Source organism: Aquarana catesbeiana, linkage group LG13 (genome assembly GCF_042186555.1).
Source record: "Aquarana catesbeiana isolate 2022-GZ linkage group LG13, ASM4218655v1, whole genome shotgun sequence".
Taxonomy (NCBI): Eukaryota; Metazoa; Chordata; class Amphibia; order Anura; family Ranidae; genus Aquarana; species Aquarana catesbeiana.
In genome coordinates this window covers 95,546,588-95,690,766 of record NC_133336.1, presented here as the reverse complement: position 1 = coordinate 95,690,766, position 144,179 = coordinate 95,546,588, and the positions used below count along the sequence as shown (strand labels likewise).

The 144,179-nt window shown below is 43.9% G+C and overlaps 2 protein-coding genes across 2 annotated transcripts in view; both read left to right on the top strand.

Moving 5' to 3' along the window:
* Window positions 1-62,867: 62,867 nt before the first annotated feature.
* Window positions 62,868-123,473, top strand: SNX6 (sorting nexin 6). Its single transcript, XM_073610061.1, has 14 exons — window positions 62,868-63,014; window positions 63,132-63,182; window positions 83,259-83,363; window positions 94,094-94,204; window positions 100,610-100,731; window positions 102,352-102,475; window positions 103,827-103,922; window positions 106,453-106,558; window positions 109,458-109,533; window positions 116,194-116,233; window positions 119,449-119,535; window positions 119,626-119,785; window positions 122,449-122,534; window positions 122,803-123,473. Exons 1-14 carry the CDS (start codon window positions 63,009-63,011, stop codon window positions 122,854-122,856), a joined length of 1,224 nt encoding a protein of 407 aa, XP_073466162.1. The 5' UTR covers window positions 62,868-63,008; the 3' UTR covers window positions 122,857-123,473.
* A 13,419-nt stretch (window positions 123,474-136,892) lies between these two features.
* EAPP (E2F associated phosphoprotein) overlaps window positions 136,893-144,179 on the top strand; it is a 21,249-nt gene continuing 13,962 nt past the window's right edge. The window contains exon 1 of the mRNA XM_073610103.1: window positions 136,893-137,025. The gene's annotated coding sequence lies outside the window, so the exon portion shown is untranslated. The remainder of the gene's footprint in view (window positions 137,026-144,179) is intronic.

The window sequence follows — 144,179 nt, the reverse complement described above, 5'->3', positions numbered from 1 at the left end:
CTTTTCCAAAAATTTGCGTTTAAAACACCGCTGCACAAATACCGTGTGATAAAAAATATTGCAACAATCGCCATTTTATTCTCTAGATTCTCTGCTAAAAAATATATATATAATGTTTGGGAACTCTAAGTAATTTTGGAGCAAAAAATACGGATTTTAACTTGTAAACACCAAATTTCAAAAATAGGCTTAGTCATGGAAGGGTTAATGTAGAAAAATGTAAATGCATTTGGGTGGCAAAAATATGAATGCAATATATACACTGGGGGGAGAAACTCTGGGGGAATCTAGGATGGAATAAGACCTAGGGGTCCTAGTAGATGATAGGCTCAGCAATGGCATGCAATGCCAAGCTGCTGCTAAAAAAGGCAAATAGAATATTGGCATGCATTAAAAAGGGGATCAAATCCAGAGATAAAACAATAATTCTCCAGCTCTACAAGACTCTGGTCCGGCCGCACCTAGAGTAGGCTGTCCAGTTCTGGGCACCAGTCTTCTGGAAGGATGTACTGGAAATGGAGCGAGTACAAAGAAGGGCAACTAAGCTAATAAAGGGTCTGGAGGATATTAGTTATGAGGAAAGGTTGCGAGCACTGAACTTATTCTCTCTGGAAAAGAGACGCTTGAGAGGGGATATGATTTCAATTTATAAATACTGTACTGGTGACCCCACAATAGGGATAAGACTTTTTCACGGAAGGGAGTTTAATAAGACACGTGGCCACTCATTGAAGTTAGAAGAAAAGAGGATTAACCTTATCCTACGTAGAGGGTTCTTTACTGTAAGAGCGGCAAGGATGAGGAATTCCCTTCCACAGGTGGTGGTCTCAGCAGGGAGCATCGATAGTTTCAAAAAACTATTAGGTAAGCACCTGAACGACCGCAACATACAAGGATATACACTGTAATACTGACATAGAATCACACACATAGGTTGGACTTAATGGACTTGTGTCTTTTTTCAATCTCACCTCAGTAGTGTATTTAGGTTTTGTGCTGCCCTAGGCCTGACTAAACTTGTGTAGCCCCTAATTTAAATATGACCCACCCCTTCCTGTCAACACCACACCCCTTGCTGTTTAAGACCTGCCCTGAGATTTTAGAGTGGGTACACTAGTTCTGAGGCCCTGGGTGGGGGGGCAATGGATTCCCTTAATTTGCATAGATTTCCTCTCACTTCCTGTTTGGTTATGGGGCAGGAAGTGAAGGGAAATCTCTGAAAAGGGACAGGAATGGTAAAAAATAAACTGACAGGGGCTATAACTCTCTAAACCTCCCTTACTCTATCCAAAATGAAAAAAAAAAGTGTTGCCTATAGTTCTACTTTAAGCACAAATTTCTGATAATTTTATGGAGAGGGCTAAGAAGATATACCCATACCAATGGTGCAGCAGAAACCATAGCACAGTTTTCACTAAATTAGAAGCGGCACCCCCCCAGTAGTGGAATGCCGCCCGCATACCGGAAGCAGTGCGGCCGCTTTATGGGGACGCTAGACTAATTTGCCTCTCAGCCCAGTCCACCCCATAAGACTGCTGCTACACTAACAGTGTGGCGCAAGCTGGCGGGGACTCTTCTTTCCGTGCTGCCCCCCTGCAAAGTGCTGCCCTAGGCCTGTCGGCCTAGGCCAGGATACAGCATTACCTCACCTACTATGTAACTATGTAACAGACAACAGGTTTTCAGACGTTCACCCTTTACTAACCCCAGTTACAATCATAACCTTCGGCGCCCTTCGCTCCTCACACGAACTACTGCTGTGGGAACATTTTCGATATCTTCAACACCATCACTTTATTCAGAGCCTCCTTAGGTCCAGCGCGACACCTTACCTTCTTTTCGTCTTCGAGAGCATTTGTAGGTCGCGCCCGCATTCCACAGGTATTATCTCCTTGATATACGCTTCAATTATATCCTCTAGGAAACATCCAATGCGCCCCTTCCAACAACAATGGGAACGTGAACTATCGGTGGAGCTGGAATCAGCGGTTTGGCAGATTATGCTCCAAGCTGCTTCTAAGAGCTCCAGAAATGTAGTCACTCTAGAAAATGCCTATAAGGTAATTTATCGATGGTACTATACGCCTGCACGCCTGGCACGAATAATTCCCCAATAATCGCCATATTCGTGGATGTTCCCAGCCGGGGACGATGTTTCATATCTGGTGGTTCTGCCCCAGGGCGACTAGACTTTGGATCCGGGTTTGCGTACTTTTACGAACATTATTTCACTCAAATGTAAAGAGGAACCCCCCATGAAGCCCTTCTATTCAAACCTATAGAATCCTTATTACGAGTAGCATGCAAGCTGGCAATGCACCTCTTTGTCACAACTAAATTAACTATAGTGAAAGCATGGAAAACTCCTGCACTCAGTTTTGGAGCGGTAAAAAATTGCATAAACAATTTTATGTTCAATGAAAAGTTAACAGATGTACTTTCTGATTCCCGCAACCATGTTCTACGAGTCTGGCAACCCTGGATATCCTATGCTCACCCATCATGCTTTGACCACACACTACTGATGCTTATGATACTTTTAGAAACATTGCCCTCTGAGACCACCCCATCTTCTTTTTCTCCTCACTTTCCTTTCTCTCTACAGTATTCTTCTCCCCCTTCTTCTCTTTAGCTGAAGAAGTCCTCCTCATACTATATCTCTCTCTACACCATAACAGACTGACAGCCATACTATGGCTTAGCAGCTGAAAAGGGATAATAACTCAGTGTCTCTCTCTCTACAGTTTTGAGGCTTGGTCGCCTCTAACTTTTTTGTTTTTACTTGTTATTGTTTTTTACAGATTGTTATACTTCTTTTACAGAGCACGCTTGAACATTACCTTGCTTACAGTGGTTTAGCTTACCTAGCGTATTATTTTAATTGCTTTTCTCTTCACTTTGGATTTGAACCCTGTGTAAAGTCTCATGTATTGTGTTTTTTCCATTGCCTGTCAGTTGATTCTTTTTATATATATCCATGCTACTTAATAAAAAATACCTTTATAAAGAAAATGTGGAATAGACTCCCTCTAGAGGTGGCTCTTGCCAGCTCAGTAGATTGCTTTAAAAAAGGCCTGGATTCTTTCCTTAACATACATAATATAACTGGGTACTAACATTTATAGGTAAAGTTGATCCAGGGAAAATTTGATTGCCTCTCGGAGGATCAGGAAGGAATTCTTTCCCCTGCTGTAACAAATTGGATCATGCTTTGCTGGAGTTCTTTTGCCTTCCTCTGGATCAACTGTGGGTGAAGGATTGTGTATATGGGATTGTATGGTTTTTTGGGGTTTTTTTTGGTTGAAATGGATGGACTTGTGTCTTTTTTCAACCTGACTAACTATGTAACTATGTAAACCTTTCCATTTAATTTGTACTAACAAAAACCATCATTAACACCTAAACAGAATAAAACAAGGTTACAGTGGGCTAAAGAAAAGCAATCATGGACTGTGGATGAAAGTGGTATTCAGTGATGAATCACCAATCTGCATTGGGCAGGGTGATGATGCTGTAACTTTTGTTTTGTGCCGTTCCAATGAAATCTATGAAGATGACTGCCTGAAGAAAACATGCAAATTTCCACAATCATTGATGATATGGGGTTGCATGTCAAGTAAAGGTTCGGGGGAGATGACAGTCATTAAATCTTCAATAAATGCACAAGTTTATATTGAGATTTTGGACACTTTTCTTATTCCATCAGGATGTTTGGTAATGATGACATCATTTTTCAGGATGCAATCTGATGCAGATGTTTGTTTTAGAACTGCAAAGTATATGGCGATTCCATAATATTTTCCTCATAAATGAGTGATTCCATATTTTTTTTCCCATGCTTGATCTGCAAAAACTGTTGCAACTGACTAGTTTTCTTCCTTTTTTTATTTTTGTAACAGTTTCTAAGACCCCTTTCACACCGAGCCGCCTAGGGCATCAGCGGTAAAGCGGCGCTATTTTTAGTGCCACTTTACCGTCGCTTTAGCGGCGTTATTCGGCCACTAGCGGGGGCGGTTTTAACCCTCTGCTAGCGGCCGAAAGGGGTTAAATACGCCCACAAAACACCGCCAGAACGGCATTTGCCGGTGGTATCGCAGCGCTGCCCCATTGATTGCAATGGGGAACAGCAGTGGAGGAGCGGTGAGTTCACCACTCCTTCACCGCTCCAAAGAAGCTGCTGGCAGGACTTTTTGTGACGCACCTGCCAGCACACCGCTCCACTGCGAAAGCCCTCGGCCTTTCACACTGGAGCGAATGGAGCCGCTTTTTTCAGGCGCTATGCAGGCGCTATTTTTAGCACTGTAGCGCCTCAAAAATGCCCGCAGTGTGAAAGGGGTCTTAAAGCCAGAATGTTTGAATGTTAAATGAAAATAGTTTAGGCATGTCTGTGATTAGTTTTTTTTTCTACACAATGAAACAATTGAATCAACATTTTCCAAGAGTGGTGATTACATACTTTTTGCCAGGGGATATATGTATGTAATGGACTGTAGTAACATTAGCTGTAAGTGGCAATGCATGCTGTGATTTTTTGTCTGCTGCCAAATATAAAGAGAGCTGGACTTAGCGTTTCCCCTCTATTCAGGAGATGCCTTGTATATTTATTAATAAACACATTGGCCAAGGTGGAGAGGCTGGTGGATGACATCACAAGCTCCAATCAGAGGAAGTATCTTTTTTTTAAATCAGGAAATAAATGTTTATTGAAATACCAAACATCTCATACAGATATACACTGAGTGCAGAATATTTTACCTTCAGTATTCATAGAGATGAGGTAAGTAACCAACATATATATAAATAACAACTAATAAATAATAGTAACAACTATTGAATGCTAAAAAATGCATAGTACATTTCACATTTACCAGATTAATGTTGGCATCTTCAGCAGGAAGTAACATGCTGTATATATAGTGAAAATAGAAAAAAAAAATGGAAAAAATAAATAGATTACGAACAAAATCTAAGTACCATGGCCTAAGCATTTGTAACATAATATATACATGTTTACGCAAAGTAACATCAATTGCCATCAGGACAGGAAGTATCCTAATAATAATGCAAGACTACTCCTGAATGGAGAAAACTCAGCCTGACTCTGAGTATAATCAGCAGCAGACAGGAAGTCGCTCATATCACTGCTAGAACATAGCGCCACCTACTGCATGTACATAATTTTACAATCCATTACAGCGCACACAGCACCCACACCATTCTGTAATGGAAATTGTTTGTCCCGGTGTCTTGTCAAATACAGTCCCCCATCATATAGTGTCCTCCCTGTACTGCGCAGGCGCAGTACGGAGGACAATCGAGACGCCTAAAGTCTCCGAAGTTTAACAGCTGATCATCAGCTGTACACGGCGCCTGCGCTTTTATTCTCACCCTATGTCCAGGATCATTCCCTACTATCCAAGTGGACATAGAGTGAGAATAAATAGTTGCCGAGCGCAGCGAGGCCGTGCCCGAAGCGTGGCGAGCGAAGCGAGCCCGCGAGGGGCCCTCTTACACAGCCATCGCTAAGAACTGCCGAAGCGCCGTGTACAGCTGATGGTCAGCTGATCAACTTCGGACATTTTCGGCATCTCCTTCTGCTCCGTACTGCGCAAGCGCTGCGCCTGCGCAGTACGGAGCGGACACTATCCGATAGGAGGACACTATATGGCAGAACACCGGCTTGGCCAAAAGAACAATTTAACCACTTCAATACAAGGCACATTCACCCTATTTCCTGCTCAGTCCAATTTTCAGCTTTCAGCATTGTCGCATTTTGAATGACAATTGCACGATGGTGCAACACTGTACCCAAACAAAATTTGTATCATTTTTTAACCACAAATAGAGGTTTCTTTTAGAGGTTTCTTTTGGTGGTATTTGATCACCACTGGGGTTTTTATTTTTTGCACTACAAATAAAAAAAAATTGAAGAAAAAAAGTCTCTTTGTATCTGGTACAAAACTTTGTAAATAAGTAAGTTTTCTTCTTCACTGATGAGCACTGATGAGGCTGCACTGACAGGCACTGATGAGGCAGCACTGATTGGTCCTGATGAGGTGGCACTGATGGGCACTAATGATGAGGCACTTATATGCAGCACTGAGGGGGACTGATAGGCAGCACTGATAAGCAGCAATGATGGGCACTGATAGGCAGGGCCGCTGTTAGAAATCATGGGGCTCCCTACAGCCTACCTGACAGGGGCCCCCTTCAACCACACCTTTGATCCCACCCCTGGCCCTGCCCTTAACCCTGGCTTGAAACTAAATGCAGGTTTGTTGCCGTTTACATATGCGTGTGGAGTCAACTCATATGTTTGCAATTAATAAGCACGAAGAAGCGGGGGCAGTTTAAATTTCTTTTAAATTGTATTTTATTACAAATAAATGACATTACATTAAATTACATTTTTTTTTTTCTTTTTTGCTTTCACAAGGGATGAACAACATCCCTTGTGATAGCATGGGCCATGACAGGTCCTCCTTATGAAAAGATTTGGGGTCTTTTAGACCCCATATCTGTGCTCTGGCCTCCAAAGCATCTGATCAAACCAAGATCAGTTTGAGCAGATGCTTGTTCAAGCTGGTAATGGCTTCTTTACATGAGACCAAAACCGGAAGTGATAAAATCCTTGTCAATTCCGGTTTCTGACGTCACATAGTGGGAGAAACAATATCTATCCCTCTCACTGTGTCCCAGAACCCGGATGCTACTGGTCACATCTTAAAAGCAGTAAAGGTGGTGGTGGGATCCCGCCACCGGCACGTTTACTGCTCCCCCAAATGAAGTGTAAAGTAGCATCTCACCATTTCTTATGATCATCAGCATTATGATAATCACACAGGCAGCACAATAAGCAGGTGCTCTATCATGGCTCTGTGTCACATTGCTTTTGGGTGCTGACTTTTTTTAACTTATGGCTGTACTGTATATAACAGACTGTAACACAGCACAACCATAACAAAGTCAGCACCCAAAAGCAATGTGAACTGGAGCCATGACAGAGCCATGATAGAGCACCTGCTTATGGTGCTGCCTGTGTAATAATTGTAATGCTGATAACGTGCTGTGAGATACATAATAGGACACAGTGAGTATTCTATGCTCTATTTCCCACTTACTGTGTCTATTGCAGCCACGCTCTTTTCCTGCTCTTCCTGTCAGCCGCTCAACTTCTTCACATCTTGCGAGGACTGCAGCTGGGATGGGAGCCGAACGGAGAATCACAGTATCACTCCACCAGCCGGGACTCCATAAGCAAGTAGGAGCAGGGGAGGAGTTTAGAATTTTTTTTTTTAATGCAGTAACGAACTGTAACGAGGCGCGGGCCCCGCTGTGTAGCTGATGGGGGCAGGCCCGGTACAACAGGGCTGGTTGTTCTGCCCTATCAGCAGCCCTGCTGATAGGTGGCACTGATATGCAGCACTGATAGGTGGCACTGATGAGCACTCATAGGTGGCACTGATGGGCACTGATAGGTGGCACTGATGGGTACTCATAGGTGGCACTGATAGGTGGCACTGGTGGGCACTTATAGTTGCCACTGGGTGGCACTGATAGGCTGCACTGATCAGGAGGCACTGGCAGGCATCACTGATGGGCACAGAGTGCCATCTCTAATGGGCACTAATTGGCACTGATGGACATCCCTGGTGGGCTCTAGTGGGCATACCTGGTGTCCCGCAGTGGGCATCCCCGGTGGTCCTGTACTGATAATCAATGCGCTGACTATCAGCGCAGACCCCCCCCCTGTAAGGAAAGCAGCTGATCAGCTCTCCTCTACGTGCGCCTGTCTGAAAGAGGAAAAGCTGAAAAACAGCACTTCCTGGTTATCATGTGATGATCTGTGATTGGACACAGCTGATCACATGTAGAGAGCCTATATCATAGGCTCTTTACCTAGATCAGAGATGCGGTGTATCAGACTAACACATCACACCACCAATCAACGCACTGCGCGCCCCCGCAGGCGCGTGCTAGCGGCTTGTCCAGCTGGATGTCATATGACGTCCAGTCAGGATAATACATCACTTTCCGGCCGTCATTTTGCTATATGGCAGGTGGGAAGTGGTTAAAGTGACATTAAACACAGAATTCTACTTTAAATTCAGTGAACATGACTGGATGTTTGAAGTTAATTTTTAGCTAGCTAAAAAATATTTATTTAACAACCTGCTATAGTAAAAAATGTTCTACCCTGTATTTAGATGCAGATAAGAATTCTTGAATGTCACCTTTTAATACATTGTAATATTGACATTAGCAGAAAGGTATTGTTTAACCCACTTTGTAAACTACTGTACATTCAAGAACTCCCTACCTGGAGACAAATTACTTTTAAATATGTGAATATTTCCACACTTAAATTGTAATAGAATAATGCATTTATAAGTAAACATTTTGATAAACAGCCTGAACGCTTTAAGCTTGCTTCTGTGATGATTAAATGAATGAAGTGCTAGTCATCTTTTGCTGCTGTTCTGCCAGTGTGTTGAGTTACAGGTTCTTGGTAATAGGACAGCATACCCCAGCTGGCAGCTGTCAAGTCTCATCAGAGGTCAACTTCTTTTTTTTTTCTCTTGAAGATAAAATGAGATTTTTGATTGGTGGATGTTGAGTTTGGACTTTTATTAACCTAGACTATCCAAACTTTAATGCTGCATACACATGGTCGGAATTTCCGACAACAAATGTTCGATGTGAGCTTGTTGTTGGAAATTCCGACCGCGTGTAGGCTCCATCAGACATTTGTTGTCGGAATTTCCGACAACAAAAATTTGAGAGCTGTTCCTCAAATTTTCCGACAACAAAATCCGTTGTCGGAAATTCCAATCGTGTGTACACAATTCCGACACACAAAATTCCATGCATGCTCGGAATCAAGCAGAAGAGCCACACTGGCTATTGTACGTCATTTTTCTCGGCTCATCGTACGTGTTGTACGTCACCGCGTTCTTGACGTTCGGAATTTCCGACAACATTTGTGCGACCATGTGTATGCAAGACAAGTTTGAGCCAACATCCGTCGGAAATAAATCCAGGATTTTGTTGTCAGAATGTTTGATTGCGTGTACGCGGCATAACAGTTTAAAATATGATCTTGACATGTTAAATTGTACTTTTGCTTCTAGTAAAAAAAAAAAAAAAACAAAAGAAAAAAACATAAGGATCACAATGGCTATGTGAAAAAATATCCAGCTACACATTTACATCACCTAAAGCAGGGGTCTCCAAACTTTCTAAATAAAGGGCCAGTTTACAGTCCTTCATACTTAACGGAGGCCAGACTATGGCCATTGGGAGCAGAAAAGGTTGTCAGTGGGAATGAAAAATGCCCCATCTTTGGTGTCAGTGGGAGGAATAACGCCCCATTGTTGGTAGGAATTGTGCCCCATCATTGATGTCATTGGGCCCCACTGTTTTTGTCATAGGGAGGAATTATGCTGTATCTTTGGTGTCATTGGGACAAATTGTGCCCCTTTGTTGGCATCATTGGGAGGAATTCTTCCCCTTCATTGATGTCAATAGGGGGAATTATGTTCCATTGTTGTATCAGTGGATGTAAATAGTGCCCCAAGTGCTGGATAAGCAAAGGGCCTGCATCTGCCCCCCCCCCCCCCCCCGGGCCGCAGTTTGGAGACCACTGACCTAAAGTGTTGATATGCTGCTAAAATGAATGACAGGTTTAGCAATGCTTATTGCTGCACTGGAATCTGTCTGCTATTACTGCTCCATAGTGTTTTAACAGAGACATCTGCTGGCCCTGACTGTGCTAGGTAATGAGCTACTGAGTCATCACTGAGAAAAACATATGTGGTTAGTTTGCAATGCTGATTGACAGGGTCTACAGTGGTCTCATCAGCACTGAAAATTTTGGACGAAAGCCACCAGTCTGTTGGTGCTTGTTATACATTCATTGCAAAGTTTGACGAAATATCACACCGTGTAGCAGAAATGTTTGGGTGAGAGGCTAGGAAAAGCTAGAGCATGGCCATAATGCCACGTCTTTCACAGAATTTAAAATTATTATCTTTTTTCTGTTGAATAATGTAATGAGCAATTTTAATATCTCCTCTGCAGGGGAAATACATGAAACTCAGTCTCGATTTGTTGCAGACAAATCTGACATGAATCATGAATTTTATGGGTCTTCAGTTTTTTTTTACTTTGTGATACAGGAAAGGTACCTGCACTATTTTTACATGTATTTAAGGAAAAAAAAGACATGCGGGTAAAGATTTATGGGAAAAGTGTTTTCTTTATCGCATCGCAGATTTTACATATATGTAAGTAGAGCCCGGGATGCCTTGTGCGTGGCCATAGCGAGCAGGCGAGTCACCCTGCAAGTGGTACTGACTTCCAGGGAACACACACTTCTTAACCGAAATTGTACCCCCTGTGTGAGGATGATGACCGGAGACCAGACCCCTCCACCCTTCTGGCTGTGCGTGTTCAACCCCCTCACCCTCAATGGTATCCACACACTGGCCCCTCATTCCTTCCCAGGCTTGACAGCCAGGTTTACACAAACAATGTCTACTATGATAAGCCCCAGGTTTGGCTGTGGATCACATCCCTTGTGCAAACATTCACATGGAGGCCAAAGTTGATCAATAAACTTCTTTACTGTATAAAGTCAAGTGGCAGCATGACAAAACCAACTTAATACACAGCTGTTCTCAACAATGATAGAAGTAGTGTACTGTATAACTGTCCAACTAGGAGATGCTCACTCCTCAGCTTTGGCTGGAATAATTAGCCTGCATTCTCCATCTACTGCCTTCCATACTTCCTTCCTCCTGAAGGGGGGTGGTCAAGTCCTTACTGCCTCTTCCTCAGCTCTGATGTAGCGGAGCTTTACCTTATCTCCAGGAGTTCAGAAAAGGGCATCTCCATGGAGCCCTGCTCTCCCCCAGGAGGCGTTAGAGCAGGAGCACAGCAGCCTTCTCCTGTCCACTTGCTCTCTTAGGCCTCTCCCTCCTTCCCCTTCCCTCTTTGCTTACAAAGAGACTCCAGTGCTCAGACCACACGCCACACACTGCATCAAATTGGTCTGCAAGGCTGTCGTCCCAGAAGGAAGCCTCTTCTAAAGATGATGCACAAAAAAGCCAGCAAACAGTTTGCTGAAGACAAGCAGACTAAGGATATGGATTACTGGAACCATCTCCTGTAATCTGATGAGACCAAGATAAACTTATTTGGTTCAGATGGTGTCAAGCATGTGTGGCGGCAACCAGGTGAGGAGTACAAAGACAAGTGTGTCTTGCCTAAAGTCAAGCATGGTGGTGGGAGTGTCATGGTCTGGGGCTGCATAAGTGCTGCCGTCACTGGGGAGCTACAGTTAATTGAGGGAACCATGAATGCCAACATGTACTGTGTCATACTAAGGTACAGCATGATCTCCTCCCTTCGGAGACTGGGCTCACCTCCAAGACAACCACTGCCTTGCTAAAGAAGCTGAGGGTAAAGGTGATGGACTGGCCAAGCATGTCTCCAGACCTAAACCCTATCGAGCATCTGTGGGGCATCCTCAAACGGAAGGTGGAGGAGCGCAAGGTCTCTAACATCCACCAGCTCCGTGATGTCCTCATGGAGTGGAAGAGGATTCCAGTGGCAACCTGTGAAGCTCTGGTGAACTCCATGCACAAGAGGGTTAAGGCAGTGCTGGAAAATAATGGTGGCCACACAAAATATTGACACTTTGGGCCCAATTTGGACATTTTCACTTAGGGGTGTACTCACTTTGTTGCCAGAGGTTTAGACATCAATAGCTGTGTGTTGAGTTTTTTTGAGGGGACAGCACATTTACAGTTATACAAGCTATACACTCAGTACTTTACATTGTAGCAAAGTGTCATTTCTTCAGTGTTGTCACATGAAAAGATAAAATATTTACAAAAATGTGAGGGGTGTACTCACTTTTGTGAGATACTATATATATAGCCGGGTGCTAGGATAAAGTACTCTCTTTAACCACTTCAATATCAGGTACTTTCACCCCTTGCCCATGCCAATTTTCCGCTTTCACTGCTGTCGCACTTTAAATGACAATTATGTTGTCATGCAAGACTGTACTCATATGAAATTTTTATCATTTTTTTGAAACAGATAGAAACTTTCTTTTGGTGGTATTTATTCACCATTGGGATTTTTATTGTTTGCTAATCAAACGAAAAAAGACAGAAGATTTTGAAAAAAAAAAGTTTTCTTACTTTCTAATATAACATTTTGCAAATAAGTCATTTTTCTTCACTGATATGCACTGATGAGGCTGCACTGATGGGCACTGATGAAGCGACACTGATGAGGCTGCACTGATATATGGAACTGATGGGCACTGATAGGCGACACTAATGGGCACTGATAGGCTGCACTGATATACAGCACTGATAGGCAGCACTGATGGGCACTGATAGGTGGCACTGATGGGCACTGATAGGCGGCATTGATAGGCGGGACTGATAGGCGGCAGTGATAGGTGGCACTGATTGGCACTGATGGGCCACCCTGATCATCAGGACACTGATAATCAGTGCCCTGATTATCTGTGTAAATGTCCTCTGTCACACTTGCCAGTTACTGGCTCTTCTTATACTATGACATTGTGATTGGACACAGCTAATCACATGGTCAAGAGCCCCTCTGATTGGACCTTTACCAGGATCTGTGATCAGCTGTGTCCGAAGGACACAGCAATCACAGAGGGCACGGGGGCGTGGTTCTGGGAGGACATCCATGGACGCTCTCCCAGAGCAAGAGAGCCATGCTAGAGCTATCTTTCGGCTATAGCGTGGGTCTAAGGTGGTTAAAGAAACAAGGTCGAAAAGGGCTCTGTAAGGTGGTTAGTAGTACAAGTCTCAGTGTGAATTTTAATACAGCCTCTATAGGCACCTCATATTGCCCCCCATCCAATTGGTTATGATTGATTAGCAAGAAGGAAATGTTGACAAACAAAGGAGGTTGAGAAATATATATAATTTTGGTACATGACACATGACACCACTGCAGAAAGGAAACTACAACTCCCAGGGGGAAGAGGGAAGCATTGAGGTGGAAAACCTCTAAAAAATTCTAGGTCTTAATGATCAGACCAGAAAGGAGGAAGGATGCAGGCTTTTGAGCACTGAGCCTGGTAGATTTGCCTGTCCTGCAGGGGCACAAACCAATGAGTGGCCGGGATCAGTAATCTGATACTCAATATAGGAGCTTTGGTGGCCCTCAGGCAAGCTACAGGATCCAAGTGAAGCTGTTAGTCTCACCCGTGGCCATCATTACCTCAGAGAGAGGACTGTAGGCATCTTTAACAGTCAGCAATATCTCAGAGAAACTTTTAGTTTCCACCCGCAGCCACCATTACCTCAGGGAGAGAACGGCAGCCATCTGAGAGAGGGTTGTCAAACCCACTTTACACAAGTTACAGAAACAAACAGATATTGCTATATCACTATGTATATGTATATATTCTAGGCCATCTAATAGAAATAAAATTCATCCTACTCTCTCCTCATATTGGAGCATGTTTCAAATTATCTTCACATATCAGTGTTTCCATTCTTTTCTAAAGTATAACCTTACAAACACCTCTGGAAGGACCTAGGAAGGACCTAACCAAGATTCACCATTTGTGCAGCGCCTATGAAGGGCACCAAGCTAGCAAAAACAAAAAAGAAAAGAAAAAATGCATTTTGGGAACAATCACCTCTTATCTTAATTATTAGCACTTGTTTAATTATTTATTTTGTTAAAGATATCCCTGAGCCACCGAGGTAGCTTAGCTAAAAAGACATTTTTTTACATTGTTTTAGCTACTTTAGCTGTTTGGACTCTGGTAGTCCTGTTACAGGTCAAGTTATAAATGTGGTGGAATCTGGGCCCATTCACTTTTAGTACAGGAAAATCTCCAGTCTGTTTTGTGACTGCATTGCATAGTAGTGAATTATTAGAACGTTGTGATTATAGTTGTCTTTTTTTACTCACTTACCTTCAATATACTCAAGGTCATTTTAAACCGTTGTAGTTGAAATGACCTTACACCCTGGTGTAAGGGGTGTGTCAAAGTGGTCGAGGTATTACAACACTCAATTTGGTAAAAGCAGGATAACTCCAGAGAAATTACCAAACTAGTGGATTCTGTGAGTGTGGCACTCATGGGTCTTGCATCAGAGATAAATCAAAAGAACATTTCAATGGAGTTTTACAAATTAGAAATAAATATTATGCGATGCATACTAGCACATTATGACATTACCTTGCAGGTTTAAAAAAAAAAAAAATCCATCGGTTTACTATCGCTTTAATATAAATTACCAAATGTAGAATCAAATGTACATATAAACAACAAAGGTCATAAATTACACAATCATCATAAATCGTGTGCAGAAAAAATTTGGAAAACATGAAAACAATCCCATTTATCATCCAATTAGGTTCTAAGTAAAAAAAAGTGCGAACAGTTGCATGTTTTATCCAATTAGATTGTACAGTAAGTGTCCAGAGGAAAATTTGAAAAGACTCCCACATATTATCCAATTATGGTTTAAGTAAAAAAATATGAGAACAATTCCATATATCATCTAATTCGATAATAAGTGTCCAAGTGCCCTCCTGATGTGGTGGATGGCTTAAAATAACCAAGGTGGTCAAAAGCACTTTAATCACATGGGCAACAGATCAGCATCACCCAGGTCACCTCTCCATGTTACGCAGCTCTTGCATAAAAAAGCTCAAAGAAATATATTCATAGAAGATCCAATAGCGTAATATTGGCAGTGACCGTTTAATAAAAGAATAATGTAAATGTGTGTAAATGTGAGTAATGCTCACAATGCGCAAGCGCTATTCACAGCACGTATACACACTGTGCAGATCTGTCAGCTCAGCAAGATTATGCCTGGCCCCTGCCAGCATGGTGTTGTCACACTGGTCCGCCCACCTCACGTGTATCGTCCCAGGTGGGAGGGACCTATGTGTCTTCTTGCTTATTTTAGGATCCTCAGCTCTCCCAGGACCAGGATTAAATCAAAAGGTCTGTGACATCATACTCACTAAAGTAAGCCAAGTTGTAGGATAATGTGAAAAAAGAAAACTAAAGCGCTGATGTGGATTCTCTATAAAATAACAAAACACCAGAAAAAAACAAAACACCAGAAAAAATGTGTGAGCTGCAACCAACCAATTAGTGCTGTGACACCGTTGCTACAAATCAATATAAAATATGATGGTGCGCTTATCAAACTCTCCCCATCTGTTGGAGTGGTGCTTGTATACAAAATGCTAAACCATAAAAAATATCCTGACATCACGATCAGTAAAGTGACGCCAAAAATTGCGTGCAAGGACCAGAGTTCGTCGCTACTGGACCCATCCATTTATTGCGCAGCGCATGTCAGTAGGATATTTTACCAACATGTACGTACAGCTGCGTATCTACCCCGATACATTTTTAAAATTTTGTCCATTGCCTCATTTGACATTATACTAGAGAAAGTTCGGCCCAGTCTGACACGCTTGGACACGAACATGAGGAAGAGTGTGCCACCAGAGGAACGACTGTTGGTGACTATCAAATTTCATGAAACTATGTTTGATCACGTCGGTGGTCAGGCTCAATGGTGGGGTCATCTTTTTCAGGTCTAACAACATATGGGTCAAATTACAATTATACTTTGTAAAACAACATTGCTAGTGGTGTATTGGATTGGATCAAGGGCTATATATGGTTTATGAATCATTGCAAGTAATTACCAGTTTTTAAATTTTTTTTTTATGTTTTCTCATCGTTTTCCATGATTTTTTCCACGAAAACGCGGCTAAATGCCGGTAGCCGCATTTGGCATCTGAAACGTGGAAATCTTCGGTGTCTGAACAAATTTTTTTGCCTTCAAAGAAAGGCTGTTAAACGCAACTGCCTAAAAATGACTGAAAACAAAATTGTGTACATGGTCACATAAGATACTGTAACATTGAATGAGTTCAGGGGCAGTTGAAAAAAGCATCCAACTGCCTCTGAACGTGCGTTTAGCAGCAGCAGTGTACATGGGGCCTAACAGTGTTTTTTTAAAGGGTGGGGGTATAAAAGTTAAGTGACCTTGTATCTTTATGCAATTATTTTTCATGTCTAAAGCCCTGTACACACGATCGGATTTTCGGACGGGAAATGTTGGATGTGAGGTTGTTGGCGGTAAATCCGACCGTGTGTATGCTCCATCGGACAATTGTTGTCGGACTTTCCGCCAACAAATGTTAGCTAGCATGCTCTCAAATTTTCCGCCAACAAATGTCTGTTGTCGGACTTTCCGATCGTGTGTACACAAGTCCAAAGTACAAACAAGCATGCTCGGAAGCAGAAGCGGATGGTCTTGTAAACTAGCATTCATAATGGAGAATTAACATTCGTGACGTGGCAAATTATGAAATCTCTAAATGCAGCGCACAATTCTCTTCTTCTTTAATGGGATAATAATGAAGCTGCTTTGCTGGTGATACTGATGGAGTTATTGCAAACTATTTTTCAATGGCTTTTTTTTTCTAGTGATATCAAGAATAATATAATTATGTTTTTTTTTTTTTTTTTTAAATTTGTGTAAGTTACCACAACACCATTATCCCGTAGTTTTTAAGAACAAAGATACAACTAGAGAGGAGGTGGAATCCTTATGGGTAGAGCTCCAAAGGGATGAAGCTAAGGGGAAGCTAAGGGGAAAATAATACTGGGAGTATGCTATAGGCCCCCTAACCTGAGGGAGGAAGTGGAGACGGATCTCCTATCACAAATTGGATTAGCAGCAAGGATGGGAAGTGTTATCATAATGGGGGATTTTAATTATCCAGACATTGACTGGGCGGAGGGAACCACGCATTCATTTAAGGCTCGCCAGTTCCTTAATGTCTTGCAGGACAATTTTATGGGTCAGATGGTAGACGCACCAACTAGAAATAAAACATTACTGGATCTACTGATTACCAACAATACAGACCTGATCACGGATGTGAAAATACGGGACAATTTAGGTAACAGCGATCACAGGTCAATTAGTTTCAGTATAAATCACACAAATAGGAAACATAAAGGGAACACAAAGACACTGAATTTCAAAAGAGCCAACTTCCCTAAACTACAAACCTTGCTAAAAGGCATAAATTGGGATAAAATATTAGGAACAAAGAATACGGAGGAGAGATGGGTTTGCTTTAAGAGCATATTAAATAAGGGCATTAGCTAATGTATCCCATTGGGTAATAAATTTAAAAGAGCGAACAAAAATCCTGGATGGCTTAACTCCAATGTAAAAATGCATATAAAAGCAAAGGAGAAGGCCTTCAAAAAATACAAGGTTGAGGGTTCATCCTCAGCATTCAGACTTTATAAAGAATGCAACAAGAAATGTAAGGGTGCAATTAGGACGGGTAAGATAGAACATGAAAGACACATAGCGGAGGAGAGCAAAAAAAATCCCAAGAAATTCTTTAAGTATGTAAACAGTAAAAAAGGGAGGACAGACCATATTGGCCCCATAAAGAATGAGGAAGGACATCTGGTTACAAAGGATGGGGAGATGGCGAAGGTATTGAATTTATTCTTCTCCTCAGTCTTCACGAGTGAATCGGGGGGCTTCAGTAACCAAAACTGCAGTGTTTATCCTCATGACACAACACAGGAAGCACCTCCATGGTTAACAGAGGACAGAATTAAAATTAGACTTGAGAAACTTAACATTAATAAATCCCCGGGACCAGATGGCTTGCATCCGAGGGTACTTAGGGAACTCAGTCAAGTGGTTGCTAATTTTTACAGACAGTCTACTGACTGGAATGGTACCAGCTGATTGGAGAAAAGCCAATGTAGCACCAATATTTAAAAGGGCCCAAAATACATCCCTGGGAATTACAGACCAGTTAGCCTAACATCAATAGTATGTAAACTCTTGGAGGGGATGATAAGGGACTATATACAAGATTTTAGTAATAAGAACGATATCATTAGCAGTAATCAGCATGGATTCATGAAGAATCGTTCTTGCCAAACCAATCTATTAACCTTCTATGAGGAGGTGAGTTGCCATCTAGATAAAGGAAGGCCTGTAGACGTGGTGTATCTGGATTTTGCAAAAGCATTTGACACAGTTCCCCATAAACGTTTACTGTACAAAATAAGGTCCGTTGGCATGGACCATAGGGTGAGTACATGGATTGAAAACTGGCTACAAGGGCGAGTTCAGAGGGTGGTGATAAATGGGGAGTACTCAGAATGGTCAGGGGTGGGTAGTGGGGTTCCCCAGGGTTCTGTGCGGGGACCAATCCTATTTAATTTGTTTATAAACGACCTGGAGGATGGGATAAACAGTTCAATCTCTGTATTTGCAGACGATACTAAGCTAAGCAGGGCAATAACTTCTCAGCAGGATGTGGAAACCTTGCAAAAAGACCTGAACAAATTAATGGGGTGGGCGACTACATGGCAAATGAGGTTCAATGTAGAAAAATGTAAAATAATGCATTTGGGTGGCAAAAATATGAATGCAATCTATACACTGGGGGGAGAACCTCTGGGGGAATCTAGGATGGAAAAGGACCTGGGGGTCCTAGTAGATGATAGGCTCAGCAATGGCATCGAATGCCAAGCTGCTGCTAATAAAGCAAACAGAATATTGGCATGCATTAAAAGGGGGATCAACGCAAGAGATAAAACGATAATTCTCCCACTCTACAAGGCTCTGGTCCGGCCGCACCTGGAGTATGCCGTCCAGTTCTGGGCACCAGTCCTCAGGAAGGATGTACTGGAAATGGAGCGAGTACAAAGAAGGGCAACAAAGCTAATAAAGGGTCTGGAGGATCTTAGTTATGAGGAAAGGTTGCAAGCACTGAACTTATTCTCTCTGGAGAAGAGACGCTTGAGAGGGGATATGATTTCAATTTACAAATACTGTACTGGTGACCCCACAAAAGGGATAAAACTTTTTCGCAGAAGAGAGTTTAATAAGACTCGTGGCCACTCATTACAATTAGAAGAAAAGAGGTTTAACCTTAAACTACGTAGAGGGTTCTTTACTGTAAGAGCGGCAAGGATGTGGAATTCCCTTCCACAGGTGGTGGTCTCAGTGGGGAGCATTGATAGCTTCAAGAAACTATTAGATAATCACCTGAATGACCGCAACATACAGGGATATACAATGTAATACTGACACATAATCACACACATAGGTTGGACTTGATGGACTTGTGTCTCTTTTCAACCTCACCTACTATGTAACTATGTAACTATGTTGGTGTCCCTTGTCAATTTTACATTGTATTTTTTAAAATGTAACTGTCTACTCCCAAAATGTCATTTGAAGTAAGACACATAGCCAAGTATTATTCTCCACAATTTTTTTTATTGTGCATTAAAAAAATAAAACAAATAAAATTAGACTTGCTATCTGCCAATAGAACTTAACCAAAAAGTGCATTCTATGCATCCAAAAATATAGAAAATATACCAAATCAAATCACTATTCAACCAAAAAAATTATGTCAAAGCAATAATTCCAAGGCCAATAATAAATAACATGTTATCTCCTCCGAACATGGCTAGTTAACGAACGGCCGTTCAGAAACAAACGGAAAAGCACAAATCACTCACCAAACTTCTACTAACACGAACTTAGCAGAAGGAGCCCAAAGTGTGACGCTAAAGAGCTGAAAAACCTTGTAGTACGTCTAGTACATCACTACGTTCGTAATTGTTGGCCAACATTTGTGTGACCATGTGTATGCAAGACAAGTTTCGAACAAAATTCCACGGTTTTGTTGTCGGAAAGTCCGATCGTGTGTACGAGGCATAACAGTTCATTATTATGAACAAAAGATAATATGCAAGAAAACAACAATTTCAACATGGCAGATGTATGGACAACATGCCTATTTTAGGATAAATAAGTATTCTTTAAAGTTTGAATTAGAACACATTAAGTTAATCAATGAAATGGCATCATATATATTGTAGCTTTCCAGCCTGTATTAAAGCCCTATTTCCCTCCGCCACCCACTGCTGTTCCTGGGTTCTCCTGTCCTATCAGGGAGCCCGGGATAGCTGCAAGTGGTCATGCTCAGGCCAGCTGCAGACAGTGGACAGGGAGGAACATTCATTCCTCCACTTACTCTGTGACAAATGTGTATTGCGTCACTTCCGGTTTCAGTTCTTTGTTTAAAAGCTGGTACCGGTCAGTGAGCCAGCCGAACAAACCATCTCAGTTTGATTGGCTGTTTTGGAGGGCAGAAGAGAGATCAAGGGTCTAAAAGACCCCAGATCTCTCCATAAAGAGGACCTGCCACTGCCCCAGCTATCACAAGGGATGTTGTTTAGCCCTTGTGATAGCAATAAAGTTAAATAAAAAAATTAAAGTGTAAAAAAAAAAAAAGTAACATAAATGATTTAAAAAACATTTAAATCACCCCCGTCCCCCTTTAACATGTATGTAAGAAATGTGAAAAGTGGCCTGGGCAGCAAATGTTTCCACTTCGCTTCTCAGTGCGGTACAAGAAGAATTAAGAATAAAGAATTTGACTGTTTGCTCTCAGCTACAGTTCTCTTTTATACACTGGTAAATCAAAGTCATAGACAGCAAAGAGCTTTGTTTAAATCATGCGCAGAGCAATGATAGAGTGCAGTACAGGATAGCAGCCAATTGGAAATTCTTATATAAATCAAGTTATCTTTTTGGTTGCTTCAGGTTAGTACACTTTGCACAGGCGGGGCATGACTTTTTGCACTGCATATTCTGAAAGCCAAACGTTGAACGCAGCGCTGTTATTGCACCCAGAGACATCTAGATGGCACTGTGGAACTAACAAGTCATCATGCTGCATAGCCAGTACTACGTTCATAGGCACATTATAGTTCCAGTTAGTGATAAATTGCATGTAACAAAATGGGTAAAATGTGCCAAAAATGCAAAAAAAAGTACACTGCACCTAAAACACACTACATCTCTCACGCAGAGATGTGACTGTAGCCTTAGGGCTCATTTACACCATAAGCAGTCAAAGAAGTTTTTAAACTCAGTATGAACACATCTTCAAGAAAAATGAATGCATTTCAACAAGCCCAGTTTACACTATTGTGGTGCATTTAAAAATGACAACATACTGCATTTTTTCTCACTGGAAAGCACTGCAAGCTCATTTCAATGCAAAAAATGCAAAAAAACACACCACAAAAGTCCCACAATTGCATTACAATCACATGTAAATTTGCATATGGAACCACATACTAAACACGGTGTAAACTATCCCTTAGGTGGCTGCTGCTCCTTTCTAGTCCATCACTAATGGTTAGTGCTGTCATGTATGGGAGCTTGCTTAGCTGTGTGCAAGTTATGACTTTCAGAGATTTGAAACCTACGTAGTGATTTTTTGGGACTCTGGTGGTAGGTTTATGTCTGTCCCGGCCGGGAGGGTAGGAGTTAATGCCTTTCCTTGTTCTTTGTTTTTTTTGATGGGTTCTTTTCTGGGTCTGGCCAACTAATCCTGTGATATACAATATTTAAATATGGGACAGTGGTCCAGTGCGAGGAGCCCCCGAGAAGCCTGCAATAGGTATGGAGAGCTTGCTCGCTTGCAAGTGTAGAGCCAGAGTGGTCTGTAGGGCTGCCACCTTTACGGTATTGAGCCGGACAGTCCGAGTTTTGACACTTATGCCCAGGTTTCAGTCCATGTGAAACCCAGATTGAACATACCTCCAGTCCCAGCCCTCAGGTAAATCTGTTCGGGGGATGAAGCCAGTGCTGGTCAATGAGGACTCCTGTCGGCTACATAGCACTTGTCTGTGGTCTCTGCCTCCCCCGCCCGGCGCCCCCCCCCCCTCACCAGCCTCAGTGATCTCCTTTGAAGTCATTGGTTGCTAAGACTACCTGTGTCCTAGCAAACTCAGGGAGATACTTCCTGTTTACAATAGTATTAATAAGCAGGCCATGGCGTCTTCAACGGCATGACGTCCGGTCACATGACCTGATTCTCGTATTTCCAGCTAACTGCTGGAACGCATAGAGGGGAGGAAGACACCGCACTCAGAACCAAACCTCCTTTTGAAACCGTTACTGAGAAACATACTCGGTCACAAAATACCCTCATGTGACCCGCTCTAAGGGATGGTACCAGAGCCTTTGCAGAAAAAAACTGGCAAACGGGTACAATACAAGACCACCATGCTGATAAAAGTTACTATAAATTACCAAACAATATAAATCGGTAATAACCATATGAAGAAAATAAAAAATGTAAACTATAAAAATCATTGCTGAGTTTAAAAAGATGACATTTCTGCAGCCAAAAATTTTAATTTGGCGGGGGTGCGACCGTGAAACTATTTAAAATGTTTGGAGACATTATGTGTGACGAGACCTTTTTTAATATTTGTAATGTGTTCTCCAATGCTAATATGTAGAGGTCTGGATGTTCTCCCTACATATTGGAGGCCACATTGACACTCCATAATGTACACTACCCCTGATGTAGAACATGTGATGAAATCTTTGATTTGATAGACCTTCTTCGTTGCCGTGACCACAAATTCTTTTTGTTTTTTGGCATTGCCCTTTACATGTTTACATGGTGGACACAGGCATAGAAGCCTGTCAGTACATTACATATCCTATTCTTGAATGGGACAGGTGGGTCCCAGGGGCCAATTTATCCCTTAAGGATGGTGCCTTCTTATAAATAAACTGGGGATGTTCTGAAAGTACTGGACCAAGTACTCTGTCTTGTTTGAGGATGGGCCAATATTTTCGAACAATCCTTTCAAATTTTTTTATATTGGACGTTGAAATATAAGATCATTTTAATATTCCCAGATACATCCTGTTTAGCCTAAGGACTATTGGACACCAGAGTCATTCTAACCAACGGCCGGACATTCTCAATATCTCTATCGATACCAGATTTGGGCTGACAAAACCTGTGATTGTACAAGGTAATCACTTTCATATGTGCAATTACGCCTAATGCGTACAAATTGTCCCTTCGGAATGTTGCACAACCACTGGGTGTGGTGGCAACTTCCTAGGGGAATGAACGCATTGCGATCAGTAGGTTTAAAGTGATTCATCAGCTTTAACTGATTGCCCTCCATAGAGATGTCCAAATCAAGAAAAACTATCCGATCATTGCTCACATTCCAGGATAGGACAATATTTCTATTGTTCCTGTCTAATTTCTGCATGAATAGATCAAGAATTGACCTGTCACCTTTCCAGATCATGATGATGTCGTCTATGTACCTCTGGTAACAGACAAGTTCTGGGGGTGTGTTTTTAAAGATGACATCTTCCTCCCAGTGTGCCATGAATAAGTTGGCAACACTGGGAGCAAAATGAGCCCCCATCGCTACACCCCTAGTTTGAAGTCTTCAAACAGTCTAAGACAAAATTCTTATGTCTTCTAGTCAAGTCTGATGTTCTGAATGCCACTGTACAGAGGTCAAGGCATCCTCATGACTGAAGATTATCAAATCCGCCGTTATCAAAAAACAGGGAGACGAAAGGGGAAGAGATTCGAGGATCTGAATAATGTGTTTAGTGTCCTTTAAAAAGGAACGAGTTCTCGTGACCATAGTTTGAAGGAAAAAGTTGATATACTGGCCCAGTCCCATTGACTATTGGCCGGCCTGGTGGATTAATACTGTTCTTGTGGATTTTTGGCAAAAAGTATATTATTGGAGTACGGCAAAATGATGGATCAAGATATAATGCTTCTTTAGTATTAAGAACTCCTATATGTTTCCCTCTTTCTATAAGTTAGTGCAACTCCTCTTTGAACTGAAACATAGGGTCCTTGGTGAGCATTACATACGTATTATAGTCACTAAGCATGTTCTCTATTTCGTTGTTGTAATATGCTTTGCTAAGAACAACCAGGCCTCCACCTTTGTCCGCCGGACGTATCACTAAATCTTTACGCTCCATCAATGATTTTATACCCTTTTTTATGTGTGCTGGATCATTCACCTTCTGGATCTTAAGTGATTCAAGATCTTTTCTAACCATGTTTTTAAAAACATCAACGTGTTTTGTATCGATGTTAGGGGGATTAAAAACAGATTTGTTATGATGGGTGGAGTGTAAACCCAATGGTTTAATTGTATTGGATTCAGTTCGAATTGTAGTGTTAGAAAGATAGTATTTCTTAATGTTCAAATTCTTGATAAATTTTTGCAGGCTAATGTATTTCTGAAATTTATTTAAATTACGGGTAGGAGCATATTTAAGCCCTCTATCTAAAACCTTAATTTCGTCCTCATTCAGGGACGAACCACTAAGGTTGTAGATGCCCGCTCCTAATGGGGTTTGACTCTTTTGAGTTCACCTGCCTCCTCTCCTTCCTCTCTGATTTTTCTTTTTCTTAATGATCCATTGTCTGTATTGGTAGGGGGGGGCTACATCCAATCCCCCTCCTTGGTTGGGTGGGATAAATGGAGCTCCCCTCCCTGACCCCCTTGAGGTCCTGTAAAAATCCAATCCCCTTTGGGGTCCAGAATTGTGCAATGGTGCAAAGCGATTCTGAATGGGTATTGGATTCCCATGTGGTTGGGAGACCCTACCTCTATTATAAAGGATATTGTTAGGTTTAGGTACATTCTGGTATTTATTCAATTGATAACCAGAACTTAAACCTCCACTGTTATAGGCCCCATTCGGATCCCCTCCTGGGTAGTGGTCGTCATGATAATGATTGGGACCCTTATGTGATTCATTATGAATATATGGGGGATTCCATGGGTATTGTCTATACAGGCACTCACAAGAATCTCCCTTTCGGCCCCGACCTTTTTTATTTTTGCCTCTCTTGTTGTATGCGATCTTATATTACTATTAGGGGTGTCCCAACATTAGTATAATCAAAATGGTCATTGAAACCCAACTCCTCCCTAGGGGTAGGTAGGGGTGTGTTGGAAAGTTCTAAGGTGGAAGGGCCTGGATGTAGTTGGACCACAGTTACATCCACAGGTTTTGTTTGCCATTTGTACACATTCCCTTTCCCAAAGTCCTCTAAATCTCTGATGTATTTTTTCTTCTTTTTATTTTGTGTCTCAAAATCCCATTTAACAAGCTTGTTTTTTAACTCAGCTGATAATCTAAGAAATTCCTCAGATTCCTTATGAGACTCAATAGAACTCTTGAGTTCTATAATCTGAGTTTCTAGCTGGGTCATATTTCTTCGTTTCTGTGACAACAAAAAATCAACTAATTCCAGGCCTTTACTGGTGAAAAAATCCCCCCATTCCTTCATGGAATCATCATCCATAAGGCCGTCGTTGGGAGGTACTTCCCACCTACGCCTAGGGATCAGTTTTGCAGTCAAATATTGTTCATATGAGACAATGTCCCACCATGTTTTGACTTTTTTCTCAAATAAGTGTCCTAATTTCCTGAAACCTAGGGCCAATTCATTTGCTTCTCCAGAATTTTGATTTTTTGAAAAAATCTCTCCCAAGGTAATCTCTCTTTTTTCTAGATATTGAAATATCTCCATTGTAGATGCTGCTAGGCTGTGATATATTGTAAAAATCAGTATAGAAAATGGGGATACAGTCAGCGCAAAAACATTAACCTATCAAAAATTGCAAGCAGCTGAACACTAAAGGTAAATATATAAACCCTTTGCAAGTACAAAAATAAAATAAAATGACAGTGCAGCGCTAAAGTAACAACCAGCAGACTAAAAAAGATTTATACATAGCATAAATGCATGAAAAGTCCCCTATTTTAAAGAGAAGAAATGGAAAATGTTGAGTTGATAGAAAGGATTCTCCTCTGCGGTGATGAGGGTGCTTCATACAGGTTCAAAAAGTGCAACTCAATCCGTGATACCACCACCTGCTAGCCAAACTGCTCACCTTGGACTATGGACCCCTGAACTAACATTTGGGTCAAACAGGCATTCACCACTTGATTTGGCTATAAATGGAATCTTGGGTAAGTAGACAAGCACACCCCTTGAGAAACTGCACTCAGTTGCTTTAAATTCTCATCTGTAATAACATGAAATATAAAGGATAATATAGTGCACACTGTATGGCTAAAAAACTTCCTTTATTAAAAGACAGGTACTCACATATGAAGCACTAAACCCTAGTGCTGGGATCAATGATGTAATGTAACATCAAGATTTGACATCGGTGGATCAGGTGGCTGCAGTGACGTCTCAGGGTACTCCCACACGCGTATCGTCCAAATCAGGACTTCCTCAGCGGTAGTAGAGTCACATATGTCTGATTGCTATATATTGTATGCCCTTTATCGCTTTCACCTGTGTGGCAGACCCAAAAGGAAACCGTCCAATCAGAACAGACCGCTCCGAGGTCAAGGGAAAAGCTTCCTGTATGTGTTCTTAAGTTACCATAGTGATCGTGACGTCATCGACGGCATGACGCCCGATCACATGACCTTAAACTCAGGGAGATACTTCCTGTTTACAATAGTATTAATAAGCTGGCCATGGCGTCTTCAACGGCATGACGCCCGGTCACATGACCTGATTCTCGTATTTCCAGCTAACTGCTGGAACGCATAGGGGGGAGGAAGACTCCGCCCTCAGAGCCAACCCTCCTTTTGAAACCGTTACTGAGAAACATACTCAGCCACAAAATAACCTTATGTGACTCGCTCTAAGGGATGGTACCAGAGCCTTTTCAGAAAAAAACTGGCAAACGGGTACAATACAAGACCACCAGCAGGCCCACTGATTAAAAGGTTAATGTAAAATGCTGATAAAAGTTACTATAAATTACCAAACAATATAAATCGGTAATAAATGGTTATTACCATATGAAGAAAATAAAAAATGCAAACTATAAAAATCATTGCTAAGTTTAAAAAGACGACATTACTGCAGCCACCTTTAACAATGTTAAAGAAGTGTAATCACCATTTGATCATGTAACAAATATAACACTAAGTGAGACCAAAAACATTTTCATTAATTTTAAAATTTCTTTTAAAGAAGACCAATATATCTTAAAATAAAAAAAAAAAATCTTACAAAGAATAGGTATTAATGATCAGAAATGAAACAATTTAAATCGAACTCGACATTGAGCCCCATAGGTACCCCCACCCGGGTTTCATAAACCTAGAAGGACTCTCGGCGGGTCAATTGTCGAATATAGTCCCCCCCTCCAGTGTGGGGTCACTTTTTTGACCCCCCCAAAATTTGAATGTCTCTCATCTAACTGACTACTGATCTAATGGTTGGTGACCCCTCAGCACCCCTCCCCTACAGACCCCCCATTATATCAGATTCACCTTATATCAGCAAATCTACCCCCTCCTTACAGACCCCCATTAGATCAGAGTCCCTTTATATTAGCAACCCCCCCCCCCAATTATATCAGAGTCCCCTTATATCAAAGGTTGGTCTCTAAGAGCATGGGTCGCTGATATAAGGGGACTCTGATCAAAAAAAAAAAAAAAAATTAACAGTAAAACTAAAAACTCAGTAAATAAACTCACTGTTGGGTTACTAGCACTGATACAGTATGTGTTCGCACACCTCAAAAAAACTAAAAATCAGACAATGCAGCACAACCTCCCCCCACCAATTCTATTAATTCATATGTGAAAAAATAATTGTGAATGTAGGTGGAAACCCCCAAGGGTAATCCAAATATTAATACACTCCAATTTTATTCAAACATATATACTGTGCAATCTTAAAACACATAATATTATATGGATAGTGGTGGAAACCTCCAGTCCATTCCAAAATGTGTGCTGATATCCAACTTATAAAGTCCTTTTGAGTTGTATAAGCTGAATATTAGCAGAACACATTTTGGAAGGAAAATTCTCACAGGCTTTTCTTTGGCCCTTTGGGACTTATTCAGTTACGTATTTGTGACCACATTTTGTCAAATTTGCTGCCTTCATATTGTAACAATTGACTGTATGTTGCCTGTGTATTGTGAGGGGGGGGGGGGGGGCTTAATAGGGTATGGTTTAGTAACACCTGAGCCTACTTTCCTCTAAATCAACAGTGCAGGCCCAGGTGTGCACTGCAGGTCACCATCAGAATCAAGGACATGGCGGTAAATAATCCATATCCTTACCTCTCGAAAGGAGGTCTTCATAAGCCAAGAGGGGAGAGACTGGGAAGACCACGTAATATAAGCATGTGACATCATCAATAACCCCAGACACAACGAGGAGCAGATATACTCTACTCCTTCTCCAGGCCAATCACAGAAATATTGCTAAGATGGATTACACTGCAGCCACTTGGGCAGGGGAGGCAATTATTAAAGCTGGAAATAAAATGGGAAACATTCTTTTAACAGGGTACAAAATCGGGGACATTTTTTTTCCAAGGACAGCCCCTATAATCGGGGACCGTCCCAGGGACGTCTTGTAACTCTATTCTACATGTGCTGCAATGCCCAGATGTGTAGTGGGTCTTATCATTTTCCATTGCCAGTTGGAGGCCAGCAAGGCCTGCCAGGCTCACTGACATTAAGGTCTATGACTATCTGCTTTATGCCTCCTTCTTTTGCTCCAGATAGATTTTCCCCTAAAAAATGTGCTCACTCACTGCCATTATCAGACCAAAATTGCAAACTAGATGTCCCTGGAAACATTTGTATCTCTCTTTTAATGTGTAGCTTTCTTTCTTTGGGGATATGTGGCACTCTCCCTTCTTTGATAACAATGATAAAACATACCAGATGCCAACAGTTTAACCTCAAATGTTCAAGTTAGGGGCTTGTTCACACCACAATGCACATGAAAATTAACAGTAAACAGTACACATGCGCATTGACATGCATGTTTTATTTAACTTCTTTTTTTTTTAACTGTTTATTGTGGATATGACACATATACAGAATACACACAAAAAGAATAATCAATTATTAGACATCAAAATGTGACGGCATGTACCTTGCAATAATAAACAATCAGAATAAAAAAAAATGTGCAAACAAGCTTCTGTCTCCTATATCTTCACCAACATTTTCATTACCGGAAGAGCAATAACAGCGTGCAAACACATAAGACTGATACCTTAATTAATATATTAATACCCTGGACAAGCCTGGATCTTTGATAGAGTTCTGAGTTCTTATAGGTGAGAGTGGATGTACTTCATCTCTCCAATATTTTCCAATGCTTATAGGAACAATTTCTAGTACCGTGTAGCACCCTCTAGTGTGTGCTAGAAGTTAGTGCAGGTAAATTTACTGGCTCATGGTAAAAAGTAGTCTTTTGAATCTGTGTCAGGAGTTTACTAAAGTTCAGGGCTGGGTAACTCATCCTGGCAGCTCTCTGGTGCCTCCTCCTGGTCTAGAAGGTTGGAGAATCTTCTAGAACTAAAGGGTGGAGGTCAGAAGCTGCCTTAAATATTTATGCAGCCTTGGCCAATCCCCAGGGTACAGTAGGCTGGCAGGGAACTGAGACCACTTCATAAATAGACATGGGCCATGCCAGTAGGGCAGTCAGGTGGAAGATGGAGATGCAGTGTTGAGGAGGCTGTCAGTGGCCCTCAGGGGCACCCCCTAGTCTTGTGGGTGTCCTGCCTTGGGCTTGGGTACTGGAAGGTATCTGCTAAAACACACGGGAGCCCCCCGGGGGCATGCATAAGCTGCTTGTTCTGAAGGATGTCATATGACATCCAGTCAGATCAAGTAAACCACTGCCTGGCCATCGTTTTGCTCTAGGCCGGGCGGGAAGTGGTAAACAAAAGTTTAAAACCTATATTCCGAGTCATCCTAGGCTACTGGAATGCATAGAAACCTTTGTGTAGCAGAATACAAAAAGTAAAAACTAGACAGGGACTCATTGCTATAGATAAAAATAGTATAATGTATACCTCTGTGTAACGAGATGCAAAAAGTAAAAACCTCCATCAGAGAACTCCTTTCATATCAGATCCTCTCTTCCACATCAGATCCCCTTCTCCACATCTGGGTAGCAGTGACCATAACATGATTTCAGTTAAAGTGCTTGTAAAGCTTCTCTTATACTTACCTCCTCTGTGCAAGGGTTTTGCACAGAGTGGCCCGATCCTCCTTTTCTGGGCTCCCACTGCGGCCCTCCTGGCTCCTTCCCTTCTCGAGTGCCCCCACGGAAAGCCGCTTTCTATAGGGGCACTCGTGTGGGCACGCTCTCCAGAGTCCTGCTGCTGCATCCATTGACACAAACAGCAGGACTTGACCCCGCCCCTGGCTCCCGTATCACTGGATTTGATTGACAGCAGTGGGAGCCAATGGCTCCTGCTGCTATCAATCTATCCAATGGGGACCCGAGACAGCGGCTGGAGCTGCTGTGCTCATTTCAGTCACTGGAACGATCAGGTAAGAAAAGAGGGGGGGGGGTCCTGGGGGGTGGGGGGGTGATACATCACAAAAGGTTTTTCACCTTAATGCATAGAATGCATTGGGGTGAAAAACTGTGAGGGTTTACAACCCTTTAATGTTAGCTGTAAGCAGCAAACACATAACGGAAATATAAAAACACCTAACTTTAAAGAGAGCAAATTTTCCAAGGATGAGGGCTGCTCACCAAGACTAAGACTGGGAGGGAATATTGGCATTGAACACAGAACAGAAATGGGAATTCTTCAAAGAGACTGTGTCATGAACAGGTGTGACCAGAACCGTGTGATCTGCGACAGAGGACACCCCAACGTATATAAGTGAAAATATAATAATTTATTAAAGAAAGTGAGTAATATAATACAACCAATATGACACAGTGCAATAACCAACCACAGACAGAGACCCACAAATAACAACAGATAGATAAGTGCAATAAATGGGAAATACCAGGTTCATAAACAATAGCCAGGCCAGGGTCATACACAGCAGATCAGCAGATGGACAAGGGATGTTCCAGAGACGTAAACGTAAGCCAGGCCAAGGTCATACACAGGGAGATCAGCAGATGGGGGAAGGAACGCAGGACAGGGAGAGGATGGATGGGTCAGACTGCAGGCAGGGATACAAGGTAACAGATGGGACAGGATAGGGTCTGAGACAGGATCAGGATCAGGTTCAGGTTCAGGGCACAGGATCAGGATAGCAAGCAGGTCAGGAGGCAATGAAGAAATCAAGGCAAACATGTGAATGTTTGCCGGGTATTTATAGGCCTATGATTGGCCTCAAGTGACACCTGATTGTAGGAGGTACTGTCTGCTCCACACTGCCAGGATCCATCCGCTGGTGGATGCCAGTACTGCGGCCCAAAGATGATATATTATTAACAGGGAAAAGCTCTCCTGACAGTTCCAAACTGCCAGGAGACACCTGCTGGTGGACCTCAGTACTGCATGCCAAATAACAGGTCTTACCAGCGGATGGAACATTTCCTGACAGTACCCCCCCTCAAAGGAGCGACCTCCGGACGCTCCAACCAGCCGTTGCTGGGGAAAGTCCATGGTGTCCAGCTGGGCAGTGGGCACATCAGGCTGGGCAGCGGACGGGAACACTCCAGGCTGGGCAGCGGACGGGAACACTCCAGGCTGGGCAGCGGACGGGAACACTCCAGGCTGGGCAGCGGGCTCCGGCACTTCAAGCTGGAGGGCAGCTGGCACCGGCACTTCAAGCTGGAGGGCAGCTGGCACCGGCACTTCAAGCTGGAGGGCAGCTGGCACCGGCACTTCAAGCTGGAGGGCAGACACCCGGACATCAGGCTGGAGGGCAGACACCCGGACATCAGGCTGGAGGGCAGACACCCGGACATCAGGCTGGAGGGCAGACACCCAGACATCAGGCTGGAGGGCAGACACCCGGACATCAGGCTGGAGGGCAGACACCCGGACATCAGGCTGGGAGGCTGGCACATCCGACTGGGAAGCTGGCACATCCGACTGGGAAGCTGGCACATCCGACTGGGAAGCGGGAGCAGGTTGGGTTACTGGCAGGATTGTATGAGTGGGGAAGAACTTCCGTTTCTTCTTTGGCTTAACTGCTGGAGATCTGTAGGTGGCTGTAGGACTGTAGACAGGAGGTGAGGCATACTGAAAGGAAGGGCTGGGATATGGCAAGGAAGGGGGAACAGCAGCCAGAGGGAGTTCTTGTGGGGAAGTTGCAGATATTAGAGAAGAGGCAGGTGGGTTAAAGGCAGGATAGGTACAGGAAGTAGAAACAGGGCATTGATACTTGGTGGGGAGCAGGGTATATTGGGCTGTAGCTGAGGTTGCCATGAGCGATGGGGGAATAGATTCTTGGGAAGGCAGGTGATTAATGGCAGGGCTGGGTTGTTGTGGCTTGGCTAAATTAAGGAGATCTGACCATGCCTGTAGCACAGGATGAACAAACATTGATTCACACACAGCCAGATTAACCAGCGATTGCACTGAATGGATGCAATCAGACAACACCTGCTGTGAACAAGAGGCATAACGTTCCATGAAAAAGGCTGGGTCATCCTCTAATAACCACACCAGAGACTCAACCTGATCAAAACTGAAGGGGTGAGAAAAATCATCCCTGTCCTCTGGAGTACTGGACAAGGCTAGCTCTGCACACAGCTGGATCAGAGGCTGAACATTTTCAAATAGCAATCTACCCTGATCAACCAGAGAATGGGCCAGACGGATACACTCCAGGAGCTGATCCCTGGCCCACTCTTTCAATACCAGACGACAGTAATTGTTATCATCCAACACCAGTGAGGCAAGGAGAACAACTGTTTCTGATTGCATTTTAATAGCACTACAATGGTTCCTTTGCGCAGTCACTTCTGGTCAGAGATGGCCTTGATTTACTGTCATGAACAGGTGTGACCAGAACCGTGTGATCTGCGACAGAGGACACCCAAACGTATATAAGTGAAAATATAATAATTTATTAAAGAAAGTGAGTAATATAATACAACCAATATGACACAGTGCAATAACCAACCACAGGCAGAGACCCACAAATAACAACAGATAGATAAGTGCAATAAATGGGAAATACCAGGTTCATAAACAATAGCCAGGCCAGGGTCATACACAGCAGATCAGCAGATGGACAAGGGATGTTCCAGAGACGTAAACGTAAGCCAGGCCAAGGTCATACACAGGGAGATCAGCAGATGGGGGAAGGAATGCAGGACAGGGAGAGGATGGATGGGTCAGACTGCAGGCAGGGATACAAGGTAACAGGTGGGACAGGATCAGGGCACAGGATCAGGGCACAGGATCAGGGCACAGGATCAGGGCACAGGATCAGGGCACAGGATCAGGGCACAGGATCAGGGCACAGGATCAGGGCACAGGATCGCAAGCAGGTCAGGAGGCAATGAAGAAATCAAGGCAAACATGTGAATGTTTGCCGGGTATTTATAGGCCTATGATTGGCCTCAAGTGACACCTGATTGTAGGAGGTACTGTCTGCTCCACACTGCCAGGATCCATCCGCTGGTGGATGCCAGTACTGCGGCCCAAAGATGATATATTATTAACAGGGAAAAGCTCTCCTGACAGTTCCAAACTGCCAGGAGACACCTGCTGGTGGACCTCAGTACTGCATGCCAAATAACAGGTCTTACCAGCGGATGGAACATTTCCTGACAGACTGTATGCAAACTCACTGCAAAGTATATTCCCATGGGCAATAAATTTAAAGGGCTTAAAATAAAACCTATATGGCCCACGGCCAAAGTTAAGAAAGCTATAAATAATAAGAAAAGAGCTTTAAAAAAGGTGTATATGGTGTATACACCGCTCCTAAAGTGCCCCTGCCCATTGAAATCAACGGGCAGCGCCACCGAACCGCCGGCAAATCGCCGCTGCAGATGGTTTTAACTCTTTTTCGGCCACTAGCGGGGGTTAAAAGCGCCCCGCTAGCAGATGAATATCGCTGCTAAAAAATAGCGACGCCCCCAGTGCCTCAGTGTGAAAGCACTCTAAAAGAATTTACCAAATAACTATAGACCTGTTATTTTACCTTTTATAGTCGGGAAGATACTCACCCGGAGCGGCACCAGGTGGGTGCTCAGTCCTCCGCTTCATTGGGTCGCAAAGGGGTCTGGCAGGAGCAGCCTCTTACTTTGTCTTCAGCTGCAGTACGATTAGCCTCATAGGGGTGGCAGCCTGTAAGGACTCTCTCTGAAGCCTGTAGATTGTTCTGGGGCTGATCGAGATGATGGGCGGGCCGGGGGTTGTGGCTGACTCCCACATACATCGGTGTCCTCTCTGGCTGAAAATGCACTGCACTAGGATGAGGAGCCGAGATCTGGAGATCTGTCTATAATGCTTCCCCCAGTACATACTGCCCTCACTACATACTGCCCCCACTACATACTGCCCTCACTACATACTGCCCCACTACATATTGCCCTCACTACATACTGCCCCCGCTACATACTGCCCTCACTACATACTGCCCCCACTACATACTGCCCTCACTACATACTGCCCCCACTACATACTTCCCTCACTACATACTGCTCTCACTACATACTGCCCCCACTACATACTGCCCTCACTACATACTGCCCCCACTACATACTGCCCTCACTACATACTGCTCTCGCTACATACTGCCCCCACTACATACTGCCCTCACTACATACTGCCCCCACTACATACTGCCCTCACTACATACTGCCCCACTACATATTGCCCTCACTACATACTGCCCCCACTACATACTGCCCTCACTACATACTGCCCCCACTACATACTGCCCCCACTACATACTTCCCTCACTACATACTGCTCTCACTACATACTGCCCCCACTACATACTGCCCTCACTACATACTGCCCCCACTACATACTGCCCTCACTACATACTGCTCTCACTACATACTGCCCCCACTACATACTGCCCTCACTACATACTGCCCCCACTACATACTGCCCCCACTACATACTGCCCTCACTACATACTGCCCCCACTACATACTGCCCTCACTACATACTGCCCCCACTACATACTGCCCTCACTACATACTGCCCCCACTACATACTGCCCTCACTACATACTGCCCCCACTACATACTGCCCTCACTACATACTGCCCCCACTACATACTGCCCCCACTACATACTGCCCTCACTACATACTGCCCTCACTACATACTGCCCCCACTACATACTGCCCCCACTACATAGTGCCCCCACTACATACTGCCCCCAGTACATACTGCCCCCACTACATACTGCCCCTAATACATACTGCCCTCACTACATATTGCCCCCACTACATACTGCCCCCACTTCATACTGCCCTCGCTACATATTGCCCCCATTACATACTGCCCCCAGTACATACTGCCCTCACTACATATTGCCCCCACTACATACTGCCTTCAGTACATACTGCCCCCACTAATGGAGTTAATGTTGGCAAGAAGGTGAGAAAGTATCCCTGTACAAAAATGGGCAGGGCAAGGGGGTGGAGCCAAGGGGGCGGCAAAATGAGGTTTCGCCTAGGGTGTCAAAAATCCTTGCACCAGCCCTGCATAGATGAGTTCTTGCTGGAAAAAATATTTTAAGCAACAGACAGCATGGATTCATGAAAGACAGAAGTTGTCAAACAAACGAGATTGATGATGCGGTGCGTCAGATTGACATGCCGCACCACGATCACCGTGCTGCGCGCCCCCTAGGGCGCGTGATGGCTGCTTATCCTGCTGGACATCATATGACGCCCAGTCAGGATAACTGAACCACCGCCCGGCCGTCATTTTGCTATAGGCCAGGTGGGAAGTGATTAATGTTGATCAATGTAAAGTTATGCATTTAGGGGCTAAGAATATGCATGCATCATACATACTAGGGGGAGTACAACTGGGGGAATCCATAGTGGCGAAGGATCTGGGGGTTTTGGAAGATCATAAGCTTAACCTCTTACCCACTGGGCACTTAAACCCCCTTCCTAACCAGACCAATTTTCAGTTTTCGGTGCTCTCACATTTTGAATGGCAATTACTCAGTCATGCAACACTGTACCTGTATGAAATTTTTGTCCTTTTTTTCACACAAATAATGCTTTCTTTTGGTGGTATGTAATCACCGCTGGGTTTTTTTTTTTGTTGCGCTATAAAAGAAAAAAGACTGAAAATTCTGTAAAAAAATGAATTTTTCTTGGCTTCTGTTATAACATTTTGAAAAATAGTAATTTTTCTTCATAAATTTTGGCCAAAATTTATACTGGTACATATCTTTGGTAAAAATAACCCAAATCGGTGTATATTATTTGGTTTTTGTGAAAGTTATAGAGTAAACAAGCTATGGTGCCAATCTCTGAAAATTGATCACACCTGATGCACTGATGGCCTATCTCATTCTCAGACCCTAACAAGCCAGGAAAGTACAAATACCCCACAAATGACCCCTTTTTGGAAAGTAGACATTCCAAGGTATTTCAGATAAACAAAATGAATCAGCGCGAAATGATATAGACTAAAACAGCAGCTGAACACTAGGGCCAATAATCAAATCCCTCAATAAACATCAACAAACAGACAGTGCAGCGCTAAATTAATGGAGAAAATAGAATAAAATTGAGATAAAACACAATACAATCCACCACGGTGTAAAGATAAAAAAAGTCCATATAATCAGGTCCAAACAGATCTTCAAGGTAGAAAGGACTGTGTGTTTGCAAATGGTGTTTCCAGGAGCCCACCACCACAGAAACAAATGGCCTCTCACCTGGTGTCGTGGACCCTTTAATTATAGAGGGTCATAAGCGCTCTTGGCATATAATATGCAAATATTATGCGGCTACACAAATCTTCATCAATGACCATCAAGGACCCAATATAGGACACTCCAATAAGGACATGTAGGAAATAAAAGTGGCGAAAATAGTGCTCTCCGTATAAAATGATCTTTATTACTATATAAGAAATGGTAAAACACTCACAAGTGAAGTACTTGGTAATAGCAGACAAGCAGTAGTGGCAATCTCCTGTTCCTTCGAACAGCAGAGCAGATGCGCAGTGGCCGCGGGTGACGTCACAACGCTACCTCGTTCTGGACGCGTTGCGTCCCAGTGGGCGGGGACTTCATCAGCAGATGAGGAACGTCGTGGGCACCCGCGCTAAATACCAGGTAAGTAACCATGGCTACAGTACACTAAACGGAATTGACCTAAGGATCACCCGGAACTAAATCCGGACGTAACCCCTTATACAGGAATACAAAACAAACAGAAATGGCTCTCCCAAAAGCAATAGGAAAAGGCATATCTGTGACAATAAAACGCATCAATCCTGGAGGGAGAAGTGCATAATTCCTGAAATGGAATATTACCATACCAAGGAAAAAATTAGATATTAAAAATATATATATATAAAAACATATATATAAAAAAAGTATTATCATTGTAAAAATAAATATTCATAAATTTTCAGAACACCATAAAAATGTTATAAAAATAAGAAGTGAGTCATCCGCGGCCACTGTCATCAAATATAAATAAAATAAAAATGAAATTCAGCGATCTGATATAAAGCAATTTGTATCAAAATCAACGTTTAACCCCTCAGGGCAAAGAACCCTGGTTTCGAAGATCCAGTAAGATTCTCTCTTACTCAGTTGCCTTATAAAATTGCCCCCCCTCCAGTGTCTCGTGACCCTCTCTATACCCCAAAACCTCAAACTTTTGGGATTCTGATGATGATGGAGTTTGAAGTGTCTAGAGACATTGTGGGTTTTCAGGCCTTTCTTAATGTTGTTAACGTGCTCAGCAAGTCTCACATGTAGGGGTCGGGATGTTCTCCCTATATACTGGAGCCCGCATCCACACTCCAGCATATACACGACCCCTACCGTGTCACAGGTAATTAGCTGTTTAATATCATACTCCTTACCAGTAGCTGAGGCTAGGAATTTTTTCCTTTTCTTTATGTTCCCCTTTGCATGCTTACATGGGATGCATTTGCCGCATGCATAGAAACCACTCAGAAAAGAAAATAACCTATCGGAAGAGGGAACAGGAGGGTTCAGAACACTAGGGGCCAGACGGTCCCTTAATGATGGAGCCTTCCTATAAATAAACTGAGGGCGGTCAGGGAGCACTGGGCCCAAGACTTTATCTTGTTTCAAGATGGGCCAATTCTTCTGAACTATTTTCTCAAATGTGCACTATTTTCGCCACTTTTATTTCCTACATGTCCTTATTGGAGTGTCCTATATTGGGTCCTTGATGGTCATTGATGAAGATTTGTGTAGCCGCATAATATTTGCATATTATATGCCAAGAGCGCTTATGACCCTCTATAATTAAAGGGTCCACGACACCAGGTGAGAGGCCATTTGTTTCTGTGGTGGTGGGCTCCTGGAAACACCATTTGCAAACACACAGTCCTTTCTACCTTGAAGATCTGTTTGGACCTGATTATATGGACTTTTTTTATCTTTACACAGTGGTGGATTGTATTGTGTTTTATCTCAATTTTATTCTATTTTCTCCATTAATTTAGCGCTGCACTGTCTGTTTGTTTATTCCAAGGTATTTAGCAAGAGGCATGGTGAGTTTTTTGAAGTTGTAATTTTCTTCCCACAGTTCTTTGCACATTCAAATTTTTTTTCACAAAATTGTTACATTAGCAGGTTATTTCTAGGGATGAGCCGAACACCCCCCGGTTCGGTTCGCACCAGAACCCGCGAACGGACCGAAAGTTCGCACGAACGTTAGAACCCCATTGACGTCTATGGGACTCGAACGTTCGAAATCAAAAGTGCTCATTTTAAAGGCTAATTTGCATGGTATTGTCCTAAAAAGGGTTTGGGGACCCGGGTCCTACCCCAGGGGACATGTATCAATGCAAAAAAAACTTTTAAAAACGGCCGTTTTTTCGGGAGCAGTGATTTTAATGATGCTTAAAGTAAAAAAAAAAAAGTGAAATATTCCTTTAAATATCGTACCTGGGGGGTGTCTATAGTATGCCTGTAAAGTGACGTGTGTTTCCCATGTTTAGTCCCTGCACCAAATGTCATTTTTAAAGGAAAAAATCTCATTTAAAACTGCTTGCGGGTTTAATGTCATGTCGGGTCATGGCAATATGGATGAAAATCAGTGAGACAAACGGCATGGGTACCCCCCAGTCCATTACCAGGCCCTTTGGGTCTTGTATGGATATTAAGGGGAACCCCGCACCCAAATTAAAATAAGGAAAGGTGTGGGGCCACCAGGCCCTATATACTCTGAACAGCAGTATACAGGCGGTGCAAACAAGACAGGGACTGTAGGTTTGTTGTTAAGTAGAATCTGTTTGTAATTTTGAACATTTTTAACGTGTTTAGCTCCAGCCAAAAAATCTTTTCTAAGCTTTTTGGAAAACATAGGGAAGGGTTATCACCCCTGTGACATTTGTTTTGCTGTCTTTCCTCCTCTTCAGAAGATTTCACCTCACTTTTTTGTCCCAATGAAAAATGTTTTTTGAAAATTTGGGTTTTTTTGTGGAACAAGGATTGGAAAGCATCAGTGGAAAGGAGAAATTGTTTTCCCATATTAACTCTTACAGGAGAGAATTTCCCTTCCTAGGGGTAGATTTCATCTCACTTCCTGTTGTCTCCTTCCGTTTGCAAGTAGGAGTCGTTTGTAAGTTAGATGTTTGAAAGTAGGGTCCTGCCCTATATACTCAGCAGAAATTTGGGCCTTAGGTGTTGCTGTGGCCACAACACTGTAAGCCCTCACAGGGCCCTGCTGTGAAATATTAGATCAAGAATTGTAATTACATGCCCCTGTTGAACAGGAGCTGAAAAATTAGGCCTTAGGCACTGGTGCTGGTGCCACAACACTGCAACCCCTCACAGACACTCTAGTTGGAACGCAGGAACGAGCCCTGCTGCAAAGTATTGCATCAAAAATTGTAATTACACGCCCCTGTTAGACAGGGGCAGAAAAATTGGACCTTAGGCACTGGTGCTGGTGCCACAACACTGCAACCCCTCACAGACACTCTAGTTGGAACGCAGGAACGAGCCCTGCTGCAAAGTATTGCATCAAAAATTGTAATTACACGCCCCTGTTAGACAGGGGCAGAAAAATTGGGCCCTAGGCACTGGTGCTGGTGCCACAACACTGCAACCCCTCACAGACACTCTAGTTGGAATGCAGGAACGAGCCCTGCTGCAAAGTATTACATCAAAAATTGTAATTACACGCCCCTGTTAAACAGGGGCTGAAAAATTGTGCCTTAGGCACTGGTGGTGGCGCCCAGAACCAAAAATGTTCTTACAAGCTATCAGCGTGATGATTGAGGAGGAAGAGGATAATTACTCAGGGATAGTCACTCAGCATCAGCATAGGCAGTCTTTGAAGGGATCTGAGATTTCAAAAAAAATTATTCGGTTACATCAGCATCAGGTGCTTGGTAGCTGGTGGTGATCCAAGACTCATTCATTTTTATGAAGGTCAGCCGATCGACCGAGTCGGTGGACAGACGCACCCTGTGATCGGTTACCACGCCTCCAGCAGCACTGAATGTGCGTTCCGAAAGAACGCTGGATGCAGGACAGGCCAGTAGCTCAATTGCATACTGTGCAAGCTCTGGCCAGTGATCCATCCTCAAGACCCAGTAACCCAGAGGATTTTCGGTGGGAAAGGTGTCCAAGTCTGATCTTGCCCCTAGGTATTCCTGCACCATGTAAAACAGACGCTGGCGATGGTTGCTGGAACCGATCATACCTTGGGGCTGCGGACCAAAAAATTGTCTGAACGCATCGGTCAGACGGCCACCTTCTCCACCGCTCCTTCTTTGACTGACCGAAGCCTCAGCAACACGTTGTCCAGAAACAGGAGTTTGTAACCTCCCAGTCTCTGGGAACGCGTTGCACAGACCTTTCTGCAAGGCCTCCCGAAGATGTTTCATCCTCTGCTCCCTCTGCGATGGCAAGATAAGGTCCGCAACCTTACCCTTGTAACGTGGATCAAGGAGGGTTGCCAGCCAGTATTGGTCCTTCTCCTTGATACCACGAATACGAGGATCCTTACGCAGGCTTTGCAGGATCAGGGAGGCCATGCAGCGTAGGTTTGCTGAGGCATTCGGTCCGGAGTCCTCTGGGTCACTAAGAACGACATGGTCCGCAGCCACCTCCTCCCAGCCACGTACAAGTCCATGTGTTTCTTGGGACTGATCCCTTAAAGACTGCTGCTGATGCTGAGTGCCAGGCTCCACCTCCATACTGACACAATCTTCCTCCTCCTCCTCTTCCTCCTCGTCCTCTTCCTGTGTGATCGGCGGGCACGCAGGAACACTGTCTGGATAAAGGGGGCCTTGAGAGCTAAGGAAGTCCTCCTCTTCCTGCCTCTGTTCTGCCTCAAGTGCCCTGTCCATTATTCCACGCAGCGTGTGCTCCAACAGGTGGACAAGGGGGACAGTGTCACTGATGCATGCACTGTCACTGCTCACCATCCTCGTGGCCTCCTCGAATGGTGACAGGACAGTGCATGCATCCCTGATCATGGCCCACTGGCGTGGGGAAAAAAAAACAAGCTCCCCTGACCCTGTCCTGGTGCCATAGTCGCACAGGTACTCATTGATGGCCCTCTGCTGCGTGTGCAGCCGCTGCAGCATGGCCAACGTTGAGTTCCACCTGGTGGGCATGTCACAGATTAGGCGGTTCTTGGGCAGGTTAAACTCCTTTTGGAGGTCCGTCAGCCGAGCACTGGCATTATATGACCGGCGGAAATGCACACAGACTTTCCTGGCCTGCCTCAGGACATCCTGTAAGCCCGGGTACCTGCCCAAGAACCGCTGCACCACCAAGTTAAGGACGTGAGCCAAACAGGGCACATGGGTCATTTGTCCCTGTCGGAGGGCAGAGAGGAGGTTGGTGCCATTGTCGCAAACCACCATTCCTGCCTTAAGTTGGCGTGGCGTCAACCACCTCTGAACCTGCCCCTGCAGAGCTGACAGAACCTCTGCCCCAGTGTGGCTCCTGTCCCCCAAGCACACCAGCTCAAGCACCGCATGGCATCTTTTGGCCTGCGTACTTGCGTAGCCCCTTGAACGCCTACGGAGCACCGCTGGTTCCGAGGAAGAGGCCATGGAGGAAGAAGAAGAGGAGGGGGTGGAGGAGAGAGGTGTGTCACAATCAGCATTTTGGAGGCGTGGTGGCGGAACAACCTCCAACACTACTGCACCTTGTCCTGCATCCTTCCCAGCTGCCAGCAGAGTCACCCAATGCGCCGTGAAACTTAGGTAACGTCCCTGTCCATACCTGCTGGACCATGAGTCAGCGGTAATATGCACCTTACCGCTGACCGCCCTGTCCAGCGAGGCATGGACATTGCCTTCCACATGCCGGTAGAGAGCCGGAATCGCCTTCCGTGAGAAAAAGTGGCGTTTGGGTACCTGCCACTGAGGAACCGCACATTCCACAAACTCACGGAAGGGGGCAGAGTCTACCAACTGAAAAGGCAGCAGTTGAAGTGCTAGCAATTTTGCCAAGCTAGCATTCAACCGCTGGGCATGTGGATGGCTGGGAGCAAACTTCTGTCGGCGGTGCAGCAGCTGGGGCAGGGAAATTTGCCTGGTACAATCTGACGTCGGTGTACCAAAAGCAGATTGCCCACAAGTACTTGGCTGTGACACACCTAATTCTACACCTTCATTCCTCTCACTGCAGGTCTCAGAGAGGACTGAAGGTCTAGTGGGGTTGGAAATCTCAGCTGATGAGGAGCAAGGAGAGATCCTCTTTGTTCTTTGGTGTGGGTCTTTTAGATACGCTTGCCAACGAACTGCATGGCAGGTCAACATATGTCTGGTCAAGCATGTGGTACCCAAGCGGGAGATGTTTTGGCCACGCGAGATACGCTTGAGACATATGTTGCAAATAGCAGCGGTGCGATCTGATGCACTCGTCTCAAAAAAGGCCCACACCAAAGAACTTTTTGAATAACGCGCAGAGACTGCAGCGCCCTGCACATGTGGAGCTTTGGGGTGTGATGCAGTCAATGTGCTGCCCTTAGGCTGGCCCCTGGAGGGCATCCTGCCTCGTTGGTGATGTGCTGCCGCCTCCTCCTCCTCCTCCTCCTCCTCCTCTCTCCTATCAGGCACCCACGTTGAGTCAGTGACCTCATCATCCCCTCCCTCCTCATCACTGGAGCAAACCTGGCAGTATGCTGCAGCAGGGGGAGCATGACTGCCAGATTGCTGTCCTTCTTGGGCACCCCCTCTGTCCGCGCTCATGTTACTGCCTTCATCGAGCTCAGTATCGTCATCAGAGCCTTCCAAACGCTGGGCATCCTCCTGGAGCATGTACCCAACACTGTGGTCAAACAGTTCGAGGGAATCCTCATGAGGACATGGTGGAGCTAGGGAAGGAGTCACTGATGACATTGAGCTGAGGGAAGAGGCCGCTGCTTTGCCAGACAAAGCACCCTGGGCATGGGTGAGAGAGGATGAGGAGGATGAGGACGGCTTGGTCATCCACTCGACCAAGTCTTCCGCATGTTGCGGCTCAACACGGCCAGCTGCCGAAAAAAAGGCCAAGCGTGTCCCATGGCCACGTGCTGATGAGGATGCACCGTCTCCACGACCAGCACTAGACACAGAGCCTGCTTGCCCTCTCTTATTGGCTTGTGACTGTCTGCCTCTCCTTCTTGGCCTTCCAGACATACTAATGGCCTGTAGCTGCACTAAGCTGGGATAGAACACCTGTAATTTTCTTCAAGTAGCTTTATATACTGTAACCAGACAAGCCTGCCTGTCAGTAGGAAGATAACAGGAACGGATCTAGCTGAACACTGTGAGCAGGACGCACTGTACTAAATGTAAATAGTCTAGCTGCCTGACCGTGGTACTAATAGGATCAAATAGAACACCTGTAATTTTCTTCAGGTAGCTTTATATACTGTAACCAGACAAGCCTGCCTGTCAGTAGGAAGATAACAGGAACGGATCTAGCTGTACACTGTGAGCAGGACGCACTGTACTAAATGTAAATAGTCTAGCTGCCTGACCGTGGTACTAATAGGATCAAATAGAACACCTGTAATTTTCTTCAGGTAGCTTTATATACTGTAACCAGACAAGCCTGCCTGTCAGTAGGAAGATAACAGGAACGGATCTAGCTGAACACTGTGAGCAGGACGCACTGTACTAAATGTAAATAGTCTAGCTGCCTGACCGTGGTACTAATAGGATCAAATAGAACACCTGTAATTTTCTTCAGGTAGCTTTATATACTGTAACCAGACAAGCCTGCCTGTCAGTAGGAAGATAACAGGAACGGATCTAGCTGTACACTGTGAGCAGGACGCACTGTACTAAATGTAAATAGTCTAGCTGCCTGACCGTGGTACTAATAGGATCAAATAGAACACCTGTAATTTTCTTCAGGTAGCTTTATATACTGTAACCAGACAAGCCTGCCTGTCAGTAGGAATTTAACAGGAACGGATCTAGCTGAACACTGTGAGCAGGACGCACTGCACTAAATGTAAATAGTCTAGAAGATAACAGGAACGGATCTAGCTGAACACTGTGAGCAGGACGCACTGCACTAAATGTAAATAGTCTAGAAGATAACAGGAACGGATCTAGCTGAACACTGTGAGCAGGACGCACTGCACTAAATGTAAATAGCAGGAACGGATCTAGCTGAACACTGTGAGCAGGACGCACTGCACTAAATGTAAATAGTCTAGAAGATAACAGGAACGGATCTAGCTGAACACTGTGAGCAGGACGCACTGCACTAAATGTAAATAGCAGGAACGGCTCTAGCTGAACACTGTGCGCAGGACGCACTGCACTAAATGTAAATAGCAGGAACGGATCTAGCTGAACACTGTGAGCAGGACGCACTGCACTAAATGTAAATAGCAGGAACGGATCTAGCTGAACACTGTGAGCAGGACGCACTGCACTAAATGTAAATAGCAGGAACGGATCTAGCTGAACACTGTGAGCAGGACGCACTGCACTAAATGTAAATAGCAGGAACGGATCTAGCTGAACACTGTGAGCAGGACGCACTGCACTAAATGTAAATAGCAGGAACGGATCTAGCTGAACACTGTGAGCAGGACGCACTGCACTAAATGTAAATAGCAGGAACGGATCTAGCTGAACACTGTGAGCAGGACGCACTGCACTAAATGTAAATAGCAGGAACGGATCTAGCTGAACACTGTGAGCAGGACGCACTGCACTAAATGTAAATTGCAGGAACGGATCTAGCTGAACACTGTGAGCAGGACGCACTGCACTAAATGTAAATAGTCTAGAAGATAACAGGAACGGATCTAGCTGAACACTGTGAGCAGGACGCACTGCACTAAATGTAAATAGCAGGAACGGATCTAGCTGAACACTGTGAGCAGGACGCACTGCATTAAATGTAAATAGTCTAGATAGAAGATAACAGGAACGGATCTAGCTAAACTGAATACAGTGTATATATATATATGCAACACCTGGGATGCATATATATACACAATACACTGTAAGTGCAGCTAACTGACTGACTGTTCTGCCTAATCTATCTAACTCAAATCAAATGACACTGTCTCTCTCTCTCTCTATCTCTCAGCACACCGGAACACACACTACACAGGGCCGCCGTGCAGGCGGCCTTATATAGTGTGGGGTGTGTACTAAATCCCCTGAGCCATAATTGGCCAAAGCCACCCTGGCTTTGGCCAATTACAGCTCTCTCTACTGATGGCGCTGTGATTGGCCAAGCATGCGGGTCATAGTGCATGCTTGGCCAATCATCAGCCAGCAATGCACTGCGATGCCGCAGTGAATTATGGGCCGTGACGCGCCACACGAATTTAGCGCGAACGGCCCATAACGTTCGCAATTCGGCGAACAATCGAACAGCCGATGTTCGAGTCGAACATGGGTTCGACTCGAACACGAAGCTCATCCCTAGTTATTTCTCACACACAGCCATAGACGTGCGCACAGGGTGTGCCAGGTGTGCCTGGACACACCCTAATCACTCCGTGCTGGGCAGATTCCCCCTGCTGCTTGGCTGAAGAGAAATGGACTGGGGAATCTTTGTCCCCAGCCCCTTTCTTTGTCTCAAAAGTGAAACATCAGGGGCCTGTTTAGACCCCTGATATTTCACCAAAGCCCCCAATGGGGCCCCTAAAAAGATTGTAAAAAACAATAATAAAAATGAAATGTAATAAAAAAATAAACTACTGACATAGTCCACTGCTCTACCGATGCTGTCCATTGCCCTACTGCCCTATATATTTATACACACACACGCAAGTGTGTTAGAGCTTTGGGGTGCACACCCTAATGCAATAGCTGCGCACACCTATGCACACAGCAAAAGCATAGCACAAATTACACCCCAAAACACATTCTGCTACTCCTCCTGAGTACAGTGATACCACATGTGTGAGACTTTTACACAGCGTGGCCACATACAGAGGCCCAACATGCAAGGAGCACTGTCAGGCGTTCTTGGAGCATAAATTATACATATAATTTCTTGACTACCTCTTACACTCTTGAAAGCCCTGAAGCACCAGGACAATGGAAACACCCCAAAAATTACCCCATTTTGGAAAGAAAACAACCTAACGTATAATCTATGAGGCATAATAAGTCTTTTGAACATGTAATTTTTTCTACAAGTTTTTGGAAAATGTGTAAAGAAAATGAAAACGCATTTTTTTTTTACACAAAGTTGTCCATTTATACAATATTTCTAACAAATAGCATGTACATGCCAAAAATTACACCCCAAAATAGATTCTCCTACTCCTCCTGAGTACGGCAATACCACATGTGTGAGACTTTTACACAGCCTGGTCACATAGAGAGGCCCAACATGCAGGGTGCACCGTCAGGTGTTCTAGGGGCATAAATGTCAAATCTAATTTGACTACATATTACACTTTTGTGATGCACTCTAGTGGCATGGATGAGAACTGATGTGACATGGATGAGCATGAATGGGGATGGATGAGCCGTGGATGGGGATGGCTAAGCATAAATGAGTATGCCTGAGTACGGCTTGGTACAGCTGAGTACGGTTGAGTAGGGCTGGGTATGGATGCGTACGGCTGGGTACAGATGAGTACGGCTGGGTGCGGCTGGGTATGGATGGGTACGGCTGAGTACGGCTGGGTGCGGCTGAGTATGGCTGGGTACGACTGGGTACGGCTGAGTACAGCTGGGTACGGCTGAGTACGGCTGGGTGCGGCTGAGTACGGCTGAGCATGAATGAGTATGCCTGAGTACGGCTGGGTACAGCGGAGTACGGCTGGGTGTGGCTGGGTATGGATGGGTACGGCTGGGTACGGCTGAGTACGGCTGGATATGACTAAGTACGGCTGAGTACGGCTGGGTGTGGTTGAGTACGGCTGGGTGCAGCTGGGTATGGATTGGTACGGCTGGGTACGGCTGGGTACGGCTGAGTACGGCTGGATACGACTGGATACGGCTGGGTGTGGCTGAGTACGGCTGGGTGCGGCTTGAGTGCGAGTTGAGTGCCGCTGAGTGTGGCTGGGTACGACTGGGTATGGATGGGTACGACTTGGTATGGATGGGTACGGCTGAGTACGGCTGGTTATGGATGGGATGGCTGAGCATGGATGGATGGATAGTACTGCTGAGTATGGATGGATGGATGAGTATTGCTGAGTATGGATGGATGGCTGAGCATGGATGAGTATTGCTGAGTATGGATGGATGGTTGAGTATTGCTGAGGATGGATGGATGAGTATTGCTGAGGATGGATGGATGGATGGATGAGTATTGCTGAGGATGGATGGATGAGTATTGCTGAGGATGGATGAATTGATGAGTATTGCTGAGGATGGATGGATGGATGAGTATTGCTGAGGATGGATGGATGGATGGATGGATGGATGAGTATTGCTGAGGATGGATAAATGAGTATTGCTGAGGATGGATGGATGGATGAGTATTGCTGAGGATGGATGGCTGAGCATGGATGGCTGAGTATTGATGAGGATGGATGGCTGAGCATGGATGGATGGATGGCTGGAGTTGTCACATATCAGCGCTGTGGGCACTGCACATCCAGCCCACAGCGCTGCTGCCTCTGATATCTCTCCTCTCTGTACCGATCGATACAGAGGGGGGAGAGGAACCGGACTTGACGCCGGTTTGTCTACAAGTGATCGCTCCGTCAAAGATCGCTCCGTCATTTGACGGAGCGATCACGTGGTACTGTGAGCGGCCATTTATCATGATCCGTGATGCGCTGGGTCACGGATGTTCCTGGGTGCACGCTGGAGCAAGATTGTGGGAGGACATCAATGTACGCCCCCGACCGCGCTGCAGCCGTCATTCGGCTAAAGCGGTCGCAAGCGATTAATAATAGCATGTAATGCCAAGCTGTGGTTTCCAAAGTCCTTTCTTGTATTGTGAGAGGTATGGACTTTAGAGAGAGAGATATCATTTTGCCCCAGTACAAATTGTTAGTAAGACCTCATCTGGAATATGCAGTTCAGTTTTGGGCACCAGTTCTCAAAAAGGATATTGGGAACTGGAGAAAGTGCAGAGAACGGCAACCAAACTGATAAGAGGCATGGAGGAGCTCAGCTATGAGGAAAGATTAGAGGAACCGAATTTATTCTCTCTTGAGAAGAGGAGATTAAGGGGGGATATGACAAACATGTACAAATACATAAGCGGTCCATATAGTGAACTTGTTGGTGAGTTATTCACTTTAAAGGATAAGTTCACCTTTTTTTTTCCAGCTGTCTTATGTACCGATATAGCATTCATGTACTTTTGTTGAAAAAATATCAAAGCTTTTGATGAAATCTACAGACACTTACTTCACTTGTCCTCATCCATGTTTCCAAGTGTATCCATTGCTGCTACCTTACTTCCTGGACAGACTTTAGGTCATGACACAGGAAGGAGTTGACCAGCTGACCGCGTTAGCATACACCCTGCATCATCCACTCTCCTACCTACCAACCAATTCCCAGCTGCACATTTTTTAACCGCTTCAGCCCCGGAAGATTTTACCCCCTTCCTGACCAGAGCACTTTTTGAGATTCGGCACTGCCTCGCTTGACAGTGGACAATTGCGCGGTCGTGCAACTTTGCACCCAAACAAAATTGACTTCCTTTTTTTCCCACAAATAGAGCTTTCTTTTGGTGGTATTTGATTTTTATTTTTTGCGCTATAAACAAAAAATAGTGACAACTTTGAAAAAAACGCAATATTTTTTACTTTTTGCTATAATAAATATCCCCCAAAAATATATAAAAAACAATTTTTTCCTCAGTTTAGGCCAATACATATTTGTAAAAAAAATCGCAATAAGTATATATTGATTGGTTTGTGCAAAAGTTATAGCGTCTACAAAATAGGGGATAGATTTATAGCATTTTTATTAATAATTTTTTTTTCACTAGTAATGGCGGTGATCTGCATATTTTATCGTGACTGCGACATTATGGTGGACACGTCTGAGAATTTTGACACATTTTGGGACCATTGGCATTAATACAGCGATCAGTGCTATTAAAAATGCATTGATTACTGTAAAAATGTCACTGGCAGTGAAGGGGTTAACACTAGGGGGCAGTGAAGGGGTTAATGTGTTACCTAGTATGTGTTCTAACTGAAGGGGGAAGGGACTGTGCAGGGAAGATAATAGATCGCTGTTCATACTCTGTATGAACAGACGATCTGTCCCTTCTCCCCTCAGAGAATCGGAAACTGTGTGTTTACACATACAGTTCTGGGTTCTCCGTGTCTCAGCGGCGATCGCGGGAGCCCAGTGGTGATTGAGACCGCCGGGCACTCGCATCGGCTCGGGGGGCGAGTGTGGGGTGCGCGCGCCCCTTGGGCCACAAGACGAAGCAACGTTACATAACGTCGTTTCGCCCAGCCATGCCATTCTGCCGCAGTACAACTGCGGCGGCTGGTCGGCAGGTGGTTAAATGAAATGCAATCAATCAGTGATCACCCTTCTCACTAAATATACAAAATACAATCAGATTACATAGTGTATGACCATCTTAATACAAGTACATAGAAGGGAGTCGACAGAAACACTCAGCTGTCAAGCCCCATTCACATCTCTGCATAGTGGGAACTCACATTTTGCGTTTTGTTTGTTTTTTAGTGGGGGGGAGGTGTTTTGGAGCATTTGCACTCATTACCATAGGGCAGTCCATCCACCTGAATGAGTTGCCCTACATGCAGCAATTGCCCCAAAAAAGCTTGGTGCTTTTTATTTTACTGTGATTTTTGGTGCAGTGCATTTCTGAAATGCAAGGAAACGCACAGATGTGAATGGAGCCTCATTGTTCTTGTGTAAACGCACCAATTTCACTTTCAGGCCCCATTCACATCTAGCACAGTGGGAGCGAACGTTTTGTGTCTTGTTTTTCCTTTAACACGCATAGGGCAGCCTAGTGATTTCAGTGAGATGCACTACATGTGGCTTATGGGACATTTTGACGTTTTGTGGGTCGCGTGTAGCGGTCACTTACTTTCAAGTAGGTGAGCTTTCTGTGTTTAAATGACAAAGTACGGTTTCAGGTAAATTTAGGCAGGCTTGCATTGTTATTCCAGGCCTGGTTGTTTATTTTGAGAACTGGGAGTGTCAGTGTAGTGCAGGGTGTGGCCACTTGTGCTTGGACCCAGAGATGCCTCCTCTTGCTTTCAGAGGAAATGGTTCTGGAAGAGAGGTTGGACTTGGGATCTGAGTGACAGGCAGCTCATGTGTGGAGTTCTGGCCAATCATTAATTTGTTTGCCAGGAGGCGGGACTCCCATATAAGCTGGGGTCACATGCTGCGGGGGAGTTCGAGAGAGGGAGAGATCAGAGAGAGGGTCCCCTGTGGGGGTCCAAGCGGAGCCCCGCGCCCCCCCCATATGGGGAAGGGTTGGGACCAGGCCACGCGGAGGAAAGGAGTTAGTGACACCGCACAGCATGTAGTTGCTGGTGTCGCTGGATGCCCCCCTGCAGGAGGGGAGCATGCCAGACTGGAGAGAAGGGATGGAGAAACCATTCGGAAGAAGTAGCAACTAAGCGGAAGAAAACTGGGCGACCGATTGATTGTGAGTGGCACATGGACTGTTGATCAAGTGAGTGAAAGCCCAGGGGAATGGTACTACCAGAGGCTGAGGGATGTTGGTATGCAAGTCAGTAAGACAGGTGATGATGGCCTGTGACTTAGGGTTCAACAATACCCCGGGATTCCAATCAATCAGACGGGAGGAATTATTCAGAGTAATCTCTTCCTTAGCTCAACTTGGAAGTACCATGCAGATGGGAAGTAGTGGTCAAAAGGTGGTGGTAGAGCGCCGAGCACAAATAGAGATACAGATTGTTCTAAGAAGGTCTACGGGTGAAGAAGTTATTCAGAGTGACTTTTCACTACAATAGCCTATGTATTCTCTAATAAACCTACCCAAGTCTATATGCAAAGAGTTATTCAGAGTGGCTCTTTGCTATTCATTTTCATTGTTCTCAAGGACCAGACTACTCCCATCTTCCCAATGAAAAGTTATTCAGAGAGACACTTCGTTATCCGCAATGTTCTAAGTCTTTGCATGAGAGGCAAAGGAAAGGTTATGAAGCAACAAAAGAGCATCTCAGAAAACCCTTTTCCTATCCCAGTTCATGTTATACAAATAAACGCAAGAGAAAGGTACAATATGGACTGTTTCTATTTCTATGGGCTAGGTGGTAAATGTGATTTACGGATAGAACACACAAATTGCAGCTCCTACGGGGGTCGTGCGCTACACGTGTTTTTATACTGTGTGTTTTGCAGCATTTACCACTCGTTTTTTTTTCACATGGCAAAATGTGTGTTTGGTGTGCTGTTAACAATTAATGACAATAAAAGCGTTAAGGTATATAAAGATGGCCATTCACTATACAATCTGATTGTACAATCTCCTTTAGATCTGCCATCAATAATGTAGTGCAAGGGCCTGCCTGATTGGATACAGAGTGATCGGCTAGATAGGTGTTTCCTCCCATTATATAAATTTGGTAAATCTAAAGGAGGTTGTACAATCAGATTGCATAGTGTATGGCCACCTTTTACACCTAAAATTACCTAATTGCGCTTTCAGTGCCATTCATTGGTAACGACACACCAAACACAGGCACCAACACGCATTTTGCCATGTGAAAAAACGAGTGGCGAATGCTGCAAAATGCACAGTAAAAAACCCACAAAACGCCGAAATGTCCCATAAGCCACATGTAGTGCATCCCATTGAAATCAACAGGCTGCCCTATGCGTGTCACAGGAAAAACGAGCCACAAAACGTTCGCTCCCACTGTGCTAGATGTGAATGGGGCCTGAAAGTGAAATTGGTGCAGTAACACGAGAACAATGAGGCTCCATTCACATCTACGCGTTTCCTTGCATTTCAGAAATGCACTGCACCAAAAATCACAGTAAAAAAACACACCAAGCTCTGCTCTAAAAAAAAAAAAAAAAAAAAAAAAAAATTCTGAAGCTTCTTTGGGGCGATTGCTGCGTGTAGGACAACTCGTTCAGGTGGATCGGCTGCGATATGTGTGATGAGTGAAAATGTTCCAAAACACCTACCCCCTCACTAAAAAAAAAAAAAAATAAAAGAATAAAAAAAAACGCATGCGAGAATGCGAGTTTCCACTATGCAGAGATGTGAACGTGGCTTGACAGCTGAGTGTTTCTGTCCACTCCCTTCTATGTACTTGTATAAAGATGGCCACACACTATGCAATCTGATTGTATGTTATGTATTTAGTGAGAAGGGTGATCAACTGAGTGCATTTCATTTAAAAAAACGTGCAGCTGGGAATTGGTCGGTAGGTAGGAGAGTGGATGATGCAGGTTGTGTGCTAATGAGGTCAGCTTGTCAACTCCTTCCTGTGTCATGAAGTAAAGTCTGTCCAGGAAGTAAGGCAGAAGCAATGGATACGTTTGGAAATATGGATGAGGACAAGTGAAGTAAGTGACTGTAGATTAATGTAAAGCTTTACATTTTTTGCAAAAGTACGTGAATGCCATATTGGTACATAAGGGAGCTGGAATTTAGGAAAAAAAAAAAAGTTAACTTATCCTTTAACCACTTGCCAACCGCCTCACGCAGATATACTGCGGCAGAATGGCACGGGCAGGCAAAATCACGTACCTGTACGTGATCTGCCTCCCGCGGGCGGGAGGGTCCGATTTCTCCCACCCCCCCCCCCCCGGGTGCCCGAGGCGGTCAGCTTCTGTCCGGGAGCGATCAGAGGTGAAGAGGTCAAGAAACCGGAAGCTACAAGCATTTCATAAATTAGATTTCGCCGGATATAAACAACGCCATTGGGAAATTGGGAAGGCATGATCACTGATCTTGGTGTGGTCAGATGCTTTGAGGGCAGAGGAGAGATCTAGGGTCTAATAGACCCCAATTTTTTCAAAAGAGTACCTGTCACTACCTATTGCTATCATAGGGGATATTTACATTCCCTGAGATAACAATAAAAATGATTTAAAAAAAAAAAAAAAAGGTACAGTTTAAAAATAAGATAAAAAAATAATAAAGAAGGGGAAAAAAAAAAAAGCACCCCTGACCCCCCCCCCCCCCCGCTCTCGTTCAAAGGCGAACGCAAGTATCGGTCTGGCGTCAAATGTAAACAGCAATTGCACCATGCATGTGAGGTATCACCGCGAAGGTCAGATCGAGGGCAGTAATTTTAGTAGCAGTAGACCTCCTCTGTAAATCTAAAGTGGTAACCTTTAAAGGCTTTTAAAAATGTATTGATTTTGTCACCACTGCATGTTTGTGTGCAATTTTAAAAGAATGTCATGTTTGGTATCCATGTACTCGGCCTAAGATCATCTTTTTTATTTCATCAAACATTTGGGCAATATAGTGTGTTTTAGTGCATTAAAATTTTAAAAAGTGTGTTTTTTTTTTTCCCAAAAAAATGCGTTTGAAAAATCGCTGCGCAAATACTGTGTGGGGGGGGGGGGGGGGGAATGAAGCACCCAACATTTTAATCTGTAGGGCATTTGCTTTAAAAAATATATAATGTTTCGGGGTTCAAAGTAATTTTCTTGCAAAAAAAATTATTTTTTCATGTAAACAAAAAGTGTCAGAAAGAAAGTCTTCAAGTGGTTAGAGTGGGTGATGTGATGACATAAGCTTCTAAATGTTGTGCATAAAATGCCAGGACAGTTCAAAACCCCCCCAAATGACCCCATTTTGGAAAGTAGACACCCCAAGCTATTTGCTGAGAGGCATGTCGAGTCCATGGAATATTTTATATTGTGACACAAGTTGCGGGAAAAAGACAAATTTTTTTTTTTTTTTTTTTGCACAAAGTTGTCACTAAATGGTATATCGCTCAAACATGCCATGGGAATATGTGAAATTACACCCCAAAATACATTCTGTTGCTTCTCCAGAGTACGGGGATACCACATGTGTGAGACTTTTTTGGGAGCCTAGCTGCGTACGGGACCCCGAAAACCAATCTCTGCCTTCAGGATTTCTAAGGGGGTAAATTTTTCGATTTCACTTTTCACTGCCTATCACATTTTTGGAGGCCATGGAATGCCCAGGTAGCACAACCCCCCCCCCCCCCCATGACCCTATTTTGGAAAGTAGACACCCCAAGCTATTTGCTGAGAGGTATAGTGAGTATTTTGCAGACCTCACTTTTTGTCACAAAGTTTTCAAAATTGAAAAGAGAAATTTTTTTTTTTTTTCTTGTCTGTCTTCATTTTCAAAAACAAATGAGAGCTGCAAAATACTCACCATGCCTCTTGGAAAATAGCTTGGGTTGTCTACTTTTCAAAATGGGGTAATTTGGGGGGTTTTGAGAGCCATCTGGGCATTTTATAGTCTTCAAAACTTTGATAGGTAGTGAGGAGTGAAATCAAAAATTTACGCCCTTAGAAATCCTGAAGGCGGTGATTGGTTTTCGGAGCCCCTTACGCGGCTAGGCTCCCAAAAAGTCCCACACGTGGTATCCCCATACTCAGGAGAAGCAGCTGAATGATTTTTGGGGTGCAATTCCCCATATGCCCATGGCCTGTGTGAGCAATATATCATTGAGTGACAACTTTTTGTAAATTTTTTTTTTTTTTTTTTTTTTTTGTCATTATATCACTTGGGACAAAAAAAATTAATATTCAATGGGCTCAACATGCCTCTCAGCAATTTCCTTGGGGTGTCTACTTTCCAAAATGGGGTCATTTGGGGGGGGGGGGGTTGTACTGCCCTGCCATTTTAGCACCTCAAGAAATGACATAGGCAGTCATAAACTAAAAGCTGTGTAAAGTCCAGAAAATGTACCCTAGTTTGTAGACGCTATAACTTTTGCGCAAACCAATAAATATACGCTTATTGACTTTTTTTTTTTTTTTTTTTACCAAAGACATGTGGCCGAATACATTTTGGCCTAAATGTATGACTAAAATTGAGTTTATTGGATTTTTTTTTTGATAACAAAAAGTAGAAAATATCTTTTTTTTTTTTTTTTTTTTTTTTTTTCCCCAAAATTTTCGGTCTTTTTCCGTTTATAGCGCAAAAAATAAAAACCGCAGAGGTGATCAAATACCATCAAAAGAAAGCTCTATTTGTGGGAAGAAAAGGACGCAAATTTCGTTTGGGTACAGCATTGCATGACTGTGCAAGTAGCAGTTAAAGCGACGCAGTGCCAAATTGTAAAAAGTGCTCTGGTCAGGAAGGGGGTAAATCTTTCCGGGGCTGAAGTGGTTAACCACTTCCAGCCAGGTCTATCCTGACTGGGCTTCATATGACATCCGGCAGGATAACATGCCGCCGCGCTCCCGCGGGGGCGCACAGCATGGCGATCGTGGCATGTCAGTCTGACACGCCGCATCTCCGATCGTGGTAAGAAGCCTCTCACAAAGGCTTCTTACCACGTGATCAGCTGTGACCAATCAGCTATCATCACCTGAACCAGGAAGTGCCAGTAACAGGCATTCCTCGGTTTGCGCTGACAGGGAGAGCCGATCGGCGGCTCTCACTGTCGGAGGGGGGGGGGGGTCTGTGCTGATAATCAGTACATTGATGACAGTGCCCATATCAGTGCCAATTAGCGCCCACATTGCCAGTCAGTGCCCAGTAGTGTAGTAAAACCTGTCAATACCTCATCTGTGCTGCATATCAGTGCCCCCTGTTAGTGCCCATCAGTGCCCATCAAATCTACATATCAGTGCTCGTCAGGGCCGCCTCATCAGTGCTGCCTCATTAGTGCCCGTCAGTGAAGGAGAAAACTAAATTTTATAACTGAAACAAAGAAAAGCTTTTTTAAAAAAAATTTGGTCTTTTTTTAGTTTAGCAAAAAATAAAAACTGCATTCAAATATGCAGATTGCAGTCAGCCGCTGTGGACGAAGCTCCTCCCACGCGTTACATCACTGACACGTGACGGATCCTTGAAAAAGTCACGTGTCAGTGATGTAACTCGTGGGAGGAGCTTAGGACGTTCAGTGCTGCAATACACCCGAAGGTTAACAGCAGCGGTTTCTCAATAGGAAACTTCGTCCACAGCGGCTGATTGCAATCTGCATATTTGAATGCTTCTAATAGACCGGGAGTTTGTGAGTGTATCTCTTGTCCCTGTTTTTCTTGTGCACTATCTAGTAAGTTCACTGCACAATGATCTATTTTTTCTTTGCTTGCTTTGCATAAAACCTTTATCCTGAGAGTTGAATCACCAGCAGTATTATGGCTGAAGTTTGATGCAAGAAAAACTAAATATCCTGAGACAAACGATCTAACCCAGTGAGTCAATCAATCTGGATTAAGGGAAGGAACTGTTTAATTATTTTTACTTTCCCCCACTATTTATCTCTATCTGGACATTGTACTCAGAGTGTCATTATTATTTTATTTATATTCACCGTCACATCACCAATTTGAAGATTTATTTTGGCAATTTTGGCAGCAGGTCTAGATAGAGGGTGGGAGGCCCTGGACGCCCCTGCTATGGATCAGTGTCTAACTAGCACAAAGCAATGCATGACGTTGTGTGTTGTGCTCTGTGTCATTGGTTGTTATGGTGTTGGCAGCTGCCTGCACCATGGAATCACATAATGCAAATATAGAATGAGTTACTAAGGGCCAGGTAAAAATCTTCACTGCAGTCAAGCCAGCCGTGGTTTAAAAATACACGGTCTAGCCAGCCGCCAAAAAAAGTGTGTGCGCCTATTACGATGAGTACGGTAATGACAGAAAACGCGCGCGCACACACACACCATCAGGAGCCCGCCCCGAGGTAGTGGCTTTGCAGGGGGCGGGTGCGAGGCCAGTCGGCACAACGATCCCCTTCTCTGGTCGCGGCTCTGATCAGTCTCGGCAGCGGCTGTCACAGCTAGGGTTGCCAACTCATCCCTTTAAACCCGAACACATATGAATTACACAGGTTCTGAGGCCAATTTAATGCAGATAAGGCACCAAGTGAGTTTAATTAACACCTTAATCAGCCACAGAACCTGTGTAATTAATATGTGTTCAGTTTTAAAGGGATGAGGTGGCAACCCTAGTCACAGCCGAGCAGAGTGAAGCCGACTCCCCCTCCTCTATGTCTACACAGTGCTGTGCATGCAGGAGGGGGAGGCGGCTTCACTCTGTTCAGCTGTGACAGCTGCTGCCAAGACTGATCAGAGCCGCGACCACAGAGAGAAGGGGATCGGTGTGCTGACTGGCTCGGGTGCGAAGCCACTACCTCGGGCTCTCTGTGTGTGTTCTGAAAGGGGGGTCTGTACTGTAGCGGGGGTCTGCACTTTAGGGGGTCTGTACTGTAGGGAGAGGGTCTGCCCTCTAGGGGGTCTGTGTAACATGCAGGGGGTCCAGAACTGTTAGGGGGTGTCTGTGTAACATACAGGCATCCAGAGCTGTGGGGGGCTGTGTAATGTAAAGGGGTCCAGAGGTACAAGGGCTGTGTAATGTAAAGGGGTACATAGGTGCAGGGTTCTGTGTAATGTGAGGTACAAGGGCTGTGTAATGTGAAGGGGTCCAGAGGTGCAGTTGTGGAGAGGGGGTACACAGTAGTGACAAAAAGATATTGAAGGATGCAGGGGGCACAATGTGATGTTTTTACATTTCAAGGTGGAGGGGGTGCCAGATATAGGATCCGCCCCGGGTGCTAAATGCTCTAGGTACTCCCCTGCGATAATTTCAGTAACAGCAGAGAGAGAACGCGCTTTTAGAGCGCTCAAGTTGCCCATATCTGTCTGTCTGTCTTTATTTCTCTCTCTCTTTCTCTTGAATTCTTCTTTTTCTTTTTCTTTTTCTCTCTCTGTGTCTCGCTCTCGCGCTTATTATCTTTCTCTCTCTTTCATTGTTTTTTTTTCTTCGTTTTATGAAAAGCTTTACAGCACAAGCACTTATTTGTTTATCTTTCTTTCTCACTCTCTGTTTCATTATTTATCTCTTTCTCTTTTCTATCTTTTATCCTTTTTTAACCACTTCCTTACTGGGCACTTAAACCCCCCTCCTGCCCAGACCAATTTTCAGCTTTCAGCGCTGACGCACTTTGAATGACAATTGTGCAGTCATACAACACTGTACCCAAATGAAATTTTTATCATTTTTTTCCCCCACAAATAGAGCTTTCTTTTGGTGGTATTTAATCATCGCTGGGGTTTTTACTTTTTGCTAAACAAAAAAAAAAATGGAAAATTTTGAAAAGGAAAAAAAAAAAGAAATCATGTTTCATAGTTTTGTTATAAAAATGTTTTAAACATGTAATTTTTCTCCTTTATTGATAAGCACAGATACGGTGGCACTGATGGGCACAGATAAGGTGATGGGGGGCACTGGTGGGCGGCACTGGTGGTCACTGGTAGGCAGCACTGTGCAATGGCAGGTGGCACAGAAAAGAGCACTGACTCGCTGATTACAGAGCGCGCCGCGCGTGCCCTGCAGGGGGCGCGCAGGCCGCTCGAGCACGGGAGCACGGGAGCACGGGAGCACGGGAGCACGGGAGCACGGGAGCACGGGAGCACGGGAGCACGCCCTCCCGGCAATTCAAGTCCGCACTGTAGCCGTCTTTCGGCTATAGCACAGGTCTCTAGTGGTTAAAACTCACGTTGTCTTTGACTAATGTTTTTTCTTTATAGGTCACATCTCAATACATTGTTTTATGTAAATGTTTACAGCACAAGCAGACAAAATAAAGGGTCTCTTTCTAAATACCGTATTTATCGGCGTATAACACGCACCCCAATTTAGGAGGGAATTTTAAGGAAAAAAAAACTTTTAGGAGGGAAGTTGAAGGGGAAAAAACTTACATTTAAATGCCCATCATTGCAGTCATGTCAGTGCAGCCTTCCCCAGTGCAGCCTTCCCCAGTGCAGCCTTGTCAGTGCAGCCATGTCAGTGCAGCCTTCGATCCCCTGTCCCTGCTTCTTGGGCTTCAAAATCGCCGACCGCGATTTGAAAATGGCGCCGAAATACACAGAGCCGGTCCTCGGCTCTTTCCGGCGGCTCTCGTTCACTTTCGGCTCCACTCGTAGTCCCGAGCGGAGCTATCCGAGTAGGTTCGGATAGCTCCGCTCGGGACTACGAGTGGAGCCGAAAGTAAACGAGAGCCGCCGGAAAAGCCGAGGACCGGCTCTGTGTATTTCGGCGCCGGCGGCGCCATTTTCAAATCGCAGTCGGCGATTTTGACATTTTGACAGCTCGGGATCGCAGGGGATCGGCGTATAACACGCACCTGCGACTTTCCCCTGATTTTAAGGGGAAAAAAGTGCGTGTTATACGCCGATAAATACGGGACATTTGCTGCATATGTTTTTTTGTTCTCTTGTATTCAGTGTCCCATACATTATACACACCCCATGTGATATAGGACATTTTCGACTCCAGAGGCCCTTAAAGACCTCATTTAAAGCGGAGTTCCGCCGAAATGTTTTTTTTTTTTAAAAGTCAGCAGCTACAAATACTGCAGCTGCTGACTTTTAAAACATGGACACTTACCTGTCCAGGGTGCCCGCGATGTCGGCACCCGAGGCCGAACCGTCTCTCGGTCCTCGGGTGCTGCCGCCTCCATCTTCGGGAAGGGAATCGGGAAGTGAAGCCATGCGGCTTCACTTCCCGGTTCCCTACTGCGCATGCGTGAGTCGCGCAGCGCAATACGGCTGGTCCCTGCTGTCTCTGGGACCCGTGTGTTTCCCAGCAGACAGCGGGGGGGGGGACAGGATGTGGCGTAAATAACCGCAGATTCTGCGGCTATCTACGCCGGAAGTGGGTACAGATACCTGTAATATACAGGTATCTGCACCCCCCTGAAAGGTGCCAACTGTGACACCGGAGGGGGGGAGGAATCTGATGAGTGGAAGTTCCACTTTTGGGTGGAACTCCACTTTAAATTATGTAGAAAAAAGAATTGTCAGTTACAGGATGTCCCATACACAGGGGTGGACTGGCCTTTAAGCCACTCGGGCACTGCCCGAGGGCCCTGGGCCACTAGGGGGCCCCATCAGGATTGCCTCAGTAAAACCAGGGAAAGTATGTATAAATCTTCTTCCCCTTTTTTCTTTTTTTTTTTTTTTTTTTTTAACATCTGTCTGTGTATACTGTGTGGCCCCATAATCTCTGATTGCCTGGGGGCCCCATAATCTCCTATTGCCCGGGGGCCCCATGAGTTATCAGTCCGCCCCTGCCCATACACTAAGCACACCTTATTTGAAACCATTTTACTGTAGCGTTTTGGAGATATGTTACGTTATTCAAATTTGGAGGCCGATAACAACCTCATTTCTAATAAGTATGAATAAATAACGGTCAGTTCTAGTACAGGACATCCCATACCCTATGCACACCTCATTTGAAACCATTTCACTGTAGCATTTTGGAGCTATGTCACGTTATTCGACTTTGGAGGCCTATAACGACCTCGAATAACAAAGTCGAATAACGTGACATGTTTCATAAATGCTACAGTAAAATGGTTTCAAATGAGGTGTGCATAGGGTATGGGATGTCCTGTACTAGAACTGACCATTCTTTTTTTCTACTTATTGGAAATGAGTTATTTATACACCTCCAAAGTCGAATAATGGGACATATCTCCAAAACGCTACAGTAAAATGGTTTCAATTGAGCTGTGCATAGTGTATGGGACGTCTTGTACTAGAACTGACCATTCTTTTTTTTTTTTTTTTTTTTTTTTTTTTCTACTTATTTCAAATGAGATCTTTAAGGGCCTCTGGAGTTGAAAATGTCCTATATCACATGGGGTGTGTATAATGTATGGGACACTGAATGCAAGAGAACCAAAAAACATATGCAGTAATTGTATTTAGAAAGAGATACTTTGTGCTGTAAACATTTACATAAAACAATGTTTTGAGATGTGACCTATAAAGATAAAACATTAGTCAAAGACGAAGTGAGTTTTAAAAAAGGATAGAAAAGAGAGATAAATAAATAATGCGAGAGTGATAGAAAGATAAATAAATGCTTGTGCTGTAAAGCTTTTCATAAAATGATGAAAGAAAGAGATAAACGCTTGTGCTGTAAACCTTTTAAAAAATGATGAAAGAGATAAAATTAGAGAGAGAGAAAACGAGGAAGAGAAATAAAGAGAGATAAATGCTTGTGCTGTAAATATTTTCATAAAACGATGTATTGAGATGTAAAGGGGGGAAAAAAAAGTTAGTCACAGACGACAATGTGAGTTTGAGAGAGAGAGAGAGAGAGAGAGGGGAATGCACGAGAGAGAGAGGGGAATGCACGAGAGAGAGAGGGGAATGCACGAGAGAGAGAGGGGAATGCACGAGAGAGAGAGGGGAATGCACGAGAGAGAGAGGGGAATGCACGAGAGAGAGAGGGGAATGCACGAGAGAGAAAATAAAGAATGAATGCACGAGAGAGAAAATAAAGAATGAATGCACGAGAGAGAGAGAGAGAAAATAAAGAATGAATGCACGAGAGAGAGAGAGAGAAAATAAAGAATGAATGCACGAGAGAGAGAGAGAGAGAATAAAGAATGAATGCATGAGAGAGAGAGAGAGAGAGAATAAAGAATGAATACACGAGAGAGAGAGAGAGAGAGAGAGAATAAAGAATGAATACACGAGAGAGAGAGAGAGAGAGAGAATAAAGAATGAATACACGAGAGAGAGAGAGAGAGAATAAAGAATGAATACACGAGAGAGAGAGAGAGAGAGAGAATAAAGAATGAATACACGAGAGAGAGAGAGAGAGAGAATAAAGAATGAATACACGAGAGAGAGAGAGAGAGAGAGAGAATAAAGAATGAATACACGAGAGAGAGAGAGAGAGAGAATAAAGAATGAATACACGAGAGAGAGAGAGAGAATAAAGAATGAATACACGAGAGAGAGAGAGAGAGAGAGAGAATAAAGAATGAATACACGAGAGAGAGAGAGAGAGAGAGAATAAAGAATGAATACACGAGAGAGAGAGACAGAACTCAAGTGTGTTCTCTTTGCTGTTACTGAAATTACCATAGTCATTGTAACAGGCGCACAGGTTTATTTATTTTTTTGGTGGCTGGCTAGACCTCTATGTTCAAACCAAGGCTGGCTTAACCGCAGTAAATCTTCTTCTATTCTGGAGAACCCTCATTTAATTGATTGGATGCTGGAAATGATTGTTTAATTCAAAATCTGCAGAAATGTGCCTGCATTGATCCAAGAGACCCAACTCTTCCTCTGAGTGTGAAATACTCAATCAAAAAATCAATCAAATTAAATGACTGGAAATTTCCGCCCATCCAGTTTTTGACTTCAAAAAGATTAGTATTTCTTAATGATCATCAAAATATCGAGAGAATAATTTTAAGTGATTTTTTTTTTTTTTTTAAGACAGAAAATATCATTACATTTAATAAATAATCTTTACACCAGATCTGCGGGAAATCTGGGAAGGAGTCCCTAGAACAGATCCCCCTGTCTGTATCCGTGCGGATTCTTCGCCAAGGACCAATCTCCTCTCTCCCTCAACAAGCATGGCCGCTCAGATTCCTTCCAATGGTCACATGATAATCTAACCCACCAGCAGACTTGCAGTTCGGTCCAGCTGTCATTCAGCCGGGCCCCCTCCTCCTATCACGTGTCCCCGCGGCGATCTCTCCTCCCCCTGATCCTCGGTGGAGTCCGTCCCCAGCCTGCCAGTGACCGTCTCAGCCATGATGGTGAGCGGCGGAGGGGAGGGCGGGGGATTAGCGCTTGTGCAGGGCATAGTGCTGGCTGTGGGGCCCGGGGGGCTCTGCGAGGAGGGTAACAATCTGTGTTTTGTTCTCTCTTTGTAGCAGGAAGGCCTGGATGACGGACCCGACTTCCTGTCAGAGGAGGACAGAGCGGTAAGTGGCCACCTACCCTTCTCATGGCTGTGTGATACCAATCAGGGAATGGATGTGCCAATGTATGGCAGACAGCATGGGCAGAGCCACTATACAGATGTGCAGCTCATAGATACTCCCCATGGCATACACTGCTTCCCATCCATTCATCCCCCCCTGGCATAGTTTGTGTCTTATTCACTGATCCCTCCTGTCCATAGACTGCACCCTAGTCACTGTCCCCCCCCCCCCCCCCGTCATAGACTGACCCCTATTCACTGATTTCCCCCCCCCCCCCTGTCAAACTGCCCCCCTATTCACTGATCTGCCCCCTATTCACTGATTTCCCCCCCCCCCCCGTCATAGAGTGCCCCTTATTTACTGATCCCCCCCCCGTCAGACTACCCCTTATTCACTGATTCCCCCCCCCCCGTCATAGACTGCCCCTTATTCACTGATTCCCCCCCCCCGTCATAGACTGCCCCTTATTCATTGATTTACCCCCCCTCCTGTCATAGACTGCCCCTTATTCACTGATTCCCCCCCCCCCCTCCTGTCATAGACTGCCCCTTATTCACTGATTTCCCCCCCCCCCCTCCTGTCATAGACTGCCCCTTATTCACTGATCCCCCCCCCCGTCATAGACTGCCCCTTATTCATTGATTTACCCCCCCCCTATCAGACTGCCCCTTATTCACTGATTTTCCCCCCCCCCCCATCATAGACTGCCCCTTATTCACTGATTTCCCTGCCCCCTATTTACTGATCCCACCCCCCCCCTTAGACTGCCCCTTATTCACTAACCCCCCTTGTCAAAGACTTCCGTCTCAATCACTGACCCCCTCCCCCTGTCATAGAATGTCCCTTTATTCACTGACGACCCCCCCCCCTCCCCCTTTGTCATAGACTAACCCTTATTTGCTGATCCCTCCTGGGCATAGTCCTTATCTTATTCACTGATCCCTCCTGTCATAGACTGCCTGTTATCCACTGAGCTCCCTGTCATAGACTGCTCCTTATTCACTGATCCCTCTCTGTCATAGGGCCCTCCTGCACCTTCTGTATTGTAATTGTACTCTCCCCCCCTACATTGTAAAGCGCTGCTCAAACTGTTGGCGTAATATAAATCCTGTATAATAATAATAATAGACTGCCCCTTTTTCACTGGTCCCCCCATCATAGACTGCCCCTTATTCACTGCCATTGCCTGTATCTGTCTGACCCCTTTGACAATAAAGATGACATCAAGATTCAGTGTGCGACCAATTCCTTGTCTTGTTCGTCTTCCACGGTGGTGAGCCGAGGTCTGCACCTGTGATCCATCCTGCACCTGAGTTTGCCTGGAGCGGTGTACTTCTCTCTGTTCTTTGCTGCCCCTTATTCACTGACCCCCCCCCCCCCCCCCATCATAGAATTTGCCCTTATTCACTGATTCCCCCCCCCCGTCATAGACTTCCCCTTATTTACTGATCCCTCCCTGTCATTGTCTTATTCACTGATCCCTCCTGTCATAGACTGACTGTTATCCACTGAGCTCCCTTTCATAGACTGCCCCTTATTCACTGATCCCTCTCTGTCATAGGGCCCTCCTATGCTTTCTGTATTGTAATTGTACTGCCCCCCCCTTACATTGTAAAGTGCTGTGCAAATTGTTGGCGTAATATAAATCCTGTATAATAATAGACTGCCCCTTATTCACTGATTTCCCCCCCCCCCCCCGATCATAGAACTCCTCTAATTCACTGAAACCCCCCCCCTGGTCATAGACTGCCCCTTATTCACTGACCTCCCATCATAGAATTCCCCTTATTCACTGATCCCTCCCTGTCATAGACTGTCCCTGTTATGGGGCCCTCCTGTCCCTTCTGTATTGTAATTGTACTGTCCCCCCCCCCCCCCACCTCATTGTGTAACTGTTGACGCTATATAAATCCGGTATAATAATAGACTACCCCTTATGCACTGATCCCTCCCTCTCTACTGTATTGTCATAACTGGATACCTCTTAGTATAGGGATAGCTGTATAGCCCAATATTCACTGGTATTCTCTTCCTGCCCTAGCAGAAATGTTAGTAACAAGCTGTATACAACCTTCTTTTTGTGCATTATTATGGTAAAGGGTGGAGTCAGACATGACTGACACTAGCTTTCATTTAGTTCAGATGGCATCTGCATCCAAGGCTCTTTTTTTACTTTACGATTACACTTGATATATTTAATATTAGAACTAAGCTTTTTTGTGAGCCTCTTAGTGAATGTAATAAATCGGATGCTACATCCCACCCACATAGTATTTTGCAAATGGAGGAGGAGGGAGGGGAGTGTCATTTACCACTGTGTATGCATGTGTGACTATAGGCACATGAGCTGCGCAGATAAGAAAGGAGGAAATTAAGAGCTTAGAAGGGAACTGAAATATGAGCATGCTCAGTAGAGGACACCAGCTGGTCTACACAATCTCAACAACAAGCCTGCAATGGGGACACAAAGCATATGGGAAGGACAGCTGAAGGCAGGATCAACCAGGTATATTTCACTCTACACAAAATGAATGCTTTAGTGGCTTAGGAAGTATAAACACTGTTGAAAGATGATGTTATGCTGTGAGAATAGTGATCTTTATTCTAAGCCAAAAAATTGTGATTCCCATTTTAGCCAGCATCGTGCAGGTCTACCCGATACTCATTCACATGGGGGGGGGTGTCCGGGATCTGTGGGCCCCCTTGTTAAAGGGTGCTTCCAGATTCCGATAAGCCCCCACCCCCTATGCGAATGGGTATCTGGTAAAGCTGCACGATTCTGGCTAACGTGGGAATCAATGCCCCTTTTTTTTTTTTTTCTACACATTTACCTTTCAGCGGGGAAGCCCGCTGACAGATGATGACTCATCGGTTGTTGAGGACTCTGCAGCAGGCTTTCCGGCCCCCCCTTAACCAGCTATATACAGTGTTTTAAAGAGAGGAAAATCTTAAAACGCATGAAAACTGCATGCAAAAAACGCATAAAGGGTATAAAAACGCAAAAGTGCCTGAAAAATGCATCAAGCGCAGCCACATAGATATGAACCTAGCCTTAGTCCTGTTCTTTGCTAGCAGTATTCAGTGTATTATGAAGACTCTGTAAGGCTGCATTCACACCTGAGCGTTTCAACGTCGGACGTTTTTGCCGCGATTTTGTATACCAATGTAAAAAGCAGAAAAAACGCCTGTAATCTGCCCCAAAGAAGCTCATGTTCTTTTTTGAGTTTAGGGCGTTTTTCAGGCATTTTGCTTCAGATGACAAAACGCTCAGATGTGAACAGGTGCCATTGAAATGAATGGGATTTTGCTTGTTGGAGCGTTTTTTGGGGCATTTTACGAGCATTTTATGAGCCAAAAACGCTCAGGTGTGAATGCAGCCTTGTGCACACAGGATGTTTTGTTTTTCCTCCCTTGGACATTTTTGCTGCAGGGGAGGAAAAAGCAGCTTAAAAAAACGCACCTAAAACCTCGCCTTGCAAACGCGTTTAGGCAAGTCAAACATGTGGGCATTCATACATTCCATTGGCTAGAATATTCATTTATGCCGACCATTGAAATGAATGAATGCTTAAATGTTAACGTGGTTGTAAAGACTGAATGTTTTTTTTACCTTCATTTATTCTTTGGCATGTTAAGTGTTTTTTCTGCCCAAATGTTCCTCTCCTAAGGCTCCATGCACACTGGAGCTCATAAACGGCCGTAGTTTGGAGTTTTTTTTAACAGCCCATAAACTCCACTCTATGTTATCCTAAGTGTCCATGCACACATGGACGTTTTTTAGCTTTTATCAGCAGTGAAGTTTACGGGCTGTTCTCTACAACGCCATAAAATCGCATTCAAAGTGAACCCCCCAAAAAAAGCCGATAAACGCGTGTTATTTAGCATTCGGCATTCTATTTTTTTTTTTTTTTTGCGTTGTGGGATTTTTGGAGTGTCCTCTGTGTATTTTTATATAAACGCTAAAAACGCGCATAAACGCTAGTACAAAACGCTGTTAAAAGTGCGTTTTTCAACCAGAGTTTTCTACCAGCAATCTGGCGTCCAGAAAAAGCTTTTTTGAGCTCCAGTGTGCATGGAGCCTAAACGTGTTGATGGTCGCTTTTTTTTTTTTTTTTTGTTCCATATATTTTTTTTTTTTTTTCCAGCCTCTAATTACTCCTCTTATAATTATACGTGTAAATGCCTGGCCACAAAGGCTAAGATGGAGGTGTGTTTAAAGAGGGGGGGAAAAAAGTCAAAGGCCTGTAAAAGTGGCGTTTTTACATCCTGCATGCACGAGGCCTAAACGTTTTAATCCAGTAGGTCCCGGCAGTGTGTACTCGCCGGCTCCAACCTTTCCATTCTAGCACTGCAGCCTAGGAAAACATCTTCAGCATTAAACCCTTTACTCATTAGTGACGTATAGGGATGGAAGAAGCAACAAGTGTGTGGCTGCGGATATAGACATCTGACGCTCCCAGAAGTGTTGAATGCTGAAGATATTTTAGTAGTCTGCAGTGCTGGAATAGAGGAGAAGAGGAAGAAATGGGCCAACACAAAGGTAAGTTTATGTTAGGGATTGACTGATATTGTTTTTTCGGCGCCGATACGATACCGACATTTCGGCCACCTCTCCTGCCGATATTTTTTGCCGATATTTTGTACATTTAAAATGATTTTTTTATACTGACTGGGGGCGCTGACTGGGGGCGCCGCAGCAGCACTGGGAACATATTCCCAAAGGTGAACTTATCCTTTAGGCCTTTCCCTACTTTATCCAATATAGGAGAAAACAATAAGTTTTGGCTTTAGGTATACATTAAGGTGGAACTATAAGCAAAGCTATTTTTTTTTTTTTTTCATTTTTGATAGCTCAAGGGAGGGTTATAACCCCTAGCCAAAACAGGAAGTGAAAGGAAATCCTGCAAATTAGAGGAAATCCTTGTGGACCCCCAGGTATGCAGAACTAGTATTCCCAGTGCAAGATTACTATTACTTTTCTGGGGGAAAACTTTCAGTAATAAAGAGTGACTCTCCCTTTATGGAGACACAGACAGCAATGAAAACTGACAGGTTCTAATCCCACTCCACTATTCAAGACTAAAAATACAATTTTGCCTTTAGTTTTACTATTATATAAAAATAGTTTTTTGGTAATGACACCAGAAAAGCTGAAAAATGATTGGATGGCTTTTGATGGGTGTAGAAAGAAATTAGGGTTTTTTTTTATATAGTTCATCGACTTATTGTGGACTTTGTATGTGAGTTACAGGAGAAGCTGAGCAAAGCTAACTAAAACAATTCACATTGTGCAGATTAGGGAGTCAGAATCCTTATTCTCAATACTCGTTCTGGAACATTTACTGAGAGTCCATTCACACCAACTGCTGCATTGCAATGGTGCTGTCTGGCTGCACCAGCGCAGTGTTAATGCGCCGGTAGCGGCGCATCACGCTGTTCACCCTTCTTTGTTTAAAAAAAAAAAAAAAAAAAAAAAAAAAGTTTATTGGCATGTCACACATCTGGTGTGACTGGACCCTAAGAAATTACTAAATCCATTGGTTTAACATGGCAGTCAGTGAACTGGTATTTTCAGAAGAGGTTACAAATGATGGCCTCTATACTTCTTCTTTCCTTACAGTTTTCCTCTCAGCTTTTTATTTAAAGCGGTACTTTAACCACTTCCCGCCCGGCCTATAGCAGAATGACGGCCGGGAAATGGTTCTGTTATCCTGACTGGGCGTCATATGATGTCCAGCAGGATAAACCATGATCGCGTGCCTGCGGGGGCGTGCAGCGTGGCGATCGGTGGTGTGGCTGACACACCGCATCTTTAACCTAGGTAAAGAGCCTCTGACGGAGGCTCTTTACTATGTGATCAGCTGTGTCCAATCACAGTGGAAACAGGAAAAGTCGTGTATCGGCTTTTCCTCTACTCGCGCTGATAGACGCGAGTAGAGGAGAGCCAATCGGCTGCTCTCCTGACGGGGGTTCTGCACTGATTATCAGTGCAGCCCCCTAGGGGTGGCCACCAGAGATGCCCACCCATGGCCACCAGGTAAGCCCACTAGAGCCAACCAGGTATGGCAATAATTGCCCATTAGGGATGGCACTCTGTGCCCATCAGTGATGCCTGCCAGCGCCTCTGATCAGTGCGGCCTATGAGTGCCATCCATCAGTGTGGCCGATCAGTGCCACCTCATCAGTGCCGGTGAAGGAGAAAACTTTCTTATTTACAAAGTTTTGTAACAGAAATTTAAGAAAAACTTTTCGTTCTTTTTTTATTTGTAGCGCAAAAAATAAAAATCCCAGAGGTGATCAAATGCCACCAAAAAAAATCTTTATTAGTGGGAAAAAAATGATAAAAATTTTTGTTTGGGTACAACGTCGCATGACTGTGCAATTCAAAATGTGAGAGTGCTGAAAGCAGAAAATTGGTCTGGGCGGGAAGGTGTATAAGTGCCCTGTATTGAAGTGGTTAATATTGCACAGAGCGGACCTTTACCTCCTCTGGGGTCCCCCGCCGGCACTGTCCGGTCCTACTCTTCTCTGAATGCTTCCTCAGCAAGGTATGGTGTAAGGTATAAGGCACAAATTAATAGTTATTCTGTCTGTAAGATGGGCATTCTTTACATTGCCCACCAAAGTATAGCGTATTCATTATGCTGAACAGCAGTGTAGGGGCCCTTTTTCCAATGTAAGGAGACAAGTCTCAATTGACCTCGTGTAAGGCTCCATTCACACCTGAGCATAGCGCAGCGACAGCTGCTGCAGAGTGTTTTGTTTTGCTTTTGATTTGTTTTTTAGTGGTGCGTTTTTAGAGCGGCATCATTCATTTCCGCTCCAAAGAAATTCTTATACCAAATCTTGGCACAGAGCCAGAAGCAGTTGCGTTTTTTGCTGTGATTGTAGCGTGTTTTGTCGCACGACAATCGTGGCAAAATGGCACCACGTTTGAGGTGCCATTAAGGCCCCTTTCACACTGGGGTGGGAGGTGCGTCGGCGGTAAAGCACCGCTATTATTAGCGGCGCTTTACCGTCGTTTTAGCGGTGGTATTCACCCACTAGCGGGGCAGTTTTACCCCTGCTAGCGGCCGAGAAAGGATTAAAAACCACCGCAAATCGCCTCTGCAGAGCCGCTTTGCCAGCGATATAGCCGCGCTGCCTCATTGATTTCAGTGGGCAGGAGCGGTGTATACACCTCTTTCACCGCTCCGAAGATGCTGCTAGCAGGACTTTTTTTCCTGTCCTGCTAGCGCACCGCTCCAATGTGAAAGCCCTTGGGGCTTTCACATTGGAGACACAGCAGCAACTGTTTCGGGTCGGTTTGCAGGTGCTATTTTTAGCGCAATAGCGCCTGCAGAACACCCCAGTGTGAAAGGGGTCTAAGAAATAATGGCATCGCAAACAAGTTTCACGGGCAGAATCGTGGCCATTCTGCCCGCGATCCAAATCGCTCAGGTGTGAATGGAGCCTAAGGGGGCCCTTCTCCAACTGACCAATAATGTTGGGGGGGGGGGGGGCCTTCTTCAACTAACCACCAGTGTGAAGGAACACTACATTTTTTACTGTCTGCGTTTCTTTTATGGCCATTATCAGTTGTTTAATTTGTATTACTGAAAATGATTTTGTCGTATAGATCAGCCATGGGTGTCGAATACACGGTGTATGCCACAATCTTATTCTTGTATATCAAGTTGCTGTCCACACAAATGTACCTTAAAGTGTTACTAAACCCACAACAATAAAATCAGTCTATATATGCAGTAAAGCATGCTTGTTATACTCACTGTGGAACCTAAGGGGTTAATCCTCTGCATTGTGTAAAAAGGCTGTTTGATCCTGTCTTCTCTGATCCTCCCCTTCTTCCATTGCCCCCAAAACATGTCCGTATAAGACAGTTAGTGTAGTCAGTCTGCACATGCTCAGTTTGGTGTGTATTGCTAGAGAATTGTTTTTTTCTTGGGAGGGTGCATGTGAACAGCACAGGGCCAATCAGCACTGTCCACACAGAGGGCCAGGGGTCCTGCATCCTGATAGGACAGCCAGTGCAGTATGAAAACTCCTCCTACACGCTTTAACCAGACACTGATAGAAGTCACAAGACTGCTATATACTGCTGATCAGAAAAGTTATTTAGTAGTTTATATTGACTAAAACTATTACATTTCCATGTCCTGTGTAGTATGGGAGACCAGATATAGTGAATGCAGGGTCCTGGGTTTAGTAACACTGTAAGCTGTAGACACAATTGTTAGTAGGGGTTCCCTGAGACTTGACAGTTATTTTAAAGGTTCCTCTGTGTTAAAAGGTTTGAGAGAGGCTGCTCTATAGTATTCCCCCTTGCTTCTCCCCTGGCTACTACCTTAAAAAGGTTATGTAGATAGGTGTGGGGGGGGAGCAGAGGAGATGGGCCCGATGCAGAGAGTGATTAGACACTTTCAGAAGAGGAGAGGGCTGTGCTAGGGTATTGACTCTTCTGAAATTGGCAGCGAGTTTTGAGGCATGTAGAAAGTCAATATATATAATTGTTTGCGGAAAGGAAAATTGCTGCAAAGATTTAAAATGCTTAGGTTGCATATGCATTTTTTTCCACGGTTTACTGCATTTTCAGTGCCTTTTGCACCTGTGAAAAAAGGACACGTGACTCAAACGCACCAAAAATCCGGATGCGTTTTCTATTCATTTTATTAGGTAATTGTGTGTGGTGTTTTTTTTTTTTTTTACCACACCAAACATGCATGAAAAATGTAGCAAGCAGGACTTTTAAAAATGCAACAGACCCGCAACTAACTGGTGTGAAGAGCTCCATAGGATTTAATGGTCATGCATTTTTCTTCCACTTTTGGTAAGGCAAAAACAAAAGAAAAACTGTTATCCATGTTATCCACCGCAAACACAGAAAGCAAACAGCTGAAATAGGACCAAAAAGGTTTTTCCTGTGTGCTACACAGTGGCAAATACTGTGAAGGTGTAATACCCCCTTGTGGGGTGAATGAGTCCGGTGAGTGCATTTCCTATGGGGCATCTTTTAAGAAGCACCGAAGAAAGTCTTTTGAGAGCACCTGTCACCTTTATTTTTATTTTTCACTACGTGTTTATGACATATGGACTTTCTAGTGCACCAGTACTTTTTTACTAGAGGATATAATAAGTGATTGATGTTTGTTGCTATATATGATTTATTACCACAGCAGTTGGGAGGAATATATATTTATCAAAGGTTGGGTTGTTCACCAATTTGCATTTTAGTAGTATCACACCAGGTTGTTGTCACAGTCACTCCAGTCATTCCACCAGGAATTCACCCTTTACTAGCCAGGGGTTCAAAATACTCCACATTAGAACAGCGCCACTTCTATCCTCCTATCTTCCATTTTTTTCTATTTCCACCTTTGATGGATTTATTGGTAGAGGCTGCAGTTCTCTTTGTCAGAATCTCTCCATAAGCGCAGAGTTCATATATTTTTCATTACCTTGTACATCCCTGTATGTTTTGGTCGTTCAGGTGATTATCTAATAGTTTAGAAACACTATCGATGCCCCCCGCTGAGACCACCGCCTGGGGAAGGGAATTCCACATCCTGGCCACTCTTACAGTAAATAACCCTTTACGTAGTTTATGGTTAAACCTCTTTTCTTTAATGAGTGGCCATGTGTCTTGGTAAACTCCCTTCTGTGGAAAAGTTGTATCCCTATTGTGGGGTCACCGGTACGGTATTTGTAAATTGAAATCATATCCCCTCTCAAGCGTCTCTTCTCCAGAGAGAATATGTCCAGTGCGCTCAACCTTTCCTCATAACTAATATCCACCAGACCCTTTATTAGCTTTGTTGCTCTTCTCTGTACTCGCTCCATTTCCAGTACATTCTTGAGGACTGGTGCCCAGAACTGGACGGCATACTCCAGGTGCGGCCGGACCAGAGTCTTGAAGTGTGGGAGAATTATTGTTTTATCTATGGAGTTGATCCCCTTTTTAATGCATGCCAATATTCTGTTTGCTTTATCAGCAGCAGCTTGGCATTGCATGCCATTGCTGAGCCTATCATCTACTAGGACCCCCAGGTCCTTTTCCATCCTAGATAGGTCCCGGTGGTGATTTATTGTCAAGTTTCCCAAGTCTAATTCTGCCCTCTCTTAGCCATGAGGGTGCTTCCTGTGACGTGTCACGAGGATAAAAGCTGCAGTTTTGGTTACTGAAGCCCCCCGATTCCATCGTGAAGACTGTGGAGAAGAAAGAAAACAATTCCTTCGCCATCTCCCCGTCCTTTGTAACCAGATGTCCTTCCTCATTCTTTATGGGGCCAATATGGTCTGTCCTCTCTTTTTTACTGTTTAAATACTTAAAGAATTTCTTGGGATTTTTTTTGCTCTCCTCTGCCATCTTTCGTGTTCTATCTTAGCCCCCCTAATTGCATCCTCCTTACACTTCTTGTTGCATTCTTTATAAAGTCTGAATGCTGATGATGATCCCACAACCTTGTATTTTTTTAAGGCCTTCTCATTTGCTTTTATATGCATTTATACATTGGAGTTAAGCCATCCAGGACTTTTGTTCGCTCTTTTAGATTTATTACCCAATGAGATGCATTGGCTAATGCCCTTATTTAATATGCTCTTAAAGCAAACCCATCTCTCCTCCGTGTTCTTTGTTTCAGACTTCTGCAAAAATCAGCGAGCCAATTGCATAAGTAGGAAACTACATATCTGGAGGGTGTTCTGTACACCATGTGCATAGAACGCCTCCAGGTTGCCATATTGCCAGATTGAAAAGGAAAAATTACTTTTATTTACATTAAATTATGACTTGTATAAAAATTGTATCTTATGTAATTTTTTTTATTTGCTAACTTGTTTTCCCACAAAAGTGGCGTTACCCTTTAAATTGACGACGGTCAGTATTTTTTCAAATGCAGCTAATGTGAGTACCTGAATATAACTTGGTATCGATGTTTTACAATCCCCTTCACAGCAGAGCTCATACAGGGAGAGGGAGGGCCGGGGACTAGGAGTCAGTTTTGTTGTATGCAAATGTGCTGACGAGGATGCTGATGGGGAAATGAGAGGGATGACCTCAAAATTTTGCTGCTGTCTAGTCAGCAGGCTGGGGCTCGAGAGGATTTTGCTGTCCCTTTTCTACAGCCTATATCTGTAACAGAGAAAGTGATGTTATCCACCTGACTGTACTGTATTACAGGGTTGTGTAAAACTCAGAAGGGGGTGGGCTCCCTTAGGCTGCATTCACACCTGGGCACTTTGAATCGCAGGCAGATTTGCCGCGATTCTGCCCACAAAACGCCAGGTATGAATGACAAATCGCACAACGCACATTTCAGATGGCATTAATTTGAATGGCACCTAAAAACGCAGTGCAGTTCTGCTACGATTAGTCGTGGCAGACTGCATCGTGTGAAGCTTGTTGCCCAAAAAAGTTATTTTGGGAGACATGCCTCACGCAATGCAATTTGCCACGATTGCAGGATCGCACTGCATTTTTTAGGTGCCATACAAATTTATGCCATCTGATATGTGCGTTGTTTGATTTGTCATTCACACCTGGGCGTTTTAAAATCGTGGGCAGAATTGCGGCAAATCTGCCCACAATTCAAAACGCCCAGGTGTGAATGCAGCCTTATATGTATGTCATCTGAATATTTATCTGTTTGCATGGAGCTCAGCTAGCTACAGTTCTTTAAACCATGACTAACCATCAAGCAGATTTTAGTTGATGATGCATTTGTATAAAGTCAACAAATTAATGGATGTTATGCCAAAAAAATAACATTGAGCCCAGGTTCACATTGAGCTGCGGGAATGAAGCCGTGCGAGTTCAGCCGTGCGATTTCACTCCCGCACGTCAGTCCTGATTTCGGCTGTGATTTCAGAGACATCTGCGCAGGTTTATGTAAATTGCAGCCTGAAATCACAAAAGGTAGTACAGAAACTACTTTTTGAAATCGCCGCAGATGTGGCGTCGCACCAATTAGGACGGGTGCCATTGACGGCAATTGCCGCCGATTTGACATGTCAAATCGCATGTCAAAAAACTACACTGTGAACCAGGGCTGAAATAGATTTTGAGGGGTTGGCAGCCAAGAATTCTTTTTTTTATTTTTTTATTTTTTTTAAATCTGATTATTATGATTAGCAGTTCCACATTTGCTCTGGTTTCATAAATAAACCCCATGATTATTCAGGTGTTGGATTCCTTGGCCCACAGAATTTTCCTAGGTCTTAAAATGCTTGGAATGCTCTTAGTAGGCAGATTGCATTCTGTTCTCAGTTAATTAGTGAACCTTTCAGAATACATTAAGATGTTTAGTCTGGGTAATAACAGTAGAAAACCATGGCTTTAGATCAGGGGTCTCCAAACTTTTCAGTACATGGGCCATGTTGTATGTTACAAATATTTGGGGCCAAAAAAGTTTTATAAATCAACTAACAAGAAATAAATGAACACATTTCACTTGAATCTTGTTTTGGAATCGGCATTCAGAACAAAACAAAACTAAAGTCCTGCGTTAAATCAAGGTCATCAGGGTCCCCATTAAAGTCCCCCCTACATCAGGCGAGACTAACGGATCTGTATCCTCAGTCTGTGCACATCAGCTGTGGACCGGGTAAAATCTTGTAGCAAGCCAGGTGTAGCCCTTGGGCCAAAGTTTGGAGACCCCTGCTATAGAATATGGATATTCCACTTTTCATTTTACCAATTGCTTTAAGCACCTGACTTTAATTATCACCGTATATTTGCATTACAGTATATGCTTCAAATTTGGTTTCATGATTTTATTTAAAGCACATCAATCGCTAATCTAACAAATAAAACCCACTGTGAAATAGGCACCCTCTGACTAATTTTAATGACTTTGCCATCCATCCCCTTTTTCTGATTCTACCCCAGAAAAGTCACCAAAAATCCCCCAGCAACGTTGGTACTTGTGCAGCATTTTGAAACTACTTCCAACCATGCAGGGGTGTGGAAATGTTTCAAAAAAACTACTTGTCCAAGGGACTACATCAGGGTCCCAATTTACTTTGCCCTCATGACAATCTACTTGTCCTGATAAAACAATAATTTTAACCACTTAAGCCCCGGACCATTTGGCTGGCCAAAGACCAGAGCACTTTTTGCGATTCTGCACTGCCTTGCTTTAACTGGCAATTGTGCGATGTGGCTCCCAAACAAAATTGACGTGCTTTTTTTTTTTTTTTTTTTATTTCCCACAAATAGAGCTTTCTTTTGGTGGCATTTGATCACCACTGCGGTTTTTAATTTTTGCGCTATAAACAAAACATAGCGACAATATTGAAAAAAACACATTATTTTTTACTTTTTGCCATAATATATATCCCCAAAAAAATATATAAAAAAAACATTTTTTTTTTCCTCAGTTTAGGACAATATGTATTCTTTTACATATTTTTTGGTAAAAAAAATCGCAATAAGCGTTTGGTTTGCGCAAAAGTTATAGTGTCTACAAAATAGGGGTTAGTTTTATGGCATTTTACATACAGCTATAAAATTGCACTGATTACTGTAAAAATTACACTGGCAGTGAAGGGGTTAACCACTAGCTGGGTAGGAAGGGGTTTAGTGTGTCCTAGGGAGTGATTCTAACTGTTAGGGGGCGTAGCTACAAGTGACACGTCACTGATCATTGCTCCCGATCACAGGGAGCTATGATCAGTGACAGTGTCACTAGGCAGAACGGGGAGATGCTTGTTTACATTAGCATCTCCCCGTTCTTCCTCTCCATGAGACGATCGTGGCAATTTCAAAGGACCGTACAGGTACGCCCATTTGCCCAGCTGTGCCATTTTGCAGACGTATAAGTACATGCGGTGATCGGCAAGTGGTTGGAGAAGTCCATCCTAACACTAAAATCGCTACAGACGTCCATGATCTAACACTTGCCTATCTAGGCCTTTAAAGAAGAAATCGGTATACATACCTTTTTTTTGAAGCAGATCCAGTCCAGTCTTCAGCGGTGGAAGCTCTGCAGAGGACAATGGCCGTGAAATGAATGGGAATTGATGTCACCCATAGACTTACCTTGGGGTTTCCTTTGTCAGCCGACTCCTCTGGGATTGGGTCGGATCTGCTGCAAAAAAGGTATGTATTCTGATTTCTTCTTTACGGGGTTAGATAGTTACAAGGTTAGTGTTAGCTTGTCGATGTCTGTCGATGTAGAGATTTTAGTATTAGGGTATTTAACACTTCTTTGCCCATCTCCAGCACTGTTCCTGGGGACTAGCAGTGTGACGAGCACCGGTTGGGTGCTTTTCAGGAAAGGGGAGTGTTGGGCCCTCTTAATGCTCAGCAGAGGCGCATCTGCTGAGCAAGTGCCACTGTGGCATGAAGATGTGTATCCCGTGAAGATCTGTATCCCCTACAGCAACTGCACATGTACCAGGATCAGGGAAAATCAGCCGAGCTAAAGCCGAAGAGGTACCTGAAGTCACTTAACTTCTTACATGACAGGCTACAGAACAGTCACGGGGTGCTACAGCCGCTGTAATAACCTGAATCGACACTATTAATAATAATGACCCGTACCTGTGTCCCTGCTTGGCTGTCGTGGTGCTTGAGCTTCTGAATCCTGACCATTAAAGTGCCTCTGTTGTAGTCCACTTGGGTGATTGGAGAGGAGCACCCAATGAATTTTAAAGCTGTTTATTGAACATAAAAGTAAACAAGTAGAGCCAACGCGTTTCAGAGGAATTGCCTTCCCCTTTTTCAGGGCTGTATTTCTTTGAGACTGGTTAGTTTCTGAGAGGGTTAAATATATTTGATCAGCTCTGCAGTAGTCTGGCATGTAAGGGGTTAAGTGACTTGGCTCTGAGCTCAGCTTGCTTTCCCTGATTCTGGTGCATGTGCAGTTGCTGCAGGAAATACAGATCTTCGTGCTACACCCAGCCCTGTTTGCCTTCTGTGCCTGGCATGGCTGGGTCACATTTTTAGTGACTCTGGGACTCTCTGAAAGCATCCTAGAGATTATGGCTAAGTATGGTTTTCAAGTCTCAAGGAGATTCCTTTGGTTGGCCTGTCAGTTGCTAACTGGTGAAATGACATCAGCTCCACAGTACAAGTCACCCTGTTGACAGCATGCTATCGTTGGCACTGTGTCGGTGTGTGTGCGTCCATCAATGACTGTGGAGGGTGATTGGAGCACTCACCTGTCTGGCACAGCAACCAGCAGACATGATGAGATCGGTGTACTACACACACACACGAGGAGGGATCGGCGTACCCGGGGGTGACCCACGCAGCTATGCAGAGGGCAGAGCAATGCCCAATCTCCTCCTGATCTCCTAGTGCTACACCGGCTACCGCTGTCATCAGGGCGGGATGTGTATCCTATGAAGATCTGTCCACTCTGTTAAGGGACAAAAAAAACACTGCGGGGCTAAATGTAAAACAAAACCGTCGCCCGTTACCTGGAACTGCATGTCCCGGGCGTTGGACGATAGGAATTGTGTATCCCTGCTGGGAGAGGAAGATTCTAAAGAGAACTGTATATATGGCTGCTGTAGTAGTGGTTGTTGGGGGTGTGTGGAATGAGTGGGGGGTAAAACCATATATATGGATTATGTGGGATTGGGTCTAGGGTAGAGCTGCACAATTCTGGCCAAAATGAGAACAATGATTTTTTGGCTTAGAATAAAGATCACGATTCTCGTGGCGTAACATCATTCACATTTATACAAAAAAATTGGGCTAACTTTACTGTGTATTTTTTTCAAATAAATTGCGTTTGAAAGAACTCTGTGCAAATACAGTGTGACATAAAATATTGCAACAACCGCCATTTTATTCTCTAGTGCCTCTGCTAAGAAAACAATACATAATGTTTGGGGGGGTCTAAGTAATTTTCTAGCAAAAAAAAAAAATACTGATTTTAACTTGTAAGCAACAAGTGTTAGAAAAAAGGCTTAGTCTTTAAAGCAGAACTTCAGTCATTTTTTCATCTTTCCGTCTATTAAATCCTCTGCCCTTGTTTTAATTTTGGATAGTAAAACATTTTTTTTTTCTGCCAGTAAATACCTTATACAGCCCACTTCCTGTTTTTAGTCTGGTAGAAAGCCTAGGCTTATGACATCATGCAGAGCCGGTGGTGTGCCTTTGTGTAAATCCAGGAAGTGAATAGGCCACAGCTTCTGCTGCTCACAATTAAAATGGTTGCAGCCAGACTATGCAAAGTGGTTGGAGGGAAGCTTCAGAATGGCAAAGATGTTTTTATTACAAATTATGTGAGCAGACTATGTGAAGAAGGGTGGATGGAGGGTGCGTGATCAACCGCTACAATCGAAGATTGTTTTAATTATTCATATATAATGGGATGCAAACCAATAGATAATAATACTACGTTTCATACAAGCAGGTAACAAAATATGTTAAAAATAAGTTAAAAGTAACATTTGCCCATGTTAAGGCAAGTATTTTAAAATCAGCTGATGCGTTTCGACGATAACCTCTTCATCAAAGCCTTGAAAACCAGAGCACAGTCTGCATAAGCCGGTATAGCCTGTGATGAATAGTTAATTATTCTAAGCTCCATACCAGTCCACGTCCAAATGTTCTAGGTGGAATAAAGATCAAATATATATATAATTTTTATTTTATTTTTTTGCATATTTTGTTACCTGCTTGTATGAAACGTAGTATTGATATTATCTATTTGTTTGCATTCCATTATATATGAATAATTAAACAATCTTTTGATGTTAGCGGTTGATCACGCGCCCTCCATCCACCCTTCTTCACATAGTCTTCCTCTGACCACCCCGGGGTCAGTTGGGGCAGCGGGACACGCAACACCATCCCTTTCAGTTCTTCCACTGTCTCACAACGCCCTCACAAGCGCAGGAGTAATTCTTCTTTTTTGTCCATATTTTGCATGTGAGCAGACTGCAGTTCCTCTTTAAAGGGTAACTCCACTTTCATGGGGGAAAAAATAGCAGATAAAGAAAAAATATAGCACAATTGTGACACTATTCATATTGTAATTGAATGTTATTAAAAATTCCCTTTCCTCTTCAATCTGCAGCCACTGTAATTTTCTGAGCATACATTGCAATATGGCTTCATGGAGTTGTCCTGTACACAGAGTGTGTATTGACCACTCCCCAGAAACATCATTTCCTGCTTGTGTGATTGGCTCACAAATTTTCCCAGAAGTCTGCCTAAGATACAAGTCAGATTTCAGGCATCCCCTGCAACAAAAATGTTATTTTTGGGGAGATACTTTCAATAGGAACAAGTCTAAAGGCATGCAAGCCCAGCAGATTTCCTCATTAGTGCCCAGCAGCTGCACACCTGACGGTTAATTCTAAAACCACTCCCATTAGACCCACTCAGTACAGAGACACAGACAACCACATGAATTACTTCAGAATAACAAAAGGTAGGAATCTGCAACAAAGGTTTTTATAATCCTTGCAGTGTACATCGATCATTCAGAGGGGAATGTTTTTTTTCGCAGTTTATACTGACCTCATTTACAGACTGAAGTATATTTGGTTTTTTTTTTTTTTTTTACAGTTGTCCGCAGTGAGCAGAGAACTCTCTGCACTGAATTGGCAAAATGCTGTTAAGATCGCGAGGGGGGGGGGGGGGGGGGGTAGAATCGCGATCTCAATTCTTTATTAATTATGCAGCTCTAGTCTAGGGCTTCATGCACATTGAGCTTTTTTTTCAGCTCTTCTGAATGCTTTTTCTCCTGGCAGGCGAAAAACTGTTTTAAAACAAATACCGAAAAAAAGATGTGTATTGTACACACGTTTATACGCATTTGTGCGTATGCACGTTAATGCGTTCTATTGGCCAGAATATGAATTTATTCTGGCCATTTGAATGCATTGACCAGTGAACGCGCCTAAATGCGCCTAGTGCTTATACACGTTTTGCCCAATCGCTCCTCACTTGAACATCTTAATTATAGTTTGCAGGAAAGAAAATTATCTATGGCCCGTCTGAAGACAGCTATACATATAGGTGCGGTGGAGTTGTGTATATGTTGGTCAGAGATGTTGCTGGCTCATAATACTTTTGGAGCAGCCATCTAGATTTTGGGAACATCTGTGGAGGCCTGCAGTATGCAGGAAATGAAGAACTTATCACATGAAGAGTGGAGTATCAGTACCAGCTGTTTAACATACATTTCCTCATTCTAGAAATGCTTTTGATTATGTAATTTCGCAGATGTGCTCTGAATAACTCTATGGATTAAAAAAAAATGCGTGCCTAATTGAAAAGTAGACTATTGTTAAAATTTAGGAGCTGTTAAAAATCGCTAAATACAGCCAACATCGTTAGAAGCATTCCTTACAGTGGGCTGGAAGCTAATATATGTACAATTCAGGCCCTGACATCGACAATCTTGGGCCTCATGTAGAACGTGTCTCACAGAAGAACACTTTTCTTCTAGCAAACAAAGTATCCCTCTTCTACTGCTGAGCACGTTACAAAATGCAAAGATGGCTGATTGGTTCCTAGGTAAAAGAAGATTGTTTTTTGGGTGACACTTTGTCTATGTCCATTGCTCCAGAAGGCAGCATGTTTCATCATAGGAGCTGAGTTCTTTTTTGGTTCTGGCTTGATCAGCTCTACCCTGCTGTAGAGATGGGTTGGCTACACACAGTTTGTGTGTGTGTGGTGTGTGGTTTTTTTTTTTTTTTGGTTTTTTTTTTTTTTTGGTAATCTATGGTTGTTAGAAACCTAGAGTCAGTATAAGTATTTTTTGTACAGTTGGCTGTTGCATGTCATCAGTCACATTACATTTATATGGTGGCCAATTTAGATGCAAATAACATTTGGTGGAGATTAAGGACCCTTCCACATGGGGTGGGATCCATTGGAGTCTGCCTGCTCAGCGGGGAATTTGTCCGCTGATCCCCTCTGAGCATGCGGATGGCTGGTCCGTGTAGCGGAGCAGACACGGATACAACCTGCTCTCCTCTATGGGCGGTTGGATGTAAAAAAAAAACACCTGTCCGTTTTTACATCTGACTGCCATCCGATCAGGCAGACGGATGGGGAACAGATCCATAGCCATCTGTTTTTAGATACATGTCTGTTGACCCCTGCCACTTCATAGAGGAGACTGGAGGGCCTGATTGGGTCCACCTGAAAAACTGACAGGCGGACATGATCAGTCTAGTTGTGTGGAAGGGGCCTATGGGAAGTGTTTTAAAAAAATAAAAAACATCCATACTCTCCTCTATCTATGCTATAGCATCAGTACGATGCTGCAGATGTCCCACATTGGCTCTAAGACCAAGAACTGAATGATCACATGACCACTGATTGCTCAGTTCTCGACCTGTTTAAGTAGAGGGTAGTGACTGTTGGTCATTGCTCTTCGCTCTGCTCCCCCAGACTGGGAAGGGAGTGGGCAAGGCTGACTAGTTCTAATCTGCACACTGTGAGAGGTGGAGCCAGGTGTCGGGCAGCTGGGTGGATCCCGACAGTATCATCGAGATCCTTTCGGAGCCTGGAGTGTCTCTATTCCGTTTTTATAGTGGGCAAATAACCGGATATAATTTGACTCCGGGTCACAGGAGAATGAAAAAAGGTTACTCCTGTGACCAACAAGAGAAGTATAGCCAAACAACTTTGGCCATACTTCTCTTTGTTTCTTGTTAAAAAAAAAAAAAATACTTCTCTTTTTAATAATAACTACAGTGCTGTGCTAACATGCAAGTAAAATGTTAATACCCAGCTAACGGCCAATCCAGGCTAGTCCACCACTAGCTGTGGGGGCAATTGTCCTTATCCAGTAACTTTGTATGGGCTTAGCTGCTGATTGCTGAATAGGTAAGTAGAACATAAAGCTTGTGGATAAAACGGGAACATAAGGTTTCCAGCAGCCACTATCACTTTGCTTGGTAGGCTCTGCATTAACTTTAAGCATTCTCTCTGCCCCTGTATTTCTATGAACCGTGATTATTTGAGGATCTTTTTAGTGTGTCTTTTATGAATAGACACTGCCTGATGAGCTATATCCTGTAACTGACCTGATGTTCTTGTATTAAAAGTATATCTTCACACTTTAATATATTTTCTGTTGTGTTGCTTTGTTTTTTTTTTTTTAGCCCCGAGCAATTAGTGTAGATCTGCAGCCTGATGCAACTCTGCAGGTTGATATATCTGATGCCCTAAGTGAGCGAGACAAAGTGAAATTTACTGTGCATACAAAGGTGAGTCCTCTCTCTGTTAAATTCATATATGTGCAAAAATTATCAAGCGACATGTCATCAATTGGTCCATGGATGGGTTTTGCACCCAGTTGACTTTGGGAATCGTCAGAAGTGCATATCATTGCAACATGAAAAACCTTTGTGACCAATCAGCAGTCAGGTTTTCTTTGAGTTAACATATATTTCTTTTGTTAGATTCAGTATATCTGAGAGATGCTGGCATATGATTAGTATGCTGTAGAGATTTGTACATTGATGAAGTGCAGAGTCCAGAGCATACGTAGTGAAAGAATTTTTAGGTAGAGTGGAGATCATTCCTCAGCAGTGCAAGTGGAGGCATCTTCTAACCACCTGTCCCAAATTTTGTGATATTTGTTTGGGCAGCCACTGTGTGAGTAAAGTTCTTTTTTTTTTTTGGGGGGGGGGGGGGGGGGTGGTGTTTATTTATTATTATTATTATTATTGTTATTATTCAGGATTTATATAGCGCCAACAGTTTGCGCAGCGCTTTACAACATGAGGGCAGACAGTACACTTACAATACAAATCAATACAGGAGGGATCAGAGGGCCCTGCTCGTTAGAGCTTACAATCTAGAAGGGAGGGTCAAGTGGAAACAAAAGGTAATAACTGTGGGGGGGTGAGCTGATGGAGAAAAAGAAAAAACAGTTGTTAGGTGTTGGTAGGTTAGGCTTCTCTGAAGAGAAGGGTTTTCAGGGATCATCTAAAAGCTAATAGAGTAGGAGATAAGCTGACAGATTGGGGTAGGGCATTCCATAGGATTGGAGAGGCTTTGGAAAAGTCCTGGAGGCGAGCATGGGAGGAGGTGACGAGGGAGCTAGAGAGCAGAAGGTTGAAGAGAACGAGTAGGTTGGTATTTAGAGACTAGGCTAGTGATGTAGCTGGGGGCTAAATTGTGGATGGCTTTGTACGTAGTTAGTATTTTGAATTTAATTTTTTGGCCGAGTGGAAGCCAGTGGAGGGATTGACAGAGAAGGGGTAGCAGAGACAGAGCGATTGGTAAGGTGGATGAGTCTGGCAGCATTCATGATGGATTGAAGAGGTGATAGACTATGTAGAGGTAAGCCAATGAGAAGGGAGTTGCAGTAGTCAAGGCGAGAGATGACCAGCGAGTGAATTAAGAGCTTTGTTGTGTCATTGGTTAGAAAGGGGCGTATTTTGGAGATGTTGCGGAGCTTAAGGTGGCAGGATTTGGACAGTGATTGGACGTGGTGTTTAAAGGAGAGTTCAGAGTTCAGGACTACACCTAGAACTTTGGCATGTGGGGATAGGTTTATAGGGGCATATGTGGGAGGAAAAATGATACGTTCGGTTTTGGATAGATTGAGTTTGAGGAAGTGGTGTGACATCCAGACTGATATATCTGAAAGTAAATTAGAGATACATGAGGAGACAGAGGGAATGAGCTGAGGGGTAGAGAAATAGATTTGGGTGTCGTCAGCGTAGAGGTGGTACTGGAAGCCATGGGAGGCTATCAGCTGACCCAGGGAGGAGGTGTAGATTGAAAATAGGAGAGGTCCAAGAACAGAACCTTGGCGGACCCCAACCGAGAAAGGAAGAGGAGAGGAGGAAGTAGAGTTGTAAGAAACGCTAAAAGTGCAGTTGGATAAGTAGGAAGAGAACATCCAGAAAGGTTGATACTGGTCAAGGGGGCCTGTAGATCACAGCTATCCTTAGAGAAACTGGAGTGAAAAGACGTATGCAGTGTGCTTCAAAAGAGGAGAGTGACAGAGAGGGAGGTGGGTGAAATACCTGAAAGGTGCTATGTGGGGCTAGAAGGATTCCGACACCTCCTCCCTTATGTCCACTGGATCTGGGGGAGTGAGTCTAGAAAAGACCACCATGGGATAGAGGTTACGGTAATGGCGAGTAGGTTAAATGAGTTGGCGATAAAGAGGTAATGGAGAGAGGTGAGTTTGTTGCAGACAGAACGGGAGTTCCAAAGGGGACAAGAGAAAGGGAGTCTGGTCTGAGGAAGACTGGAAATAGGAACTAAATTGTGTTGATTGCGGCTGCTGCCAGAGGGTGCAATGTGATGGGTGCATGGGGTACAGTTAAATAATGGAGGCCCGGGGTTTGGGGCTATATCTCCAGAGGTTAGGAGAAGCAGGAGGGTGAGGGAGGTAATATGGGAGTGGGATTTATATGAAGGGACATGGCCCAGGGTCTTGGAGATTTTTAGTGTGTGTGGATTTAGAATTGGCAGGAGTTGGTGGGTGCAGTAATAAGGAGAGGACAGAAGTGAGATAGATAGATGGATGGATAGATTTTAAGGATAAAGGACAGAGCTGTCAAAAGGAGTGGTAGAGAGTGCATGTTACAAGGAGAAAGAGAGCTGAATGGGTAAACAAGGTTACCTGATGTCTGTGTGGTGTTTTTCAAAGTATTTTCTTGTGTTCATTTGCTTTGTGCATTAGCTGAAGTGCAGAGTCAGAAGGGCTCCCACTTATAGAAATAGCCCCACTTTGAGAATGTGCCCCCTGCAAATGCTTCCCCCCCAAAGAAGTTTATATTCTGATAGGGGTGGGTGGATTTCAATTAGCAATCAAGAGGTAATAAAGGTTGGCTGGTTAACAGGGCAAAATTCTTACTTCAGAAACAGACTAGCAAGAGGGCACTAAAGTTAACGGGCCATAATTCTGGGTAAGATAAGGGAGATAATAAAGCATTGTAATGTGGACAGGTCTACAGACTGTTAAGCAAAAATAACATACCAGCAATTATTAAAGACACATAAGCAAAGCAGATAGCAGTGTTTCAGTTTTTGGGTGGAGATGGTTCAGTTAGCACATACCTGTAGAAAGAGAGAACAGATTTACAGATGAGACAATCAGATAATGAGTGCAGAGTCAGAAGTGCTCCCACTTATAGAAATAGCCCCACTTTGAGAAAGGGCCCCAGTTGCAAATGTGCCCCCTGATCCACTGTTGAACAATGGGGGCGATTCTCTTAACCAGGTCCTGGCTATTTGCATTCTGGCTAAGAATCGTGGCTCTTGTAGGAATATATTAAGGTATTTGTCCTCCTCAGATATAGAGAGGAGGCCCAACACACACTGGCAGGGGGCATAGGGTGAGAGGGGAGCCCATGCGATCATGAAGGATATTGAGCACCTGTGACCAGTAACCTTGATAGGATGGACAGGACCATAGCAAGTGATAGAAGGTGCCCCTGGGGTCTCCACACCTAAGACATGCTAAACTGTTTTCCGGTCTTTATCTAGAGAGGTGAATGGGTGTCAAATAGGACCTGTGAAGGATGTAGAACTGGGTGAGGCGATCAGACAGCTTGGGGGAAACAGATTTACAGGTTGCCAACACCTCCTCCCAATCCTCATCTATCACATCACCCATGTCCATCTCCCACCGAGATTTAAATTGGTAGGCCAAGGCAGTGGCAGCGGGTAGCATGATGTGGTTGTAGAACAAGGAATGCTGACTATGTTTTGATGATGCTAGATATTTGAAATATTTTGGTTGTGGGTGTCTGTTACCTTAATGTCTAATTCTTTGTTCGCTATGATTATATACATGGACATGTAGCTCCTTGAAGTAGTGAGTTCTGTAGGCTTAAATGCCCTGATTTATTCTAGGTAGATGAATGGGTCTTTGTTTTATTTAAATGCCCCTGAGTGTCCTCAGACCACTTCTTTATTCCCTTTATACTCATGATCCTACTGCTATTCATAGCTCTAATGTCTTAATTAAATTTGCAATTGATATGAAGATAATGGGTTTGATATCCATTGCTTTTGAAGCAGTGTATAGTGATAGTGACGAGGTCCAAACGCTTTCTGAGTAGTGTATGGACATTGACTTGAACTTTAAACACTAGGCAAACAAAAGAAAATGTAGATTATTATTATTATTCAGAAATGTATATTGCACCAACAGTTTGTGTAGCACTTTACAAAATGGCGAGAGACAGTACAATTGCAATATAATTCAAGACAATGGGGTAAAGCCTGTACACATGGGCCGAATATCGGCCGATTGAACAGAAACCAGCTTACACTCATCCTGTGTCTACAGCAGCTGAACATCTGGCTTCTGTTGGAACAGGCATGCTGGAAAAAACAGCTGCCAATCAGCATCCTATTAGCGCTCCCAGCCAGTGGCTGCAAGCTCTGACCGTTGAGTTCTGGGAGGGGGCAGTCCCCCTGTCAGACCACAGTAGCTCAGTGGGGAGATCACTGTACTAACATTGCATAGTTAGTACAGTAAGCTCCTGTGTGTACTAGGCTTAAGGAGGTCCCTGCTCCTGAGAGTCCCCTTCTCCTCTGTTCATGTCTTCTAACCAGCCTTTGTCACCACACAGATTTACAGATCTCCTGGAGCAGGGGGTCATCACTCCAGTACCTGTGGTGGAACAGTTCCAGGGCTTTTACTCCAAACCTGTTCATGTTTCCCAAACCCAGAAATAGGTTCCACCCAATCTGGGATCTCAAAGCCCTATATGGCTTCATTTGGGCATAGGAATACAGCATGGAATTCACCAGGTCTGTCATAGCTTTCCTTTATCAGAGAGACTTTGTGGCCTCTGTGGACATCAAGGACACATCCCTGCTTGTCATTATTTTTACAGTGCCTCAGCACTTCAAATTTGTGGCCCTGCCATTTGGCCTAACTTCTGTATCCTGAGTATTCACAAAAATGCTGGCCTCTGGACTAGCCTTGTTGCATTGCCATGTTCTGCCCAACAGTGTAGCTTGAACAGTCTAGATCTTGCCAAGGTTCAGCTATGTTATAAACATCCAGAAGTCTGTGCTGAAAACAACTCATCACTTAAAGTATCTGGATCTGATCCTATAACCAGGTTAACCAGTTTTTCTTTCCCAAGAGAAACTTCAAACTCATTGCTTCCAGACTTGAACTCTTCAGTCTAGGAATCGCCCAACTTCTGCATGGGAGTTTAGTGTTTTGATGGAAGCCTTCATCAAGGCAGTCCTATAAATCTGTTTCCACTTCAGACTCAGACTCCTACCACACAACATCCTGTCATTAAGTGACAAGTTGGTCTAGCCACTGGACTGATTCTCCTGACACTAAACACCAGATCGCCCTTGCTCTGGATATGAGTAGGTGTTTCCTTTTTAGACTCATGGAAGTTCCCCACGATGGATGCCACTGTGCCAGCCTCATGGGCTGGGTAGGAGTCTTGTACACCTTGTCTCCCGGTTGACGTTCTGGAACTTCAGGCATTTTGGCTGTCCCTACAACACTTACATTTCTACTGGAGGATCATCCTATCAGGATTCAGTCAGACAACGCTACGGCAGTGGTGTACATCACCATCAGGGAGGCACCAGAAGTCTCACTTCAGCAAGAACAGGTGGAAAGGATCCTGTCCTGGACAGAAATTCATGTTCCAGTCTTGTCTACCGTTTTACATCCCTGTCATGGTCAACTGAAAGGCGCACTATCTCAGCCAGAAATTCCTGGATTTGGAAGTAGGGGTGGTTCCTACATCGGAAGGGATCCTCCTGGCATAAGCAGTGGATGCTCTGGTGGATTCGTGAGATCAATACAGCCTGATTCATGTTTCCTCACTTGCTTCACAGGATTGAAATGGAAGACATTCCAGTGAATCTCATGGCTTCAGATTGGTTCAGGGAGATCTGATTCTCCGAACTGATCAGATTCCTGGCAGACGCTCTATGGGCTCTTCCAATCTGTATCTTCTGTCCAAGGGACACTTCTTATCTTCCAAAGATCGCTAACTTGTCATCCTTGGATTAAGGCCTTTGTACTGGATGCCTCTAAGGCTCAACCTGTGGAATCTGAATTTTGGTTCTCTCTGCATTTATAAAGCCACCCTTTGAACATATTAGTGTTATTCCCCTTTCAACTCTCGTTCACAAGGTTCCATTCCCTGTTGTCTTTACTTCTACAAGGTAAGTGTCTGAGCATCTTTATCCTATAAAGCTGTGGTCCCCAACCTTTTTGGCATCGGGGACTGGCTTGGTGGAAGAAGATTGTTCCAAGGCCGGGGGGCGATTTTTTTTTTTTTTTTGCTGGCAATTTGTCGGGGCAATGGCTGGTGTTGGTGCTTCATTCATCCCAGCACCATGGTTGTTATAGTGTCAGGGTGATTGAAGCGCATTATTAATATTGTTACATGGTAATATACTATGAAATTGTTCAACTCACCATAAGGCAGAATCATTGGAAGCCCTGGGCGTGTCGCCTGCCACCAGATGTGGATTGTCACTTGCCATGTCGCCTGCCACCAGATGTGGATTGTCACTTGCCATGTCGCCTGCCACCAGATGTGGATTGTCACTTGCCACGTCGCCTGCCACCAGATGTGGATTGTCACTTGCCACGTCGCCTGCCAGTGCCACCAGATGTGTATTGCCACTGCATTGGTGGCAGCACTGGTCCATTTAGTTTAGTACAGAGGCCAGTTCTGTGCAGTGGCCAGTTCTAAATGAGGGAAGGAGAGTGGTGCGGGGCAGGTGGTGAGAGATGATATCATCTCTGCTCCTCCCTGTACCTCCGACATTGAAGAGGCTGGGCTGTGAGGGCAGAAGAGCGGTGATGCGGGGCGGGCAGAGAGATGATGTCATCTCTCACCGCCTGCTTGTCTCATCCACCCGCACACTTCTCTCATCCACCCCGCTATTGTGACAGAACACCGACTCTTTCATGCCGCCCACCTGGCTCAGAGCCCGCCTGCCTGGCTCAGATATCCCGCCCGCCTGGCTCCAACATGCCGTACGCCTGGCTCTGATGCCACACCTGTCCTGCGGCCCGACTGCATTGAGGCCATGGGCCAGTAGTGGGCCACGGCCGGTGCTTGGGGACCCCTGCTATAAAGAACCCTTTCTGGCCATAAGGTGGTATTTAAACCCAGAACTTCCTTCCCTCCTAAAGAGGAGATCCAGTCTCCCTCAAAAAATTAAGTCAGCAGCTACAAATATTGTAGTTGCTGACTTTTAATATAAAGACACTTACCTATCCAGGGATCCAGTGCTATCCTCACCCAAGCCGATTCTTCAATTGGATTTGGGTTCAGGTGCCGGCATCTTAACTAAGAGAATCCGGCAGTGAAGCCTTGTGGCCTCACAGCTGGCATCCCACTGTGCTTGCCCGAGCCACAGTGCACTTTCTGAATGGTCCCGCTGTCTTTTGGGACCTGTGATGTTTCCCAGTAGGATGCAGGGGAAGGAGAGGGGGGGCCAAACTGTTTGGATTGCTATGGCGATCCGCCTGGAAGTGGGGGCAGGTACCTGTCAAAACCAGGTACCCGCTCCCCACCCCAAAAACTGCCAGTTGTTTGAGAGGATGGGGGGGTGAGGACGCAAACAAGCAGAACTTCCCCTTTTGGGTGAAGCTCCGTTTTTAAGGCACTTTCAGCCTTTCACCTCACCCTGGTCATTGTTCTTCTGTCTCTGTCCAGTTTGTCAGGAGGAGATCTCCCACTATTGTCTAAAATAATAAACAAACCTTGCGAGCCACATACGGGTCAATGCCTAATAAAATGCTAGAATATGAGGTATATGAAATATAATATAAAAGCAATCCTGAGTAGAAACCAGCTGCAAACACTTAATCACGTTCCATAATCATGTAAGTGGTGTATAGAAAAAAAATGTGTCTGCGCTAGATAAAAATTAACATTCCAATAATAACCATAAGTGCTGAGTGCAAAAATAAACAAATACATAAATAAAAGTGTTATAGCTGACCAATAATAAATCAGAAATAACCATTAGTGCATAAATCTCCAAAGTGCACAGTGCTACATCAAACACACAATATAAGTGTCCAATCAAAACATATAAAATAAAATTAAAATAAAATATAAAAAATATGGGAATATAAAAATCTTCCTGTGAATCTATTAAAGTTCAAAACCGTGTATATCCAGAGATATAAAGGTGCCCAAAATCAGTGTCCATAAATCAGTGAAGCTCCTGCATCTTGTCCTTCCAAAGGTGCAACACCATAAAAACGTGCTTTAGTGTCTTCCAGTGACCCCCACAAGCATATACGCTCACCTTCCTGCGTGTGACACAGTAATTAAACTCTGTCAAACACGCTTTGGAGACACTCCTGTGCTCTAATGGAATCAGCTGTGTAGACCTTCAATGCTCCCAGTCATGACCTTCAATGCTCCCAGAACACGCGTAGGGGAGGGGCCTGGACGGAGCTGTCAGCAGAGAGAGAGGAGAGTTCGAGACGTACACTGCACTGCACGCCATACCGCGAGATCGGCTTGTTTTAGTTTTACTTGCTTAGGATGGTGCACTTACGCACCTGCAGCATGTGAGTACCCCTGCAAGGGGAGAAAGGTTGTTTTTTTTTTTTTTTTTTTAATAAAGCACTTTATATTATCATACAATGTTGCGCTATGTAGTTTCTTTTCTTTTGCATATAAAATCATGACTGGGAGCATTGAAGGTCTACAGAGCTGATTCCATTAGAGCACAGGAGTGTCTCCAAAGCGTGTTTGACAGAGTTTAATTACTGTGTCACACGCAGGAAGGTGAGCGTATATGCTTGTGGGGGGTCACTGGAAGACACTAAAGCACGTTTTTATGGTGTTGCACCTTTGGAAGGACAAGATGCAGGAGCTTCACTGATTTATGGACACTGATTTTGGGCACCTTTTTATATCTCTGGATATACACTGTTTTGAACTTTAATAGATTCACAGGAAGAGTTTTATATTCCCATATTTTTTATATTTTATTTTAATTTTATTTTATATGTTTTGATTGGACACTTATATTGTGTGTTTGATGTAGCACTGTGCACTTTGGAGATTTATGCACTAATGGTTATTTCTGATTTATTATTGGTCAGCTATAACACTTTTATTTATGTATTTGTTTATTTTTGCACTCAGCACTCCCACTATTGTCTGGGTGTAATGTGCTCTGCATGTTTTATCTAGCAAAACACGGGACACACTTGCAATCCCATTTGCTTTCAATGGCACCCCAATCATGACGCTATTTTGCCGCAGTTGTCGCCTGGCGAATCATGGTAAAATTGCAGGATGCCTGTTGCCCAAGAGAAGCTCCGGAACTTGGTGCCATTAAAAGTAATCGGGATCGTAAGCATGTCCCGCTTTTGTGGCGATTCCAAATCACGGTCAGGATCGTGGCGATTCCGCACCCGATCCGGGACACCTAGGTGTGAACGGAGCCTAAAGACCAACTCTATTTTTAACACTCCCCCTTCCCTTTTGACCTCTTGCTGCCCATTGAAGCAAGTAAAAAGTAGTCTTGGAGAAGACATTCCAGGGAATTACCCAAGCTTCTAGCACATATGGCGTGTGCCACATTACCAAGCAAACCTGTTTCAGCTCTTTCTGTACCAACCATGGCAGGTTCTATTTTAGAGTGAAATAGAAACTTGTACGGGTTCCACGCCTAATTTAACAGAGGGATTGTGGCAGTTTTCACTGTAGAAAACTTTGGCGGACCCCCGCCAGGTCAGGCCTGGCATACAGGATGTGAGCTGTTAGCAGACAGCTTCCATTCTTCTCTCTGCTTGTACAATGATTACACTTCACAAGCAAAGTCTGCATTGTTAAGTCGTTCCTGTTCATTTAGCTGAGCGGTTGAGGGGGAGAGCGGGGGCAGGCAGAGGGAATGGAGCATGCAGCTCCAGGTGAACTGTTCTGCTGTGTCTTTCACACACACAGCATAGAATATGGAATAGCTGGCTCTTAATTACCAAAGGGGCTTGCTTCCATTTTGTAATTTAGGTGAAGCATCTGTTGCATTTGATCCGCTTAGAAGAGTGATGTAGGCATGCATCCTGCACTGCTCTTTGTTCATTTTTCCCATTATATCAGTGTTTGTCAACTTGCACTTCTATCTATTCGCATATTCTTCCATCTATTTGCATATGTACACTGTAAAGTGGTGTGGTAGTGGCACTGGGAGAGACCCCCGATGCTTGAGGAACTAGGTTGAGTTTTTGCTTTTGTCTGCAAAGTAACATCTGAGTCTGGACTCTGTTTTTTTTTTTTTTTTTAAACGCATGACAACTTTGTCATTTTTTAATTTTGTGATGGGTGGTGGTAACTATTTTGTACGTTTTTGATACTTATTGATGTCCGTTAATGAAATATATTTTTGTATTAAGTCAAATTAATAGTATTACCTAATAGTACCTGCTTTCTGTTGGGGGCCTGCCCATTTTTCTTTTTTTACAGTTTTCTGGTACAGTAATCTACACCTATATGTTGGTATAGTGGACTATATGTTTAATGGGCCCCTTTTTAGAGGGGATACCGTGTGGATAATCCCTGATCTATATCTAAATAATTACGAACAGGGCTCTCTGATTCCTACTGTATTATAGTGTATTGTAGTTGTACTGTCTACCCTCAAGTTGTAAAGCGATACGCAAACTGTCGGCGCTATATAAATCCTGTATAATAATAATAATCTGGATTGGGGTAATGCGTGTATTTGGTGCTATGTTTTTAGTACCTGACAATGTCTGTCAGTAATGGCTCTGTAAAGAATAATGGAAAGAGAGCCTAGTGCTCACCATCACATCTACTACTGTTTGGTATACAGAACCTGCCAGACCCTCAATTCTTAAGTTTTGTAAACAAGAAGCGGTGTATTCTCTGCCAGTTGCAGGATGTTAAGATGCAGTGAAACATATATAAAATAAATGAGGCATGCATTTTCTATGACCGTTATGTCATTTCTTAATTTTTTTTTTTTTTTCCCCCTCCAGAGTTCATTACCAAACTTCAAGCAGAACGAGTTCTCTGTGGTGAGACAGCATGAAGAGTTCATATGGCTGCATGATTCCTTTGTGGAAAATGAGGAATATGCAGGATATATTGTAAGTGTGATAATATCGCCTGCCCTTATACTTCATTTATTGTGCTTCATGAGCTCCCATAGCATGCTTTGTGTGTAGCTTTGCTGTGAATATTTTTAAATACTTATCTTGGGATTGCATATTTTCTAATTAATATATTTTTCTGAGCTCCCATGAACAAGAAGTAAGCTGCCAGGGCCATCTGTGCTGAAAAATGTAGCTAATAACACCTTGTGTAATTACAGTGGAGCGAGGCAAAAATAACAGTTTGATTTGGAAAAGCTGATTGTATGCGTTTATCAGCCAGGCAAAGAATGTATACCGGACAGGCAGATAACGGGAATTATGTAGACATACAACTGTGTCTTGGCTGTATAAATTCAATACCAAACTCCTCATTTTTATGTGTCTGTATTCATCAGATGTGGAAAGCATAGAAAAAAAGTTTTTTTAGATTTCCAATGTAGATGGTGTAGATCAGCGGTCTCCAATCTTTTTGGCATGCGGCAGCCAATTTTCCCAGAGACTGGGGGGAAGGAGGACTTCTGGGAGAGGGAGTTGGTGGGTGTGTTGGCTGTTGTGGACGGGTCAGGGGATGGGATATTCAGAGTCTGTCCTCAGCCCCCCCCTTTGTCGGCGTCCTCCGTTCCACTTCACAGCACAACCCCCTTTTACATTACAGTGCAGTCCCCTTTACATCAGTGCCCCTTTACATTAATGTAACAGGGACTTTTCTGTAAAGGGGGGGCTGCACTGTAATGTAAAGGGGGGCTGCACTGTAATGTAAAGGGGCACTGTAATGTAAAGGGGCACTGTAATGTAAAGGGGGGCTGCACTGTAATGTGGATTTTACTACTTGAATTTGGGACTGATGCCAGGCAGTTTTGAGCTACACAATTGATGTAAAATAAGAAAAAAAGAGGCCAATTCTGACATTTCTCACTTACAGGTTAAAATCTTTTTTTTTTTTTTTTTTTTTTGCTAGAAAATTACTTTGAAACCCCAAACATTATATATTTTCTGAAAGCAAAGACCCTGGATAATAGAATGGTGGTTGTTGCAATCTTTTTATGTTGCATGATATTTTTGCAACCCTTTTATCAAATGCACATTTTCAGGGAAGCAAATACACTTTTAGTGCACACAATACAATACCCAATATTTTGGTCAAAGATATGATGTTGTGCCGAGTAATCGATACCAAACAGGTCGAGATTTAAAAATTTGCATGCCTGTCAAATGGCTAAAGTACCTAAAAATATCCATAGCTGACTCTTTAAAAGTCTTTACAGGTTATCACTTTAGAGGTAAAGTAATCTAGAATTACTGCGATCACTCTGACATTTGCAGTGATATCTCACAAATGTATGCGAGCAATGTCATGCTTTTTTCCATTACAAGGGATGTTTACATTCCTTGTAATAGGTATAAAAGGGATCCAATTTTTTTTTTTTTTAAACAGTGAAAAAATAAAGTAAAAAAAAAATAAATAAGAAAAAATTATTTTTTTTAAACCCCCTGTCCCGACGAGCTCGCTCGCAGAAGCGAACGCATACGTGAGTAGCGCCCGCATATGAAAACGGTGGTCAAACCACATGTGAGGTATCACCGCGACCGGTAGAGCAAGAGCAATAATTCTAGCCCTAGACCTCCTCTGTAACACAACATGCAACCTGTAGAATTTTTTAAACCTTGCCTATGGCGATTTTTAAGGGTAAAAGTTTGCCGCCATTCCATGAGCAGGCGCAATTTTGAAGTGCGACATGTTGGGTATCAATTTACTTGGTGTAACATTATATTTCACAATATAAAAAAAAAAATTGGGCTAACTTTACTGTTGTCTTATTTTTTTTTTTATTCAAAAAAGTTAATTTTTTTTTTTTTTTGCAAAAAAAAGTGCGCTTATAACTGCGCAAATACGGTGCAAAAAAAAGTATTGCATTGACTGCCATTTTATTCTCTAGGGTGTTAGAAAAAAAACTATATAATGTTTGGGGGTTCTAAGTAATTTTCTAGCAAAAAAACCTGTTTACGCCTAAAATCCAAAACGAGGCTGGTCCTTAAGTGGTTAATAAACAAAAAAAGTACTTTTTTTACTACTCAATATACAGCTGTCATCTGGTCTAGCTCTTTCCTAGCCTGTCTGCGGGAAAACATAAGCAGGAGGAGCTTCTAGTCCTCTGCTGCTGGTCACATGTTGAAAAAAAAAATTGGTATATGGAGAAAAAATAAATAACATCAATAAACTGTTTTTAAATTGTCCTACAAATATATATTTGAAATGAAATCTTTATTATTTTGTGGAGATAACATGGTGCGGGCAGATTTCTGCCAGTCACAGGCTGTATCGTGCCTCTCCAGCCTGTGTGTTAGAATAAGAAGCCACCATTAATTTATCCCGCACCCATTGTGTTTAGCTGATTAGTGGGCATAGAGGAGGAAGGAGGGAGTGGGCTGTCATTTACCACTGTGTATACACCCATGTGTGTGACTCTAGTCACATGGGCTGCTCAGATGTGACGGGGAGGAAATGCTCAGCATAGAAACTCACTGAAAACTGAGCATGTGCAGAGTTGCCACCATGGATGCAAAATCCCTAGCTAAATTGGGGACATGAACAGAAGGGGGAGATGGAGAGCAGCAGAATACAGAAAACAAATCTCATAGTGACTGAGTGAGTATGAACAGCATGTAATACACCATTAATTGATAGTTTATGATGTGGGTTTAGTGACACTTTGAAGTAGAAATAAATTCTCTTATCCTGTACAGCCAAGGAAGCTGCTTCTGTTTGATCTGCAACTGCCATGATACTACACATGTGATCAGTTATGACACCAGCCATTTGATGGTTTGGTTGAGGACACAAGCAAATATGACAGCAATCCTGGCATTCCAAGACTGTAACTGTTTTTTAGAAACCGTTAAATCAATGGATTTAGTTTCGCTTTATGATTTACTGCTGGGGCTCTGGGCTTCAGCAAAATGGCAGCCTCCAGCAAGAAGAAATGCACGACCACTGCTGGAGGCCATTTACAGCACACACTCATTTTGGTAGCATAATTATTAACCACTTCCAGACCGCTGCACGCCGATATACGTCCTAATTTTGAAGAGGAATATCGTTGTTACGGCAGCACCTAGCTGCCATAACCCAGGTATCCTCTTCTTTGGCCGGTGGTCCGGTTTCCGATAATAGTGGTCTCTCTGCCTGTAAATGTAAACACAGACAGAGGAAGTGATGCCATTTCCCCTCGTGGAATCCTTTTCAGTTCCAGTGAGAGGAGAGAGGACATCTGTGAGTTGCACTAACACCAGTACACGTAGGCACACATTTCACCCCCGGATCCCCCCCCCCAGTTAACCCCTTCATTCCCTGTCACCGTGTCACAAAGTGCAGTTTTCATATTTTTCACTGATCACTGTACTAGTGTCATTTGTGACACTAATCAGCGTTAGAGCAGCTAGTAGTAAGCCCAGGTAGGTCTAGGGTACCCCCCTAATAAAGGTTTAACCCTTTGATCACCCCCCAGTTAACCCTTTCACCCTCTGTCAAAAATATAGTGCATAGATCTATATTCTGATCACTGTATTTTTGGTGTCACAGGTGAGGCTAGTTAGTATTACCGTCAGTCTTCTATAGCGTCAGGGTAACCCCATATATTACCGAATAAAGGTTTTAACCCTTCCACCCCCTGTCATCAGTGATCACCGTATTAGTGTCACGGGTGACGCTGGTTAGTTTTTTTTTTTTTTTTTTTTTTTATAGCGTTAGGGCACCCGCCACATATTTACTTAATAAAGGTTTAACCCCCTGATCGCCCGGCGGGTGACATCAGTTGGGTTTTATCTTTGATCTGATCAGATCTAGAGGTCGACCAATATGGGTTTTTCCCTGGCCGATGTCGATATTTAGAAATCGCAATGGCCGATTATATGATGCTGATTTTTTTTTTTTTTTTTTTTTTTCCCTTCATCTCATAAAATCTAACAGACCCCTTTCACAATGGGGCATTTTTCAGGCGCTTTTGGGCTAAAAATAATGCCTGTAAAGTGCCTGCAAAGCGGCTCCCCTGCAGTCTCAGTGTGAAAGCCCAAGTGCTTTCACACTGAGGCGATGCGCTGGCAGGATGTTAAAGCCCTGCAAGCAGCATCTTTGGAGCGGTGTATACCGCTCCTCCACCATTCCTACCCATTGAAATGAATGCGCACCGCTGCCGAAACGCCTGTAAAGCAATTCGGCAGCAGCGCTTCACGGGCGTATTCAACCCCTTTCTCGGGCGCCAGCTGGGTTATAAGCGCCATGCTAGCAGCTGAATAGCGCCGCTAAAATGACGGTAAAGCGCCGCTAAAACTATCAGCGTTTTACCGTCAACGCCTGCCCGCTCCAGTGTGAGAGCAGCCTTAAGTAATAAGTGATACAGAAAATTTCTTACATTTAAACAGGTAATCCAAAACTTTTGGACGAAAAAAAAAATGGGCTAACTTTACTGCTTATTTTTTTTTTTTTTTTTTTTATTGGTGTATTTTTTCCCCCAAAAAATTGCGTTTGAAAGATCGCTGCGCAAATACCGTGTGACATAAAATACTGCAGCAACCGCTATTTTATTCCCTAGGGTCTCTGCTAAAAAAAAATATATAATTTTTGGGGGTTCTAAGTGATTTTCTAGCAGAAAATAAAGGATTTTTACTTGTAAGCAACAAATGTCAGAAAAGATTTAGTCTTTAAATGGTTAAACTGAGAACTCCTACACATGGAGTTCAGTTCATTGACAAGTGGAAACATTGTATCTTTTTAGTTTCTTTTATCAGACTTGGCAGGCTGCCCAGAGAGGAGCTCCACAGAAGACATCAGGCAACTTGCATTGACTTCTATTACAGAAGTCATTTGCAAGTCGCACTGAAGTTATAATCGGCCTTTTTTATCAGCACAATCTGCCGATGCTGATTAATTAAAAAAACGCCAAATATCGGCCGGCCGATATATCGGTCGACCTCTAATCAGCTCTATACTACCATCCCCAGTAGTTTAGGGTTCCCAAAAACACGGCGTTGGCGGGATCAGCCCATAAACCTGCTAGCACTTTCGTTTAGCCCCTCCGCCCAGCCCACCCAAGTGCAGTATCAATCGATCACTGTCACTTACAAAACACAACACATATAACTGCAGTATTCGCAGAGTCAGGCCTGATCCCTGCGAACGATAACAGGTTTTTTTTGGTAGCGATTGAAGCAGGCTCCGACAATCAGGTGCTCTTTTTGCCTGTGAGTTGCACTAGTTGTACCTATAAATTTGGAGGCCAAATTGTCCAGACAGAGGTACACTAGTGTAGAAGAAGGAAGAAAATCCTGGACTGCCACACTCCATAGAAAAGGCATCTTTATTTGCAAAAATTAATAAAAATCAAAAATGGATAGAACAGGGATCAAAGGCTAACACGTTTCACATCAAATGATGCTTGCTCATAGCTATGCCACAGCATGGGGGCAGGGGTGGAGGGGTGATTTGCCCCTAACATTAGGGGCCGATTGCCCCCATGCTTCGGCATATATTTTTACTCCTTTTTTTTTTTGGCACAGATGGCAATAAAAAAAGTTGTTTTTATTGAGTTAATGTTTTGTTGTTACCATTGTTTGCTTTTCAGGTACGCCATTCAGCTGCAGCACATACTTTTATATATTTTGATATTTACAATGTTTGCTCTCAAGATACGTAAATCGGTGACTCCAGCGCTGTAGGAGGTGATTTCACCACCACAGTTTAAAAAAAAATGGTGCATGTATGCCTATCATAAGAAGTGGGTGGATGCAGGGCAGTATTCGAATAGTGGGCATACCCACCGATCAATCTTTTTTTCGTTCAGCCCACAGGCTGCATGAAAAAAAGAACATTACAATATATGCCCAACAAGGACCAGCAACGTACTGTTATGTTTCTGGACTCTGAGTGGTTATACCAGAATGATGCCTGCAGGTTTAGGTATCTTGGTATTGTTCTTTTCAGCCAGCGGTCGGCTTTCATTTAAAAGCAATCCTAGCAGCAGATTAGACAGTGGGAGGGAACGTCCAGTCATCTCTATGGCCTAAGTAACCGGAAGCTACGAGCATTTCATGACTTGGGTTTCGCCTGTCAAAGTGGTTGGAGAAGGTTTATATTTATAATGATGTAGGTTTTAGGCTATTTTCTATGAATAAGGTTAATCCTCATGCCTGTATACGCTGTGCTTTATTTGCATATGTGCACTGTAAGGAGGTGGTTTTTTTTTTTTTTTTTTTTTTTTTTGGAAGAGTTTTGTGTTGTGTTGTGTTGGGTTTTGAGACAGCTGAACTTGGCAGCCCTAACCCTCCTACAACCTATTTGGTTTGTCACAAAAAAATGAAAAAATAACATGCATTTACTAATCTGAATTGCTCTTATAAATGTAGATCCCTCCTGCACCACCCAGACCAGATTTTGATGCCTCCAGAGAGAAACTGCAAAAACTTGGTGAAGGGGAGGGTTCGATGACCAAGGAGGAGTTTACCAAAATGAAACAAGAGCTTGAAGCGTAAGTTTGCATTTATTGGTGAACTGAAGTACTCAACACTGTTGTGAGACATGAGTTACTTAAAGTGGTTCTAAAGGCAGAAGTTTTTTTTATCTTGCTGCATTCCAAGATAAAAAAAACCTTCTGTGGGCAGCAGCCCCCTAATACTTCCCTGAGCCCCCTCTCGATCCAGTGATGTTGCACGAGAGACTCAGCAGCCCAGGATTCTCCCTCCTCATTGGCAGAGACAGCAGCAGAACGCCATTGGCTCCTGCTTCTGTAAATCAGTCAGTGAGCTGCTTGCTGTGGGGGCACTAAACAGGAGGGAGGGCCAGGAGCACAGAAGAGGGACCCGAGAAGAGGAGGATCGGGGCTGCTCTGTGCAAAACCACTGCACAGAGCAGGTAAGTATAACATGTTATGTTTAACAAAAAAAACTGAGGTTTTAGTATCACTTTAAAGGAGAAGTACAGTCAAAGCTCATTTGGCTGAACTTCTCCTGTGGATCACAGGAGTGCAGTTTGTTCTGCACTCCTATGACCCGTTTTCAGCGGAGAGCGAGCTGACATCAGAGCTGGTCCAGGCTCAGGAAAGATCGTGACCATATGGTCGGGATCCGCCCACATGCCTGGACCGGCACCCAGCTCAGCCTCTCGGCGAGCTCCTACTCCCTCCACAGCCCAGTGCTCCACTGACAGTCACCAGCCCTATGCTCAGGGAGCGCTGAGAACCAAATCAGCAGTGTTTGATCGCTCTGCTCTCAGCCTTAGAGCCGGTCGGGGACAGATGCATCGGAATGATACTGCATTCACCTAGGTAAGTATGATTCTTCTTCCAAAAACAAAAATTCCCATACTTCTCTTTTAAAGGATAACTATACTTTGAAACAACCTAAGCCTACCAGCACTCTCACCCTCCCCATACTATCTTTACCCCCTTGTACCTACCTCTGGCCTATAACAGGCAGTGCTTCTGTCCTCTTCCAAGGTCAGGGAGCGTCTCAGGTCTATGCATACGTGGCATTTCTCTGTAGGCCCTGATGGAAAAGTCATCCTTACTCTGTATTGGCTATCCCCTTCTTTATTTTTCTACGGATTTTTTACTCTATTGTGGCTTGTAGCCAGACCTTTATCAATGTTGTGTTGTGGATCCGAGTGTGCAGCTGCAGTCCTTCACCCAGTTTATATGTTTATTATTTGGAGTGTAGCACTATACTTTCTTGTCCTAATCCAATTTTTACTGCGTTTGCGGTTTGTAAAGGACATGTGACTCAAACGCATTGCAGGCATGTTTTTGCCACTGTTTTACCATTGCTTTCAATGGGCAGGTGCATTTTTGCCATGGTTGTTTTAGTTCCCCAGATATGCTGCAAGCAGGATTTTTTTCACTGCAACAGAAGCGCACCGCCCCAGTTTGAACATGTTCATTGATTTTAAAGGGAAGCACCTTTTTGTTTTTTGTTTTTGTTTTTTTGTTTGTTTTTTTTTAACGCAAAAGCACTTGAAAAACTCCTTTAGCGTGAAAGGGCTCTAACAGGCCAAACAATTCTATCTTCTGTCTGAAAGTGAAAAGGCTGAATAATTTGCTATGTGTCCCTCTACTTTATAAATTCTGCTAATGAAATCCTCTTATTACTTTCAGAGAGTACCTGGCTATTTTCAAGAAAACGGTAGCAATGCATGAAGTCTTCCTCTGTCGTGTGGCAGCTCATCCAATTCTTAGAAAAGATTTAAATTTTCATGTTTTCTTGGAATACAATCAAGATGTAAGTTGAGTATTATTTTGTCTCCTCTAGGCATCAGATGAGTGTATGGAAATTACTTAAAAGATATATGAATACTGGTTTGTAATTTGAAGAGAATTATTATGGTCCCAGTTCAGTTAAGGAAATAACGCTCGTTATGTTTTAGTGACTTCATCCCTGAAGGTTTACTTTATAGGGATAGATTCGTGTGTGTGTGTGTGTGTATGTATGTATGTATGTACACAAGTCTATCCCTATATATTATATAAAGTAAACCTTCAGGGAATATCTATATAGATCAATATATATCATGAGTATCTAAATGTTTATATAGAACATAATTACATTTATTTAACCCCTTGGCGCCAGATGCCTCCGGCACTTTAAGGAGTTTGCTATGCCGGGAGGTAGGTCGGGGCTTATGGCCATGTGACCACTGTGATTGGCTGTTACGGCGGTCACATGATCGGAAAAGTCCTGATCGCAAACGGAAATCAGGAACTTGCCAGAAGCGCGCAAGGCCCCCCCCTCTTACACAGCACTGTCTACACTATTGCACACAAATATGCGGCCGCTTGCCGCCAAGGCCCGCATATTTGTGTTCGCTTGTCACCAAGAGGTTAAGGGCAACAATGTTTTCTGTCATTGCAAAATGCTGTAAGCTGCATAGCTTTTCATGTGTGTAAATGGTGCCTGGAAATATTGGGAATGATAGAAAGGACATCTCAAATCTAAATGCATATGATGTATTAAGGTGGACTCATTAACCTCACCTGACACTCAGTGCCTGCCAGTCCCTTCACTGGCCTCCAACAAAATTTAAAATATTACTTACAAAGCCATTCACAACTCTGCCCCCATCACTAACCTCATCTCAAAATATCCACACCATCCTCTTCTCCCAAACCTGCCTCCAGAACTTCTCCAGATTCTCTCTCATCCTCTGGAGCACCCTCACTCGACCTGTAAGGCTATCTCCTACTCTGTCTGCCTTTAGGCAATCCGTGAAAGGGAAGCCTATCCTGCCTTTACTTAACAACTGCATTTTACTTTCTTGAACAACTCCCCCCCCCCCCCCCACAGTTACTAGTTTTTATGTCACTTTCCCTTTAGTTAGTAAGTTCTCACAAGCAGGCCTGCTGTATATAACCACATACACATTTGTAACTGAACATACTGTTATCCGCCAAGATAGCTACTTATTGCTGAGTATATGTCCTTGCTTCCGGGGACTGTCATAGTAGAATGAATGACTTCTTTGTCTGGATGTTTCCTTGCATGGTTATATAAGTAAATCACTGCCTGAGCTAATCTGAATGCAATCACTCATTTCAATGGTTTAAATGATGGACGTCTGCTTTTTATTTTCTAGTTAAGTGTCAGAGGAAAAAACAAGAAAGAAAAATTAGAAGATTTCTTTAAAAGTGTGGTAAAAACAGCTGATGGAGTCATTGTGTCCAGCACAAAGGTAAGAAGAAAAATGGCCTGTTTGAAATAAGAGTGTCACCCGTCGCTCAAATCTCATAGTAGTGCTGTGACAAGTTATCACCAAATCAATAATCCAAAAATGCCAAAGATGTACAAACAGTTCATAAGAAAGTCCAAATAAAGTCCTTATAAGGTGTGGAAATTCCCATAGGAATATCCACAAGGAATTTTCAAGGATCATCACTTGTGCACGTGAGACACCTGCCCCTTCGGGAAGAAACTCACGCTTATTCTCGAGACTGGTATAAAGCGCTTGTGTATATTACCCAAAATCCTGGGATGAATTTTCGTTGCATCACTCCTCCATTCTACTCAATCATTGCCATATCATAGAAGAAAAAGAAAGAAATGGCCTCTGACAATATAATATATATAATCATCTCATCTCATTGTAGAAGTGGCATCAGGCAATGGTGACTAAAGCTCGTATCACCACATCTGGAGCCTACGGCCACATCCAGTACGTCACTTCCGGTTCCTGGCTCTGACGTTATTTCTGGTTGCTGCATAGCCACTGTATGATGCGTTTCGTTCTTCCGACTTCATCATAGGGGGTGGCTGCATGGCATGGTAACCGGGTAGCCACCCCTATAATGAATTTGGAAAGGACTTTATGCTTCAGTCAAGAAGAAAAATGTGCGTGTAAAGTGTGTGCATATATCTATCTGTGTATATGTATGTATTTGTGTATATACATACACACACACATATATATATATATATATATATATATATATATATATATATATATATATATATATATATGTATGTGTGTATGTGTGTGTGTGTGTGTGTGTGTGTATATATATATATATATATATATATATATATATATATATATATATATATATATATATATATATATATATATATATATATATATATATATATATATATATATATATATATATATATATATTATCTCTCAATCAATCACACTTGTGCTCATAAGTTTACATACCCTGGCAGAATTTATGATTTCTTGGGCATTTTTCTGAGAATATGAATAATAACACAAACTTTTCTTTCACTCATGGTTAGTGTTTGGCTGAAGCCATTTATTGAAAAGAAAATAAAGTAGATATGGCGCCGTTCTATATCTGTGTTAAACTCCCAAATAAATTAATTAGTGGATATGTAAGTATTATTACAATTAACTTTACAGTGTCCTATTGGCCAAAGGAAATACACATATGATATATTATCAAACTAATATAAACAAAATAAATATCTCTGTGCTGATATACTAAAATCAATGAATTCCCACAGAAAATTGCTATAAAATATTAAATGATTCCATTTGTGTTTGAAAGTGCTTTAGTGCAAAAAACTTTGTGGATTCAAATTTAAAAATTAGAAATAAAAATAAAATTAAAAATAAAGAATATAATATAATATTGCAGGTATATGTGCAGTCCCAAAATTTTAGGTATCCAAAAATAAGGTGCTTCTGTGCTGGCAAAAAAAATATAGTTCACTTTGTAACGGTGATCACAGCATGCGTGCTCTTTCCGTGCTCTTATTGTGGCTGCGCTCACTGAAACTCCCCCCCCCCCCCCCCCCCTTCTTGGGGTATGGAGCATTCACAGTATCTGCCACTGTGCAACGATCTGAAGGCTGGATATTTCCTGGTGTGTTAATAGTTGCCAATCTTGTCCCAAATGTCATATAAGGTATAGGAGAAAAGGATGCCAATAGTGTGATATTGCTACAACCAATTTGCAGGACTGGATGAAAGATGCAAGGGTCTGTCAGGAGTCCAGAAACTAATTGACCTTTTATACACACACACTAATTACAAGCAAACACATCTCAGGTGAGGATGGTTACCATTTAATAGCCATTCCAACCCCTTTATGTCAAGTCATGTGCATGTTATCAGGCCAAAATCACCAGGTTATCTAAACTTTTGATCAGGGTCATTTGGGTAGTTTCTGTTGTGATTATGATTTAAAAAGCGTAAACACAGTTGATTGATAATTAATGGCTTCAGCCAAACATTAACCATGAGTGAAAGAAAAGTTTTTGTGTTATTCATAGTCTCTGAAAAATAACCAAGAAATCATAAATTCTGCCAGGGTATGTAAACTTGTGAGCACAATTGTGTGTGTGTGTGTGTGTGTGTATGTATATTTATGTGTGTGTATATATGTATATGTGTGTGTATATAGATAGATATAGAATTGGGAGAGTATAAAATGTCCTCCATTATCATATCTTCTAAACAATTTTTCCCTGTTAAAAGGGATAAGAAGTAGAGTCTAAGCTAATTCTCCAGTTCTCGTGTTGTGTTGGACACTGGTATTTCAATCTGGTTGTCCCATATGGAATGCCAGGAGGCCAATCTTTGGATGATATCCTGGAGGTCCCAGTTTTTAAACAGGAGTTCCTTTAATACAGTGGTTTCCATTAAACTTTTGTTTGTTACAAATTTTTCTTGATCTTATGTGTACTATGTCATTGTGACTAGAAAAAAATTCTAGTTTCCAATAAACGTTTTCTCTTTCCAGGATGTGGACGATTTCTTTGACCACGAGAGGACGTTTCTTGTGGAATATCACAATCGAGTGAAGGATGCAAGTGCCAAGTCAGACAAAATGACAAGATCCCATAAATGTAAGACCTGCTGTTGTGACCATGGAATATCTCGTATCAGGCATGTCATGTGTTTAAGGCCCCTTTCACACTTGTGCGACTTGGGACTTCAAAGTCACGTGACAAGTTGTACCCCGTGATTTCCAATGAGTACTGTTCATATCTGTGCGACTTCAAGTTGCAGCAACGTCAAAGTAGTCCCTGCACTACTTTGGTCCGAACTTGTGGTCCATAGACCTCAAGATTACACAGGCATTGTTTCAAGCGATGTGACGTTCAGGTGGTATAAGTGTGAAGGGGTCCTTAGGATGGCCTGTTTACCCCTTTTTGTTTTGGATAACAATTTAACCACTTCAATACAGGGCACTTATACACCTTCCTGCCCAGACCAATTTTCAGCTTTCAGTGCTGTTGCAGTTTGAATGACAATTGCGCGGTCATACAACACTGCACCCAAATTAAATTTTTATCATTTTGTTCCCACAAATAGAGATTTCTTTTGGTGGTATTTGATCACCTCTGCGGTTTTTATTTTTTGCTAAACAAAAAAATACTGAAAATTTTGAAAAAATAAAAGTTTTGCTTTTGTTTCTGTTAAAAAAATGTTGTAAATAAGCAAGTTTTTTCTCTTTCACTGATAAGGTGGCACTGACTATGGGCACTGATATGCGGCACTGATATGCAGCACTGATGGGCATTGATAGGCGGCACTGGGCACTCATGGGTGGCACTGGTGGGCACTGATAGGCGACACTGGGCACTGAAAGGCTGCAAAGATGGGTTCTTATGGGTGGCACTGATAGGCGGCACTGATGGGCAGTGATAGGCGGCATTGATACGCGGCACTGATAGGCATCCCTGGTGGCATTGGCAGTGGTAGGCATTGTGAGTGGGCACTGATTGGCAGCTGCCTGGGCGTTGATTGGCAGCTGCCTGGGCACAGATTAGTATTTCCCTGGGGGTCTAGGGGCATACCTGGTGGTCCAGTGTGGATGGCCATCCTGGTGGTCCTGGGCGGCTTCCCTGGTGGTCCTGGGCAGGATTCGAGGGGGGGGTGTGCTGATAAACAATCAGCACAGACCCCCCCTGTCAGGAGAGCAGCCGATCGGCTCTCCTCTACTCGCGTCTGTCAGACGCGAGTGAGGAAATGCCGATCACCGGGTCTTCCTATTTACATCGTGATCAGCCGTGATTGGACATGGCTGATCACGTGGTAAAGAGTCTCCGTCAGACTCTTTACATAGATCGGTGTTGCAGGGTGTCAGACTGACACCCCGCAACAACGATCGCCGCGATGCGCGCCCCCGGGGGCGCGCAGTGGCTCAATATCCTGAGGACGTCATATGATGCCCAGTCGGGTTATTGAAACCACTTTGCCGCCGTCATTCTGCTATATGGCGGGCGGCAAGTGGTTAAACTGAACAGATATCCAAAATGTTTATAGACGTGCATTGGACAGCCGTGGGCAACCGATTATTACCTGGCTGCTACAAAGGTACCATTGCATCTTGCAACTTATGTACCTGGCTGCCAGTAAGGTTGCAGAGGGTGGGGTAAGGTCAGCCTCAGGGTTGCTTTATACAGAAAAATGGCCACCCCGAGGCAAACTCTAACCAGTCTTTAACGTTTGAGCATTGTTTTGTTCTAGTAAGACCCCTTTCACACTAGGGTGGTTTTCAGGTGCTTTAGCGCTGGAAATAGCTTCTGCTAAGTGCCTGAAAACCGCCTCCCATTCATCTCAGTGTGACCTTTCACACTCGGGAAGTGCGCTTGCGGGACATTCCGAAAAGTCCTGCAAGCAGCATCTTTGGGGTGGGTTGGGAGCACTGTATTTAAATGAATGTATTGGAATGAATGGGCAGCGCTTTCAAAGCACCTGAAAAGCGATTTGAAAGCACCGTAAAATGGGAGTGTTTAACCCTTTTTTGGAGGTTAAAAGCGCCCCTCTAGTGTCCGAAAAGCGGCACTAAATTGCCACTAAAACAGACGGCGCTTTAGCGCTAATGGCACAGTGTGAAAGGGGTGTTAAGATTTAGCAGCATTTAACCACTTGACCCCTGGAAGATTTACCCCCCTTCCTGACTGGACCATATTTTGCGATACGGCACTGCATTACTTTAACTGACATTTGCATGGTCGTGCGACGTTGTACCCAAATGCAAGTCCCTTTTTTTTTTTTCCCCACAAACTGAGCTTTCTTTTGGTGTTTTTTAAACACTATTGCGTTTTTTTTTTTTTTTTTTTTTGTGCTATAAACAAAAAAAGACCAACAGTTTTGCAAAAAATACATTTTTTACTTTTTGCTATAAAACGCATAAAAAAAAAAGTAAAAAATCAAATTTCTTAATAAAAAAAAATCCCAATAAGCGTATATTGATTGGTTTGTGTCTACTTTTACTTTTACTATGGGAAGGCACTGATCCTGTGTTCCTGCTTTGCAGGAACATAGGATCAATGCCTTACCTACTGGCAGAACAGCAATCTACCTTGTTTACATAGGCAGATCGCTGTTCTGGCTCTCTGCCTAATGATCGGCGAGTGCCAGCGGACCTAGAGTCCATGGTACCCGCAGATCAGCTCCCACTGTGTCTATTTACGCAGTACTTTTTTACAGTGCGTTCCTCCCGCAAAGCAGTGGTGTTAATTGGGCACGCTGGCGACCAGGCATTTCGCCTTCATGCGGTGGGACTACGCTGAAATAGCTGCCCAATGCATTCTCACCACAACTAATGTGAATAATACCTCCAGTATTTGTTTAAATATTTTAAAGGAATGGTATGATCTATCTGGGCCCCCATTAAGGTTTTCACCATTAAATAGACCAGGACTCTACCGGAGTGAATAACCATACAAGGACCTTACACAAGCCGATCTGATATAGCTCTGATGGCTTTTTTTTTTTATTCCCTCTTTGTTATAGGTGTTGCAGATGACTATAACAGAATAGGATCTTCAATGTACACGTTGGGAACACAGGACAATACTGACATATGCAAGTAAGTGATATTTGTGTACTTGGTTTACATATGCTACGAGATGAAAACAATGTGGAAATCTTAAAACAAGCTGTAATGACCTGTGCATTTATTCACCTTTTCTCGAATCGTCTTCCAGGGCAGCATCCGAGAGATAGGCTCCTCCTCCCTAAAACAGGAAACACATTAGTCCACCATTATAAATTTCACACTCTTACCTGTGTGCCTCAGTTGTTTGTGTTTCCTCCGGACCCACAGGAGCTGCAAGAACGTTTGTTATTTTATTTTCACCTGTCTCTGTGCTTGTTGCAGGAGACCCCCTGCCAGCATCCCATACAGCCCAAGGGGCTTTGGGAGGGCGAGCAGGCGCAGCACTGGGCAACATTGCTCAAAGCCTGAGATTTCGCCCCTACTGAGGGGTCTGCAATCATCCCCCCAGGCTGCAGGAGGACTCTGTCATCCCCACCCCATGCCGCTGTTAGGCCTGTGTATGCTTCCGCAAGCACCCCCCTCTGGCTTTCCGCAGAATCTGGAGCCCGCCAGGGGGGATGGATACATGCATAGATGGGCACCCCCCCCCCGCCGCCGCCGCCGACCGCTGCCGAAAACCTCAGCAGCAGAGGGTCTAGCAGGGAGGGTTTTGCACCTTCTAAATTAGGTCCCTGGTGGCTGCGGCTGTCCCCCCAAACGAATCCACCGCTCTCCGGGCGGCGCAGCAGCGTCCTCACCGCCACAGGCCGCTACAGGAAGTCGGGGGTGTACCAAGATGGCGCCGAGGAAGTTCCGCTTCCGGGTTGGCGGCCATTTTCCCGTAGTCTATCTACTACGGAGATAGAGCAGGGACACCTAGGGGCGGGAAGTTTTAAAAAAAAAAAAAAAAAAAGAGAAAGAAAACAGAATACAAATAGCAAATTTGTTCAATGCTACCCCTCACTACCAGCACAGTTACTCTACAATACAGCGGCATGTGCAGGTGTGTCCACCAACCTGCACGGGGTCAGCCGGGGGCGGGGCCGGAGCTTATGCAGGAAGCAGATAAAAAGGCCTCTAAGCAGAGGATCCTGGTGGCTGATCATGTCTGACGCTTCCCCACCCTGCCCTGCAGATCCTGCAAATCAGGACAGCTCCAAGGTAAGCCAGAATATTCTTGAATTATCTCTGTCTTAACCTCTTTACTGCCTATCTACAGGCAGTTCCTTTGACCACCTGAACTCACGGGGTTTTTTTTTTTTTGTTCTCTATGCTCGCTTGCAGGCAAAGACCCCTGAGGAAAGGAAGGCTAAAGGCAAAACATGTGCCTCATGCAGCCACAGGCTTTCCCCAGATTGGAAAAAGCCCCTGTGTCAGAAATGCTTAGACAAAATGGTGGCAAAAGAATCACAGGGATTTTTGAAAGACCTGCTCAATTCTTTTAAGAAAGAAATTCAGAGCACCATGGCACCACTACGCTCAGCTATAGAGAAATTAGAAACGCCAGCAAGTGTCGCTCAGGCCAGTATCCCATCTACCAGCGGAACACACATTCCAAGGGAGAACAAGGTACAGGCAGAACAAGAGGTGGATTCAGATGAATCTGAACAATCTGAATCAGAAGACGGTATCTGTTCAGACTCAGAGGAGGAAGATGACACGACAGACTGCAACCTGTTTCCTTCTGAGGACACAGACAGTCTTCTCAAAGCCATCACTGACACTCTAGGCATTAAAGAACAGAAAACCACAGAACTCACTATGCATGACAGAATGTACAAAGGGCTCCAGCCCAAGAAGCCAAGAACGTTCCCGGTACACCAAACACTTAAAGACATAGTCAAAAAGGAATGGGAAGACCCAGAGAAAAAGCTTTTCATCCCCGCCACAATCAAACGCAGATACCCGTTTGCGGAAGCAGACACCAAAACCTGGGCTAAATGCCCCAAGGTGGATGCCTCTCTGGCAAAAATCACGAACAAATCGGACTTGGCTTTTGATGACGCAGGTACCCTCAGCGACCCCATGGACAAGAAAATAGAAGCTCTCCTGAAAAGGGCATGGGAAGCAGGGGCGGCAAACCTAAATCCGGCTATTGCTTCCACCTGCACAGCCCGAACCTTGCTAATCTGGCTAACCCAGCTGCAAGATCTATTGGAGAACGACACACCCAGGGAGGAACTAATTAAAACCATCCCCACACTAACTAGAGCGGCAGCTTTCTTGGCAGATGCTTCAGCAGAAACTGTCAGAATATCCTCTAGGACCACGGCACTACTAAACTCGGCCCGCAGAGCCCTGTGGTTAAAATCCTGGGGGGGGGGATGCACCTTCCAAGAACCGTTTATGTGGCATACCATTCACTGGAGACCTACTGTTTGGTCCCGAACTAGAAACAGTCCTGGATAGGACTGCAGCAAAAAATAAGGGGTTCCCTCAAACCAAGAAGAGACAAGGGAAGGCGCCCTTTCGGCATTTCAAGAAATTCAATAAGCCAGGGGCAAAAAAGCACTGGGGTCAACAAAACAAGAAAGGCAAAGGTGAATTCATCCTCAAGCCTAATACCCAAAAGAACAAAAAACAATGACTGCCTTCAGGTGGGGGGCAGATTGGCGGCTTTCTCCCACCAATGGGAGGAGATAACAGAAAACAAATTCATACTGCGCACCATAGCGGACGGTTACGCAATAGAATTCTCCAACCGCCCCCCCAACCAAATACTTAGCGACCATGCTACCCAAGGACAGCAATCAAGCAAAGGTGTTTCTAGAATCCCTACAGAAACTATTAGATCAGAAGGTGATTTGTCACGTTCCCCAAGAGGAGGAACAGAAGGGCTTCTACTCACACATCTTCGCAAAAAGAAAACCATCAGGCAAACTAAGGCTGATACTAAACCTCAAACCACTCAACCGAGGAATAAGATACAAGAGATTCAGAATGGAATCTATCTATTCAATCAGGAACATCCTACCGCAGGAGACATTCATGGCAACACTAGACTTACAGGATGCCTACCTACATGTCCCCATAAGGAAGGATCACCTAAGGTTCGCAATCCAGGGGCCAGCAGCTACGCTGCACCTACAGTACACAGCTCTCCCCTTCGGAATCTCCTCAGCTCCAAGAATATTCTCAAAAATAATGGCGGAAGCGCTAAAAGGTCTAAGACAGGAGGGTATTGGAATAATACCATACTTAGACGACCTCCTGTTCTTTGCGGACTCAGCAGCAATCCTAGAAAACAACCTGCGCAAGAGTATGATCTATCTGCAAAACCTGGGATGGTTAATAAATGCAGAGAAATCGCAAATGATCCCAAGCCAGAGAGTAGTGTACCTGGGATACGTGCTGGACTCCAGACTGTCAAAAATTTTCCTAACAAAGGAAAAAGACGTAAAATGACACAAGCAATTACGTCCCTGCTAAGGAACCATTCCACAACGATCAGGCACGGAATGTCTGTACTAGGACTGATGACGTCTTCCATTCCAGCCATCACCTGGGCACAAATTCACATGCGACCCTTACAGAACTACATTCTGTCCCAATGGGATGGCAGGCAAGCATCCCTAGAAAAATCCATTCCCGTCCCCGCCACAGTCAAACAAACACTCTACTGGTGGCTCAACCCACTTCGGGTCATCGAGGGGCGCAGATGGGCTCAAGTCAATCCAGTCAGCATCACCACCGATGCAAGCGCCCTAGGATGGGAGCCCACATGGAAGGGCGGTTCTCGCAAGGGAAATGGACACCCAAATGGGCACGAGCCTCCTCAAACTTGAGAGAGCTGAAAGCTGTGGGGGAAGCGCTAAAAACCTTCAAGCCAGCATTACAGGGGAAGGATGTAAAGATACAATCAGACAACGCAACGACAGTCGCATACCTAAACAGACAAGGGGGCACAAAATCCCAAAAACTGATGAGACTGACACAATCTATCCTACTGTGGACAGAAGTGAACATAAGATCGATATCCGGTATTCATCTAAAAGGAACAGACAATACAGTGGCAGATTTCCTGAGCCGGAAAACGATAAAACACACGGAATGGTCGCTAAACCAAACAACCTTCACTCAAATCACCCAGAAGTGGGGAATACCCGAAGTAGACCTATTTGCTTCCAGGGCGAACGCAAAATCTCCGATATTTTTCTCCCTGGACCCTACAGATGGCAACAGCGGGGTGGATGCTTTCAACCAAAACTGGAAATGGCATCTGTGCTATGCATTCCCTCCAACTGCCATAATCCCAAAAGTAATCCAAAAAATCAAGGCAGAGAAAACAGTGATACTAATAGCACCACACTGGCCCCAGAGAGCATGGTTCAGTCATTTAAAAAATCTCAGCATACAACCTCAGCTGACACTGACGGACCGCCCGGATCTACTGTCACAAGGCCCAGTCAACCATCCGAACCACAAAATCTTGAAGCTCTCGGCTTGGTTACTGAGAGGGTAAAACTCCAGAACAAAGGCCTGTCAGACAGAGTAATCAACACCATCTTAAACAGCAGAAAGCCGGTAACGAGAGCCATCTATGAGAAAATAAGGAAAAAATTTGTCTCTTGGTACGAAGACAGACCAATCTCCAACGGTGGGATAATTCCAATAGTTTTGGACTTCCTACAAGATGGTGCAGACAAAAACATATCACCAAGTACCCTGAAAGTACAAGTTGCAGCACTTTCCTCGGTCATGGATACTAGACTAGCGGAAGACCCGCTGATAAGACGATTAATCATAGCTCTTAAAAGATCCAAACCAGCAAAATTGTACAAAACTCCCACCTGGGACATGGGCACAGTACTTAAGGGCTTTCTTTCCCCTCCGTTTGAACCTATCGAGGACAGCTCAGACAAAAACCTCACGTTAAAAACTGCGCTCCTTCTGGCCTTAGTATCCGCCTTCTGGCCTTAGTATCCGCCAGAAGAGTGAGTGAGATCCAAGCTCTATCTTCAATAGAACAACAGCATACATCTTACATCTGGACAAGATAATTCTCTCTCCAGATCCGGCCTTTCTACCCAAGGTCTCTTCTACATTTCACAGAACCCAAAACATCGTCATACCCTCACTTCCAACACCATGGATAGTAGGAAAAGAAACATTTACAGCAAACTTGATGTAAGGAACACGCTCATAGCGTATCTCGAAAGAACAAAAGAATGGCGTAGAACGACCTCCTCTTCATCCTCTATGCAGGAATCAACAGAGGAACAAGCTTCAAAAGCACCATCAGCAGATGGATAAGGATGGCCATACAGATTACCTATAAGGCACAGAATCTCACTCCACCTAGTGAAATCAGAGCGCACTCACTAGAGCCTGGGCAACCTCGGCCGCAGAGAAAGCAGGGCAACTCCGGAGCAGATCTGCAGGGCAGCGACAGGTCGAGCTTCAGTACTTCGCTAAGCACTACCGCATAGACCAGCTGTCCGACCAAGACCAAGCATTTGGTCGTAAAGTGCTCCAGTCTCTAACCCACCCTAGTAAGTATGCTTGATATATCCTCTCGGATGCTGCCCTGGAAGACGATTCGAGAAAACAGAGTTAGGTACCTGGTAACTCTTTTTCTAAGAAGTCTTCAGGGCAGCACTAGTTCCCACCCTTGAAACAACAAAAACCAGGTACAGAGGGGAGCTGCAGCTTACAGGGAATTCCTTCGGTGCTTTAACATAACTGTACATAACATGTACACGGGACGTTTTTACAACCTCTCTGAACGATTTAACATGCCGATAGTGACCCACGTTTAAAACCTCAGTTTTGCTGTGTTAAATGCTGCATTTAGCGTTGTTTTGCTGCGTTTGCGTTAGAAGCGTTAAAACAAAATCTTTTTTTTTTCAATGGCAAAAAATGAAAAACGCCTGTAAACGAAACGCGGCTAAACGCAAGTTACCGCGTTTAGCAGCGTTTGGCGCTTGAAATGCCAGCCTCTAAACTCAACAGCCTAGAAACGACCCTGGGTACATGTACTAATAAGATAACATAGAGGAGAGTTCAGGAGCAGTTGAAAAAAATGCCCAATTGCTCCTAAGACCCCTTTTACACTGAGGGCGTTTTGCAGGCGCTATAACGTTAAAAATAGCGCTTGCAATCCGCCCTCAAACAGCTGCAGCGTTGTCTCTAGTGTGAAAGCCCGAGGGCTTTCACACCGGAACGCTGCGCTGGCAGGACGTCAGGAAAAGTCCTGCCAGCAGCTTCTTTGAAGCGGTGTGTTTACCGCTCCTCCACCGCTTCTCCCCATTGAAATCAATGGGGCAGCGCTGGGATACCACCGGCAAAATGCCGCTATTGCGGTGCATTGCGGGCGGTTTTAACCCTTTCTCAGCCGCTAGCGGCCGAAATGCACCGCAAATCCGACGGTAAAACGTCGCTATAAATAGCGGCGTTCTACCGCCGATGATATAGGTGGCTCGGTGTGAAAGGGGTCTTAACGTCCGTGTACCAGCAGCAGTGTACATGAGGCCTTTAAAAAGGATGTTTACAATAGTAATATTGCTACACAAAACACTTTATTAATTTTGTGATTAGTACATTACAGTTTTTGAGTGCTGTACATTGCAATACTTAATTATTTGAACACACATTGTGTTTTGCACAGCAGCTTCATTTTTAATGCAATTTAATTTATTTTGAAACGTGGGTGAATTTGTTGTAGCCACTGCAAAGTAACTTTTTTTTTTTTTTTTTTTCTTTCATGTACAGATTTTTCTTAAGGGTGTCTGAATTGTTTGACAAAACTCGCGTAAGTATTATTCATCATTGCTTTGTTTGCACAGGAGGAGCTGAATGCATTTGTACAAAAATTCTAATATGGGGTTTTTCTTTCAAGAGCGCCTACATCTTAAACCTTAAAGGGCCAGTCCACCCAAAATGAATACATTTGTGTTTGCTAGGTAATTAGAGACCAACTTAAGAAATGCAGATAAAAACACATAAACACAAACTATTTTAAATGCTTACTTGTTGTGTTTTCCATTACATAAATTACGTATTTACTTGCATTGTGCCTCTGAACATGACAGAAAATTTGAAAAACCATATACAATTATTGCACTAATGTCATAATAGAAAAAGCTGCTAACACCACAATCTAACAGAGCATTGTGTACCAATCTGAAAAAGAATAAAGTGCAGCGCTAAATGAAACACAATAGTACCCAAATCAATAGGCATAAACAGTAATGATACCTGATATTGATTATTAATGTGCCAAAAGTGTGCAAGAATCCAAAAAGTCTGCAGGTAAGGCCTCAAGTACACTGCTGCTGGTAAACGGATGTTTAAGTTGGGCATTTTTTTTCAGCTACCCATCAGATTTTGCTACCTGCTGGAGTGCGCATGCGCGCCGCCGCCATATGTGTGCCAATACTGTTGTAAGACACCACTTTGCCACAGGGCCCCTTGCGGGCTCGCTTTGCTCGCCACGCTTCGGGCACGGCCTGGCTTCGCTTGGATGATGGGGCTTGAACCTGGACTCAGGGGTGTGGCCACAAAATTCTGCACAAGCGCAGATCGCCACAGTGTTGAAACGCATATGGTGATGTCGCGCATGCGCAGTCCAGCGGGTAGCCAAATGTGATGGGTTGCCATATGTGACGAAACACCCCTGAACTCTACTCAATGTTATCTTATCAGTACATGTACACAGGGTCGTTTATAGTCCTTTCTAGGCAGTTGAGTTTAGAAGCATTTTTTTGAAACGCAAAAAAAAATGCGTTCAGAACAAATGTTCAGAGGCATTTAAAACGCCACATACCTGTAACAGCTTGTAAACTCTAACTCGCGTTTAGCCGCGTTTCGTTTACCTTTTTTTTTTTTTTTTTTAACTTTTGACTATTTGAAAAAAAAAAAACATTTAAAAAAAAAAAAAACACTCCTAGACAAACGTGGCTAAACGCAGTATGTAAACTTGGCAAAACGGATGTTTTTAAATGTCGGTTGCTATCTGTCAAGTTAAGATGTTCAGGAGAGGTTGTAAATCCCGTCTACATGATGCCTAAGGAATTATGAAAAAATAAAAAAACAGCCACTGTGTATCAAGACAGTCCAAATGTAGAAAGTTAGATCCGTTCAACCACGCATAATGATGGAAATACTAGGAAGATGGTCAAAAGAGTAATCTCTGGGAATCGGTCACTACAATTCTCTTGTTGGAACAAGAACTCTGACATTCATAAAAGGCAAGAAGTCACCACATAGTGTAAAACCATCTCTTACGTTTTTTATTTTAAAAAGTAGAAAACTTACATCAATTCTGAAGTACGAGCATGTCAATAGGACATCTCCATAAATGTGATCACATAATACATCAAACAGGTGCAATGACATGAAACAAGCTCAGTCCGACCTGACAGAAAATGTAACTAATTTAGGAAGAGTGAGTTCCCTAGCACAGCCTCCTTCTTCCTTGCATGTCATAGCCCTCTCCTCCCCTGGAAGTTTTTTTTTTTTTTTTTTTTTTTTTACTGTCTGTGCTGGCCCAACTACTCTGCGCCTCCCTTCATACATAAACTTTTATGTAGCTGCAAGGGGAGGTGCAATGGAGACTACTATAGAATGTAAATCTGCTCAGGTTCTGATATCCTATCCAAGATATCCAGCAGAAAACTGGAAGCGTCGAGGATTTAGTAACTTCTGGTTTTGACTCTTTGTTTACCTGGCCGTTAGGGCCCTGGAAAGCAGCCAGTCAGACTGATCCATGTCTGATTGGCTGCATTGGAGGCCAGAGGAGAGATTTCGGGTCCAATAGACCCCAGATCTCTCCATAAAGAGGACCTGTCACGGCCCATGTTTTCACAAGGCATGTTGTTTATCCCTAGTGAAAGCAATAAAGTTGATCAAAAATAAATGAATAAGGAGAGAGTGCAAAAAAAAAAGTTTCAACTAAAAAAAATTTTGAAAGCGCTTCCTCCCCCTGTGCATATGCATAAACGCAAACCCATACATAAGTCCCGCACGCATATAAACGGTGATCACACCACACTTGTGAGGTATTGCTGCAAATGTTAGAGGGAGAGCTCCAGACCTCCTGTGTAACTCTAAACTGGTAACCTGTAAAGGCTTTTAAAGTGTCACCTATGGAGATTTTTTGGTACTGTAGTTTGGCGCTGTTCCACGGGTGTACTTAATTTTAAAGCATGACATGTTGGGTATTTGTTTAATCTGTGTAACATTATCTTTTCTATTTTAACAAAAAGTAAATATTATATTGTGTTTTTGTGCAAGACAATTCATTAAAGTGAATGGTCTCCAAAAAAATTGTGATTGAATACCGTGTGACATAGAAAATTGCAACACCCACCATTTCCTTCTCTAGGGTCTCTGATATATATTTTTTTTTATGTACTGTTTTGGGATCTCAAAGTAATTTTCTAACAAAAAAAAAATACGGATTTTCACAGTTAGGTGAGAAATGTCAGAATTGGCCTGCGTGGAAAGTGGATAAACATTTTTCACCATGGCTTCATGTACATGTAATGGTTGATTCCTGGGCGTCCGTTATCTTATATGCTGTCGGTAAAAACAAATACAATTGGTGGTCTAAATCTAACAATTTACATGTAGTGCGTTAAAAAGGAAAAATTTTAAATGAAAAGCCTTTCAAGCATTAGTAACTTTTGGTAGCATGCCTTGCAGGTGAAACAGGTCTCCGTTTTTGAAGCAGGACCAGAAAGTATGTAGAAGAGTATTCTCTTCTTGTTCATTTATGGAGCATGTTGAGGAAAGTCTTCTAGGTATTCTGTACCTGTCGCTTTTCAGGATTTAGGAAAGTGATGTAGTTGATAGGACCTGCAGATTTTCTGAATAAACACACATGATCTAGAAAAGAATGCTTGGTCCTATCCTGCAGTAGGATATGTCAGGATCAAGATAGGTCTAGTCGAAACCAGAATTGGAAATGTAGTTTATAACATGTACTTTTTATCTTTGTAATAAAACACATTTTGTATCCTTTAGAAAATTGAAGCCAGGGTATCGGCTGATGAAGACCTGAAGCTTTCAGACCTTCTTAAATATTATTTAAGAGAATCACAAGCTGCTAAGGTAACTATATGGTGCTTTAGCACAGAAACTGCGTTGAGTGGCATCACGTTGAAATGACGGGCTGTTTTTAAGTCTGAACTTTGTTTGCAGGATCTCCTCTACAGAAGATCTCGCTCTTTGGTAGATTATGAAAATGCTAATAAAGCACTAGATAAAGCCAGGGCTAAAAACAAGGATGTGTTATCAGCGGAAACCACTCAGCAGCTTTGCTGTCAGAAGTTTGAGAAAATATCTGAATCTGCAAAACAAGGTACATAGGATTACCCTGATTTTTTTTTTTTTTTTTTTCTTCAGTATATGGAATACCAAGCTTCCCTAATTTAATGATAAAATGGTAGGATAGAAGAATAGGTTAGACAGTCTGTGTAATTAGTACATTTTTAAATGAGGATTTTATTTATGTAATTATTCTTGAAGTGTGAAACATGGGGGCAGCTCTGTTCCTGAAGGCTTGTGTTATTTTTTTATTTGTGTTATTTTGTTATTTTAATTTTTTAAGTTGCCATTTTAACAAGGTATTTCTTACAACCAACTTGATGGTGTGATTATAAGTATTACTATGCTGTGTGTAAGAAATACCTTGTTAAAATGGCAACTTAAAAAATTAATTGAAAGTGTTTGTTTGTTACACAGATCATGTTCCATTAAAGTGGTTGTAAACCCTTTACAACCACTTTTTACTACAGGTAAGCCTATAATGAAGCTTACCTGTAGCTACACCAGATATCTCCTAAACTTGCGTCATCGGCACATGCGCAATTAGTGTGCTGTTACTGGCGGCTCCTGCGCCCATGCGTGGGTGTGACGTCAATCACATGCATACTAGCTCATTATGCCTTTGTCTTGCAGGTTTTTTTTTTTTTTTTGTGGGTTTACAACCACTTTAAAGCATGAAGAACTGCACAGTGCTTGTGCTGCGTAATTTGGCCTCTTCTATCACCTAAAAAACCTAGCTGATCCTGCCTGGCTATACCCTCCCCCCTGTAAAGTGACCACAGTTTATCATGGCTGCTGAGCCCTGACACCCCGGTCAGTTTACTTGCCTGTGTCAGCCGCAGCCCTGCTCTGTTCTCCCCCTGCCTGCCTGCTTGTGTCAGTGCCCGCCCCCTCCCCTCCTGCTATCATAACTTCTATAAAATCCTACAATCCCCTCTATAATATAACAATAAGTGTGCCTGTGTTATATAAAAAAAATGCCGATCTGTACCTATATCAGTGTGTCTCCCGGCGCTCACGTGACTCCTCGGGTCTCTCTCTCCTCTCCTCCCCGGGCAGAGGAGAGAATCGGAGTCAAGTGAGTGCCAGGAGCTGCTCTGATATAAGATATAATCTGCATTTTTTTTTTTTTTTTTTTTTTTTTTTTTATATGGCACAGGGACACATTATGTTACAGAGGGGATGGAAGGTTTTTATAGTAGTGGCTTAACAACCACTTTAATTTCTTCATTTTCAAAAAAAAAAATGCAACTTCAAAAAATTCACCATGCCTCTTATTAAATATTTTGGACTATCTACTTTCCAAAAATGGGTCATTTGGGGGGTATTTGTTCTGTCCTGGCATTTTAGGGCCTCGTGGAAGGACATAGACAGTCAGTACATCAGGACTGATCAATTTTCAAAAACAGTTGTGCTCAAAAGTTTGCATACTCTTGCAGAAAATGTGAAATTTTGGCATTAATGTTGAAAATATGACCATGCCAAAAAACTGTCTTTTATTTAAGGATAATGATTATATGAAGCCATTTATTATCACATAGTTGTTTGGGTGATTTCTGTTATCCTTCTGATTTAAAAAGCAACCAAATGGCCCTGATGAGAAGTTTATATACCCTGAAATGTTTGGCCTTGGCACAGACACACAAGGTGATACACAAACAGGTTAAAATGCCAATTAAAGGTTCAATTCCTACATCTGTGGTTTTTTAAATTGCAATTAGTGTCTGTGTAAAATTTGTCAATGAGTTTTAGCTTTTAGGTGAATGCACTGAGCAGGCTATACTGAGCCACAGGCGGCAGAAAAGAACTGTCAAAAGACCTGCGTAACAAGGTAATGAAACTTTCAAAGATCGAAAAGGATTTAAAAAGGTATAAAACGCCTTCAATTTGACTGTAAGTACTGTTCAATCACATATTCAGAAGTGGAAAATTAGAGGATTTCTTGATATCAAGCTAAGGACCGGTAGACCAAGAAAGATTGCACACACAACTGCCACAAAAATGCCTGGTTACAATATGCCGACAACACCTTGACATGCCTCACCTGGGTTTTTTGTGGCATTGGTGCAGTAAAGGCTTCTTTCTAGAAACTCAACCATGCAGATCATTTTTGATCAAGCATTGTTTGTTTTGTGCTCCTTGAAAACAACCAACTGCATTTCTCCTGCGGTTACCTATGGGTTTTTCTTTGTATCCTGAACAATTCTTCTGGCCGATGCGGCTGCAATCTTTCTGGCTTGTTATCTAGAGATCCCCCAGTTTTCCACTTCTTAATAAGTGATTGAACAGTACTTACTGGCAAATTTAAGGTTTGGGATATCTTTTTTTTTTTGGACTTTGGACCCAATTTGGACATTTTCACTTAGAGGTGTACTCACTTTTGTTGCTAACGGTTTAGACATTAATGGCTGTGTGTTGTGTTATTTTGAGGGGACAGCAAATTTACACTGTTATACAAGCTGTACACTCACTACTTTACATTGTACCAAAGTGTCATTTCTTCAGTGTTGTCACATGAAAAGATAAAGTATTTACAAAAATGTGAGATACAGTACATGTACCTTTTTTTTATTATGCTTTATGTGAAAAAATATATGGTAATATCACTTTAATTGTTTAACAGTGAATATAAGAGAAGTTCATCAGTAGGGTTAATATACATTTTAAAATCAGCTTGTTATCTTTTTTTTGTTTCAGAACTGATGGATTTTAAAACCAGAAGAGTGGCTGCTTTCCGCAAAAATCTAGTAGAGCTGGCTGAACTGGAATTAAAGCATGCCAAGGTAGACTTTACTATAAAAGTTTGTCCTTTTTACTTCTTGAACCTGTTACCAAATCAACAGTTGTTTTTTTTTTTTTTTTTTTTTTTTTTTCTAACAATATAGGTACACAATCAAACTAAGAAACAAAGCATGGTTACAAAGCTGTCATTTTGCTTATTAATGAGCATATATATAATAATAGTTTGTAACAAAATGACAGGTTCACAGTAAGCCTCTTTTTGATAAATATGAAGATCACTGACAGTTTGAAATTTTCTTCTCTTTGCAGGGTAATTTGCAGCTGTTGCAAAGTTGCTTGGCTGTGTTAAATGGTAAACCATAAAGTACACTCCGTCCAGATGTTTGAAGTAACCAGACTTTCCTGTGACCTCTAGGAGCTGCCAGTTTTCGATGGACTGCTCCATTGGGCATATCTAGCTTGGCAAGGATGAACCCATACCGAAGTGGTTGGGCTGCTCCCACCTCGGTAACAGCACTGTGCTGCGGAGCCCACACCTGACGATCCCACATGTACCTTTATTTAGTCATTGTACACTTTCTAGTACATCACAAGATTTCCCTTTTTTTTTTTTTTTCGAAAGCAGTTAAATGCTGTACTTGTTATGAACTGTACTGCATAACAATGCCAATCTTATTTACCAGTGTATGTTAATTTTCAATGATGTTCGGCATTTGTGGTTCGAATGGATTTAACATTGCCATTAGTTGTTCACATCGTATACCTTGTCCAAGTTCCATGTAATGATTTTTTAAGCCTCTGTTTTATTGATTTACCGAACTCTATTTTTTTTATTAAACATTTTCTTAGATATTTCAGAATGCTCCAATTATCTTTTTAAACTTTAAGTTCCTAAAGCTAATGCATCAGTATGTTTGCCTTAACTTGTAGACTTCTCAAATATTGTAAAATAAACTGTGAATCCAATGATTTTTAATTTATACTGTCCCAGTGTTTCTATTTAACAAGAAAAATTTGTGAACTGCGCAAATGAAAAGCAAACACAGAAAGAAGATAGCCCTTCAAACTATCACAACTAAAATAAGTGTAAAAAAAATCACAGTATTACTATATATATGCCATAAGTGCAAAAGAAAAAAAAGTGAAAAAAATAAAAAATAGTCCAAATATCTCTCGGTGATAATCAAAATCATAAATAACTCCCAAAAAAAGAAGGTATCCCAAAGGCCACAAAGGATCCCCTTTAGACTTGGTAATGCGTTTTAGTAAGCCTGCATCCTGACATCACTTTGGGTGGCAGTGGTTGTTGCTGACACTAGTGACACAGTGCTACAGAGCACATCTGTGGCCTCTGGGATACTTCATCATTTTTGGCGGGACTTTATGATTTTGATGATCAGAGAGATATTTGGACTTTTTTTTTCCTTATTCATTGTCCCCCTTTTTCTTCTGCACTTATGGTATATAAGTTAGCATGGGAAAAACACATAAGGAGAGGTAGTAGTGTTACGCACCCCGGATAATAAGTTATGGGAAAGTACCCTCAGAGGGGTTTTTTAGCAGCGAAGTAAATAGTAGATGTAATTACAAAAATTCGTTCTTTATAAAAAAAATTAATAGCATACAGTGTTTCCACAAAAGTTAAAATTATGATCTCTAAAGGGGGCATGCTCCAAAGTGCAGAGAATGCACTTTGCATTCTCTGCACTTTGGGGCATGCCCCCTTTAGACCTCATATTTTAACTTTTGTGGAAACACTGTATTTTTAATAAAGAATGTATTTTTGTAATTACATCTACTATTTATTTACTTTGCTGCTAAAAAAAAAAAAAAACCCTCTGGGGGGACTTTCCCTTAACATGGTATATAAGTTATTAATGTGTATTTTTTTTATATTGTTTGTAGTGCAACACACTGTTATTTTAGTTTTCTATTTAACAAGCACATAAACTTTAAAGGTATACTTTTTAAGCATGGGAAATGACCATTGGACAAGGTGAGCGAAGTACAGCAACTGCCATGATATGGTGGGCAGCCTGGTTATGTGTCTCTGCAAGGTTCTCTAAGGGATAAAGTAGAACATATCGCTTGACCTACAACACCAAATGTCTTAGTGTGTACTCTAAGGGCTGGTGTTGATGGGTTTTTTTTGCCACCTTTTGATTAGTATGGAAGTATGCACGGCAGCAAATTTCAATTGTGGATGACTGTTTTGAGCCTGCTGGGTTTTTTTTTTTGTTGTTGTTTTTTTTACTTGCTTTGCATTGAAATTGTATGGACATAATCCAGTTCTATTGAGATCCACTTCTGCCTTTAGGATGAACAATTTTTTTCTGATACTCGTGGTCATTTTATGGTAAATATTGAAAATAAATTTTCATAATTCCAGGCACTCCTGTTGTCAGCCTACTATAGGAAGTAACCAAATAAATGACATAAGGGGTAGGAAAACATGCCTATGAATAACACCAAAACCAAAATTGTGCAAAAATAAAAAATTTATGAGCCAAGGCTTTGGAGATGACACACTCAGCAAAAAAACCTAGGAGGCCCTATTGCATCCAGTTGACCAACTGGCAGCTTTGCAAACTATACCAGTATCTGCTAATAATTTTACAGTGGCTGCCCCAGGAGCTGCTATGCCTCTTATTGAATTAGCCAATATATCTGAAGGGGTAGGTAATCCCAACACACTGGTAAAGCTCAAGTGTATGCCAGTAAGGCCAAAAAAATTGATTTTGAACATGTTATAACTGAGACCTTAATCCAAACCTGCATGGAAAAAAGCTAAAACTAAATTCACCTTCAAAAGCATCCATTCCCTAAACTGTAGCTGTCTTTGTAAGCATTTTTTTTACCCAAACGTAGGATGTGTTAAAGGTTTTCTTGCTTTTAGTAGTGTCTATCTTAATTGTACATGCACAGGAAAGGTATTCACAGACCCTGGGTTTTAGGCTCATAGCCTCAGGTGATTGGACACAGGCAAAGCTTTAGAGGACATGCTCCCTGGGCACTTTCCCTATAACTCTACCCTATTCTGTAAGTTTTCAGCCTTAACAATAGGGAGGTCTTTCCTTCCCTATAACTGGAAAGTGATAAAAACAGACTCCAGTCTATCAGGCTGAGGAGTCCAGTCCCTCTCAAGCCATGGTCATTGGTGGAAGCCAAGCTCCATATTAACATTCTGGAGCTGAGTAGTTTGGATGGCTCTAAAACAATGGACCCTCCTTTTTTTCCGTGAGGACACACAATCAGGGTGCAGTCAAATACTGGCCTACATCAATCCATCACAGCACCAGGATTTGTGCAGCCTTGAAGGAAGCAAGATTAGGCAGATAATCTCATGGATGGAAGAACTGTCCATTGATCTCTGCGGTCCACATCCCAGGAGTAAAAACCTGCAAAGCAGACTATCTCAGATGCCACCGCCTGGATCAAGGGAAATAGGCTCTTCACCCAGCCCTCCTCAATCTTATATTTGAAAATGGGGGACTCTAGACGTTCTAGCCTCTAGGTTCAACAGCAAACGTTCTCTGTTTATAGCCAGGGTCAAGGATTGGCTAGCCTTAGCCTTGGATGCCTTGATAATTCCCTGGTCTTTGTTCAGGTTAATATACAGCTTCCCTGCAGTGCGAATTCTGCCTCGCCTGCCCAAAAAAAGATGGAGCAAGATAAAAACTGATTCTAATGCACCAAACTGGCCCAGAAGAGCCTGAGTTACATCCATACTCTGACTTCTAGCAGATGATCCCTGTTTTTTCCCAACAGGCAAGATCTGCTATCTCAGGGCCCTCTATTCCTTCCTGCTTCACAGTCTCTGGCTTTAACAGCATAGATGGGTCTCTTAAAGTTTGTTGTTCCTACCTTACTAAAAGGAAGTAAAGCCACTGCCAGTAAAATCTATCATACTATGCAAAGTGGTTTGCTCTGGGGGGTGGGTGTGTGTGTGTGTGTGTGTGTGTGTGTGTGTTGTCAAAAGTATTGGGACACCTGACTTTACATGCACATGGCCGTAGGGTTCAATATTGAGTTGGCCCATCCTTTGCAGCTATAACAGCTTCAACTCTTCTGGGAAGGCTGTTCACAAAGTTTAGGAGTGTGTCTATGGGAATGTTTGACCATCTTTCCAGAAGCGCATTTGTGAGGTTAGGACTCTGTGCAGGCCTGTCAGTTGCTCTACCTTAAACTCGCTCATCCATGTCTTTATGGACCTTGCTTTGTGCACTGGTGTGCAGTCATGTTGGAACAGGAAAGGGCCATCCCAAAATGTTCCTACAAAGTTGGGAGCATGAAATTGAACTGACGCCTTAAAAGATCCCTTTACTGGAATGAAGGGGCCAAGCCCAACCCTTAAAAAAAACAACCCCACACCATAATCCCCCCTCCAACAAATGATTTGGACCAGTGCACAAATCAAGGTCCATAAAGACATGGATGAGAAAGTTTGGGGTGGAAGAACTTGACTGGCCTGCACAGGATCTTTACCTAAACCCAATAGAACACCTTTGGGATGAATTAGAGCAGAGACTGGAAAGCCAGGCCTTCTCATCCAACATCAGTGCCTGACCTCGCAAATGTGCTTCTGAAAGAGGCTGCACAGGGTAGGCCAACTCAATATTCAACCCTACAAACTAACACTGGGATGCCTTTAAAGTTCATGTGTGTGTAATACATATATATATATATATATATATATATATATATATATATATATATATATATATATATATATATATATTATATATGCATATACACACTATACCATAGAAACTGTGATGTTTGTGAATCCACTAACAAACCATGAAAGCATAGTTTATTCCACATACTGCATAACTATAATAAATTCCAACATCTATAGTGCATAAAGAACAGTTTTAATCATTCACAATATTATGTAAGCAACATTTCAATATTGCTCCCAAATAAATTTCTGGGTGCAAAATAAACACCTAGGATACAATGAATAATGTGACCCTTCCCTTTAATGTAAGGGGTGTTTGTTAACCTTTGAGGACACTTGGACAGCTTGCATCTCCTAGTTCTTGGTTGAAAGAGGGGATTTCCAAGGGCTAAAAACTAGACTCTTACTCTCTGCATACTACTCTTCCTCATTTTAGACCTTTCTGTATTACTGCATAGATTAGCAGATCTTTACTGAGCCCTCTAAGGCTTTCTGCATCAAGGAGTCATTGCCCCAGTTGCGGTAACAGATCATTTTCAGGTTTTACTCTAAGCTGTTCACAGTTCCGAAAACGCAAATGATATATCTGCCCTATCTTGGATCTCGAAACACTGAATGTCTCTGAAATCTTGCATTGAATAGCATCACATCTGTCATCGCCTTTCTTCACCAGCCTTTTCCTACACTTTTATATGGGTCCCTTATGCTACCAGTTCGTGACCCTGCCCTTCAGTTTCTCGTCTGCACCTCTGGTGTTCATCAAAATGCTTGCTCCAGTAATAGCCTTGCTGCGCTCTCATGGCATCCCAGTCATACTTAGTAGAACATCCAGCGCAGTCGGACAACGTGGCCTTGACTGTCCAGACATTACACTGGCTCAGGTGGCTCCTGAATGTTCAGAAATCCTCAGTGTAAGTGACTTAATCGTTTAGGGTATCTGGGTCTAGCCCTGGAGCTTTGGGCGATTTGGCTGTCTCTGAAGCTTTTGACCACCCTAGTGGAGGATTATCGGACCCAGATTCAGGCAGTGTTGCATACCTGGTAAAGGCCAGGTTGATGAGAGGGCTTCCCCTACACCTCCTGATCTCTTTTCCACTGGAGATGAGAACAGGGTACCGAGTGGCACAGGTGCCTGTTGATGATCCTCTCCTGACGATGCTCTTGGTGGTACAGGAGATGCAATGAGCACAGGACTGGGACCTGTGCAGAAGGCAATCCAGAAGCTGGCAGGTGCAGGATCTAGAGATATAGTCAGGCAGGCAGGAGTCAGCAAAAACCAACAGAAGTGCAGAATTGGAAAGCAGATGCGGAGTCTGGGCTTGGCCAAGGTCACCAATGGAATATCAAGATAAGCAGTCAGGACGAAGCCAGGTCAGAACACAGTGCTTTAAATAGACCACTTGGCGCCTAAGTCAATTCATATGTGCATGCAAATGTTCAGATACATGTGTGGCCATGATTCTGTGCACAGATTCGTGGACAGGTCCATGAGCATGTGCAGTTCTTTGGACACAGGCAGACAGCACCATGATAGTAGCATCCATCAACCATCCCAGGTCAGATCCCATCTTGAACAAAACTTCACTGCTGACCTTGTCTGTCATTTACATTCCAGAGGTAGACAATTGGCAGGCAGACTTCCTTAGCTGGCAAGGTCTGGACATGGAAAATAAACTTCTTCCTTGTCAGCTTTGTAGGGTCAAGGAGGAGGGCATTCCGGTGATTCTTCTCGCTCCGCATTGGCCAGGCGAATGTGATACTTGGACCTGGTAAGCCTTCTAGTGGACGTTCCATGGGCATTACCTGATCATCCAGGTCTTCTGTCTAAAGGACCAATTTATCATCCTTTTTCAGTATTACTAGCATTAATAGCGTGGTTTTTAAAGCCTAAGTTTTGATAAACAGGCATCCTTGAGTTGGTGATTCCTACAATGTTAAAAGCTAGGAAGTCTACTTCTTGCAAGATCTATCTTTTCTTTTCTACATTTCCCATGTAGCTTCCCCTATTTGTTCCCTTGAAGGGATCTGAATCTGTTTTTTTCTTCGCTACAGAAACCGCCATATGAACCCATCTAGGACATTCCTCTTTCATGCACAAGGTAATATTCCTTGTAGCCATCACCCTCGTTAGGCGAATGTCTGAACTTGTGCCCTCATCATGCAAGGAACACTTTCTAGTTATACATAATGACAAGGTGGTTTGGAGTCTAGAAATTCCTGCTTGAATAAGGTGGTTTCTACCTTTCACCCTAAGCAGGATGTTGTTCCTCCTTACCGTCTTCTGGCTCCAGCTCACCAAAAGGAAATTTCCCTCCATGCCTGGATGTGGTTCTGCGCTGCAGCCACTCACTACTTTGTTCCGAAAGACAGATTCCCTTTTTGTCTTCCCAAATGGTCCCCGTATGGGTGCACCAGCTTCTCGTTCCACCATCTCTAAGTGGCTCAAGCAGATGGACCAATATCCAAGTCTATGGTCTGAAGGATTGGGTTCCACCCTTTCCTGTCAAGGCACAATCAACTGGAGTTGAGTGCTTTTTGGGCTTTTCAGCATCAAGCAACTGTTTCCCGGATTTGCAAGATTGCCACCTGGTCTTCTGTTCACACATTCTCTAGTTTTTTTTGGTGAATGTTGAGACATTGTGTGATGCCAGTTTTGGTTGAAGGGTCCTTCAGGTGGCTTATAAAGCTGCAGTTTGGTGGTAGTAGATATAGGAAAATGGTGAAAGAAACTGCGCTAAAAACCCAATGTAAATAGAATACTGTGAAAAGCAGCAATCCTCACAAAAACATCAATTGTAAACAAGCATAAGAAAAATAAGAGGTTGCGCTAAATGCTAATAAAACATAGTGAATAAATTACAATGAAGAAAAATTCATATGGTGATCATAAATAAATCAATGTGCAGAACTTAGTGATAAAAAAGAAAAGTCCATAAAATGAAACATCAATTAAGTGTTATAAAAAATCCATAAAGTAAAACATCAGTAAAGTGTTGTGAAACGTCCAAATCACCAACAATAGGTAAAAAAAAAAAAAAATCCAAGTGATAAAAAATGGAGATCTGTGACAGCAGGGAAGGGTCCACCACCAGATATGGAAGGGGTTGCTCCTTACCAGAAGGCCATGACCCCCCACTACAGAGGATCACAGCAAACAGAGATCTTTAAAGCCAAAATGAGAATTATCAGCAGTGTCCACCAGAGGTCATCTCGTCAGCAGCCACTCAGAGTGTCAATGGATAAACGGCCTTAAGTCCGGCTCCGTGGCCACCGGAGCTCGGACAAACCCGTCCTACTGGGAAGCAACTCGCTTGGGGGTGACGTCAGCGCGTCGTCTGGCTCCGTACAATCATTTTACTATCTCTTAATTAAAAAAAAAAAAATTTAATTTGTTTCCTTTCCTGCAATAAGCATATACAATCACTTGTTATCCCCCTGTGGACAGTTGCCTGTGTGCTCCCAGCCTCATGGCTGACCCCAGCACCGCGGTTGTGTCTCCACCACATGTATATAAGTTTAATGGGAAGTTTTTGGGACTTTGAGTGAGGCATGGGGCGGTGCCTCCATCCCAGGTACAAGAGAGAGAGAGAGAGGGGGGGGGGACATTGGGACTTTGAATGAGACAGTGGACAGGCTGGAGTTATAATAAAATTATGAAGTTTTATTGCATCAAATAGTCCAGTGCATATCGCCTATGAAAGGTTGCATGTGCATGAACAATGAACATAACCTACATAATTGTAAAACAATCGACATAACATCTGAGCAATAAATACATAAGGATATTACATAAGTATATACGTCTAGGGGGCACATGACAACATGATGTGGATAGGGAGTATGAGTACATAAAAGAGTAATTCTAAGTAAAATCTTATAAACACAAAGTGGCTGCATCCTTGGTGCCCGACGCGTTTCTGTGAATACACTTCTTCAGGGGAGGATGCTATAGGAAATCTGAAATAACAAAGTATCGGGACGTCAAAAGACTGACTAACTGCAACCAGAAAGGACAGTATGTCAATTTCCGGATACTCACGGTGTATCCCGAGCAGTGGTGAAGGGTAAAGACTGAGCCAAAAATATTGTTCTTTCCCGGAGCTGAGGCAGCGAAGGATCCAGCACAAGACAGACACACACCACATGTATACTACCACCTGTATACATTCAGTAAGTCCAAACTGCAGCATCATCACAGGTTGGCGACATGACTAGAGACCAAGAAAAGAGCTGTATTTCCACAGGGAGATAGCAAGCAAGACCCTTTATATGCTTAATACAAGAAAGAAAACAAATAAGGGCATATTGCATGGGTAAGTAAACAAAAAGAATTCAAGAGGTATTAAAAATGTTGTGCCGAGAATTCAGCATTAACTCCCACTTCCCACCTGTCCCAGTGTACTTTTAAACAGTTTTGAATGCCTGGAAGGGGACAAAAAGGAACAGCAATCATGTGACCACTGTCACATTGGTCACATGATCGGAAGCTGGTCCTGCTGGCTACTGACCTCTAGTTTGGACCGAGAGCTGTCTTCGACAGCTTGGTCTTTGTGAACATAAACATCATCCGCACATTGGCGCATATGTATCTGTATTAACCATTTGCCTACTGGGCACTTTTACCCCCTTCCTGCCCAGGCTTATTTTCAGCTTTCAGTGCTGTCGCACTTTGAATGACAATTGCACGTTATGCAGCACTGTACCTATATTAAATTATTATCCTTTTTTTCACACAGAGCTTTCTTTTGGAAATCCTGAAAAAAAAAAAGTTTTTCTCCTTCACGGATGTGCGCTGATGAGGCGGCACTGATTGGCAGCACTGATTTGCAGCACTAATAATCAGAACACTGATGATCAGTGCCTTGTTTATCAGTGCAGATGTCCCTTGTCACACTAGCCTGTTATCGGCTCTCTCCTCTCCTCATGCTGTGACAGTGTAAGGAAATGAATGCCAGTAATCGGCAAGTTGATCACGTGGTGTGATTGTCTCTTTACCCTGATCTGTGATCAGCTGTGTCTGAAGCCTTCTGTGTTTACAAGGGCTTTGCTCTTGGCTGGTCTCACAAATCCCTGCCTACCCTGCACTCACAGCGGGGACAAGTGCCTGGGTGCACAGATGCCGACCAATGAGCTCACTGCAAGTGAGGGAGAGAGGTACTGCCTACACTGCCAGCAGGTACTAGAGCAGGGCCAGGTAGGTGATTTGCAAGGAATCTTCTGGGGTCAGGGGATGAGGACTGTGAAGGGAGATGTGTGCAGTGGTGGGCGATGGGGAAGAGTGATGCAGGGGTCAGAGCCGAGGAGGGGTAGAAGTGAGATGTTGACAGCCTGTGAAAGATCGCTGAACCCTGAACACTGTGCACAGCACACCACTAAACCCGGCACTCTGTATGTAGCACACTCCTCAATAGGGATGGGCTTTATGTTCGGGTCGAACATGAGTAGCGAACAATTTGGGGTGTTCGCGGCAAATTTGAAAGCCGCGGAACACCCTTTAAAAGTCTATGGGAGAAATCAAAAATGCTAATTTTATATGCAAGTTATTGTCATAAAAAGTGTTTGGGGACCCGGGTTCTGCCCCAGGGGACATGTATCAATGTAAAAAAAGTTTTAAAAACGTCCATTTTTTTCGGGAGCAGTGATTTTAATAATGCTTAAAGTGAAACAATAAAAGTGTAATATTCCTTTAAATTTCGTAGCTGGGGGGTGTCTATAGTATGCCTGTAAAGTGGCGCATGTTTCCCGTGTTTAGAACAGTCTGATAGCAAAATGGCATTTCTAAAGGAAAAAAAGTCATTTAAAACTACTCGCGGCTATTGGTCTGGCAATACACATAAAAGTTAATTGATAAAAACGGCATGGGATTCCCCCACAGGGGAACCCCGAACCAAAATTTTTAAAAAAATGCGTGGGGGTCCCCCTAAATTCCATACCAGGCCCTTCAGGTCTGGTATAGATATTAAGGGGAACCCCACGCCAAAATTTTTTAAAAAATGACGCGGGGGTCCCCCTCAAAATTCATACCAGACCTGATTTTAAGGGGAACCCCGAGCCAAAATTTAAAAAAAAATGCCGTGGGGTCCCCCCAAAAATCCATACCAGACCCTTATCCGAGCATGCAACCTGGCAGGCCGCAGGAAAAGAGGGGGGATGAGAGAGCGCCCCCCCTCCTGAACTGTACCAGGCCACATGCCCTCAACATTGGGAGGGTGCTTTGGGGTAGCCCCCAAAGCACCTTGTCCCCATGTTGATGGGGAGAAGGGCCTCATCCCCACAACCCTTGCCCAGTGGTTGTGGGGGGGGCTTATCGGAATCTGGAAGCCCTCTTTAACAAGGGGACCCCCAGATCCTGCCTCCACCCCCTGTTTGAAATGGTAACGGTAACGGGTAGTCCTTTATTAAAAAATAAAACTGTCCCACGTAGTCCATTCACCTCCGCCGACGGACCGAAAAAAAAAATTAAGAAGATCTGCCTCCATGGGAGACACACGCCATATGATGCGTCCTCGCAGGTGACAGCTCTTTTAAAACTGTGGGTGGGGCCACAGGGTGTCGTCGCCGTGTGACCCTGCCCCCTCTGACGCATGGGGACATCCCTATGGCTTCCCCCGTAGCATCAGAGCGGGGCGGGGCCAGCCGGTCCGCCCCCTCTGACGCACGGGGACATTCCTATGGCTTTACCGTTACCATTTCAAACAGGGGGGGCCTGGATCTGGGGGTCCCCTTGTTAAAGGGGGCTTCCAGATTCTGATAAGCCACCCGTCCGCAGACCCCCACAACCCTTGCCCGGTGGTTGTGGGGGTCTGCCCTTCTCCTCATCAACATGGGGACAAGGTGCTTTGGGGGGGCTACCCCAAAGCACCCTCCCAATGTTGAGGGCATGTGGCCTGGTATGGTTCAGGAGGGGGGGCGCTCTCTCGTCCCCTCTTTTCCTGCGGCCTGCCATGTTGCATGCTCGGATAAGGGTCTGGTATGGATTTTTGGGGGACCCCCACGCCAATTTTTAAAAAAATTTTGGCGCGGGGTTCCCCTTAAAATCCATACCAGACCTGAAGGGTCTGGTATGGAATTTAGGGGGACCCCGATGCATTTTTTTTCAATTTTGGTTCGGGGTTCCCCGGTGGGGGAATCCCATGCCGTTTTTATCAATGAACTTTTATGCGTATTGCAGGACCGACAATTCATTATAGCCGCGAGTAGTTTTAAATTTTCCTTTAGAAATGTCATTTTGCTGTCAGACTGTTCTAAACACAGGAAACATGCGCCACTTTACAGGCATACTATAGACACCCCCCAGGTACGAAATTTAAAGGAATATTACACTTTTATTGTTTCACTTTAAGCATTGTTAAAATCACTGCTCCCGAAAAAACTGCCGTTTTTAAAACTTTTTTTTGCATTGATACATGTCCCTTGGGGCAGGACCCGGGTCCCCAAACACTTTTTATGACAATAACTTGCATATTAACCTTTAAAATTAGCACTTTTGATTTCTCCCATAGACTTTTAAAGGGTGTTCCGCGACTTTCGAATTTGCTGCGAACACCCTAAATTGTTCGCTATTCGGCGAACGGGCGAACAGCCAACTCATGTTTGACCTGAACATAAAGCCCATCCCTATTGAGGAGTGTGCTACATACAGAGTGCCGGGTTTAGGGGTGTGCTGTGCACAGTGTTCAGGGTTCAGCGATCTTTCACAGGCTTTTTTTTTTGCATTGATACATGTCCCCTGGGGCAGGACCCAGGTCCCCAAACACTTTTTAAGACAATACCATACGTATAAGCCTTTAAAATTAGTACTTTTGATTTTTCATGTTCGTGTCCCATAGACTTTAACGGTGTTTGCGTGTTCGAACAAATTTTTTGCCTGTTCGCATGTTCTGGTGCAAACCGAACGGGGGGATTTTCGGCCCATCCCTACTCTTCAACCCTGCACTCTGTACCCAGAGCACCCCTGAACTCTGCACTCTGTATGTAGCGCACCCTTGAACTCGGCACCCTGTATGTAGTGCACTACTGAATTCTGCATGTAGTGCACCCCTGAATTGTGCACTCTGTATGTAGTGCACCCCTGAACTTTGCACTCTGTATGTAGCGCACCCCTGAACTCTGTATGTAGCGCACCCCTGAACTCTGCACTCTGTATGTAGCGCACCCCTGAACTCTGCACCTTGTATGTAGCGCATCCCTGAACTCTGCACTCTGTATGTAGAGCATCCCTGAACTCTGCACTCTGTATGTAGTGCACCCCTAAACTTTGCACTCTGTATGTAGCGCACCCCTGAACTCTGCACTCCATATGTAGTGCACCCCTGAACTCTGCACATAGCGCACCCCTGAACTTTGCACTCTGTATGTAGTGCACCCCTGAACTCTGCACGTAGCGCACCCCTGAACTCTGCACGTAGCGCACCCCTGAACTTTGCACTCTGTACGTAGGGCACACTTGAACTCTGCACTATGTATGTAGCACATCCCTGAACCCTACTCTCTGTGTGTAGCGCACCCCTGAATTCTGCACATAGCGCATCCCTGAACTTTGCACTCTGTACGTAGTGCACCCCTAAACTCTGCACTCTGTATGTAGCGCACCCCTGAACTTTGCACTCTGTATGTAGCGCACCCCTGAACTCTGCGGATAGCGCACCACTGAACTTTGCACTCTGTATGTAGCGCACCCCTGAACTCTGCACTCTGTATGTAGCACACCCCTGAACTTTGCACTCTGTATGTAGCGCACCCCTGAACTTTGCACTCTGTATGTAGCACACCCCTGAACTTTGCACTCTGCACTATGTATGTAGCACACCCCTGAACCCTGCTCTCTTTGCATAGGAAATCCCTGAATTTGTACTTTGTACATAGCGCACCACCTGGATCCTGTAATCTGTACATAATGCACTTCTAGGATTTATTACCCCCTTAAGAGCCTCCTGATTTGGCCACACCCACCATTCAATGCGGTTCAGCGGTGAGCGGAGTTGAGTTCCTGCACCTGGGAAAAAAAGCCTGGGATACATTTATATAGTCTTACAGATACAACCTGCCCTTTGAGGGCAACCATAATACTTTAGCGGCCTGCAATGAAATTGAGCTTGACACCTGTGTTAGATGGTTGAAATGGGGAGTACATATATCAAAGTCGTGAGGCTTTCCACCACGGTATTGAAAAAATGATCCTTACGCACCATCCATTAAATGTGACCCATTCAACTGAATGGTGGTGCCCCGCTATTGCTGTCATGACATGCAGCTGCAGCACACTAATGCAGGGTTAAAATAGGCAGTAAGGAGACAATACAATGCCTCCTCCCTGCCGTCAAATGCCCTCTAAAAAGCGGGTTGAATGCGGATTGCTCTTCAGAGAGCAATACCAGTTTAAACTTGCCCCAAGGGGGCCAGCATTAAGACTGTCATCTTCATCCTTGCTTTGATATGCATGGTGTACGTTCTGACTTCAATGGTTGCATACTTGCCGCTCTGAGACACACGTAGTGAAACATGTTAATAGAGTCCAGGGCCAGGGCAATGCATGTACACAGTCTGCACTGCAGTCAGCTCCCATACTCCTCAACAGTTCCCTATAGGACAGCACTGGGAGACAAAATCACCTCAAGCATATATTTCATTACTGCCACCGCACTTTACTTATTCCTGCTCCCCGCACAGTATTCAATGTACAAAACGAATGAACTAAACACTCCAACGAGCTCTGCGCATGCCCACCTACACGCTCTCAACGCCTGCATAATGTCTTTACGTCACATTTTACGCGACGGGTTTCATTGGGTCATTAGCCTGCGACGGTGTTAATGCTGTTTTGTTGACTGAGCTGAACACACACCGGATTGGTAATGTATTATAATTTCCTCTATTACGCCGCTATCGGCTGCTGTTACAGTGCTGAGCAAACTGTATCTGTGTAGGGAGTGTCTGAGAAGACTCAGCGGGCATTTTGATACTACTGTGTTCATAGTTATTGGAGTCTTTATGGAGTTAGTGAGTTCTAGGTGTGTCCTGAGATGTGACAGCCGCTCTCTTACACACTTCTGTGTACACACAGGATCCATTCACACTTCTGTGTACACACAGGCTCCGTACACACTTCTGTGTACACACAGGCTCCGTACACACGTCTCTGTACACACTGGCTCCGTACACACTCCCCCGTACACACTGGCTCCGTACACACTCCCCCGTACACACTGGCTCCGTACACACTCCCCCGTACACACTGGCTCCGTACACACTCCCCCGTACACACTGGCTCCGTACACACTCCCCCGTACACACTGGCTCCGTACACACTCCCCCGTACACACTGGCTCCGTACACACTCCCCCGTACACACTGGCTCCGTACACACTCCCCCGTACACACTGGCTCCGTACACACGTCTCTGTACACACTGGCTCCGTACACACTCCCCCGTACACACTGGCTCCGTACACACTCCCCCGTACACACTGGCTCCGTACACACTCCCCCGTACACACTGGCTCCGTACACACTCCCCCGTACACACTGGCTCCGTACACACTCCCCCGTACACACTGGCTCCGTACACACTCCCCCGTACACACTGGCTCCGTACACACTCCCCCGTACACATTGGCTCCGTACACACTCCCCCGTACACACTCCCCCGTACACACTCCCCCGTACACACTGGCTCCGTACACACTCCCCCGTACACACTGGCTCCGTACACACTCCCCCGTACACACTGGCTCCGTACACACTCCCCCGTACACACTGGCTCCGTACACACTCCCCCGTACACACTGGCTCCGTACACACTCCCCCGTACACACTGGCTCCGTACACACTCCCCCGTACACACTGGCTCCGTACACACTCCCCCGTACACACTGGCTCCGTACACACTCCCCCGTACACACTGGCTCCGTACACACTCCCCCGTACACACTGGCTCCGTACACACTCCCCCGTACACACTGGCTCAGTACACACTCCCCCGTACACACTGGCTCCGTACACACTCCCCCGTACACACTGGCTCCGTACACACTCCCCCGTACACACTGGCTCCGTACACACTCCCCCGTACACACTGGCTCTGTACACACTCCCCCGTACACACTGGCTCTGTACACACTCCCCTGTACACACAGGATCCGTACACACTTCTCTGTACACACTGGCCCCGTACACACTTCTCTGTACACACTGGCTCCGTACACACTCCCCTGTACACACTGGCTCCGTACACACTCCCCCGTACACACTGGCTCCGTACACACTCCCCCGTACACACTGGCTCCGTACACACTCCCCCGTACACACTGGCTCCGTACACACTCCCCCGTACACACTGGCTCCGTACACACTCCCCCGTACACACTGGCTCCGTACACACTCCCCTGTACACACTGGCTCCGTACACACTCCCCTGTACACACTGGCTCCGTACACACGTCTCTGTACACACTGGCTCCGTACACACTCCCCTGTACACACTGGCTCCGTACACACTCCCCCGTACACACTGGCTCCGTACACACTCCCCCGTACACACTGGCTCCGTACACACTCCCCCGTACACACTGGCTCCGTACACACTCCCCCGTACACACTGGCTCCGTACACACTCCCCCGTACACACTGGCTCCGTACACACTCCCCCGTACACACTGGCTCCGTACACACTCCCCCGTACACACTGGCTCCGTACACACTCCCCCGTACACACTGGCTCCGTACACACTCCCCCGTACACACTGGCTCCGTACACACTCCCCCGTACACACTGGCTCCGTACACACTCCCCCGTACACACTGGCTCCGTACACACTCCCCCGTACACACTGGCTCCGTACACACTCCCCCGTACACACTGGCTCCGTACACACTCCCCCGTACACACTGGCTCCGTACACACTCCCCCGTACACACTGGCTCCGTACACACTCCCCCGTACACACTGGCTCCGTACACACTCCCCCGTACACACTGGCTCCGTACACACTCCCCCGTACACACTGGCTCCGTACACACTCCCCCGTACACACTCCCCCGTACACACTCCCCCGTACACACTGGCTCCGTACACACTCCCCCGTACACACTGGCTCCGTACACACTGGCTCCGTACACACTCCCCCGTACACACTGGCTCTGTACACACTCCCCCGTACACACAGGATCCGTACACACTTCTCTGTACACACTGGCCCCGTACACACTTCTCTGTACACACTGGCCCCGTACACACTTCTCTGTACACACTGGCCCCGTACACACTTCTCTGTACACACTGGCCCCGTACACACTTCTCTGTACACACTGGCCCCGTACACACTTCTCTGTACACACTGGCCCCGTACACACTTCTCTGTACACACTGGCCCCGTACACACTTCTCTGTACACACTGGCCCCGTACACACTTCTCTGTACACACTGGCCCCGTACACACTTCTCTGTACACACTGGCCCCGTACACACTTCTCTGTACACACTGGCCCCGTACACACTTCTCTGTACACACTGGCCCCGTACACACTTCTCTGTACACACTGGCCCCGTACACACTTCTCTGTACACACTGGCCCCGTACACACTTCTCTGTACACACTGGCCCCGTACACACTTCTCTGTACACACTGGCCCCGTACACACTTCTCTGTACACACTGGCCCCGTACACACTTCTCTGTACACACTGGCCCCGTACACACTTCTCTGTACACACTGGACCCGTACACACTTCTCTGTACACACTGGACCCGTACACACTGCTCTGTACACACTGGACCCGTACACACTGCTCTGTACACACTGGACCCGTACACACTGCTCTGTACACACTGGACCCGTACACACTTCTCTGTACACATTGGACCCGTACACACTTCTCTGTACACATTGGACCCGTACACACTTCTCTGTACACACTGGACCCGTACACACTTCTCTGTACACACTGGACCCGTACACACTTCTCTGTACACACTGGACCCGTACACACTGGACCCGTACACACTTCTCTGTACACACTGGACCCGTACACACTTCTCTGTACACACTGGACCCGTACACACTTCTCTGTACACACTGGACCCGTACACACTTCTCTGTACACACTGGACCCGTACACACTTCTCTGTACACACTGGACCCGTACACACTTCTCTGTACACACTGGACCCGTACACACTTCTCTGTACACACTGGACCCGTACACACTTCTCTGTACACACTGGACCCGTACACACTTCTCTGTACACACTGGACCCGTACACACTTCTCTGTACACACTGGACCCGTACACACTTCCCTGTACACACAGGATTTATTCACACTTGTATGTATACATAGGATCCCAAGCATACTTCAGAGTGCAGGTTGCCTTGCCACTTCTCTGGCGTTATTTGCTCCTCTTACTGTTTTGCACCAAATCCAAAAAGCATCGACAGCGACTCATGGTTATTGGGTAGTTTTCATTTGTTCCACTTCTACATTGAAATGAAAATACCGTCAGTCCGTATCTTATGAAAGTGGAGTTAATGAAGACCAACTGTCTTTTGATGTACAGAGACAGATTTTGCGAAAGTGTGTCTCGTGTTCTAAAAGTGTCGCACTGTGTGCTAAATTCAGGTAGAAGTTCCAAGCTGGTACATGAATTCGACAAACTGTACGCCACTTTTAGAATGCAAGAGATGCTTTCGCACAATATGTCTGCACAAGTTTTTATGAATTCCAGGGTGTGTGTGTGTGGTAAGTGCATGTAAGCACATGTGTTGACATGCATTTGCGTCTGTTGTGTTTTCAAATGTGCTAAATGTTGATTTTTATTTTTTTCTATTTCACTAAAGCGTTACAGTGCTTTGAAAATTATTCATACCGCTTGAAATTTTTCACAGTTTGTCATGTTACAACCAAAAAACCAGGGAGGTGGCGCTCTCCGTGCCCCTTTTGGGGGGAGGGGGTTGGGGCAGTGGACAGTGTTGGTGGGGTGTCATTCAGTAGGTTTTGTTTTATTTTAAAAATATATATATATATATATATATATATATATATATATATATATATATATATATATATATATATATATATATATATATATATATATAATGTATATATTTTTTTTATATACAATTTCATTTTTTAATGTTCATTGCATTTTTTTTTTATCGGCCCTGTTGGTGGGCTTTGGTGAGATATCAAGGGGCCTAAACAGACCCCTGACATCTCCCCTCTGAGACAGAGAAAGGGACTGAGGACACAGATTCTCCAGTCCCTTTCTCAGCATTGAATATGAATGGACAGGAGACAGAGGCTCCTGTCCATTCATAAACTGAAGCAGAGTAAACATAGTTTACTCTGCTCAGTTTTCACTGGACTCTGGAGTGAGCGATAGCTTTATGTGTCCAATTTAGAAAAGGAAGGGGCCAGTAAATTACATATTTACCGGTCCCTTCCTTCGCTCTCCATCCTGACACATCACGCTCAGCAGCTGGCGGGAGAGGAGGGAAGCCGGCTGTAGTGGGGGGGGGGGGGGCAGAGGAGCACGCAGGGGGCTGGAGAAGCAGCCAGAGGAGGACAGGGGGCTGAAGAAGTGGCTGGAGAAGGACAGGGGGGTGGATTAGTGGCCGGAGGAACACGTGGGACCGGAGAAGGAGGACGGGGCCAGAGGATCGGGAGGAGGAGGACAGGGGGTCGGAGAAGGAGGCCGGGGCCAGATTAGTGGCCGGAGAAAGAGGACAGGTGGGTGGAGGAGCACACGGGAAACAGCTGGGAATGATCAGTGTGGCAGGAGGGACAGCCATGAGCACCGATCTCCCTGTATAGCTTTTTAGCCGACGGCCGCGGGAGAGAGAGGAGGAGAAGCGGCTGTCAGCTGAAAAGCTATACAGGGAGATCTGTGCCCACAGCTGTCTTTCCTGCCGCACCGATCATTCCCGGCTGTGAACCAAGGAACAAACATCCATGTGTGAGTGTATGTCACAGTTGCCCCCCCGCACCACCCCCACCCCCTTATGGGCCTGTGTGCAGTGAACATCCTGCACACATTGATGATATGCCATTGCTGCCCCGGATTGGCCTTGCAGCCGGGATATCGCACGGCACTAACGGGTGTCGGGGAGCCGCAGCCAAAATGTGGGAGACTTGGGATGTCTGGTGAACAGCAATTTTCAAGTCTTTCCACATATTCTCAATTGGATTTAGGTCTGGACTTTGACTGGGCCATTCTAACACATGAATATGCTTTGATCTAAACCATTCCATTGTAGCTCTGGCTGTATGTTTAGGGTCGTTGTCCTGCTGGAAGGTGAACCTCCGCCCCAGTCTCAAGTCTTTTTGCAGACTATAACAGGTTTTCTTTAAAGATTGCCCTGTATTTGGCTCCATTCATATTCCCATCAACTCTGACCAGCTTCTCTGTCCCTGCTGAAGAAAAGCATCCCCACAACATGATGCTGTCACCACCATGTTTCACGGTGGGGATGGTGTTATTTCAGAGTGATGTGCAGTGTTATTTTTCCAACACACATAGCGTTTTGCTTTTAGGCCAAAAACTTCAATTTTGGTCTCATTTGACCAGAGCACCTTCTTCCACATGTTTGCTGTGTCCTGCACATGGCTTCTTGGAAACAGCAAATGAGAATTCTTATGGATTTCTTTCAATGATGACTTTCTTCTTGCCACTCTTCCATAAAGGCCAGATTTGTGGAGTGCACGACTAATAGTTGTCCTGTGGACAGATTCTCTCACCTGAGCTGTGGATCTCTGCAGCTTCTCCAGAGTTACCATGGGCCTCTTGGCTGCTTCTCTGATTAATGCTCTCTTTGCCCGGCCTGTCAGTTTAGGTGGACGGCCATGTCTTGGTAGGTTTGCGGTTGTACCATACTCTCTCCATTTTGGGATGATAGATTTAACAGTGCTACATGAGATGTTCAAAGCTTGGGATTCTTTTTTTATAACCTATCCCTGCCTTAAACTTCTCCACAACTTTCAAGTTTCTCCACAACCTGACCTGTCTGGTGTGTTCCTTGGCCTTCATGATGCTGTTTGTTCACAAGAGTTTTCTAACAAACACCACGCTTTTCAGATTTGTAAAAAAATTTTGAAAACCATTTATCATTTTCCTTCCACTTCCACAATTGGGTGTCACTTTGTGTTGGTCTATTACTTAAAATCTCAATAAAATACATTTAAGTTTTTGGTTGTAATATGACAAAATGTGGAAAATTTCAAGGGGTTTGAATACTTTTTCAAGGCACTGTATATGTAAAGGAAACTAAAACTGTAAGTTCACTTGGACCCCCTCCACATCGCCCCCAGTCCCACTGTACCAGTGTCCCATGATCCCGCACTGTCTGGGACACTGCTTCACTGGCCAGGGGCTTTGAAATCCCTGTGGCTTAAACTCCTATCCATACCTCTCAGCGTGTATGGATAGGAGGCATTCTAATTGCTCAACACCGCTACATGGATGGCGCTGACCAATCAGAATCTGTCTAGCCTGTCCTGTTAGCGCTGTGATGCCAGAAGGATGTCAAATCCCCTGACCGGAGAAGCAGCGTCCTGGTGCCTGCTCCACTTTCTAGGATCCTGACTTGGGACCAGAGTAAGGTCCATAGTGCTGCACTGGACATAAAGCGCAGAGCGACAGACCACCGTAGATTGGGTTGAAGCACAGCCTGCCAGGGGATCTTAGGGTCACATAACTAAAACTGCTTCTCCTCTCCCTTAGACAAAACAAGCTATTAACCCCTGCAGTTTGGTGCAGCCTCCTCAGCGAAGGATAATGTCAGTCCTGGGCATTTGCAAGTGTTCAGTAAACCTGGCACACAAGCACTGTGCTGGAATGTAAACTGAGCTGCACTTCTGTACACTCTAAAGAAGACTGTGAGCAGGCAGGTAGGTTTATTTTATTGCAGTAGAGACACTGCATGTCTCCTCTGTAACAAAGAACCTTCCTGCTCACAGTCTTTAAAATTGGTACTTTAGTGCCACTTTAGGTCGCTGACCTGGAACAAG

Coding starts and splice junctions, on each gene's coding strand:
- SNX6 (XM_073610061.1), top strand. Junction 102,476..103,826: donor TCTTGGAATACAATCAAGAT/GTAAGTTGAGTA, acceptor TTTATTTTCTAG/TTAAGTGTCAGAGGAAAAAA. Junction 119,536..119,625: donor GAGAATCACAAGCTGCTAAG/GTAACTATATGG, acceptor CTTTGTTTGCAG/GATCTCCTCTACAGAAGATC.